At 36.8% G+C, this 144179-nt stretch overlaps 1 protein-coding gene across 1 annotated transcript; it reads left to right on the top strand.

Annotated features, from left to right (window-relative positions):
- Positions 1-53908: 53908 nt before the first annotated feature.
- Positions 53909-129138, top strand: ENPEP (glutamyl aminopeptidase). The gene is made up of 20 exons (XM_006212039.3): positions 53909-54644; positions 68110-68251; positions 70256-70387; positions 80353-80473; positions 82751-82905; positions 83278-83391; positions 86433-86567; positions 88350-88415; positions 93211-93276; positions 93411-93562; positions 101309-101388; positions 109590-109726; positions 109839-109894; positions 116516-116666; positions 117653-117726; positions 117825-117929; positions 118018-118188; positions 120102-120242; positions 127450-127528; positions 128537-129138. The coding sequence occupies exons 1-20, from the start codon at positions 54019-54021 to the stop codon at positions 128678-128680; spliced, it is 2847 nt and encodes a 948-aa protein (XP_006212101.1). The 5' UTR covers positions 53909-54018; the 3' UTR covers positions 128681-129138.
- The last annotated feature ends 15041 nt before the right edge of the window (positions 129139-144179 follow it).

The following is a 144179-nucleotide window of genomic DNA, read 5'->3' as shown; positions in this document are numbered from 1 at the left end:
ATCCTCTGGCTCCCAGGTCACAGTGGCCCTGGACAGATCACTAAGCACATTGCCGTGGAGCTTGGCTGGGCTCTCCTTCAGCTGGGGGAAAATCAGATGAGGAGGAGTTGCAGGGATGCTGGATTCTCAGCTGTTGACCCTCAGGACTAGTCCTAGGACAGAAGCTGTGCGGAGAAGAGGAGGGCAGAGTCCTGAAACTGGCCAAGGCTTGACACTTGAGGATGAACAGCCCCACTGCCCTTAAGTCAGTCCTTCCACCTGATTGATTATTTTACTTGCTCTTCTCTGACTTTACTGGCTCCATTAGAGGTGTGGCAATCACAAATTTACATAGTAATCGAGGTACAAATCAGCCGTGTTTGTGAACAAAGATAAGGTGAAAGTTTTGCTGGGAATTTTTCCCACATCACCCATAGGCTTAGTTAGCTTCAGTAGTAACAGTGGAGTATCTGGTTGCCGAAGGGGAGGGGAATAAATCAGATATAATGCTTCCTAATTCCTTTGTTAAGAATTCCTGTTCTTAAGAGAATTTTCTTATTTTGTAAGAAAATTCAGATTATACCAAAGATATTTTTTCTCATCTCTTTTCTAGCCTGTCAAAAGCTTCTGCAAAGTTCTGTCCATGCATTTGGCAATTCACTCTTACAAGGGAATGCATAGCTGCACCTAAGGCTTCTATTCTGCCAGCAGGCGTAATGTGTTTTGTCATTACTATGTTTTTATTTCAACAATTATTTACATTTTTCGTATTGAGTATTCCTGTTATAATTGCCTGATCTTGCTTTATGTTTTCAACATTCCAACTTACCTTTATATTTATTTCAAATTAAATTAGATTTATAAAATTAAATTATGCTTATTCAATTATACTTATTTAAAATTCCCATTCTGTCTGTTGCATTGGTTCTGCTTTTTCTTGAATAGGGTGTTCTGTTTATTGTCTATGTGTTACACGGCTCTGTGCTTCAGATGTCACATAATTTCACATTGTGAATTAATCTGTATTGCCTTGGGACAACAATAGTTCCATAGCAGTACTGTGTTTTTTTTTTTTTTTTTTTTTGTGTAAAACACTTGGAATAGTGACTGGTAAAGAAAGCACTCAACATTTGGTAGCTATACTGTATTCGCTTTCTACGGCTGCATGATTACCCCAAAACAGCAGCTTAAGACAACAGCCATTTATTACTTCATAGTCCCATAAGTTAGAAGTCTAGACAGGCTCAGCTGGGTTCTCTTGCTCAGGGAATCAAAGGCCAAAATCAAAGTGTTGTTTGGGCTCAGCTTATTTATATCTGGAGGCTCTAGGAGAGAATCTGCTTCCAGGTTCAATCAGGTTGTTGGTGGAATTTGATTTCTTGCTGGACCGAATGCCCTTTTTTGCCTTCCATCAGCCTGACAGCTCTCAGCTCCTAGAGGCCTTCCTCCATTACTTCCATGTGGTTCCCCTATCTCAGAGCCTGCAATGGCACATCACATCCTTCCTAGGCTTGGAATCTCTCTGACTTTCTCTTTTGATGAAGAAAACTCTGCTTTTAAGGGGCTTATGTGATTAGATTATGCCCATCCCAATCATCTCCCTTTTGTTTAATTCAAAGTTAACAGATTAGTGCATTAATTTGCTAGGGCTAGTACACCAAAGTACCAGAAACTGGGTGGTTTAAACAACAGAAATGTACCATTTCACAGTTCTGAAAGCCCGAAGTCCCAAATCAAGGTCGTGGAAGGTGTAGATTGTTCCGAGGGCTGTGAGGGAGAACCTGTCCCAGGCCTCTTCCCTAGCTGCTGGTAGTCTCAGGCATTCCTCAGCTTGTTGACAGTTTTCTCTATGTGTTCACAACATCTTGCCTCACTGCCTCTCTGTCTTTGTCCAAAATTTTCCGCTTTATATGGACACAAGTGATATTGGATGGAGCCCACTGAAACAACCTCATTTTGACTGGATCATCTTCAAAGACCCTATTTCCAAATAAGGTTACATTCACAAATATTGGGGGTTAGGATTTCAACATTTTTCAAGAGGACACAGTTCAACCCATAACAATTAATAAACTTAATTACACTGGCAAAATCCTTTTTTTGCCACGTAATGTTATGTAATCACTGGAGTAACACTAGGGGCAGAGTTCCAAGGGGCCATCTTAAAATAGTCATTATCATTTTCCTTTCTTCTAGTGCTTATCTATCAGAGCTTTTCTTCAGGACAAAAAGCAACACCTTTCAGATAGTGGAGTCCAGAGAATGTCTAGTTCTAATCATGTAGGGGGCTAATGGATTTGAAGAATTATTACACATTTAAAGAAATAGAACTAAATGCTGAAACTATTATATCTCTTATAATTTTCTTCAGTTATTGTTGATGTTAAAATATTATAGATTGCTTTAAAATTGTTAGTTTATCTTAAGAAATATATTGCAAATATTGAGGACCAGGGGATTAAGATATTCAGAGCTATGGTAATCATCATGGTAAAAAATTCTTTTATTACTTACTGAATTTTAGTTTACATGGATGCTAATTGCATTTGGTAAAATTTCAGCAATGTGTGATCTCCAAGGAGTCCTTTGACATTAGGAAAAATACATTTAAAAATTTTAGGGCTCATATGCAGACCTGGTAAATGTCTAATACTAGATACGGTTAACAGTGCTTTGCATTGCTTCCAGGTGAATAATGTTTAATTTTAAAGAAAACTGTATGGAAGAATCTATAGACTGCAGTGTGAATTAAATTTGAAATGTGTATTTATGATATTTTATAAACGATATTTTATTTTTTAGGGTCTCGATGACTTGGTAATTAGTAAGCATTATCTTTCTAGGAGGAAATGTAACATAGTGGCTGTTTGCTAGGGCTGCCATAATAAAATACCACAGGTTGGGTGGTTTAAACAACAGAAACAGTTCTGGAGGATAGAAGTTCAAGATCAAGGCATTGTCAGGAATGGATTCTCCTCTCCAGTGGAGGCCTCTCTCCTTGGCTTGCAGATGGTGCCTTCTCACATATCCTCACACGGGCTTTCCTCTGTGTGCCAGCATCACCGGTGGCTCTTTGTATGTCCAAATTTCCTCTTCCCATAAGGACACCTGTTAGATGGGATTAGGGCCCACTCTAATGGCTTCATTTTAATTTAATCAAAATTTAAAAGCCCTATCCTCAAATATAGTCGCATGCTGAGGTACTGGGGGTTAGAGATTCAACATATGAATTTTTAGGGTGACACAATTCAGTCCAGTAGCTAAGCTTGTGGGTTTTAGAATCAATGAGATCTACTGTCACAAGTCATGATTTCAGCGCTGTATCAGTCAGAATGGGCTAGTTAGGCTGCAGTGATAAACAACCTCAAGATAGACAAAGATTTATTTCTTGCTCACACTACCTGCCCAATGTTGATTGGCTGAGGTCTCTGGTCTGTTTTGTCCCCACTCCAGAACCAGGTTGACAGAGCTGACATCAACATCTGAAACACTGATGACAGGAAGAAAAAGAACTGTGGCAAATTTCACACCAACTCCTCAAACCTCTGTTCAGAACGACGTACGTATTACTTAAGTTCATGTTTCACCGACCATAGCAATTTATGTGGCTGTGCCTAACTTCAAGGGAGGGGAGTGTGTGGGGAAACAAAATCTGACTAGTGCCTAGAAAGAGACATGAGCTGGAATAATTGTGGATAGCCTCAGTATCAGTGGAAACCACTTACTAGTGAGTGACATTAGGCAAGTTTTTTAATCCCTTTAGGCTTCATTTTCCTGAATTAGAAAGTGGGATAATGTCAATATTAGTCCTATCATGTGAGGTTCTTGTGAAGATTAAATGAGATAAGAAAAAGGTGCACTTAGCATATTCTTTTGGATGTGCTTGGAAAGGGTGAAATGCTCAATAATTGTAGGTATTATTACTGTAAATAATATTAGAGATTTCCTCAGGTAGAAGGAACTATAGGGATCCAGTTAACCCTCTTTTTATAAATAAGAGACCAGAGACCCAGAGTGGATAAGTGACTGTCAGACGGAATAACCCAGGTGTGAGAATTCACTGTGTCAGCCCGCCTTCCTCTATACTGTGTTGACTTTCACAGTCTCTTAAAAATACATACACTCTTTTATGTATATCTATGGACTGTGGGAAAATTCCAGATCCGTTAATGGACTGGAAGATTAGAAGTGCTTTGGGCAGAGCCTCTCCATCAGTAGGTTAGTGGTTGTGAGGTGGGGACGGGAACCCACAGAGAAGAAACCAGATGAGCCGTTGACAGTGAGGAAGAGATGAGAAGAAAAACGAGCTGTGTGGGATGTGGCAGCTGGCACCAACACTCAAGAACAAGGAGTCGCCTGGGCTGACAGGTGTGTATGAGCTGAATACAGAATCTACTAGAGGAAAAGGAGCTATACCAGTGTCCACAGCTGCTCTTCTCACACACAGGATCCATTCACAGCTTATTTCCTGAACTAATGATCTCAGCAGGGACGTGGTCTCTCTGCTGGGAATGACACTTTCAACAGTTCCTTGGCCATGTTAGTTGCATGAACTCTTTCAGTATCCTAAAATCATGCTGACATTCAGGAAAATATTGCTTACTAAGTTTTCTTTGGTTAGAAACCTTTGCATGAATGTAGTAAATTCTCTCAGTATGAAGGCAGCCTGATTCAGTGAAAAGAATACGAAGTTTAACATATCAAGAAACCTAGGTTTTATTGTCACTAACCAGCTGGATGGCCTCACAGTAATGCCTTAACCCTTGGTTTCCTTATTCATAGAATTTAGTAACTGAGTAAGCAAAGAAGATTCAAAAGAGAGAGTTTCAATTTGAACAACTGCAAGAATAATAATACCTCTAATCAAAGTATAAAAGTCAGAAGGAAAAATAGTCTTTGTAAAAGAACATTGCTTACTTTTTTAAAAATTATTTTTTAATTGAAGTGTAGTCAGTTTATAATGCTGTGTTAATTTCTGGTGTACAGCACAGTGATTCAGTTACACATATATGTATCTTTTTCATATTCTTTTTCATTATAGACTATTACAAGGTATTGAACATAGTTCCCTGTGCTATGCAGTAGGACCTTGGTGTTTATCTATTTTATATATAGTAGTTAGTATCTGCAAATTCCGAACTCCCGATTTATCCCTCCATCCTCCCCTTCCCCCACCCTCCCACCCCGGTAACCACAGGTTTGTTTCCTATGTCTGTGAGTCTGTTTCTGTTTTGTAAATAAGTTCATTTGTGTCATTTTTTAGATTCCACATATGAGTGATATCATATGGTATTTTTCTTTCTCTTTCTCTTTCTTATTTCACTTAGAATGACAGTCTCCAGGTCCTTGCTTTTAAACATGTCGAGTTTGAGGATGATAGTGGAGCATGTGATTAGAAATGTCTAGAAATCAGCTGGCAATCTACAACTGGAGTTCAGTAGCAAAGTTAAGGCAAAGAATGTCAAAGTTAGGACCACTAGTTAGATACTTGACATCATTAGAGTGGATGATAATGCTGATGATAAATATGTAGACACAAAAATAACTAGACGGCTAACAGACTATATTTGGGAAGAAGAGTAGAATTACAGAAAGAGAGATCAGAGGGGAGTCACGACAGTGCAGTGCCACGGATATAAACGTGCATGTCTTTGTGGTCAGGCAGTGATGTGTGAAGCTGCAGGTGAGGACCAAGTGAATTTCTGAGTGCCTGAAATGAATAAATACAACTTTTGCTAAAAGAAAGAAAGAAAGAAAAAAAACCCTTTGAGCCTAATTAGGCACTGAGCAGGCACCAGCTTCTAACTCTTGGCATCAAGTGAAGAGGAAAACTTGGAAACAAAATGTCAGTTACAGCAGAAAATCTAAAGCATGACACAAGTAAAAGTCTATTGGATTTCATCCTTGAGGAATTTTGTGTGGCCTTTGACAGTGCTGATTCCTCAGTGGAGTGGAATGGTTTGAAGCCAGCTTGTTAGGAACCCAGGGAAAGGTGGCTGACGAGGAAGTACAGAGAAACCCCAGGAGTTCAGGAGTGAGAAGGAAAGACTTGGTATGGTTGGGACCAGAGGGTAAGGGAAGAGAAACCCGTCGCTATGGAGGCAGAGGGAAGTGAGCCCATTCTGAGAAAGTGGTTGAGATCAGATCACAGAGCTCTTGTAATCAAGTGGACCAAAGCTTTGAAATGTATTAAAACGGTGTTTATTCTTTAAATATTTACTCATTTGGCAGGATGATTAGCTTAGAAGCAAACTGTTAAAAACAATCTCTCTGTTTCTAGAATTTATCTGTGGCATTTTAAAATAAAGGTAGCCTCTATTAGACTAATTTATAAGTGTGCTGATGTTAAAAGGTGTGAGATTATTTTATTAATTTAAATGAGTGTGTTCCCCCCACCCCCAACCAATTTTTCTTTCTGTTCAGCTAGTTTTAACAACCCTCAAGGAACCTTGTTTTTCTCAGTAGCTGCCTCTGATGCTGGCACTCAGTGACTCCTTCCCAACCTTTTGTATCCAACCTTTATGAGAAGAGGGAGCTAACAAACTAATTAGGCTGGTAGCTTAAGAAAATACAAATCGCAGTACACACCCCCACCAAAAAGGCTTACATGTGCAAAAACTGAGTGCATCCCAAACTGCTAGCTTCAGACTTCGTGTCACACATGGAAAACTGGTTTTGTTTTGCTTTGTTTTGTACTTTGGCATACTATAGAGAAGTTAGACATGTTGGTGGAATAAAAGCTATTCCATTTGGAATGATGAGCTCTTCACTGGAAAATATATGTGTGAGAAGGTTTGGAGATAATACAGTCATTTGTCATTAATGGAAATATACAAATTGGCAAAATAGTAAAATCTGCTTTAGCTGTTGAAATTTGGAGGGGTGGCTTTAAAAAGAGTTAACTTTTTGTGCTATATAAAGGAAAAAACCACATGTATTAATAGTTGGATTGTAAAATATATTTTCTGAATAGCTCCTGTTGAATTATCTTTGCTGAACCTGACTATCACCTCAGCGGGGTTGTGGCTGTCAGTGCCAGAAGAGCTGCCAAAGAGAAGCTGCAGTATTTTTCAATCTGTTGGCCACCTGCATCAGAATAACCTAAGCGTGTGTTTTAAAAATGCAGATTCCAAGAATTCACCCCAGATCTATTGAATCTCTGTGGGCAAGTTTTGAGAATTTACTATTTTAATAAGCTCCCAGGGGATTCTTATGAAAATTAACATTTGAGAAGTAGATTTCAAAACACATGACCACATTTAGATTCAGTACTACTCAGAGGGAGTGAAAATCTGCATATTCTTTATGATGTGCCAATATTTTCTTGTAACTTTTTTCACCAGAATTAAAAAGGTGCACATCTTTTGACATAGCAATTCTATTTCTAGGAATTTATCTCAAGGAATAATTGAGCAAATGTGCAAAGATTTCTGTAAACTATCAATTACAAAATTGGCTGTATTAGCAGAAAAGTTTTAATTTAAATGCTTATCTAGATATTTTGATTAGATAAACTATATATACTTATGTAGGATTATTAGGTACAGTGTTCTAAACACTTCAAAAGCTATGAGTCATTTAATTCTTTAACATTATGTAATATAATGCAGTATAAAATGTTAATATAATAATAATATTATTACCCCCATTTTACAGATGACAAAGCTGAGGCCCAGAGCAGTTAAGTACTTGTCCCAGATCACACAGCTAGCACACAGCAGAGCCAGGACACAATGACAGGTAGTTTGTCTCTAGAGTCTGTGGCTTCACACTGCACTGTCTGCCTCTCTCAACTTTTTGCTGCCTTCACATAATGATTATATGGAAGAAAGCATTTTACAAAAAATTATGTTTTATATGATCATATTCATGGTAAAAATGAATATATCTGTATTTTGGAATTGAAAATTTTTATGAAAAGGTAAAGAACCTGCATTAGAGTGGATGCACCAAATTGAAGATAATGATCTGTAAGTGGAATTATAGATGTTCTCTATTTTCCCCTTTTGTCTCCAGTTGCTTTTTCTTTTTCTTTCTTTTTTTTGGCAGTAATAAACATATATCATTGTTATAAAAAGACAAGTGTATGTACCAGTATGCAAATATATTGTAAAGTTTATGCTTTTGTGAGAGTGGCCTTTAAGGATAAACTGAATTATAAACAGAGAGGAGGAAAAACACATTTTTATATTCCCACATTCTTCTTCCTCCTTAAGAGTCCACTGTGTTTCTAGCAGGTCTGTCTTCTTGTTAGAGCAGGCAGAGAGCTAGATATGAGTAGAGAAATGGGGACGCAGCCAAATGGCAGGAATTGGGCAGAAAGAAGGGGCACAGGCCAGACACAGGAAACCATACATCATGTAAACACAGGGATCCCTGGGCAGAGAAAGAAAAGCAGGAACCTTTGGGCTGATAAGTTGTCACACCTTTTGGGAATGAAAAGCGGCCCAGAGACTAACAGAGAAAGGTGGGAAAAGGCAGAATCTCCAGTGTCTGAATGTAACCTTTTGTTCATTATGCCCTCATTTCAGTAAAATTCGCCTTGCAGATTAGAAGTACTCATCATGCACCACCTCCATGACACTTCCGATCCAGACTAAATAAGGACAAAATCCCTCCTCCCTTCAGGAAGGTGGAGTTGGGATGAAAATCAGGGACTATGACTCCAAACCCTTCCATTCTCAATGAATTCTCCGCCCATTCATCTTTACACCTTATGTAACCAACTTGCCAAAGAACTCAGGGCAGCTTCTCACCTGAGCCTGCCCGCTCTCCCCTTAAGAGTATAATTCTGTTGTGAACCTGAAACTGCTCTAAAAGAATAAAGTCTATTAAATAAATAAATAAATAAATAAATAAATAAATTGCATACAATTAAAAAAAAAAAAGAGTATACTATCTACCCCTTAATAAATCCCCACTTTACTTTCTTAACCTCCATGTCTTGTCTCTGAATTCTTTCTGGGATGGGACAAGAACCCGGACTCCAGTCACATCTACCAGCAACATTCTCAGGCTTCTTTTTCATGATCAAGCTAATAAAAGGGGCTTTGTTTTTCTTTATTACTACTTTCATTTTCTATTTAAATCTTTCTTTTTCTCCACCAGAAAGTGATGTTTTCTCTTTCTAAATAAATAATGTTCTTTGCCTCATCTATAAACCCGAATGTTATGTGTTAATTTCATTAAATTATCTTAGGTCTTTTAAGGAGCCAACCTTATTCAGAACTATCTGAATTGTATGTGTTGATAAACCAATCAGTTATGATTCAGTCCAAGATGACAAAATTTAAAAGAGTCTCAAGGTGGATGTTACACCAAACTCTGGGCCAAGTTAATGTTCGATTAACTAAACATTATGATTGAAGTGCTTCTGGAACTTATTTTACTTTAGTACAGGCAGGTAGAATTAGTGTTCTCTCTCTTTTTTTTTTTTTTAATAAATGTCACTATTCTTCAAAAAGAACCTGATTCTGAAGATTTAAATTCTGAATCATTGTATGTTTTTCTGATTAAGTTATTTTAATTGACCATATTGTTTTTAAATGTGAGACTGGCTTATTCATCCAAAATTTACTGTTAAGTCACATCAACTTTTTAAAAAATTGAAGCAAATGAAAACTCAAAATAGATTTGGAGTCATGATAATAAAACAAAATATACTTTGGAGCAACAATCTATCATTTCTCTGGAAATTTAAATCGACATTTTTGTCTCAGCAAACATCTAATTCTAGTAGAATTAAAAATTAAAAAGTCACATATCTAATCTGAGCTATAATTGTTTATCTGCGAATATAAGAACTCTGTCATGTGAAATAAAACCAGCTTCTTTTTCTTGTTTCAAGGAAGCATCCTTTCTTTATCCAAAACTAGTACAAAAAGAATAATCAAGGCCAAAAAATAATCCCTTGTGGGCTTCCAATATTTTAGCAAAATGTTAAGTATTAACTTATTAACTTTCTTCTTGAGTAAGATTTTTCTGAAATTCATTGACTTACTACGTATTTTCCTACCACTATCATTTTGATAACATTATCTGTTCCTGTTTTAAATCTAACACATTAACAAACATTATTGTTAAGCATAGAAAGCTATTTATGGTATGACTATAATGTTTATAAGCACATATAAAATTGCACAATCTAAAATATTCTAAATAATTTGCAATGAACAATAAATTGATGAAAAGCATTTCAGGTGATTGTATTTAGGATCAAAGTCTCCAGCATTCCCATAAGGTCAAGAAGAAGTAGTTACTGGATGAGCTCCAAAGGATCTCAACAGATACTGGTGGGTAATTACACTGCAAATAATAAAATACATTGCTTGGCCTTTTATTGTACAGTGTCCTTCTATTTTGAACATATAAACCAACCTCACCTCAAATTCTAACCTTGCTATTTCACCTGCCATAAAAAGTACTTATTCTTAGCAATATGTAAGCATATGTTACCTAAATAATTAAAGAAAAATGGACTCAAATATTTAAATCAAATCCGTTAGTTATAGGTAGCCTACTCAATGGTATAATTGAGGGGAAACTCAGATTTATTGCTGTAAGCAGGAAAAACTGCCCTAAAAATTTTGGCTGATTTTTGGGTTCAAATGGTTTTTGAAGTTGTTTGTGATTATCTACAGTCATACACTAAGTTGATACACACAAAAGCAACATCGTAGAATGGAAAATTACTAGCTTGTGGGTCAGAGTATCTTTTTGACTCTCTTCTCTTCATGTCCTCATGTATGAAATGTGGACAATGATACTAATCTCTCAGGATTACTGGGAGGTGGTAAATACTGCAGGGGAAATTGCCTGCCACATAATCAATTCACAATAGATGTTAGCTTCTTTTTCCCTTGAATGATGAACCTAAGTGAAATATTTACTAACTTCTCAATGCAACAGAATTTTTTCATTCATTCCTCAAATATTTATTGAACAAGTGAGGGTTTAGGGATGAAAACAGGTATCACTCAATATATTCCAAGTATGAATATATTTAATGCCAAGAATTAGAGGCTTACACAATGGGTGGAAGATAACCAAGGTTAGGGAAGCTGTTAGTGAATATTTCAAACTGTAGCACCCTAGGGTTCTTATGGGCTTGCACCAAAGACTATCTGACTGCTAAAGAACCTCCAGGAGGGTCCCACCGACTCCTCAGGCTGCAGGGCTGATGCAGATGATTCTTAGGAAGCTCATCTGGAAGCTGCTTAGAGCCTCAGAAATGCTTGGTATCTGCCTGCGACTGCCTCCAGAAAATAATGGCCTCTTCTCTTCTAAACCTTGTGTTAGTGCCTCCCTTTGCAACAGGATTCTGGGAAATGTAGTTCTCAACTTCTCTCACAATGGAGACCTTAGAGGGGAGGCAGTGATGCCAAGCTGAGTCCAGATGAACCGGCACACCTACTAAGTGCAAGGCAGGGGGCTCCATGTTGTGGGGAACACAGTGATGATTCACATGTGGATCTTCTTACTCTGCTCCCAATCTCGCAGGCATGATAAGACATGTGAATAAAAACAATTGTTCAAGGCAGACCTCTCAGACGCATATGTAGGGACAAGACTGGGCAATTCATAGAAAGAAATGGTTTCCAGCTGGGAAAGAGAATCAGGGAAGACTTCAAGGAATGGGTATACTTTAGATTGAGCTTTGAAGAATCAGTAAGTTTGAGGTATAAGAAAACATGGAAAAGCAGGGAATTCCATGGGCATGAAAATGCATGAAAAGAGGTACAGAAATAGAAAATAACATAGTGAGTATTGGGAACACTAAGTGATGTTATTAAACTGAAGACAGGTGTTCTTGAAAAGAAGCAAAGTGGAGAGGATATCCCAGAAAGTAGTTTTTGTTCAATCTTCAGACACTATTGACAAATACAAGTTTAAAATCTTCTTAATAGGAAATGGAGAGGAATTTGAGATTTTTGAGAATATCATGATCAGACTGCCCCATGAGAATGAACCCTCTGAAAACTGTTGCAGGCATTATGTTATCCCTGTAGGACATCTGCTAAACCAGGATGGGCATTGCATCCCCAGAAGGCGTGCAGGATTCAGTGCGCACAACCATAGGCAGGCACCCTGTTAATCCTCCACTTCATAGGTTGCTAGAAGAAACTGAGGTTCAGAAAGGTTATGGAACTAAGACCATACAGTTGATGGAATTTGAGGCTTATGGATTTTGATTCCAAAGCTAAGACAGTTTCCACATAACTTACTATTTCCTACTGCTCCCCCCACCCTCAGTCCCACCAAATTTAAAAAAAGAAAATTCCTTCAGCTATTTTCTGCTCCCTTTTTCTAACTGTATAGATCTTGCCCTGAAATCCTGATAAATAATAAGAGGGTAGTAAAATTTGCTCCAACTAAAGATCAAGCTTACAACCCAGGTCTTCTTTCATATACATATTACAGTATAAATACTGCACAGTTCTGCATAATAAGAGAAGAGGAGATTTTGAAAATTACTCCTTATTCCATATAATGTGAATGAAACTTATTTACCCAGTGCCCTGGTTCTCATTCAACCAATGCCCTGTCAATCCATGTCTTTTTGGTGTAAGAATGATTTTGGGTTAAAGTTGATCATTTGCTTAGTGGATTATCCAAATAATTAAAAACTATTTAGTTTTCACTTACATAAGCATTACAATCCCATCACCAAATTCAAGATGAACTAATCTGTTTTGAAGAAGTTTACCATCTGAAAATGTGACCCAAAACATTTCTGACCTTATTTATTAAGATTTCCCTCCCCATTGGCTCTTTTGACTCTGTGCCCCAAGATTTCTCACTTCATGCTAGTTTCTCTACCTAAAGTGCTCATCACCTTTTCCCAAAATTCTACTCATCTTTTAAGTCTTAATATAAATTCTGTTTTCCCCCTGAAGTCTTTGTTCGTCCAATGCCGACCATCAACCCTCTGAACTCTCCTTCTCTGATACTCCCATAGCACTTGAAGTCACTCTGGAGAAATGTCTATTCACATTTTATTTATTTATGGATATAGTGTATCTTACTTACTGGTTTGTAAGATCTAGGAGGGCAAGCCTGTGTTGAACTTATCTTTGAATGCCTCCTCACCATTTAGAAGAATATCTTAATGTAGGAATCATTCAATACAAATTTGTTATGCTTGGGAGCATCAGTTTGGCTCTTCCACATCCACTCTCTATCCTCCACCTGTTCAGTGCCCCAGGGAACTAAGTTGGATTTGGTCGAAGAGGATAAGACGGAGGGAAGTGAGGTTGGGGTATTTATTCTACAACTTTTTCCTCAGTGGCTACTAGAAGTTAGCCCTTCCCTTTGTTAAAGATCACAGCTTTTTAAAAGTAGTGCTTTCCCATAGCTTCAGGTTTCCGCAGCTACCCATGTCCTTCAGTCCTTTTAGGCTCAGAGATGTAATGAGTCCCATCCTAATGGCCTGAGGTACTGCACCATCTCTTATGGTTTTTCTATTCCCTGGCCAGAGCTGGGGTGCAGGTAGAAATAAGGAACTTAGGAATAAGAAATAAAGAACATGAGTGTTCAAGGATAAGAGATTGAAACAAAATTCTGTAGAACAGAAATTGCACATGGCTGCTTATTTTTTCATAACCAAGGCCAAACTCCCTAATGAATTAGCACATCTACCTTAAAGTTGCTACCTGAGACCAAGATTAAAATGGCTCCTAATTCTTTTGTCAGCAGTATACAATGAGCTGTGGTAAAGAATAAAATTATGCTTGCTTCTTTAACTGCTTTCTATAACTCAGACTCTCATTCTGTCAGGCTGGACTTGTCTACCATTGAAATGAATAAAAAATAAAAATAGTAAATACTTAATAGGGCACTGTATGTGCCAGGCTCTGGTCTGAGCAATCTACAAAACAACGCGTTTAACATTTACAACAACTCCATAAGTTAGGTACTAGTATTTTTTTTTTCATTTTACACGTGAGAATCTGAGGCTCAGAGAGATTAAATAACTGGCCTAACATCACACAGCCAATACCTGACAGAGCCAGGATTCAAAGATAGGCAGTTTGGCTTGAGTTAGTTCGTTCAATCATATTTGAGGAGGGGTAGGGTTTCAACATATGTATTTGGTGGGAATACAGTCATTCAGTCCATGAGAACAGGTGGGTCTGATGCATAAATAGAATTAAGAACCACCATATTCTGTGTAGTGTTTGTAAAGATATAGAAACATTCCTTCTTAATTACACAAACATTACGTGAAATTTTCATTGAAAGAGTCAAACAATATAGAAGTATATGGAGCAAAACAAATATACATTTCCTATTTCAGGTTTTTCTGGCACACATTCTTATGTCCACTGATCATAACAGTTCTGTGACTGATAATCAGATTGGTTAAAAGATAAGATGGTGATTCTGCTAAAATGGATTGCATATATCCACTGGTAGAGCACTCTGTATCTTTGTGTATCCTGTCCCCTCCACGTCTGATATCATTCTCTCTCATATTCAAAAGCTCCTGCTGATTGTGCAGGTGCACAGGCAAGGCTGTGGAATCTCCTTGTGGCTCATAGCAGGTTCCTTCACGATTTGTCCCTTACTTGGTCATTCTAGGGAGGACCTGCCGCTGTTTGTAGATCTGCCTCCTTTCCTCATGCGCTGCCTGTAAGTTTGGCTTAAAATAACTTACATTTCCTCTGACTTTGGCAAGATATATTGATCAATCTCCCCTAGGGTCTCCAGCCTTTTCTGCTGAGGAGCTAATTTTGATTTTTCTGAAATTTAAGGGTCATCACCCTACCCTGAGACTTGGGATGGAGAGAATGGGGTACAGAACACATAAAGTCACCCACAGGGAAATACTGACTGTACTTCAGCCTGATTCAGGCAGCTGCGTGCCATACAGTCTTCCTTACAGGATTTCCCAAGCACCAAGGGGAGAGGATGGAGGCTCCTGCAGCCAGCTTAGAGACTGATCCAGTAAGGGTTCAGGAAAAGCCAGATGATCCCTAATGACTGACTAGCTCATCCTAATTCAGTGACTGTTGGTCTCCTATAATTCATTCATTCTTTGAAGAAGGTCCTCTGGTGCAATGTTACAGTGTTTCTTTAACCAGCACTATCTGGTCAACAAAACAAACAAATACATCTTGTTAAAAGTCTTTCCAAGAAGCAACAAAGAGGCTGAAAAGTACTATTATCTACAAAATAAGGTAGAAAAACTGAACAAGGGAGAGTTTCCATGCCCCATCCAGAGTCCCCAAATATGCAGGAGACCTTATGTGCCTCTCCAGGTATATTCTCCACCTTTCCCACTGCTCTGTGCCATGGGACGCTCATCTGGATGGGCACATCATTACTTCTGGATGGAGACAGCCCACGGAGACCACCGGCAGAAGGTCAGGAAGAAGCACAGTGAGGTTGAAGTATTTGTCCCCTTAGATCCCTCCTCTTGGGGTCCCCAGAGACAAGCTGCACCCAGAAACCAAAGGTCACAATGCCAGTTAGGTGGTCCTGTCTACATAGCTCTTTTTTTCTTTTTCCTTTTCTAAAATTGAAGTATAGTTGGCTTACAATGTTGTATTAGTTTCTGGTGTACAGCAAAATGATTCAGTTATATACATGTAGCTATATTCTTTTTCATTTTGGTTTATTACAAGATATTTAATGTAGTTCCCTGTGTTATACAGTAGAACCTTGTTTTTTTTTTTTTTTATATATAGTAGTTTGTATCTGCTAATCCCAAACTCCTAATTTATCCCTCCTCCACCCCCTTTCCCCTTTGGTAACCATAAGTTCGTTTTCCATGTCTGTCTGTTTCTGTTTCCTAAATAAGTTCTTTTGTGTCATATTTTACATTCCACATATAAGTGATATCATATGGTCACGGCTCTCTTTTTCTTCAAATTTTCTCCAGCTCGTCCCTCTCCTCTCCCTTCCAGCCCTTGAGGGTGGCAGAGCCTTACTGTTGTGACACTGCAGTACAGCACTCTCCCTGGTAACTTCTCTATATGCTGCCTATGCCTTTGTAAAGCATCCCTTTATTAACTCCTCTTCTTAAATTACCCTGTTTCAGTGTGACAGTTCTGTCTGCTGGGACCCACATAAAGCAAATAGAGGACATCTTTGTAATTCTCAAAAATAGGACAACAATGCTTGGAAGAAAAAATAGCCTTTTAGATTATATAAAGTAGGTAGGCTGGAAGGATGGGCAACAATATTCTCTCTGTATGAATCCCAGAAAGACATGCTGATGTGGCTCTCACAAGCTCTATTCTTCTAACCACACCTGAAGAAACCTTCCCCTTTATGGATACCAGTCCCCAACATGACTTAGCTATTTATTTATCCTGAAATCAAATTCTCAGATTTCAGTAAACTGCACTTTAGTCAGCCAACTACAGAGGTGTCCACTTTTAAAATTACCTTTTCTCATTTTTATTGATGAGTATATTAAGATAACAAAAGTTTTGGTTTCTAAAAACAACAATAAAATGTTGCTTCCATCATGACAACAAGAAAAACCAGAATTATCTACAAAATCATAACTTTGAGAGTTGAGGTAAGGAGGCAACCAAGGGAAATGAACTCCAGAGGGAAAAGCCTCTCTGAGAGACAAGGATACACAAACTGACTCATCTTTGGCAAAGCATGGGGGGAGGGAGGGGGAGAGGGGTTCCAATAGAAGTGAGTAAGAAAAAAATCAGAAAAAAAAGAACAAATTCTTAAAGGCTGACAGTGGGTCAGCATATCAACAGGAACAACAGAACAACAGGAAGTGCCAGGCATAGGGAAGGTTGTATACACTTGCATGCTTTCCTGACAAGCCTCCATCAGAAGATTACAAGGGAGATTAAGGGCCAGGCAGGAGATGAGAACAAGCCCTCCTCGATGGCACAGGACTGCACTGGTGACCTGGCGACTCTGAGGGACGGGCACAAAACACTGCCTGCTTCCACAGATCCTCCTCTCATAAAAAGCTTAAGCTGCTGAAGGAAGGGCAGCAGACATTCTCACTCCTAGGACATTTGGGGAGGGGGTAGCAAATCTTCCTGCCTCCAAGAACTAGGCACAGACCCGTTGCTTCTATAGGGTGGGTAGAAACAGAAGATACCTTCCCTTGGGCCAGTATTCTGCAACAATAAAAAGTAGAGGTTTGCTCTTGTTGGGGGAGGGCAAGGAATATTTCTCCTACCTAAACCCCACCACAGATTCAAGGCAAGGTTGGGCTGCCACAGAAGAAAAGGGAATGACTACCAGAAGGACACACTTTTGAAGTCTAGGTACACTTCCTGAGACTGAGGCTGGACCAGGAAAACCAAGCACTTTCCCTGCCCTCACTACAAGTCCACCACTGAGTAATAAGCAACAGCAGCTGGGAAAGGGGTAAGATCATGGACTGAGGCAGGTAAGCAAGAGTGAGTGAAGGTGGAGAAGAAATACCAAGAAAAACCCTCAGTACCCCAAGCCCCACACAAAGGACAAGGTAATGACAAGCCACTGCAGGAAGAATTTGAAGCCTCTCATTTCACTGAGGGTAACAATAGCAATAACGAAACCTAAATCTTGCTTAAATACTGACTAGATTGATTCAATATCCCATGTTAATAGCCTAACAGAAGAAGAGTGACTATTTCTAGATCTGACGCTATTTACCTCAAGGTCTATTATTCTTCAAAACATAATGTACTTAATGTACTAAAAAAATTATGAGACTCAAAATAGCAAGGAAAAATTGATACATTGTAGAGATAAATCAATCAACAGAATCAGCCGCAATGACCCAGATGTTGGGCTTCACATAAGGACTTTAAAATAACTATGAATAATTTGGAAAAGGTGGGTAACATGCACAAACAGATGGAGAATCTCAGAAAGGAAATGGAAACTATAAAAAAAAAGCCAAATCGAAAAAAATTGTGATATAAGAGATTAAGAATTGCTCTAATAAGCACAGCTGAGGAAAGAATTGGTGACTTTAAAGATAGGAAAATGGAAATTATCTGAAATTAAACCCAAATATACAGAAAGAGTGATAAAACAGAAAAGAGCATCCAAGAGCTGTGAGATAGCAGACTAACGTGGATACAAATAGATTTCTACGAAGAAGAGAGAGAACAGGGAAGAATTATTTAAAGAGATAATGCCCAAGTTTTCTGAAATGACAACCTACAAACCTAAAAAGCACAGAGAACCTTGAGCAGGATAAATACACACACACACACACACACACACACACATACACACACAGCACGTCATAGTCAAACAGCCGAAAAAAAAATAAAGAGAAAAATTTCAATGCAACCAGCAGGGAAAAAATATTACATAGACAATAACAAAGAGAAGACTGACAACAGACTTTTTGTCAGAAATTGTGTAATCAAAGGACAGTAGAACAATATCTTAGAAATGGTGCTGAAAGATAAAATTTCACTGAATGTCCATCTAGTGAAAATGACTTTCAAAAATGAAGGGGAAAACTATCTAAGTCGATAGAGTTTTCTTTTGGCATTTACATACAGCCACTGAAAATTCACAACATTTGCCACACTATACTGCATAATGTACCTTCATACTTGTACCCTATTCTGTATTATGATCTACTCAAGGACAGAGACATTCGTTTACTTTTTTCTCTAGTGCCAGATACAGTGCCTGGCACCCAGAATGTTCTCAGTAAGTGTTTCTGATTGACCAAATCAACTTAAATTTAAGTCCTAAGGTAGATAATTTAAACAACACTTATTAAACAGGTATATCCAATGCCTACCATGTGCAAAGCAACATCTGTTAAACTGGGAGTTAAAACATTTACTGAGATGTTCCCAGAATTTTTGAGTGTAAACAATGTCTTTCTATCTTACATCACTACTACTACTATTACTACTACCTTAATATATTATGTCCATGTTATACAGAGCATAGTACAAGGTGATCTAGCAACAAATCAGCATAGAAAAGGTAGGGTTTCCTTCTGCATAAGATTATCAGTCTAAGAAAAGATTACAGAAAATATCTAGGCTATCTCTACACATTTTGAAACAATAACAATTAAATTAGTAAGTTGAGATAATATCCAACAATGTGATAGTCATAGGAATGGTCTGTGTTTCTGTTATTTGCGGTATAGGATATTTTAATTCAACCAAGTATTCAAGTTGAAGTGCTTCAGAAATTGTATTGCCCCTATTTCTGCATAAGACGTGAAAAAGGGCAGGGTAATAGGAATGATAAAATGGTAAAATCACCAAAAGTTATATATTACAATTGTGTATGCATCTAGGCATACACAAAGTTTCAGTCTCCTTGGTGTTAATCATACATTTTCAGTTGTATTATATGATTCATGCAAAATTGAATATAACTATACATTTATATTAATACATGATCAATAATTTAAGTAGCTTTCAAGATCACACATTTATACGGTTATTGAGTATTATTTTGTACCAAGTAGTGTGCTATCTTAATGTTAGATGCTGTTACTAACAAGCCTAGAAGGTAAATATTCCATTGTATTAAAAACATGCAGAGCAAATGATTTGATTTGTTAAATGAAAATATGTCTATATGTATACCTGTACACATTAATAAACAGAACATAATATTAGGACAATTTTAAAACCTTGTTTTAAAATAAAAAATGTGTTTTACTTTGTTATTGAAAAATGTCAAAGAACAATACAAAAACACCCATGTAACCTCACCAAGGTTCATTAAATAGTAGCATTTTTGCCACACCTGGTCTCCTTGCCCCTGCGCCTTCTCTCCTTCCCTTCTACACACATACAAATCTCCTTTTCTCAACCATCCAAAAATTAGGTAGTGTACATCAGAACACGTCACCTCTAAATACTTCACCTCTCACGAATAGGTGGTTCCTCTACACAACTACAACACTGGCACCACACCTAAGAAAAATCGTCATCAGTTCAGTAACAACATTCAACGTGCAGTCCATACTCAAATCTCCTCAGTTATCCTTTTTGCTAGATTATTTTTTCAGTCCAGGATCTAATCAGGGTTGATATATTTCACTTGGCTGTTATGCCTGTTTAGACTCCCTCAGTTTTGATCTGTACCAACGCTTCATCTGTTTATAATATTAAATCATTTGAAGAGTCCTGCAGAAAATTCCATAATCTGAGTTTGTCTATTCCCTTGTGTTTAGTTTCAAGTTGAACATTTCTGGCAAGTGTACGTTGTGAGTGATGCTATGTACCTCCCACTGCATAACGTCAGGAGGCAGGACTTCAGGCCATCCCACTCGTGGCAGTGCCAAGCTTCATTACTTGTGTTTTGTGGTGATCACTCCATTATAAAGGCATATTTCATCCCTTTGTAATCAGTAAGTTATCTTTGGGCTGATAACATAAAACTGAAAGATTATCCTGCTCCCTAAGAATCTTTCACTTATTATTTAAGCATATTTCCTTGATGATCTGAATCAATTTTTACACTGTGGGGTGGGTTACAAAGTGGTGGTTTTTCTCATTCTATCAGTCCTTCTATATTTACTAGTGGGTAAAGCGTGCTTTAAATAAACACTGAATAAAATGATAAAATTGCATCAACTAAACAGTACTTTAAATTTTCATCACCAGGCCTTAGTACTTCTGAAACTGATCCCAGCTGTTCAGTTTCTCCAAATTCAAAGATAGATGATGGCACCCAAAAGTGTCTGAGATACTTTAGGACTTCAGTTCATTTTCAACTGGGCACCACCCTGAGGCAAGTCAAGCACATTCATGCGGGGAGCCACTCATGACCTGAGGACTGCCGAGCACAGAACGGGACGGAAAATCCCAAAGTGCTGGCGTCAGGCTCTGAGATTGATCTAGCAAAGACAATCTGTGTCCCGCCACCCCTTTGAAGAAGAATGCACCAGGTGTTCTAAAGCTCTAGGGACATCCAGAGCTATTAAGTCACTGATGACCTTAGAACAGAGAGGTATAATCAGCATACAAGTTAGTGATCTCAGTTTACTTGAATAATTATCTTAGTTAGTGATCTTGATATGAGGGAACATTAACTTTAGTGTATGAGTACTATAAACAATGTTAATCTATAGAACAATATACGAGTTAATGAGCCCTAAAACAATACCTATGCCTATGTGCAGGAATGCACAAGGTAGCTAGTTGAAATTGTATAAATTAACTGCTGAAAATAAACTCAAGGTCCATTCTTGGCTTAGCGTCTTGCGGGCTTAGAGTGAGACCCTCTCAACCCCATCTTTTAGTCTTTTCTTTCTTTTCTCAGTCCTGCAGCACAGGTTTCTGGACCTGATCGATTGTCGGCTGGCTCCGACAAGTGGCGCCCGAACAGGGACCTGAAATCTGGAGGAGATTGCTGCAGCGACCGCCGCGGAAGAAACGAGGAGCGCTCGATTTTAAAGTAAAAGTAAGTCTCCACGGGGAGTGTATTTGAGAGTATGGGGCAAAATAATAGTAGGGGTTTATTTGTACAGATGCTTAGAGTTATGTTGAAAGAAAGGGGAATTCAGGTTACAAAACAACGTTTAGAACAGTTTCTTGTTCTTGTAGAAGAAATTTGCCCTTGGTTTCCAGAACAAGGTACTGTTAATTTAGAAACTTGGAGGGTTGTTGGAATCCGTTTGAGAGACTATTATACAACTAATGGCCCAAATAAATTGCCGGCCACTATTCTTCCTTTGTGGCAGTTAATTCGAGATTGCCTCGATCTGGCAACTGAAGGAGAGAAATTAGATACAGTCAAGATAGAAAATATTGAGCCTTCCGCTCCACCTGATCCAGATTACAAAAAATTGCCTCCTGCTCCTCCACCGGCAGCAAATGTCGGTGACAGCCCTTTCGATTCAGAATTAGATCCAGCAGATCAGGAGGATTTAGAAGAGCAAGCAGCCCAATATCATAGAGATGAGGACCCCTGGGGCATCTTTTTAAATGAGGAAAGTAAGAATTTTGATATGACAAAACTAAAAGATACTATCACTGAATGTGTACAATAAAATATTTCTAAAGAAAATCATAAGGCTCTGCCTCCTATTTCTTCCCCAACTCCTGAATATTCACTTCCTATACGGGAAGAAGGAGCACATAAGCCTACTATTTTAAGCCCTTTACAAAAGGCCTTGCAACAAGCTACTAAAGAAGGTGAACACATTCCCGGATTTTCTTTAGCATATCCAGTTCTTGAGGATGCTCAACAACAAAGATATTATGAACCCATTCCTTTTAAACAACTAAAAGAATTAAAAATGGCCTGCGCTCAGTATGGACCTACTGCTCCTTTTACTCAGGCCATTATTGAGAGTTTAGGAAATCAATATCTGCCTTCAAATGATTGGAAACAAGTAGCTCGTGCCTGCTTATCTGGAGGTAATTTTCTACTCTGGAAATCAGAATTTTATGAAAATTGCGCAGCTACGGCTACTATTAATCAGAGACAAGGTATTCAAATTACTATGGAACAGTTGACTGGAGAAGGACAATATCATGACACTAATTCCCAACTAGGATATTTACCTGGGGCCTATCCTCAAATAAATGCAGCAGCATTAAAAGCATGGAAAAGGCTGCCAAATTCCGAACGCAAAACAGAAGATTTATCAAAAATTCGACAGGGTTCTGACGAGCCATACCAAGATTTTGTTGCTCGTCTTATGGAAACTATTGGTAAGGTTATAGGGGATGAACAGGCAGGAATGGTCTTAGCAAAACAACTAGCTTATGAAAATGCTAATTCTGCTTGCGAGGCAGCCCTTAGACCTTACAGAAAAAAGAGTCATTTAGCTGATTTTATACGAATTTGTGCTGACATAGGGCCATCTTATGTCCAAGGAATAGCCCTAGCTGCTGCCTTGCAAGGGAAAACTGTAAAGGAAGTCTTGTTTCAACAAAACCGTCCCAAACATAATTTTCAGGGAACTTCCAGAGTTGCTGGACCCCCTGGCAGTTGTTATGCTTGTGGCCAATTAGGGCATCAGGCAAATCAATGCCCTAAAAGGGGACAACAGCCAACGGGCCAAGATACATTAGTCACAAGCCCAGGTTTATGTCCCAAATGTAAAAAAGGAAAACACTGGGCCAAAGACTGCCGATCTAAAACTGATATAAACGGGCAACTTCTGAACCAGGGAAACTGGGTGAGGGGCCAGCCCCAGGCCCCGAAATAATGTTATGGGGCATTTCAGGCAACCTCCCAGATCAGTCACAATCCGTTTCTTCCCAGACAAATATTTCAGACCTCTATAGAGCAACCCCGGGAAGCGCAGGATTGGACCTCTGTGCCTCCACCTACACAGTATTAACTCCAGAGATGGGAATGCAGGCCCTTCCTACTGGAATTTATGGGCCCTTTCCTCCTGGCAGTGTGGGGCTATTGCTAGGACGCAGTAGCACAACTATGAAAGGATTGTTAATTGCTCCGGGAGTAATTGATTCTGATTTCGAAGGAGAAATTAAAATAATGGTTCACTCCCCACAGACCATAACAACCCATTCCTGCAGGGCAACGTATTGCTCAATTAATTCTTTTACCCACTCTTACTATGGGAAAAACTAAAACTGAACGTAAGAGAGGCACATCAGGTTTTGGCTCTTCTGATGCTTATTGGATACAACAAATAGACAACCAAAGGCCCGAATTAACCTTAGAAATTCAAGGAAAGAAATTTAAAGGAATTTTAGACACTGGAGCAGACATCTCTGTGATTGCCGCCCCTTATTGGCCTGAAAACTGGCCAAAGCAAGTTGCTCTTTCTTTGCTGCAAGGTATTGGGCAATTGCACAATCCAGAACAAAGCTCTGCTTTTCTTTCTTGGAAGGACACGGAGGGACACTCTGGAATTTTTCAGCCTTATATCCTCCCTGGCTTACCTGTTAACTTGTGGGGAAGAGAAATTATGTCTAATATGGGGGTATTTTTGTATAGCCCTAACCCCACTGTCTCTCATCAACTATTATCACAAGGACTATATCCTAATAAAGGCCTGGGGAGACATAATCAACGGATTACTCAGCCATTACAAGTTAAAGGAAAGAGAGATAGAACAGGCTTAGGGTATTTTTAATGGGGGCCCTTGACTGTCCTGCGACTCATACAGACCCTATTGTATGGAAATCTGATCAACCTGTGTGGGTCGATCAATGGCCCCTTTCTCAAGAAAAAATTGCTGCTGCAAAACAATTGGTGCAGGAACAATTGGACAGCGGGCATATTGCTCCTTCTAATTCACCATGGAATTCACCCATATTTATTATTAAGAAAAAGTCTGGGAAATGGAGATTGTTACAAGATTTACGTAAAGTAAATGAAACTTTAGAATTGATGGGTGCTCTACAGCCTGGCTTGCCTACTCCTATGGCCATACCCGATGGAACATATAAAATTATTATTGATTTAAAAGACTGTTTTTATACTATTCCCTTATATCCTGATGATTGCAAAAGATTTGCATTCAGTGTTCCTTCCACAAATTTTAAAGAGCCTATGCAACGATATCATTGGCTGGTTTTACCTCAAGGTATGGCTAATAGCCCCACCTTATGTCAAAAATTTGTTGCTAAAGCCTTACAACCTATTCGTTTGAAGTATCCAGATGTTTATCTAATCCACTATATGGATGATATTTTGATTGCACATTCTCAAGAAGGCTACTTGTTAACGGTATTTGATCAAATGTTAATAGCCTTAAATTCTTCCGGCCTTCAAATTGCGAAAGAAAAGGTTCAGAGATTTTGTCCATATGCTTATTTGGGTTTTCGACTACATAATTTTACCTTTCAAACCCAAAAGATTCAATTACGAACTGATTCTTTATTAACTTTAAATGATTTTCAGAAATTTCTGGGCGATATTCATTGGATTCGTCCTTATTTAAAACTTTCCACCGGAACTTTAAAACCCTTGTTTGACATTCTTAAAGGAGACACCAATCCTGGTTCTCCTAGAAAATTGACTGCTGAAGCTTCTTTGGCTTCACGTGAAGTAGAACAGGCCATTGAAAACCAGCAATGTACTTACTGTGATTATACTCAAGAATGGGGTTTACTTATTTTACCCACTCCTCATATGCCAACCGGAGTGCTTTATCAGCATAGTCCTATGTATTGGATACATATGCATGTTTCCCCTTCAAAAGCTGTAGCTGCTTATCCTGATTTAGTCTGCTCTTTAATTGCAGAGGGACGTACTGCCTCCACTTTATATTTAGGCAGAGACCCACATTATATTACAGTTCCATATACTAGAGAGCAACAAGCTCAGTTACAACAATTTAATGATTCTTGGGCTCTTGCTCTGGCTCACTTTACAGGACGCATTACTACCCATTATCCTGCTGATAAGTTAATTCAGTTTGCGAAGTTACATCCATTTCTTTTCCCAAAAAATACTGTTCTTTCCCCCTCTTTCCTCAGCCACTACAGTGTTCACCGATGGGTCATCAAATGGTATTGCTGCTTACATTATAAATGATGAGACTATATCTTGGCAAACTTCTCAAACTTCTGCTCAAGTTGTAGAATTATTAGCAGTTCAAGCTGCTTTAATAGCAGTTCAACATGTGCCCTGTAATCTTTTTTCTGACAGTCAATATATCGTTCGAGCCTTGCAAATTTTGGAAACTGTTCCCTTTATTGGCACTGTTAATTCCTATGTCAACCGCTTATTTTTTGACGTGCAACTTATTATTCGCAGTCGTTGTTATCCTTGCTATTTTGGTCATCTCCGAGCACACACTAATTTACCTGGCCCTCTTTCTGAAGGTAATGCTAATGTTGATCCCGCCACTCAGCTTTATCCTGCCCTTGAAGAAGCTAAACAATCTCATGCGCTTCATCATCAAAATAGTCATAGCTTGTGGCTGCAATTTAAAATCCCTCGTGAAGCTGCTCGTCAAATTGTAAAAACCTGCCCTACCTGCCCTACGGCATTTTCTGTGCCACATTATGGGGTAAATAAATCCCCGTGGGTTTTACCCAATCACCTTTGGCAAATGGATGTTACTCGTATCAAAGAATTTCGTAACACTCCTTTTGTCCATGTTAGCATTGACACTTGCTCAGGGTTTATTCATGCTACTTTACAAACTGGAGAAGCTAGCAAACATTGTATTAATCATCTTTTAAAATGTTTTGCTGTCATGGGTCAACCTCGTGTACTTAAAACTGATAATGGCCCCGGCTACACTAGCCAGATGTTTCAACGCTTTTGCCAGACACTTAAAATTGAACATAAAACTGGAATTGCCTATAATCCTCAAGGGCAAGGAATTGTGGAACGTTGTCATCAAACTCTTAAACATCAGATTCATAAATTAAAGAAGGGGGAATTATATCCCCTTACTCCACAAAACTATTTACATCATGCCCTTTTTATTTTAAATTTTTTGACTTATGATATTAAAGGTAATTCAGCTGCTCAACGCTTTTGGAACCAAAAACCCTCTCACCACCCTTTGGTGAGATGGAAGGATCCACTTACTAATCAATGGGCCGGCCCCAATCCAGTTTTAATGTGGGGGAGAGGCCATGTTTGTGTTTTTCCACAGGATGCCGACACGCCGCGCTGGCTTCCGGAAAGGCTGGTACGCCAGACGGAGGAAATCAGTAATAAAACATCTTCAGCAGCTCCAACTTCAAAAGAAGATGCCTCTTCCAACAACTCTGCAAACCCAACAACTGATTCAACAAGCGAATCAGATAGCGAGAACAACTGAAAGTCCACAAATGTCATTAATGTTTCTGGTCATTAGTTTGGCATGTACCGTTGCTCTTATGCCCTTTCCTGGTGCCCAAGCAAATGTATTTTTGTCATGGGCTCAATCTTATGCTGAATTCCATAATATATCTGATTGTTGGGTTTGCAGTGCTATGCCGTTGTCTTTTGGCAGCTTGCCTTGGTGGGTTATGCCTGTTACTAAACATGAATTTCATGCTATATGTGAGTTACTGTTACAACAGAAGCAAAGGTATTTAGGCTTGCACCCGCAAAATGTATCTGCACTTGTTTGGTGCTCTATGAAAGTTATGCATCCTGAATTTTTCTTTGACCTTAATGCTACATTTGAGGAAGCCATGGACATTTATGAAAAAGCCCCACAACAGGCTAAACAACGAGATGCAGATGTTTCTGGACGTCTTATTGGACAATATTATCAAATATGGGGCGGTGTACTTTAGGTTTTGTTATAGCACCAGGAAGAATTGTAAAATCTGTACAGGGCATTCCTGCTAACATGCCCAATTTGCACGCTCGTTGGACTAGAGTGGCTTTTAAATGGTATGATTATCTTGCTGCTATTTTTCTTCCTTCATTAGGAAATGTTGATGTTATGACTAAAGTAAATGCATTGACAAATTTTACACAAAAGGCATTGACCGATGTAAAACATGCGGTGGAAGAGTTAAATGCCGAACAAAAGCTTATGAGAAAAGCAGTTTTACAAAATAGAATGGCTCTGGATATAATTACTGCAGCTCAGGGAGGAACCTGTGCTATTATTAAGGAAGAATGTTGTGTGTTTATACCAGATGTATCTGGCAATGTGTCCCAAGCAGTAGAAGATATGCAAGAACAGATAAGAAATATGGATTCCCCTACTCCATTCTTACCAGCACAATGGTTTGATTGGTTTAAAAGTGATTGGTGGAAACATGCTTTAGTGATTGTGATAATTATTTTGATCCTGATTTGTATGGCTCCTTGTATACTCTCTTGTTTATCAGAATTTCTGACGCAACGTATGCTTGCTTTTAGCCGCATTCATCTGCAAAATTAGTAGGATGTCCTGAGCTTGGACAAGCCTGGCAATTTTAAAATAAAAAAGGGGGAGTTGCGGGGAGCCACTCATGACCTGAGGACTGCCGAGCACAGAACGGGACGGAAAATCCCAAAGTGCTGGCGTCAGGCTCTGAGATTGATCTAGCAAAGACAATCTGTGTCCCGCCACCCCTTTGAAGAAGAATGCACCAGGTGTTCTAAAGCTCTAGGAACATCCAGAGCTATTAAGTCACTGATGACCTTAGAACAGAGAGCTACAATCAGCATACAAGTTAGTGATCTCAGTTTACGTGAATAATTATCTTAGTTAGTGATCTTGATATGAGGGAACATTAACTTTAGTGTATGAGTACTATAAACAATGTTAATCTATAGAACAATATACGAGTTAATGAGCCCTAAAACAATACCTATGCCTATGTGCAGGAATGCACAAGGTAGCTAGTTGAAATTGTATAAATTAACTGCTGAAAATAAACTCAAGGTCCATTCTTGGCTTAGCGTCTTGCGGGCTAGAGTGAGACCCTCTCAACCCCACCTTTTAGTCTTGTCTTTCTTTTCTCAGTCCTGCGGCACAGGTTTCCGGTCCTGATCGATTGTCGGCTGGCTCCGACACATTCACATGTAAGGTTGGGGTCACCCCCTCCAGGGAGCTGTTCCTTATCAACCCCACATGGAGACAATTGCTCTCATTTGCGTTCAAGCTGTGCCCTGTACAAACCTCCATCAGAGCACCTCTGACACTTTATCACACATAATTACTGTTGTATTTATTTCCCTCTTCTGGATAAGCTCAAGGAGGATACAAACCTTGTCTTCTTTCCCCTAGCATCTAAGATGATGCTCAATGCATACTGAATTAACACTGAAGTCACACACAATCTACATCAGCTAACAAAACCCCTGAGAGGTAAACAGGGCACATGTCCCTTATCTATCTTATTTAGAGAGCAACTCAAAGACATTAAGTGATCTGTTTTCAGGAGACTGGTTTCACACCCAATGACAGTGGATTATGCCACAATTGTGATTTGAAAATAAATTCCAGTGACTCTTACCAAGTGGTTAAGGGATTTCCAGGAATAGGAAACATCACAGATGTTCATTTCTGTTACAAAACGCCTTGCCCATTTTCTCCAAACCTCCTTTTCTTGAATATCCTTCCCATTTTTCTAATTATCAAAGCTATTATTTATTAATTAATTATGTAAAGGTGAAACAGAAGCAAGGAAAGACTAAATAACTTGCCCCATCACATTCCTAGAAATCAAAGGGCCAGGATTTACCCTGATAGTCCAGGGTGCAGGCTGTTACCCTCTCACGATGGTGCCTTCGTCACTGCTTTAGAGCAGACCAAGTGTCAGGCCCCAGAAAAGAAGAACCACCTAGATAGGAAGTATTATTCTCCTCATTTACACAGGAGGAAATCAGTCTTACAGGGGGATCAGATAACTTCAAGTAATAGGCAGTAACTAGCAAAACTAGGCTTTTGGACCCGGAAGACCTGACTTCATAGCCAGAACTCTTAACCACTAATCCACTGCCTCCTTAACTTGCTGCTTCCCCCATTAATGTTCAAGTGCACACTACTTCTTACACAGTAGACTTTACAGAGGAAGGGAAATCAGCAGTTGTGCCAAAAATAATAACAGCTAATTATTTAACAAACACATATTATGTGCCAGGAAGTGTTCTGAGTATTTTAAATGTGTTATTACATTTCATTCTCATATTCACCCCATAAAGTAGGTTTTGCTTTAAGCATGATACACACATTCTCATTTAATCCTCATGGTCAATATCTTTATGAAAATCATTGAGATTTTATCTCTGGAGTATAACTGGTTCATGAAAATGTCCATAGAATGTGTAGCCTAATACAGAGCACCTCACAAAGACCTGCAGTAAAGCTCTGTACTTCAAAAACTGTAAGACATTGATGAAAGAAATTGAAGACAGCACAAACTGAGAAGATATGAGAAGATATACCATGTTTTTGGATTGGAAGAATCAATATTGTTAAAGTGACCATACTACCCAAGGCAATCTACAGATTCAATCCAATCCCTATCAAAATAACAGTGGCATTTGCCACAGAACAAGAACAAAATAATTTAAAAATCTGAATGGAAACATAAAAGACCCGAAATAGCCAAAACAATTTTGAGAAAGAACAACAGAGATGGGGGAATCATGCTCCCTGACTTCAGACTATACTACAAAGATAAAGTAATCAAAACAGCAAGATACTGGCACAAAACCAGACACACAGATCAATGGAACAGGATAGAAAGCCCAAAAATAAATCCACACACTTATGGTCAATTTATCTATGACAAAGGAGGCAGGAATATACAGTGGAGAAAAGACAGTCTCTTCAATAAGCGGTGCTGGGAAAACTGGACAGCTACATGTAAAAGACTGAGATTAGAACATTCTTTCATACTGTATACAAAATAGACTCAAAATGGATGAAAGACCCAAATGTAAGATGAGATACTGTAAAACTCCTAGAGGAAAAGGTAGGCAGAACACTCTTGGACATAAATCTAAGCAATTTTTTTTTTTGGATTTATCTCCTAAAATAAAGGAAATAAAAGCAAAAATAAACAAATGGGACCTAATTAAACTTAAACACTTTTGCACAGCAAAGGAAACCATCAACAAAACAAAGAGACAACCTACTGAATGGGAGAAATTATTTGCAAATCAAAGGACCGATAAGGGATTAATATCCAACATATATAAACAGCTCATATAACTCAACATCAAAAAAAAAAAAACAACCCAATAAAAAATGGGCAGAATGGAATAGAAATTTTTCCAAAGAAGAAATGCAGATGGCCAACAGGCATATGAAAAGATGCTCAACATCACTAATCATCAGGGAAATGCAAATCAATACCAAAATGAGATTTCACATCACACCCTTTGGAATCGCTGTGATCAAAAAGTTTACAAATAACAAATGTTGGCAAGGATGTGAAGAAAATGGAACCCTTGTACATTGTTGGTGGGAATGTAAATTGGTGCAGCTACTGTGGAAAACATTGTAAAAGCTTCTCAAAAACTAAAACTACCATATGACTCAGCAATTCCAATCCTGGATATATACCTGAAAAAAATAAAAATACTAATTCAAAAAGATACATGCACCCTATTGTTCATTGCTTCTTTTAAAAAATAATTTATTTCTTTTTATTTATATTCTCTACTTGGAAAGTCCTTGACATAATCATACTTTACATTGGTTCTTTGAATATATTTACGATAGTTGCTTTGCTCTGAAGTTTTTATCTTCCAAGTCCAGCATCTGGTCCTCCTCAAGACAGTTTCTGTTGGCTTATTTTTTTTTTTTCTCCTTGTGAATGGGTCACAGCTTTCCTAGATTTATTTTTGTGTATGCGTGTGTCTAATTTTGTTGAAAATTGGTTTCATTAGAGAATATATTGTAGTAACTTTCAGTTCTGATTATTTTCCCTCTGAGAAGTATTGCTGCTGTTTATTTATTAGTTTAGTGACTTCCCTAGACTAAGTCTTTGAAGTCTGTTTCATCTGCAGTGCGTGGCCATTGATGTCTCAGCTTAGTTTTTTTTTTTTTTTTAATTCTTTTTACTTTTAAATATAGCTTCCTAGGATTTCCTTTGAATTTGCATAATTCAGTAGGCAGCTAATGACTGATCAGAGATTTTGCTTAGAGTCAGTAAGGTTTCTACCCATTGCCATTGGCTCTATGTGTGGCTTGAGGAATACTTTGAAGCTTCAGACAATTTAGAAATTTGCTCCTTATTTTACTTTTTGCATGCACAAGGGTCTCCTGATCCCATGTTCAGCCAATGGCAATTAGCTAGAAGGCTTTCCAGTCTCTTCTGTGTGTATGGGTGCCCTTGTGCATGCATACAAGCTTCCTGAGCCCTAGGGTATGTGGGAGCTTATCAAGACCTACTGTGGCTATCTCATTTCCCAGATCTCCTTGTTAACTTTCTGGTTGATCTGCTAATCTATTACTTGTTCAATTGTAACAGATTACCGGTGTAATCTTAGTCTAACTGCAATGTTGGTTTCCCTGGATATTTGCTAGAGATCATTATTATTTTAATCAGTACCTCTGGGCATATGGGATTTTTTTGCATTGTGTTCCAAATCAGTCAGCCCATTCAGGCCCTGAGGCTACCTGTCCCCATCGGCTGCCCTACCTGGTAGAACTCTGTGCTTTGGAGCTGATGTGGTGTGGAATGCAGAATGGGAGCTGCCCCAGCCTGGAACTCCAGATTCCCATTGTTCTTACAGCGGTTCAGTAGTTTTTTCTTAAATCAGCACTTCTTAAACTGCTGTGTGTCTTTGATCAATTTCCAGAGTCTTGAAATCTTTTCCGAAAATTTTTATCCAGTTTTATCATTACTTTTTGGCATGAGGATGTGCTACGCTTCCCTCTGGAGAAGAGAGAACCTTCCTTCTGGAAATTCTGCCTTCTACAAGGCGTTTTAAGACTTAGACCTGAAAGCTACACAGTATCACTTCTGCCTCAGTCTACTTTTCCCCCTCTCATTCTATTGATCAAAGCAAGTCACAAGTTAGCCATATTACAAGGATAGAGAAATAGGCTTTACCTCTTGATGGGAAGAATAATAAAATATTACAATGCTAAGTGGCAAGCATACAGGGATAGGAGAATTATTGTAAATGTCATGCCAGCGATCTAGTACAGTAATAATAGATGTAGATAGAGATGAAAGAGAGAGATCTGTCTATGGGTACAGATATGGATCTAGACATAGATTACACTTGGATACTTATAGCTTCCTTATCCTCATCTAAATACTTGGTGAGAAGTGAAAGACATATTAAAGAGAGACAGAAGTAAAAGGAGTTATTGAAAACAAAGCCTCTGTTTTAGATCTAGTTTACAATCAAAGTCTTTGCAGTGAACAAATTAAATTTAAGTAAGACAGCTTGAGGGGGAAAAAAAGTGTGCTTATGAAGGGATATGATCACTAAAATGTTATATTCTGATTCACTAGCACAGTTGGTTATAGTACAGCCCTAATGAGACAAAATTGTGAAATTGTGCTGTGCAGAGAGAACACTCTAATTCACCCTCCCTCATAAAACCTGATGAGGCAGGACTATACTACTAATGAGGAAACTGAGAGATCAAGTTGCTAACATAGCTGACTAGCAGCACAGGTTGGATTTAAACCCAGGCAATCTGTGTCTACAGTATGTGCTGCATCCCAGACAGCATTTTCTATACTAACCACTTTTAGGTTCCTCCAGGACCTTTCAAAGTCCTCTAGTTGTACCTAGGGATTTTCAGGTGTGTGTCCCATGCACATTTTTTAGTTGCTGTGTCATATCTACCATCTTCTCTAACATCCCTGCTCCACTCTGGTTCCCCACAGTTATGACCCCAAATCAGCCAGTCCTCATGAAAGCACTGGTTGTTGATGGTGTTGCTGCTCCACTGCTGGCCCCGTCCTGTGAATGGTTCTCTGAGCCATGTGGCAGCTGCCAGCTTGGATGTAGTCACTGACACCCAGCAGGGGTAGTGCTGCCGGTACTGGCAAAATCTCTGTTTCTGGCAGATGTCACATGCTGCCACCAGGATTGTTGGACTGAGCCAGGCCTCTGTCTCTCTCCCACTCCAGAGCCTCAGCCAAAAGTCAAGGTGGGCAAGCTGAGCCAAGTGGCAGGCACTGCTGTCTTCAGAAGTTCTCCTCCTGACACTGAGTACTGGTCTACATCACACTTGAGGGCCCATTCTTTTGGGATAAAATTTTCTTCTGGTTGGTAATTCAATCTGTATGCAAATAGACTCTTGGTGGGTCTGCACCACCGGTCCTCAAATCTCTTGACTCACTGAGATAAGTTCAAGAAGCTCTGTTAAGTTCTGTTAAAGTTAAGCTGAGCTTCCCACAATAATGGCATCTTCAGAACCCAGTGTTGGCACACTGTGTTGGCACGATGTATTGGCATCAAATTCCCGTGTAACAAACACTATTATTCATGTAATACAAATAGCAACAAATTTAAAAAGTATTTTCCAGGTGATTCTCATTCTGATAAATGGTATTTTCATATACAGGGAAAGAAGACATTTCCTGAAAAATACTAGACTGACTTCTACCTTGATATTCTAAAAAATTTCTTTCTGTATTGAAATTTGGAATAGTCCATTTTGAGGAACTACCTATTTAGTACAATTTCCTGCTTCAGTGTGATTTTTAATATGTCATTTTCCCTGGAGATTAAGGCATAATCTCTTAGAATAGTTTATATTAATATTATAAAGTAAAGATGATTGACAAAATTACAGATTTTGTTTTCTTTTTCTGGTCATATTTCTATAAGTGAATAAGCTATTTTCTCAGAGCAAAGTTGTTTTTTTATTTTTCTTAATGTTATACACACTTTTCATGCAAAGAAAATTTTACTTAGTACATTAGGGTTGAATCTGAGTAGGCGGCCTGAAGGAAAGAATATACCACATATTATGATTTATTTTTTACCCATTGAATAATTTATCTAATAGGTTCTGGCCCAATTGAGGATTATAAGAAAACCATGCAGAATTGAATACTTATTTTCTCCTTAAACCTGAAATACTACATTGTCTGATTTTTTAAACATGATCTGTATATTAGAAAGACTAGCAACAGATAAAATATATAATTACCTGATAATTTTATTTCTTAATTAAAATATTTCTTAAAGTTACTTCTAATTTTGCAGTGTTTTATGATAATACAACTCATTTGGCATTGAAAGTATAGTAATTCAAGAATGCCCACTGAAGAGGTATTTCTTTTAAAAATGCAATTTACAAAAAAATCAAAACCCATTAATTCTCAAACATTAGTCTATTTTCTAAGTTACTGTGCTTTTAGTTCCCATGTTTTTGGAAATATTCACATAGAAATTTACTCTTTGAGTACAAAAGAAACATTGAGATTGGTATTTTAAAAAAACAGATAAAAGGAAGGTACAGTTGACGGTTTTTGCTTTGGACTACAGGGCTATCTATGTATAGTTATACAAATCATAAGTAAGGAACATAGTACTTTTTATTATTTAGAAATAGTTGAAAACAATTTCTGCTGTAATTAAACAGAAGACACTCTGAATATCAAGAAACAGATTTACTTGAAAATAACAAACCACTGGAATTTTGGAGATTTACCTGCATGGGCATTTCTGTTCAAATTAGTACAAATTCTTCCTACGACTCCCTCTTAGTCTCATTTCTTTCCTGAACATTTTAGGGGAAAACATTTTTATAGATCTTATTTTTTACATGGCTTTACATGTAATAGTTACAACTATTTTTGTGTAACAGGCCCTAAATCATTACATTCAAGTGCAAGCATGTCTGAATAATACAATCTTTGCAAAAGACATAAAGTTCTATCACATGAAATCTGAAAGTAAGTATTTTTATTCTACATCAAGTTAATTCTTGTACCAAGAGCATTTATTTTTACTACACCCCATATTTTTCCCACAGGAAATGTTTGACATTCTAATGTTTTTTTTTTTTTCAATGAACAGAGATGGCTAGATTTGAGACTTCCTAAGTAAACTGCATTTAATGAGTTTAATCAATGTGTAGAATAGTGCTTGGTATATAATAAATCCATATATGTACTAGCTATAACCATTCAGAATTGGTTATAGAATTGCATAAGAGTTACATACTCATCTCAAAAACTTTCTTCTTTGTCACTCACAACAAAGCAAAACAATACATGAAGGTTAGTGGAATCTGAAGGCAAATTGGGAAGAATTTCCAAAAATCTCTATTCTAGGACTATTTGTTCTTATTTATTTTGCTACTTTTTTTCTAGAAACATTTTAGCAGATAAAGAGCTAAAAAACACACTTCAACTTCTATGTAATGGAGTGCTCAAGTTTCAGTTTGGAGCATAATAACAGTCCCTCAGGAGCAATCGGAAGTACAGCACTCATGCCCGCATTAAAAGGAAGACCACATTGTCTTCATCAGGTTTTCCCTCCTGTGATACACCCCAGAATCTCCCAGAATGCTTACTTTTTATGAAATACCAGCCATGTTTGCCTTTGGCTTGCAGATAGAACCAGAACTGACTGTTCCCTGTCTGAGAATGATGAACTCCACAACGGCTATGAGAAGCTGGGTGTCCAGAATATGCTATGTTGCTTCTGCCTGTTAAAGCAGCTGAAACCTGTAGAGTCCAAGGAAATTCTCCATTCCTCACACCCTGCACTGGATCATGTTATTGCTGCCCTCACGGTGATGATTACTGCAGTCACCAGAGTGGTTTTTCAGGCGCAAGATAGGATAGTCATAACCAAAGCATACATGTTAGCATTAACATTGGCCTCCAATATGACAGTTCTTAATGTCACTCAGACCACTCTCTCTAAGTACAAAAGCTCCTTTCCCATCATCCCACCAAGCTGGATGGCTAATTTGGGAGTGGTTCTAGTGTCTGCCAACCCACAGACCCAACATCACAGTTTCTCCTGACTATACACTCAGAGCAAAGATCAGCTGACCAATTCTGTCTCTTTCTACCCTTATGGAAGCTTTCTCCCCCCTGGAGCTTCCATGCCCTTCCTTGACCTAGTCAGAATACATGGATCCATTAATTTTGGATAGTTTCTATTGTCAGACCTTCAAATTCATTAATCTTTTTCTTCCACAGTGTCTAAGCTATTATTTATTCCATCTAGTGTATTTTTCAACTCAGACATTGTAGTTTTCATCTCTAGAAGTTCAATTTAGCTATTTTAAATTTTTTCTATGTCTACTTAATTTCTGAACATATAGAATACAGTGGTAATACTTGTTTTAGTGTTTTTATCTGCTAATTCTAATATGTGTGTCAGTTCTGGTTTTCATTGATTTTTTTCAGCTATTTAGAGATTCTCATTTCCTGCTTCTTTGCATGTCTTGCAATCTTTGATTGAATGACAGACACTGTGAATTTTGTCCTGTTGAATGCTGGATATTTTGTATTCCTATCAATATTCTTGAGCTTTGTTCTGGGATACAGTTAAGATAGTAGGAAACACTTTTATCCCTTTGGGTCTTGCTTGTAAGATTTATTAGCTGGGACCACAGCCATGTTTAGTCTTGGGTAATAATTCACCACTGCTGAGGCTAAACTCTTCTGAACAATCTATCCTATGCCCTGGGCATGCTGAGGTTTTCCAATCTGGCTGCTGGGAACAGGAACTATACCCAGCCCTGTGTGAGTGGTCATGATGTTCCCTCTAATATCTTTAGGGGATTTCCTTGCCTCTAATATTTTCCTCACAGGCATACACTGATGAGCACACTGCTGCATAATCAGGGGAACACTGTATGTCTCTGGATTTCTCCCTCCTCCTTAGTTTGTCTCCTTGGATTCTCAGCTCCATCAGTTCAACTCAAGGAGTCCAGTGTTCCTCCTCTTTGCACCACAGCCTGGAAACTCTTTTAAAGCAGTAATCTGGAGCAAAAGTAGGGCTCCTCTAATTTGTTTCCTGTCTTTCAAGGATGACTGTTTTATGCTGTCTGATGTCTGGTTACCTGAAAACCATATATTTCATATATATATTTTTCAATATTTTTTGTAGTTTCAGATGGAAGGATAAATCTGACCCCTGTTAGGCAATCCTTACTATAACTGAAAGTCCACCCAAATTTGAATATCAGACAGACTTCAATAATTTTCCATCTTGAAAAATGGAAAACTACTGAAGTCTGCTCAGTAGGGAAGGATTTGAAGAAGCGGTATTTTGAGAATGTCTAAACAAGAGCGGTTTAGAGACAGCAATCTTATTGGAAGAAGGGACTTAGAGCTGTATTTGCATAGTGCATTACATAATATTGAAATAATCCACATTCTATCAAAGTATGTGGGAGACTATGGGGAGGGGGCTAAACCTGACTGGTGCTAACTTCAGGTTGGGAGAATCTCGATCTCTTTTCTACCAATAAAGCTCTCAGCATTTTAATGTAAATCTGTCCTAAATCTCCACAGCAGGCTTAAACACCATATTTGAAAAGTGTTTACCCACATACAGCTAAAATTCTACCCATTCCTTCTAAACCACTCACCCCATGGGAAGGAGAATGCCTCACAGAATGTAAAAACATAGCAGGTCCTTCTGCCCTGCAACTTTGCATAATCTACCTGATTCCTTGTGGCTTTGGCGTGGAATACAAAAGGGAACAAACACAGTGTGGGCTAGTCAGGAATGGGAGAAAACTAACTAGAACACCACTGCTGAAAATACGTGGTCACGTCTGCCAGATCCATTTCATTATCCTCAAGTGGATTCAAAGCAGCCCAGCCGATGCCTACATGAACCCTGAGTGAGTCTCCAGAGTTTGGAGACACCATCAGAGAAAGATAGCTTATTCTCCCTTCCATGCATGAGGATGTACCGATCCAAGAAACCCCTGTTCCCCACTGAGTTCTTACAAAGACTGCTGTCTGAAGCAGGTATCATATCTTTCAAGAACCTACACTCATCCACATGGAAATAAATTCATCTTTTAATTTTTAATATAATTTCACAAAATGACAGTTTTAGATGCTTCAAGGAATACAGAAGTATCTGACAAGGAAGTGCCTGTGATCTAGTGGGGAAATCATGTATTTATCAAAAATAGAATAAGGGAAGGAAAGGTAAATAAGAGGTAAGTAACAATATAAAATGGCAATATAATAAATTTCATGGATATCAAATAATTGGTAGAGAAAATATTCATATTTGTAAGTTCAGAGGGCTGTGTAATCACTAGATGAGTTGGTTTTAAAAGGCCTCATAGAAGAAGTGGGGCTTGTGCTTGGTAAGATTTCAGTGAGCAGATTTTGAATTTTTTTCCTCTACAAGATTCATTTTGACTCATTTTATTATAACTTTCATTTCACAGAATTACCTTCAGAGGTAAAGAAAAGTTTAAAGAAAGGGAAGGTGGAAACAATTATAAAATTCAGTAGAAATTCAAACGTTCTACCCTAGGAACAGCTGAATTCCAGCTTCTCCTGGGCTCTCCAGCTGTGGTGGTCTCACAGAACAGCTTCTAAACACTTCTCCAAGGTGGGGAGTGAGAGACACCATTCATAAGGCGAGTACTGTTTCACTGAGTACATAATAGTGCAAGGAGTTGCCCATCATTCTGATCATTACCTGATTCAGTAAATGTGATAATGAGTAAAGTTGTTTTAATACTGCTGTGCATGTTCAAGCAAGGTTAGTAGCATCATTTTTCTGCTGTCTGTGGAAGTATTTTATAGACTAGATGCTAGAAAACTTCTGAATGTGGAACTGTTTGTCAATGAAGCATAGGGAGTATGCTGTTTACCTCCCCTCCCCCAAGGACACAGGAAGGCAATAATGTTCTACATATATCAAGAGAAATGTTAAATAAAGCTAGTGAAAGTTAAAGCTCATGAAATTGGACAAATGAAGACAATTAAACCCATGAAGAAGGAAAATACAATGCTGTGTGCTCTCCTATGGCACAAAGATACATCCCTGACATGCAGCCAGGGAGTTGAGTAGTGAAGTGTTCATTACAACTACAACATAATAGATGAGCCTGCAAGTGCATGGCTCATAAGTGAAAGCAAAACTTTCTCTTGGAGTATGGGGCCATTTTCTGACTTGGCTCGATTTATATTCAAAATATAAAGCATAATTTCTTACATAATGTTTGGCATTTTACTTCATAATATTTTAGTCACCATTATCATGACTCTTCAGATTGAAATTTCAGGAAGTCTTTATTTCATTTCCTATTGCTTACAACATCTCACTTTTAATGTCAAACAGAATTTTTTTCTCAACATGCTATGACATTATCATAGAAATTTTCAAATATTATGAGTGCATAAAGAGAGGAGTTAAAGATACTTTTCCAGCTATAATGCCAAATCTTTGTTATTATTCCAGTGCCAAATATTTATTTTAAAGCCATTTCTACGTGAAGAATAAGTATTGATAATTAAATCCAGGAATTCCACCTTAATTTATTTTCCTTCTAGAAATAACTACCAATAAGTAAATAACACTTCTATATTATTCACATCAGGAGTGGAATTATACATGTGCACTTTGATTTTGGCGTCTATCTTCATCAGTGATATTGGCCTGTAATTCTCTTTTTTGGTGGTGTCTTTGCCTGGTTTTGGTATCAGGGTGATGGTGGCTTCATAGAATGAGTTTGGGAGTATTCCCTTCTTTTCAATCTTCTGGAAGAGTTTGAGAAGGACTGGTATGAGTTCTTCTTTGTATGTTTGGTAGAATTCCCTGGTGAAGCCATCCAGTCCTGGTCTTTTATTTGTAGGGAGGTTTTTTTTTTTTTATTGCTAATTTGATTTCATTTCTAGTGATCGGTTTCTTCAAGTGGTCAGTTTCTTCATGATTCAGTCTTGGTGGACTGTATGTTTCCAGAAACTTGTCTATCTCCTCTAGGTTATCCAGTTTGGTTCCATATAGTTTTTCATAATATTCTTGTATGAAATTCTGTATTTCTATGTTTTTTGTTGTAATTTCTCCATTTTCCTTTCTTATTTTGCTTATTTGTGCTCTTTTTTTCTTCTTTGTGAGTTTGGCCAGAGGTTTGTTGACTTTATTTACTTTTTCAAAAAACCAGCTTCTGGTTTGATTGATTTTTTTCTATGGTTTTTTTAGTCTCTACTTTAGTTGTTTCATCTCTGATCTTCATTATTTCCTTCCTTCTGCTGCCTTTTGGGTATTTTTTTTTTTTTTGCTCTTCTTTTTCTAATTCTTTTAGCTGGTGGGTTAGATTGTTTATTTGAGATCGTTCTTGTTTTTTGAGGAAGGCCTGTATTGCTATAAACTTCCCTCTTAGAACTGCCTTTGCTGTGTCCCATAAATTTTGTGTGGTTGTGTTTTCATTTTCATTTGTCTCAAGGTATTTTTTAATTTCAACTTTGATTTCATCATTGACCCATTGGTTTTTTAATAGCATGCTGTTTAATCTCCACACTTTCCTTTTTCTCTCCTTTGTTTCTCTGTAGTTGATTTCTAGTTTCATGGCATTGTGGTCAGTAAAGATGCTTGAGATAATTTCTATCTTCTTAATAATTGTTGAGGCTTCTTTTGTGCCCAGGTACATGATCAAGCCTAGAAAATGTTTCATGTGCACTTGAAAAGAATGTATATCCTATTTTGGGGGGAGACATGTGCACTTTGAATATGGAGATGGATACACATCCTAGGGTGTATTCATCAGGCAGAGGTGACTGTGAAATGACACATGTGAGAGTTAGATAACCATGTAAATTAATGTTGTTTAAGTCACTGTGTATAATGGTCATGCTTGTGTTTATATCCTCAAAAGATAGCGATAAATGAGAAGTACCAAGACACTATAATCACTATTCTAAATGGAAGCCAAATCTCTCAAAAATGTTTTTAAAACTTCATGTTAATGGTTCATTCATGTATTGCCAATTTTTCTGATTGCCTTCTATGTGTCAGGCAGTGTGACAGAGAAGAAATTATTAAATATTGCAAAATAGTTAATCCTGTAACTAATAAACGCTGACTTTTATTATATGTACTAGAAAGTGCATTGGGCTGGGTGTCTACACGTGGCTCTGCCTTCACCTGGCTCAGGGACCTTTGAAAGGTTATCTAGCCTCACCCTAGGTTTTTATCTTCTTGTCTATAAACTATATCATATCTAAATTATATTGCAGCTCTAAATTTCCATGTTCTTAGAAGAGATAAACTTGTCTTTATTTTTAACCAACTTATTGTCGAACAAAATTTTAAGATAAAGTAGAAAAATTGGTTAGGCTGTGATGCTAATGAAACCATGCTCATAATTCTCGTTTTGATCTAAGTTCTAGAACAGACTCATACCAAGTCCTACTGACTGGCCTTGCAGAAAAATGTTCTGATTTATGGGTAACACAAGGGTGTGACAGATAAAAGACAATTCAACTAAAAGTGCGCACCCTACTGATGATAGCAATGTAATTTCATCCTTGTAGACCAAAGGGCAACAGTGAAATTCATTGGTTTAGGCTGATTTTCCTTTACAGAAACTAAAAGGAAACTCTCTGGGAAGCTGGTGAAAGTGGAATTAGGACATCTGCCCTTCTGGTGGTGGACTGAAAAGGCACTGATGGTTTGAGAATGGTGACAAAGAGAGGCTGAAGGAACCAGGAGGGATGACTTCCTCTGCTCAGAGATGGGAGGTGTGCTCCTTAAGTCCTGAGCAGCAGATCCTGCAGCCATTCTTGGGAGCAAAGAAGGCACAGGCACTGAGCATTATTTAAATACAACTTCTGTTTAGATCTCCAAACAAGAGATACTTACTTTGTGGCTACTATGTGCCTAGCACACTTCTAGGAATGAGGATACAAGAAAAAGTTTCTGTTCAGTGGAGCTTACATTCTGGTTGGGGAGACAGACCATACCCGTTAATAAAAAACTAAGTGAAACAACTTCAGGTGGAAAGAAGGCTATAAGAACTGTGAAATAGTTTGATGGGATAGACAGCGTGATGAAGGAGGGAGAAGGGCAGTGATAATAAGGCCAAGGCAGTCAGCGAGGCACTCTCTGAGGAAGTGGCACTTGAGATAGGGCAGGAATGGGGAGAAGGAGGCAGTCTCACAAAGGTGTTGGGAAATGTGCTTTAGGTAAGGGGACAGCCCAAAAATGGGACTCCGGAGTGTTCAAGGAACAGAAAGGAAGTTCTTGAAAATGGAGTGTAGGAGATAAAAAGAAAAGACATCTTGGAGGTACTTGCAGGCCACAGAAAAGTTCTAAATGTTATTTCAATTGCACTGGGAAGCCACTGAGAGTTTTAAACAGGGAAGTAATACAATTCATGCTTTTAAAAAGTTACTATGGCTGCTGTGTGTATCATATTGTTTGGGAATGAAAAAGGGAAAAGTAAACCATATGAAAATTCATACAGCTTTTCTTCAATAAAAATAAAATCAGATTTTCAGATGTGAAACATTTGTTTTATCTACATGTGTGTCTAAATATCAGATTCTTCAATTAAAGCTTAATAAGGTATATTTGTTATTTGTCTGTCCTGTAATCCATGTTGTAAAAACAATCTCCAAGGGAGGGGATAATGTTTAATAATGTCCAAAAGAGGGCCCCAGGATGGGCGGGGTGGGTGAGATGCAGGGAAGATTGGAAGGAAGTGGATAATCCCTGGAATGGAAATCTCAGCACAAAAAGGAGGTCAGCAATTGAAAACATGATTTATGGAAAAGTACAAAAAGGTGACCCCAGATAAATAATTTAACTTATCCTAATAAACCAGAAATATGGAATGATGATGATGGGAAATAGATTTGTATTTTCCAGAGACAGTATGAATACCTTTCTTAGCACAAGTAACTTAATGGATCAAGATACAGGAGGACAGTTCTTACAGGGAAATAACAGACGCAAGTAAACATCTTGAGTTTTTCATGAAGGACTTGACCCCACATAACTGTTTTTCTAAATACTAAATAACGTATCTTCAGGAAAATACGTAAAACAAAAAAAGAATAGTAACACAAAACTGGAAAAGAATTACCTCATAATTTTATGTATCACCAAAGAAAATCACTGTTTATAACACTTTGCTTTATGTTTCTAGTCTTTCTCTATGTGTATGTATTTTCCAACGAGAGATTCATATTGTACATACCATTTTATTGTCTGCTTTTATCACTTAATGTGAGGACACATACATTTTGTGCATTTTCTTTTTTTTTCTACAGTAAACCTGTATTGAATTCTAAGTAGAACAGTTATAATGTAGTACCATATTCAAAAATGGTTAATATTTTAGAGAGACAGGCTGGTAGAAAGCTGTCATGTAAACTTAGTTCAATTTCTAAGTTTATAATTAAAAGAGGAAATGAGTTGTTCCTTCAACTTAAATTTTATCTGATTACCATTTAACCATTTATTCTATCTGTATATCATCTATGAATTTGGCAACATGCAGTGAGTGCAGTGTTGGGAATAAAAAGGAATTAGAAAACATAATGAGTGACCCTAACCCCAAAACATTGTATGGGGGGAAAGGCATATATTAGGTCAAGCAAGTAGAAAACAATTCAAAGCAGCAAATAAATAACTTAAGACAGTGTCCAGCATACGCTCTGCAGCACTTTAGAACAAAGAAAAGCCACTTTCATGAAGTTGAAGTTAGTTTCTTTGGCCAAGCACACTTGTGTGCCAGACATTGTACCAAATACTATGAACACAAACAAGCAAGAGACAAGGTCCTGAAGCTCTAGAGCTGCACTATCCACCAGGGTAGCCACTAGCCCACGTGAGTACTGAGGGCCCAAGACATGGGTAGTCTAAACTGAGATGTGCTGTAAGCACAAAGCACATGGGATCTGACAGTATGAAAAAATATTATTAATTTTTATATCAAGTACATTTTTCTAATTTTGAGTACATGGAATGACAATGTTTTGGACCTATATTAAAATATATTATCAAAATTAGTCTCTTCCATTTCTTTTTCATTTTTTAATGTGGTTACTAGAAAGTTGAAAGTTACATATAGGGCTCACTTTATATTTCTATTAACTGGTGCTGCTCTAGATTTTTAAGAACTGGAACAAGAAAAGGCAAATTAAAGCCATGTAAGACAACCTACACAAAATGCCAGAAGAGAGGAAAGAGACACTGTAGTTGCCAAAAACCTACACTCTCCCTAGCAGTGGGTGAGAGTGAGGGAAGAATCTTGGCTGATGCCAGGGAGGAATTGTAACTCTGACGGAAAAATGAAACATGGAAAAGAGAGAGGCGATAACAATGTGTTTGTGGGGAGTGACAATACTTAGCTTTAGACAAACTGAATTGCAGGTGAGGGTGAAATATGCAAGTGGACACAGACTGGCATAGTTTTGACCTTGAATCTCAGAAAAAAAAATTTGGGTTAGTGATGAAATTTAGGGGTTCTCTAGAAGATGTGTTGGTTGAGTTATCCAAAGAAGGAAGAGAATGAAGAGAGCACGTCTGATTAATGAAGAACTACATTTAGAGGACAAGAGGAGAAGACATTGAGAAGACAGAATGGGGAGAGATGAACCAAAGCAGTGTAGTGTCATGGAAGCTAAGGGAGAGGAGATATGAGGACAAGGAATGGATCATCCGTTTTTCCTCTGTGCTTTTATTTACATGAATTGAGTCTTCATTCACTAAAAGTTAATTAGACACCTACTCTATGCTGGGTATTGTGAGCATTGCTGGAGACAGCAATAAACATATGGTGGTGAAAACAGTACAGTGTAGAGGGAGGGTTGGGTGAGGAGGCTACGGAGGTAGAAAGAAAAATATAGAGATTACAGAGTTTTTCCCAAATGACCATTAGTGACCAAAACCACTGGTAGATCATAGCACCAAAACAAGAACCTAAATTAATCAAAGGTAGGATCAGATTACTTAATAAGGCGTATAATGAAGTTAACCAAATATTTAATTATATATATTTTTGCTGTACAGATAAAGCCTAAAGCTGGGTTTCTCAACCTCAGCACCATTGACACTTGGACTAGATATTGCACGCGGGGGCTGGCCTGTGCACTGCAGGATGTTTAGCAGCATCTAGGGCCTCTACCTCCCAGATGCCAATAGCAATCCCCTCCCCTTCCATTCCACAAGCCTTGAGAAACTGGTTGCCTTATATTGCCAGGTGTGCTCTGAGGGGAGGGCAAAATTGTCCCTGATTGACAACTACCAGCCTGAAGTAAAAATTCAGCAATTAACTGAAGGAATTATCTTCTAGCGTGATTTTAACTATTATCCTTTACTATACATGGTAAAGAATCATAGTCAAAATCATGCTAGAGGATAATTTCTTCAACTCTCCATAGCATTAATAAATAGAATTTGATTTCTTACATATAAAAGGATACCTGGTGATGTGGAGCTGGGCAGGGGGATGTGGTCATTTGGAAGCCAAGACTCCTTCCATCTTGTGACTCTTCCATCTTCAACATGTGAATTTCCAGATGTCAACAAGGGTGTCAACAAGGAGCTGGCAGTTCAAGGGAGACAGTATGTAGGATCAGGTGGTTCTTATAGGCCAGGCCTGAAGAGAGTGTGTCACTTCTCTCCATATTCCCTTAGCCAAGATGGAGTCACATTTCCACCACAAAGAAGGCTGAGAAACGTTGCCCCACTGTGTGAACCCAGGAGGACAGGGAGATATGTCTCAAGAACAATTAGCTACATCACTGCCAATGAGCCCAGATTACCTTGGACCTCAAAAATAATTTTATCCTTAATTGTCAGATTTGAATGTCTAAATGAATCAAATTTATTTAAAAATTGTTAGATAGATCTCCATGTATCTTACTGCCACATACAGACCTGTTGCATTTGAGTTGGCAGTACTGAGTTTCAGTTGCTAAAGAAAAGCAACAAAATCAATAAGGGATTCTGTGCTGAATGTCACAGGCTCATTATGCAAACAGCTTTATAAGCAGCTGGGGGAAATGAACAATACCGGCCTTCAGAGGGACTGCAGAACAGAGTATTAAGTGTTATGATTAAAATCACAAATTGGCTGGGCACTTGAACTCATAGCAGAGTTATCTCAGAAAAGTGACATGGCTTACTCTCTGGATGTGGATATGGGTATTTCAGGTCTATAATGCGTTGTGGTAACACATCAATCATCAATCATCAAGAAAATGAAACAGGCTTCATTACAGTCATCTAAATTAATAACTCAGCTTCTCAAATCTATGACTTGTTTGAAAAATAGAATAGCAGTTAATTCGCATTAAACAGCATTAGGGCGTCACACTTATTTTCTTTGTTCTTCCACTATCCTAATGTTTGTCATCGTTTATCTCATAAGCTTGGCAGTACTTACACTTCATAGATTACAAAACTAAATTCTGAACACCCCAAGCTGATAGGAATACTATGGGGGTGCTACAGGGCAAAAACTAATGCAACGGCCACTCCGCTCAGTGCATGTTGGGGAGGGAACTCTCCCAGGGTCCTGACAGGCTTGACAATCAGATAAGCAGGTCTTATGTGTTGGATCTTGTAGAACCCTTTTACTTATAAACACTATTGTAAACATGATTTGTTGCTTAGGCTAGATGTAAGGATTTAGATAGTCCATAATGTACCTAAATACAAATGATTCATGGAGAAGTCTGGACTAACTCATAAATAGTACTAAATTCCTTCTCTTAGATTTGGAGGCTGCACGGTATGGTAAGTAGCAGCTGGGACCCATAATAACTAACTTACAGCATTACTGGATGCATTAAAAAGACGGAAAATAAAAGACATCTGGCACCAAGTGTGCACCACTAACGTTGGTTCTTTTTCATTCCATTTCCTTCCTCTTTCTTTCCACCTGAATGCAATTACCTTTACTTTGTTTCTATGCTATTCTGAAGTGCCAATAAAATGACCTTTGGAAAATAGAACAGGGAGTTGCTGTACCTAAGCCATCCCTAGAAGCAGTGTGAGACCGGTAGTAAATCACCTTGTGTGTATCCCTCTCACAGTACAAGTTCTGCTCAGGTGAAAAAGTCTAGTTAAGATAAACATTTAGAGCAATGGCGGTGGAATTAAGCATAAACTGTGAGCATGTAGGCGAACAATTTTTATACATATGTGACGAGAATGCACTTTCTTTGGATATGGCCTTAGGCCTCTATAAAAAATACTAGCAACTGGCACAGTACTTGTCTTCTACGTATGACCATCTTTGTCTGGCTCACTGCACTGTCTCAGCAAAATTCATCCTATAATGAGGGGAGGCCGGCATGGGGCACTCATCGCTAGGTGACCACCAAAGACACATGCTCCTCTCCTGAAGGGCAGAGTTGTTGCCGCCTGCCTGTCCCAGCCCCTCGGCTTTTATGAGGACTCACATGACTAGTTCTGCCCAATGGCTGTGAGTGAAAGTAATGAAGGTGACTTCCAGGCCAAGGTGATTAAAAATCCGGTATGAATTCCTCATGTTCCCTTCTCTTCCCGTGGCAACCCTGGAGCCATATATTGAAGACGGCAACCCCACAGGCTGGAAGGGGCCTGAATCCCCCAGTCACAGCCTGGAGGAGTGCTGTCCCAGAAAGTTCACTAACAAAAGTGTCCACTTTGGGTATGCCCTGAGTGAGAAATAAATGACATAGCAGACATATTGGTACCGCTTGTCTGTGCAGTTAGACTACATTCACTAATACATGGAATAATTGGCCATTTGGGGACTGGACTGAAAATAAATGACAAATGAATGATATCAAGTATATTTATAGGAGGTTAAAGAAGGATTGACCATTTTGGTCCATCTGGATCAGAGAAGGTTTGTTTACTTGAGAAGAGAGGTAAGCTGGGTCCTGAGAATGATTAAAAAGAGAAGAAGAGGAAGGAAAAAGAAAACCCAAGCAGAAGCCTCAGCACAAGCCAACGCATCATGACAGCAATGGGTAGAATGCTTCTGCAAGACAATCAATAGCCCAGTGTGGCATGGGAATAAATTTGAAAAAGGACTTTGAGAGATAAATAACCTTCTGGAGTTAAGGGAACTGGGGCTTCAGATACCATGTCATGAACCTGATCCTGTCAGTGAGTGGGACTCACTGAAGATTTCTGCATACTGCTAGGGCAGCATGAAAGATGACTTTAGGAAGAAGTGAGGAGATAGGAGAGCCAAGAAAGGAAACAGTGAAGATGCGGGGAGGGCTGGAGGCAGCAGGTAGAGAACAGCGGGATCTCTCCTTTCCCTCTCCACAGAGGAGGTCTACTTGGGCCATGCTCGCACTCCTTGACATGTGGCCACAGTCTTTTTGTCTAGCTGATAGCCATTCCCCCTTCTTATTTGCTGACAAATACCCTGAGTTTGTTTGTACCAGCCATGTGTGCTGTTCTAGAGAGAAACTGGCGTTGTTTCACATAAGTTATTTCCATCACATTCCTCTCCACCAGGTGAAGCCACAGCAGAGCCAAGTGAGTCAGGACTCCTGAGTGAAATGTCAGGGAAGCCTGCTGAGGACTTCTGGGAAGTTATTTTCTCCACTGTCTTTTATCCACATTGTGTGGATAAAAGGAAAGAGCTCTTAAGGGAGAAAAACTTTTACTCTACCTCTCATCCTTCACTTCTGGCTTTTGAAAGATTGTCATAGCTGGAGCTGTGACAATCAGCTTGAGACCACACAGGAGAGGTGGTGGAATGGACAGATAGGCAAATATTCGTTTCTTGATGACATGATTGAGTTGCCAAACCATGATGCTACTCCCTACCTCCAGACTTCCTGTTATGGGAGGTCATTAGATGTCTTTACAGGTTTAGCCACAGTTAGCTAAGTTTTCTTGACTTGGAGCTAAAGCATCCCTGACTTATAAACTCCAAAAGAAATTATTTCTCCAAATGTATCTAAAATTTTCATATGCTCTAACCCATGGTAGGCTGTACCTGATGATTCTACGCTTGGAGATGTGTCTGAATCCTGAGTAGAGATTTTAAGTAATTAAGCTAACCCTTGCAATATATGCATATAAATATCTTAGGCACAGATGCAAAAGACATCAGTTAAACCAAGAATAAAAGAGTCACCTGAAAACTCTTCAAAAGCTAATGAAAATCGACATCAAAGGAAAGTATCTAAATGCAGAAGTAAATAATTCACCAGATTACCATCAACGACAAGAGTAAAAATTAATGATGCAAAGTATGCAGAAGATAGAAGGAAATAACCATATCCACAAGAAATAGCATTATTTTGCCCTGGATTTGCAACATCACTAATCAAAAAAAGCATCTAGAATTAAAGCTTCCAAATCAAAAGTGAATATAAAATTTTCCCCAGATGTAAATTTAATATGTGATTCAAATAAATTCAGTGGGAGTCATAATGTTTATACAGAAATGCATACATCCTGTTCACTGAAGAAACCATTTATCAGCCCTCTTAATAAATATTCCATGATAAAGGCAACTGGAAAATGAATGCGTAAAAATCCTTTAGAGCCTTGAGTAAGATCTGTATATGTTTTGAAGAACAAAAACAGAGTTCTGAAGTGTATCTCTAGAAAATCAAAAGTGAAGGAAAGAAAGAGTATGCCATTGTCCAAAAAGCCAATATTCTATCTTATTCTGACCCTCTTTCTACTTGAGAAAAACTCTTCTGCTCTGAGACTGTTTTCATATGTTCTTACTTAGTGCTTTTCCATCAGTTGAATATCTGGCACATTGTGGTTCTCAACAAATGTTTGTTGAATGAATACCTAAAGACTGTCATATTAATTCCCTTGTGGCTGTAACAAATTATCACAAGCTTAGTAGCTTAAAATAACATAAATTTATTCTCTCACATTTTTGGAGGCGAGAAGTCCAAAATCAGTATCACTGGGCCAAAATCAAGGTGTCAGAGGGCTATGCCTCATCCAGAAACTGTAGAGGAGAATCTGTTTCTTGCCATTTCCAGCTTCTCATAGCTGCCAGTCTTCACATCACCCGTATGTATGTCTGTGTGTAAAATCTCCCTCTGCCACCCTTTTATAAGGACACATCAGATTGCAATATTAAAACCCACCCTAATGCCTGATAATTCTCCATCTCAAGATTCTTAATTTAATCACATCTGCAAAGACTTTTTTTAACCACATAAGATAACGTTCACAGGTTCCAGGGATTAGGATGTAGGTAACTTTCAGGGGGATGATTTTTCAGCTTAAAACAAAAAAATACTTAGAAAATGATAAAGGAAAAACAGAAGAGATGCAAGAAGACAGAGTGCCAACAGGAGAAATAACGTTTCTGTTGCTCATGTAGATGACTTTGATCATCTTAATGCAGTTAAAATCTTTACTTCCAAAAACCCCAAAATTGAAGAGAACATCATTCCTTAAAATTAGTGTGGTAATAAATAAAATTCAAACCAAACAATCAGTGATAATAAATAAAAACTGGAAAATCACAGACCTCCCCTCTGAAAGAAATAATTAATATTACCTATGGTGAGGAATGGATCAATAAGAATTTTTGTGGGGAACATGATCCAAAATCATCATTACTAGTATAATTAACTTGGAATCTTTATGGAATAAAAGAACATTGGGTGAGATACTTTCCCTATACCAACATGATTTTTGCAGAATTCTGGATAGGAGAGAAGAGAGAGAAGAGACTATTGCCAAGAATTTTGACACTACAAAGGCTGACAGGGAATGTTGAGTAAATTAAGCACATCAAGAAATTTTAAAACTCAGAATATAGAGATATTACTTAGTGCATTAAAAAATTGATAATGATAATTTTGAAATTCTTAGAACAAAAATCTAGACTATATTATCACTATTATTTTCCTCTTACTGTTTCTATGTCCTGCCACTGTCTCCCAATGTATTATTGCACATTAGGGAGCCCAATATAAAAGCAGTTTAAAATGATAGGAATAATAGAATCCTTTCATTTTATTTTCTTTGCTTTTGTGAATATTTTCAAAACTTCTACATTCTAAGGACAAAGCAGGGGTTTACCCACTTGCCTTTAGGAGTATTTATTAACATTTCTTTTAATGTCCACATTTTATAGTTTATTCTAGAATTCCTCTTCTAGTAAATATTTGTTGAAAAGTAAATGTTTATTGAGTTAATATATATTTGTTGAGTGATTGAAAGAAGACGTCAATATGTATTTGTTGAGTGATTGACAGAGGAATGAATGGTGGCCCATAGACTCTTTTTGATAGGTAAGTAAAGTGCACTGATTCTCCCCAGAGCGATCCAAATGAGTAACAGGAATGTAATTTTTGCTTGTGGCTTATGAAACCCTGGTGCCCAAGGGATGATGTGGGTAGGGAAAACCATAAGCACAGTCTGTGTGTCCCAGAAAACCCTACAGAAGGATTCCCAGATCAATCTGGAAACAATAACAACAACAAAAAAACCAGAGAAGACATAAACATAACGTTTCATTGAAATAATGAATCCCTTATGGTGGAATTTCAGGAAAATAGGAGAGAGATTTTACAGCTGGTGGCTATCCTCAGTCCCAGGTAAGTGTACCTTATACCAAAGGTCTATTATCTCCTTTGTTCAGTTAAGCCCAAACATGGGGCCTGGTGATAAGATTGCTGTTTTTCTAGATGAGACTGAGTCTAAGGGTTTTATGTTTTCTTTAGCTGAGCTTTTTAACAAATGCTTCCAGTTTAACAATTCTACATACATTCTTATGTACATTCTTCCAAATGCTTTTCCTTTTCATTTTCCAGACATTGTGTTTATATAAATTTCATCCATATTTTCCCTTTCATTTGTGGAGAACACATCAAAACATTTGACCCATAAAACGTTTAGTGAAACATCAAATGATCTTTCTGATAAAAAAGGGATTTCAAGGGCTAAAATTCAGGAAGTTGATTTGCCAAAGTTAAACATACGATGATTTTAAAAGTTTGGGATTCCTTCAGAATGTGAAATTAATAAATACAAGATGAACCTATAATTATAAAAATACACACTTCTTTCCTTTAATTCTATTTCTCTTACTACTATTTTATGAGAAAACAATAGAAATATTCAGAGCAAAATGGACCCTTTTTGATCTTGAAGTCTTTTCTTTTTTCTCTGTTTAGTTTATAATTTGAAACAGTTTAAAGTAGCATTTCTCACAGTGTGTTCCATGCAACACAAGACTCTCAAAAGATACTTCCTCAAACAAAGCTCTCTCATCAACTAAATGTAGAAATCACTCAATAGTATATCCTGTCTGGGAGATTCACAGTAAGATGCCATCTGAAAGAATGGAAGGCAGTGAAAGAACGTTCTTACCTTTACCCCAGCATTGTCTGCTCTGCAAGTATATCTATTAATAGCCATGGATTGCACTTTGAGAAACAGTGACTAAGTTCTTCTTAGTAACTTCACCCTTAAACATTTCTCCTCTTCAGAGAACAGAGACCGTCTAGTTAGATATACGGATTTTAGACTCAGACAACTTGTTTCAAACCCCAATTCTGTGACCTTGAGCAAATGACTTAACTTCTTTGAATGTCAATCTTCCCATCTCTAAAATGGGAATAATAATACTACTAATCTTATAGAGTTGTTGAGAAGACTTAAATGACAACTTCTATAAAGTGCCTAGAATAATGCCTGACATATAGAAAGCTCTCACTTTTTTTTATATTTATGATTGTACTGCTACTATGAAAAGTGGCGTGAGTGTCTACATCTTAGCTACTCATAAACGTGGAGGTTATTATTGTGATTTCCATCTTGACCTTTTTATTCAGAGGCCATATGTGTGGGCAGATAATGGATCTTTCAACAGGCCAACTTTTGCATCTGGAATCTGCTCCAAACATCATCTACCATATCCAAGACTAAAGAATTTAATCTCATTTAGGCAGAGACAAGTTTCTCTAACAGAGTTTAGTTATCTAACCTAACAAGTATATCAAGTTTATCTTCCTTGCCCTTCTGTCTTTTCAATCCTTTCCTTTTCTGATTCTCTCTTTTTTTTTCTTCTTACACTTTTCAGCTCCAGTACTGTTTTGTCTAATTTCTTTATGTTCCCTTCTCTCTTTCATCCAGCGTCAACTGAGCTGCTTTAGGGTGACCTGGCTACACTTTACTAATCCACCAACTCAACAGATATTTACTGAGTACCTAAGTGGTCCCTGAGTATATGTGTCAACTCTGAGCATTGAACTCCAGGACCTGACTATGGCAAAAGGCAGAATCTGAATGTTTACCTTATATGAGGAAAAAGACTGAAAAGAAAAAACAACTTCTTTGGCAAGCTACCTGAAAAAATAGCTGAAATTCAAGAAGCCCTTTGATTAGGAGAGAGAGAGATTGTAAGCACAACAGGAAGAAGCCATAGACTCAGTGGCAAAGGTTGAGTTTTTCTATCACAAGCACACCTCTTTCCCAAATGCTCTCTCCCTGAAAGCTGCTGACGGAGCTTTGGCAAAGGATTACCCTCCTGTTGGCTGATAAGCTAAGCCCTGTTTTATATTTAACTCACTCTGGTGCAGGAGGGGTGGAGTGGGGGATGCGTTGTTTATAAGGGGAGCCACGACAATATTCTCTTCAGTCCTCCTCCTCCAGCTCAGCTCCTCTTCTGGAGTCCTTACCCCACCCCCTTGTTTCCACATTCATCCTTAAGTGGCTGGTGGGAACGTGCAGGGAGAGGAAAAGACGCAAGAAGCCAGAGAGAGGTGTGGGAAAGCAGAAGCAGGCTGCCAAACCAGGGAATTCCTTCCAATTTAAAAAGGAAGACTGCTGACGTTAGTTAGTTAAATTTAACATACTTTTATGTGTAACATTTGACTTTGGAAACAAAAAATGAACTTTGAAGAGGGAGAAAGCTCTAAGAGATACTGCATTAAAACAAAACATGTGGCCATCATCTGTGCAGTGGTGGTGGCTGTCGGATTAATAGTAGGGCTTTCCGTGGGCTTGACCAGATCGTGTGACTCTACCGACGGAGGACAGGGCACAACCCAAGCTCCTTCCCACCTTCCTTCCACTCCGAGCCCTCCACAGGACCAGGAGGTCTGCCCTGCCAGTGAAGATGAAAGCGGAGGCTGGAAAGATTTCAGGCTGCCAGACTTCATCAATCCAGTGCACTACGACCTGGAGGTGAAGCCCCTGTTGGAGGAGGACAAGTACACGGGCAGTGTGCACATCTCCATCAATGTGAGCTCGCCCACCCAGCACCTATGGCTGCATATCCGGGAGACAAGGATCACCCAGCTCCCGGTGCTGAGGAGGCACTCTGGGGAGCAAGTCCAAGTCCGGCGGTGCTTTGAATACAAAAAGCAGGAGTATGTGGTGGTGGAGGCAGAAGGAGAGCTTGCACCCAGCAGTGCCGAGGGTCTCTACCATCTGACCATGGAGTTCGCTGGCTCGCTGAACGGCTCGCTCGTGGGGTTTTATAGAACGACATACGTGGAGAAAGGACAAGTCAAGTAAATATTAATTTTTGCTTTGTTTCTCCTAAGTTCATATATGTGCTTTCCGTTTCTTTTCCTTTCCTTTTTACTTTCCACCGTTCAATTATTTCGACGGTCTGATCTTTATCTCAACTCGGTTTCAGTTCAGCCTGTTCACGTTGGGAAGCAAAAATTTTGCCCTGCTGTACTTTCAAAGTCTGTCACAAAACTTGAAAGTATTGAATGAGCTGCATGGAGTCCAAAAAAATCAGTGTAAGTCTTTAATTCCATCAGGAAAAACCATAATGTACTGCATTCTATCCTTAATATTTACATAAGCTATCTCAAATTTTTAAAATGGATGTGTTTGGTAAATTTTACTGGTGTATTCTTGGGCTACATGGCAATGATTTTAAACTGAATCTTTAGAATGATATTATACTAAATTTAAGTGAAAATCAGTAAATATTAATTATAATTTTGTCTGTTTTATTGGAGAGGAGACATTGAAAGAGTATGTAAAATCCATGGAATTGTCTTTGTGTCTTCACTTAGAAAGGAAGGCAGGACTGTGTCTGTATCTCATGTGGCCAGAACTATGTTTTACAGATAGGCTTTCAATAAATACTCATTGGGTCTATGCATCAGTGGTAGCACATGGATAAGTCTTTGGGCTTATTGTCTATCACGCAATATACAATGGTTACACTAAGCCTTTTGTGAGATAAAAGATATATTAAGTAATTAAGGACAGAAAAATATCCCCCCACACACAGTCCTCCAAGTATATATGTATATACATACCTGCATTTCCTGAGTCTAGCCAAATGGTTACTTGCCTTGTCAGTTAGTCAGAGGCTATCACTAGAGCTATGTTAAAGGCAAAAACTCTCTTAATGAACTCAAAAAACCTTCATTCCTTGAGTGTGGTCCTTGGATCAGAGAGCAAGGCTACATTTGAGGTAACACTGAACTTGAAACTGCTTTGACCTTTGCCTACTTAACATTCAGAACAAGTAAATGATTAAGAAACCTTATGTCACTGTTCAGAGTCTGGAGCAGCTCTCTGAATATCCCTTTCCTGTGTTGTTTTAAGAATCTTCTAGAGCAAAGCAAATCTTTCGGTCAAATGCTTTCTATTATTTGCCAGAGAGACCCAGGGACTAAAATAAAATATTTAAACATTCTTATCTCACTGTTTGGTAGAGTAATAAACTGAGTAGAAATGATAGTTTGAAAAAATATTTGGACGAATCATATTCATATATTGTACCTTAATATTACTAGCAATAAAACAAATTTCATTGTTTACATATTTTTTCTGTTTATAAAAATCACAATTGTTGAAAGCATGGAAAATTGTAAAAAGGAACATCAAAGTTCTATAAATAATTTTACCACCCACAGGTAACCCCTATCAACATGTTAATGTATATTCTAATATTTTGGAGGGTAATCAAAATTGTAATTATATTAGGCCCATGTATCTCTTTATCCATATACCACTTAACTTAATATTTAAGCAGTTCCCTTTATTCTTAAATACTTTCAAGAATCTGATTTTAAAGATTGTGCAATATTCTACTGAATTAATGCACTGTTATTTTTAAAAAACCAATTCCCTAATGTTGGACATTTGAGTAGCTTCCAGTTTTTATTACTATAAACAAGTCAGAAAGAACATAGCTGTAAGTACATCTGTAGGTGTGTAGCTGTTTATTTCCTTATGTTAGGATGTAGTCCAAAAAATAGAATTGCTGGGTCAAAGGGTATGAATATATCAAGAAACATGTAACATTTATTTTGTTTAAGTATTTTCTAAATAAGATACATTCACTGCAGAAAACATAGTAAACAGAAAATTATAAGGGAAAAAATCCATTTATAAGTCCATCACTCAAGTATAGTCATTGTTAATATTTAGGCAGATATTCTTCTAGTTTTTTTCTTCTGGACACAGATAAACGTGGCATTATTATGTGTAACATGTTTTTACAATATGTCAACACTTTAACATGTCATTTGATACTCTTCCATAAATTATTTAATGGATACATGAGGGTCCATTGTATGAATATAACATAATTTATTCAACTTTTTCATTAGATTTGGGCACTTAAATTGCTTCTACTTTATTACCTATAAATACCTATAAAATGTAACAAACAATGTTATAAAAAACTATATATATTATTTTCTAAAATATTTCTATAGGAAAATTCTTAGGAAATTGGCTCCAAGTACATATGTATGAATGCATGCATGTATGTGGATACATACACACATCTACACATACGTAACACATGTGCATGCACATATGTACGTGTGTGTGCCCAAAGTGACTGTCAAAAATATGTCCCAAATTACGTTTCCACAAACAACGAATGAAAGCATCTATTTCTCTGAGCCTCACTAACAATAAGAGGATTTGTAAAGGTGTTTGCAATTTGGTAGAGGAAAAGGCATAATACTCTGAAGAATACCTACTGTCAAGAGATTCTAAAAATCTGTTAGTATAAAGCGAAAACAAGTCAAAACTTTTAAATGATTATTGCTAAGAGTTTAAAACTGCTTCCTGGGTTGTGAAAACTGTAGAAACTGCATCTGAGTAAAGCTATCAAAATATTTTATAAAAATTCTGTACTTACAGGAAGGCCAAAAACTATGGAATGTGTTTCCATTGATAAGTTTCTGGTATATATTTTATAAGTATAAAATTTACTACATACTGAAATATATAGTATTTATTCCAATTCTTTGGATTATTTTACCGCATGAGTTAATTTTACAGTAAAATAAATACTTGAGAGCTGACTTTCTGAAACTTAGCTGTCTTGGTTGAGAAAATACTCAGAAATACCGAGTGACAACAAGATTGGCAGGGAAGGCCACTGCTCAGTCAGGCTCTCATGGTGGACTGGTGTCCCTGAGTTTGTCTGTTTTCATTGCTAGCAGTTGAGGCTCTCACATTACACAGGGTGCACGGCCAGTTCTGCACGCACGGTTTTGGAACGGTTCTGGCACGTACTCAATAACCTCACTTAGGCTCAATGGAATACTTTTTGTTTTCCTTGTTATGAAATATTTCAAGCAGATGAGAAAAGTGCATTGTTTTCTTTCAAGCCTGTGAATAACATTTTGACAATGTAGGCCTCTGGGGGGCTCTCATCTACAGAGTGCAAACAAAGGCCACAAGAGCTGAGTTCACAGGGAGCAGCACCATTTTCTTGTATTTTAGAGTGAACTTCATAATATTTGATGCTCGTGCAATTCCAAATGCCACCATAGTAATGCATTTCATATATACAGTCAAGATTATAGTTTTCCAACTCTTCTGCCTTACTGTAAAATTAACTCCAGGATTGAGTAAATGCAGTATGGGATATACGAAGCAAACTAAATGTGAGTGCACTCAGCAGTAACAAAAATTACTTGATTTCTGCAAACACAACCAAGACTTGAACTTCACAGAGAGGAGACGACTATCAGAGTGTCTTTCCTGCAAAATTCAGAGGCAAATGGAGAGTTGGAGAAGACGGCAGAGTCAGTTTAGAGTTCCCTAGCAACAAGAACCATACCTTCTCACTGGGGACAGAGTTCTAGTGAGGCTTAGGAGGAGAAAGTTTGAGAAACTTAACGGTCACTTTTCCTACTGTCTGGTCTGTCCCTCAGGGTCTGAGGAAAACCACTTCAAAGGACTGGAAGGAACCTTTGGAATGTTTTCCTGCCCACACCACTAAAACCCCTCAACACTCTTTCTCAATGAGTTATGTAGGATTTTCAGTTGTTCTGAGTTCCCCTCCACGCATATCTCCCAAGTATATAAGAACATTCTCTTCTCTCAAAGGTTCAGAATTTCCTGGTCTGCATTTGGGTTGCTCTTATACAGCATTCCCCATGTATCTGTTCCACAGAGTTCTAGATGCATGGGATATTAATAGATACTGCCAGAAAAAAAGCAGAGGAGGGATTCTGTGGCCAAATTAGTTTGGGCAATAGCACTAAATAGAACATGATGTGTTTTCTCCTAATGGTGGGACTTTTCAGAGGCTTTTATATGATAGTGTCCACTGGGATCCTGTAGAAGCTGTCACCAAAGGCAGTTTAAATGCAGTTTCCCAACCGTTATGAGACTGTGGAATCTTCTGTGGGTCCCTGAGAGTAGGGCTGTGTCTCTCTTGTTCACTACCTAGCACACAGAAAGAACTTCAATATCACTGAATGAATATAGAGAAGCATTTTCATACAGGCTCTCACATAACTAGTGTCCTCTGGCACATGCTGGGACGTGCTAAATGGCCATGGCCCTTTCCTGTAAAGGAGTCCAGTTCCCACCAATGACATTCCATTTTCGCACTCAGGATGGAAAACTTACCCTGGTTCTTTTTCTCCCCATCTCATCAAAGCAAGAGAAGTTGGTAAAAATCTTTTTTTTTTTTTGACTTAGGAAGGCGACCTTCATACTTTAGGACTGAGAATCATTAGAATTGACAGGAATTACAACAGGAATTTAAAAGAGGAACAAATGGTTTCCAGTTTGGGTTTTCTGGATATTTACAGCAATGTTGGGATTTAATGGTGGGATTTCAATAGGCAGAGGCAAACAAGAAGGTAAAAGCAGGCAAAAAGGAAAGGCATGTAGTCAAAAAAGCAGAATGAGGAGAAGAAATATGTCTGTAGAGACGTTTATATGAAGGGGCTAGCTAGAGATAACTCTGGAAAACCCATAGGAAGAAAAAAGTAAGGATAGTTAATAACAGGCATTATGAAGGAAAAATTAACTGATGACTATTAAGATGTGGAAAAAAGAACTGAATCTGTACATGGGTATATGAGAGATCCAGATATGCAATGATCCAGGAAAGAGAAGATGAAAATCAGGTAGGACAGTGATTTCGGGACAGACAGAAGAGAACACAATGAAGAAAATAGTTTGGAGGTAACCTGGTCAGCATTTTGCAGACTGACTGGCTTTGGGGAAGGGCTGAGTTGAAGCTATGGGTCGAGGATGCCCCAGAAATCTGACTGATAGCCCACACCTTTCACTGATACTAGGAATAGAACAGAAAAACCAGATTTAGAAGGGAAGGTTAAGATCAGTGGCAGACGGGTTGAATGCCTGTCAGACATCTAGGAAGAGATGTCTGGTAGGCATTTGGATAAATAAACCTGATGCATAAGGTTTAGTGATAAAAATTTAAGAGTTAAGTGGAACCATGGCAGAAGAGAAATCAGTGAGATGGATTTAATTGTGTGTGTGTGGTGTATCCTCACATACATGTATATGTATACTCATTTGCAGTTTTGATCTTGAAAATTTAGTTGTATGTCAGTTTATTCATTATATGCTTAGATTCATATGTTGGGCTATCAGTATACCCATTATCAATAAATAATAGATTGAGGGGCTCTTGTTTACTTGTTGCAGGAGTTTAGTAGTTCCTTTTATTTTAGAAGCAAGGAAACAAAAAGAAATTTTACTTGACCTTGAATATCTTCTACACAGAAAAAAATCAATTGGAAATAAAGCTAAATAATAAACTGGTTCAAACCACCATAAAAATAGGTTGGAGTCTGAATAATCTAGTCTTGCACTGATCTGCTGCCCTACTTCATTCTGGAACCCTTTACTTAGTCTGCACAGACACTGAGTAGTTGTGCCTGCCTCATCTGCATAAGAAGTCCTTCGTTTAAGTTTTTCACCCAGACCCTGCTGTTTATTTTGCTGGCTCAAGTTATTAAACTGCTGAACATAGCTTGAGAGTCTTCACTGGAAACAACATGCTAGATGATTTACGAGGTAATCAAGTAGTTGGGGTTTTTTTAAGTTGATTCAAATGAACTGGTCATTTACTTGCATCATCACTTCCTTTCTCTTTAGCTTTCTCTATGGTCTGATGCACTCAGAGAAGTCACAGGGATTCCTTCTCTTTTGTAAATTAACAAGCTACATATAATTATATTTTTGATGTGCTGGGTCTAGTAAGTGACTTATTAACATAACATAGAGAGGCCCCTAAGGAAAAATGGCTCACCTCAGCACATCTGCCTGGAATTATAATTATAATTATTATAATTATTCAGGAAATACCCACAAGTTACTCCTGAACATACTGTGAGATTTGCCAGGCTTTTCCCACTAATTTGCAAAACAATTCATCTGATTCTGATTATAAAAGAAGACATTTTAATCACTAAATAAAACCTCCCCAAAGAAGTTGTGGTCTAAAATTGTTTTGTAGGGTAGTGGGATAAAGTGGGAGCTCAGGATTGCAGATACATACTACTATATATAAAATACATAAACAAGGTCCTACTGTATAGCATGGGGAACCATATTCAATACCTTGTAATAGCCTATAATGAAAAAGAATATGAACAGGAATATATATAACTGAATCACTATTCTGTACACCAGAAATTAACACAACATTGTAAACCAACTATAATTCAGTAAAATAAAAAAAATGTTTTCTATTGTTATCTCACATACCTTGTTTTCAAATTTGCATGTATTTAGAAAACTTTAGTAACTTTGGATGGAATTTAGCATATATAAATAGGGGCTTTTTAAAAGATTATAGTTGATTTTCAACAGTGTATTAGTTTTAGGTATATAACACACTGATTGAATATTTTTATAGGATTATACTTCATTTAAAGTTATTATTAAATATTGGCTATATTCTGTGTGTTGTGCAATATTTCCTTGTAGTTTATTTATTTATTTTATAAATAGTAGCTTGTATATCTTAATCCCCCACTCTTATCTAGTCCCTCTCCCTTTCCTCTCCCCACTAGTTTGTTCTCTGTATCTGTGAGTCTGTTTCTGTTTTGTTATATTCAATTGTTTGTTTATTTTTTAGATTCCATATTATAAGTGATAGCATACAATATTTTTGTCTTTCTCTGTTTGACTTAACATCACTAAGCATAATAACCTCCAGGTCTAACTATATTGTTGAAAATGAGTTTCATTCTTTTTTATGTAAAGAATTCCATTCCATAACATATATATGTAACATCGTCTTTATCCACTCATCCATTGATGTGCATTTAGGTTGCTTCCACATATTGGCTATTGTAAATAATGCTGCTATGAATATTGGTGTGCATATATCTTTTTGAATTAGTATTTTCATTTTCTTTGGATAGACACCCAGAAGTAGAATTGCTGAAGCATATGGTAGGTAGTTCTATTTTTAGTTGTTTGAAGAACCTCCATACTATTTTCTATAGTGGTTGTACCAATTTACATCCCACCAACAGTGCACAAGGGCTCCCCTTTCTCCACATCTTTGCCAACATTTGCGATTTGTGGTCTTTTTGATGATAGCCATTCTGACAGCTGTGAGGTTATATCTCATTGTGATTTGATTTGCATTTCTCTGATGATTAGTGATATTGAACACATTTCATGTGCCTGTTGGCCATCTGGTATGTCTTCTTTGGAAAAATGTCTGTTAAGATCCTCTGCCCATTTTTGAATTGGGTTATTTGTTTGTTTGTTTGTTTTTTGTTTTGGTACTGAGTTGGGTATCAACCCCTTATTGGTCATATCATTTACTAATATTTTCTTCTATTCAGTAGTTGTGTTTTTGTCTTTTTATGATTTTCTTTGCTGTGCAAAAGTTTTTAAGTTTAACTAGGTCCCATTTGTTTATTTTTGCTTTTATTTCCTTTGCCTTAGGAGCAGATCGAAAAAAATACTGCTACAATTTATGTCAAAGAATGTTTTGCTATGTTTTCTTTTAGTAGTTTATGGTTTCTGGTCTTACATTTAGGTGTTTAATCCATTTTGAGTTTATTTCTGTATATGGTGTGAGAAAATGTTCCCATTTCATTCTTTTACATGTCCAGTTTTCCCAGCACCATTTATTGAAGAGATTGTTCTTTCCCTTGTGTATTCTTGCCTTCTTTATTGTAGATTGACTGTAAGTGTGTGGGCTTATTTTTGTGCTCTCTCTTCTGTTCCATGATCTATATGTATGTTTTGGGGCCAATACCATGCTGTTTTGATTGCTGTAGCTCTGTAGTCTGAAGTTTGGGAGGGTTATGCCTCCAGCTTCAGTCTTTTTCTTCAGGCTTGCTTTAGCAATTCTGGGTCTTTGAGGATTCCATATAAATTTTAGGATAATTTGTTCTAGTTTTGTGAAAAATGTCCTGGGTAATTTGATAGGGATTGCACTAAATCTGTAGATTGCTTTGGGTAGTATGGCAATTTTAACAACAATTAACTCTTCCAATCCAAGGGCATGGGATATAATTCCACTTACTTAAATCATCTTTAATTTCCTTAACCAATGTTTTCTAGTTCTCTGCATATAAGTCTTTCACCTCCTTGGTCAGGTTCATTCCTAAGTATTTTATTTTTTTGAAGCAATTTTAAAAGGTTTTTTTTTTTACTTTCTTCTTCTGATATTTCATTATTAGTGCAAACAAATGCAACAGGCTTCTGTATGTTACTCTTGAATTTTGCTATTTTGCTGAATTTGTTTATTAGCTATAGTAGTTTTTGTGTGGAGTCTTTAGGTTTTCTTTAAATAATATGTCACCTGCATTTAGTGACCGTTTTACCTTTTCCCTTTCAATTTGAATCCTCTTTCTTTCTTTCTTTCTTTTTTTTTTTTTGTCTGGCCGTTATGACTAGGACTGTCAATGCTATGTTAAATAGAAGTTGTGAGAGTGGCATCTTTGTATTGTTTCAGATTTTAGCAGGAAGGCTGTCAACTTTTCACTGTTGAATATTATGTTGGCTGTGCGTTTGTCATAACAGCTTTTAATATGTTGAGGTATGTTCCCTTTATACCCACTTTGGTAAGAGTTTTTTATCATGAATGGATGTTGAATTTTGTCAAATAATTTTTTTGCATCTATTGAGATAATCATGTGATTTTGTCCTTTCTTTTGTTGATGTGGGATATCATCTCAGCAAATGAGTTTTCTGATTTTAATTGTTTCCTCTTTATAGTTCCTAGTTCCTTTTTACAGTCTTCCACGTTTCTACTGATAGTCTTTCTTAGTTTGTTCAGTATTTTTATTATTTCCTTTTGAACTTGAGAGCTGGGAGACTGGAGAGGTCTATTTCATTATTTGTCCTTTCAGGGAATTTCTCTTGTTCCTTTAATTGGGAGTGGTTCCTCTGCTTTTTCATTTAACTTGTATTTCTCTGATTCTATGAATTTAAGAGTAACAGTTATCTGCTCTGGTCTTGAAGGGCTGTTTTTGTGTGGGAGTGTCCTGTGTAGCCTGCATGCTTCTAGCGTTTTTGTTGTGAGGGCTGTTTTTAGTATAGATGGCTTCCTCACCTTTCCTCCCTGTGTGCCAGCCGTTACCCCCTGGATAGAGGGTGTGATTCGTATTGTGGTGACCAGAGTGGGGTCTACTCTTCGCTCTGTGGTTGTCAAGCCCTCTTGGGGGCTGGGTCTGCTCCCCGCTTGTTGGAGTAGAGGCCCCCTGATCCACTTCTGAGCTGCTGTGTGAGGTAGGCATGACTGGAGCACTTCCACTGGGAGAGGAGCCACTGAGTATTTCTCTGCAATGTCCACCAAGAAGTGCCCTCCGTGGTGTCACCTGTCATCTGTCGTGCAGGCTCCCAGTGTACACTTTTGTTGGCTCTGCCCTCAGCCCCACATCAGCCGTGGGAATGCAAGCAGTCTGCCCTGGTGCCCGTTAGGCGCTGCACTAACCTAGGGCAGATCCATTGAAGTTGGTCACCAGGACCTGCTGTAGTTATGTGTAGCTGTGCACCTGGATCCACCATGGGCTAAAGGGTCAGTCCAAATACCAGCCTCACCTTCATGTGTGCATGCTCTCTGTTAACGCTGGACCTGGCTCAGCTGTGCACCAGCTCTCAGGGGGGCAAAGCTGCCTAAGCTCCCTGGGACAAGGCTTAGAACTCAGCTTCACCTCCGAAGTCTCATGGCCCCTTGTACTGGGCTCAGACCTCGGCCCTGCCTCCACCTGGGGGCAACCCACCAGTGACTGCACCTTTCTAAATTCCCACAGGCAGAGCCATCCTGATCGAGAACAGAAGAGGACCAATATGGCAGGGCCCCGCCCCTTCTTTTGCATGTGCTAACAATGGGGCTTTTTATGGTGGACCTGGGCTTCCTTGCACATACTCCCAATCAGCTCGACCCACACTCCAGCCCCTTCAGGCTGTCTCTGTGCAGCCAACCCTTGTCTTCCCAGTCCTCTCCCTGGATCTGTCCTCTGGAGCCCGACCTTCAGGGCCCAGCCCCCACACATACCAGCAGGCTTGTGTCTTGGGCTGGGGAGGGCAGCAGGTGGCCTGCATCCCGCTCACCCGTCTCTCCCTGTTTGGCTTGCAGTGAACCAGCAGCTGTGCTCTCCTCCAAGCCTTTGAAGTTCCCTTTTTGTCCCAGCTGACCTCTCCACTGGTAATGGGCTCCCTAGGGTGAGGGAACTTTTCCTCTTTCACCGCTCCCTCCTGGGGCACAGGTCACATACCGATTCTTCTTTTTTTCCTACCCAGTTATGTGGAGATTTTTCTTGTAGCTTTGCTAGTATAAGATCTTCTGACAGATCAGTGGGTTTTTTGTGAGAACTGTTCCACATGTAGATGTATTCTTGATGTTTTTGTGGAAGAAGGTGAGCTCCATGTCCCTCTCCACCATCTTGAAGCCCCTCCCCTAGTCTTTCTTTGTCTTTGATAACCTTGTTACTTTTGAAGAGTACAGGCTAGCTATTTTGAGAATGTCCCTCAATTTTAGTTTGTCTGACTTTCCTCACAATTTAAAAACACAAGTTAAGCATTTTTATCAGGAACTTCACAAGAGATGCAGTGCCTCTCTCAGGAAATCACATCATGTCGGTTTGTACAATTATTAGTGATACCGTATTTGAGCACTTGCTTACAGTGGTATCTAATGGTTTTCTCCATTGTAAAGTTACAGTTTTTTTCTCTGTAAGTAATTTTCAGAGAAAGTTTCTGCAACTATTCAGATATCCCTTTCCTCATCACACCTTTGCCCCTTTGTTTTGACATCCACTGATGACTTTCTAAAGCCACCATTCATTCTAAATTTACTAGTAGGCAGTCTATTGTAAAGAAGAGCTTTCCCTCTCTCCTATCTACCTATTCATAATTTCCATCGTGGAGTCTTAATTTATTCAGTAGGTTATAATCACATTACCTATTTTGATGTTCCCATTTCCTCTACTCTAGCCAGTGGAAGTCCACTCAAACTGGCTTTATGTCCTTTTGACTTATTCCTATAATTCTTTGAGAACTTACTTATTTTTTGTCAAAGCAAGATGTTCCAGGATCATCTTGTATCTTCCTGAACCAGCACTGGAATCAGCTGTTTTTATAAAAAGTTCTGGTTTCTTTTAGTGGAGAGTGGTATGTAGTAGAAACTATAGTTGTGCTCATTGCTACAAGCATGTCATTTCCTTTTAGTCCTGCTAAGCAGAAAGAACTAGAAAAGACATGTCTCTGTGCGTATTTTTATATCCATTTATATATATATACTTATGAAAAAGTGAGTTTATACTGAACCTGCAATTACAATTCAATAACAAGTTCTAGTCTTCCCTTTTTACAAATTTATAACTATTCACCAACAGTGAGAAACCTGCCTTGCACTATCCTCATTTTTTTTTTTAATTTGCTCAAGCCTAGGATACCAAAAAGGTTGTTTCTAAATTGCTAACCCATTCCACTGCGACAATACAAACCTACTTATTGGAGCTCAATATCCATTTACAGTTACTTTTAGGTAAAATTTAAATACATTAAATGCACAAGATCTAATGGGAACAATTCGATAAATTTTGACAAATGCACACATTGTTGTTACCCACACTCATAATAAGGTACAAATATTTACAGTCGTCCCAGAAAGTCCTCTCACTCAGCCAACAGTGTCCCAAAAGAAAGCCACTTTTATGGTTTTATTTTTTAATGGAGGCACTGGGGAATGGTTTTATTTTTTAAAGATTAGCTTTCTTGGCTAAGTATTTAACAATTAATTTTTGTAAACAGCGGATTCTTAAAAGAAATTTTAGAATATTTTAATTTCTTGTAGATGGATGTTGACCTATGGTATATTCTGTTTTAGATAAATTAATGAATATAATACATCTTGAACCCAAATGAAATGCAGGCTCTTAACACAGCCTCTACTGACCACCCCCTACCCCCAGTCTGGCTCACTATACTTCAGCCACACTGGACATCTTTCAGGTCCTCAACCACATCAAATTATTTTCCACTTTGGAGGCTGTGAATTAGTTGTTTCCTCTGCTAGAACACATTTTGCTTAATCTCCAATTATCTCACCATTTCTCATCATTCAAATCTTAGCAAACCATCACCTACTCCAAGAGATTGTTCCTAACTACTCTGTCTAATGTTGCTCATCACTTTTCCTGAGTGATTCTCTGTCACTTCCCCTGCTTTATTTTCTACATAGCTCTTATCACTCTATTTATGAACTTACTTATTCATCCTTTGTTATTCCCTCAGCACTTAGAATAATGTGTGGTAAATGTATGTGTGCACGTGTGTGTGTGTGTGTGTGTGTGTGTGAAGGAAGGGGTTCGATAAATATTTATTGGATGAATGAAAATGTCATAATTTCAATTGTTACTCTTTATTAAATATCTTCCTTAGTCTCTGAGAATCCGGAAGGACAAAATATTTTTCTTACACAGATTATTAATGAATATAAATCAGTATTTCCTTACTTTTTCTTTCTTTTATACTTTTTACTTTGCTTACTCTTCTAATGAGCAAATGTATAATATCTTACTGTGATATAACTACATGTAAAAAGTATATATTCATTGGGGGTTTCTGGAGCAATTACTCAGAAAAAAATATTTCTACTTTGAAGTGATGGAAACATTAAACATTAACAATTTAGCTTACAAAAGCATGTATCTAGTTAGAGCCATAAAAGAATACTGTCTCTTTCCAAATGTGGGCTTTAAACCTGGCCAAAGGTTGCTTCACTGGGAGACTGCTCAAGGCACTGCCTTTCATGGAAATGAAACTGGATTTTTTCCCCTGGGGTAACACAAGTAAGAAAAAATGTGCCATTAGGGACAGCTCCTGTGGGACAGGAGCTGTGGACTCTGGAATATACTCCTTTGCTCTGAGACAGAACACAGCTGTTCACACTTACAAGGACAGTTACAAGCAAGCCATTGAGTTTGGCTTTGTGTTCATCTACTTGTTGTTTGATGGCTTGGGGTGGAAAGAGTGATCATTCATAACCGGATTAATTTTTGCTCATTTAGAGTTCACAGATTTTAGTTATGGCCTCAAAATATCTTTTCATATAAAACATCTGAAGCGGTTTCTGGATTTTCACTTATTTGTTAACCTGAAAATCCCAGGAAAAACTTTGACAACTCTTTGATAGTTTTCTGGATGGAAACTAATTTTAAGAAATGCAGTAGTTATAATTACAAAATTGATTCTTCTCTATAGAGGCAACATATATTTTGTTTGTTTGTGTTTGTTTCCAAGGAGCATAGCAGCCACTGATCATGAACCAACAGATGCCAGGAAATCCTTTCCTTGTTTTGATGAGCCCAACAAAAAGGCAACTTACACAGTGTCTATCATCCACCTCAAAGAGTATAAGGCACTTTCAAATATGCCAGTGGAGGTGAGTATTTTTGTTTTATTTATGCAGCTAGGCTGTTTACAATATCAGATAAATTAACTGATTTGTTGTGAGAGAACCCACTGAAGTCTCAAATTAAATATGCTCTACTAGCTTATTTAGAGGCTTGAAAATACACTTGGTCAATCTCTTTTCTTTGAGCACTAGAAGTCTTTAACCTAAGATATCACAGTCCAGTCAAAAACACCACATTGGGCTTTCTAAGCAAGAATGAATACAGTAGACATACATCAGCTGGGCTCTGCTTAAGTGAGAGAATCTCCTAGTCATGACAAATCAAAAGCAAACTAGTGGAATTACAGACATAAAAATACTTTTGTTTTCAGTTGAATATACACCCAGTTTTCAAGATAGAGCTACTGCAAAAAATCATCACTTAAATCTTGAAGTATAGACATCAGCTCCAGGGAGCACCATACCCATAGGTATTCCAGCGAACAAGAAGTACTCATTAAATGTTAAAAAAAAATAGGCCACAATAAGTTCTGTTTGAATAATTATTAACATGACTCTTTCCTCTGTTACTGCTCCTCCACCCCATAATGGGCAACACAGTTAACTAGAGTGTCATTACTTCAAGGTTGAGGTTTATTATACCTTATATCTTTGACATGTAAAAGGATCAAGCTCACCCTTAGATATAATTGTCACCTACCTGATACCAGAAAAGCACTGTGCCTACGTTATATCTTGCATCTTTCTGTCCCACTATCTGAAATATCATCATTGAAATTCATCTGTTTTAATTACAGATAGCCCTTGAAAAAGCAAACAAAAGCTTTAAGAGTGTCAAAAAGTAAACCATCACCAGCCTTCCATGCCTCAGCATCAGTCAGGTTATCAACTTTTCTTCTAGTGTCAGACACCTGGACAATTGAGTTTTGATTGGAGAAGAGGAAAAGATGAACTTAAAGTATGACATACTAACGCAGAAGCCTGGATCAGAGTAAAATGCCATCAGAATCTTTTGGGATGGAAGGGAGAAAATGAAGGTTGGAGGAGAAAAAGTGCAAACTTTACTAACCTCTGCTTAAGATTTCCCTACATGACATTTTCATTCTGCAGAGTATACTCCTTCACCTTCACCTAGTTCCAGAAAATAGTCCTGGAAGAGGGTGAATATTCTGGGTCCTTAGGAGATTAAAGCTACTAGGTTTGTATTGTAGAGTAACTTTGCTGGGGTTCCAATACTACTCTACAAGCACATGCATATAACATGCTTGCTTTGTCAATGATGCATTAAGTTCCGGTCCAGCCTCCTTCTCTTAATTCTTTTTTAAAGCTTCCCACTGCAGTGTGACTTACTGTGTGGCTGCAGGGCATATGGAAATGTTTAAACAATGGGTAGCAGGAATTAGGCAAGTATTCATGGATGAAGTATTTAGATCTGGTGACTGGCATTGAGGAAAGCAAAGTTGGCATGGATAGAAAACCAGACAGGTGGGGTTGGTAGTTGATTCAAGTAATAAAATCCTTCTCTCTATCCATAGCAGTGACTTTATGGATCTCTGATGGAGACCACCAGACTTGGAAAAGACAATCAGACATCCTGCTATGCCTGGTACAGCCATTGCTCTCCTGCACATAGTCAGTCAGCAGATACCTGCTTAGTTCTTCCTGTGTGCAAGGAACTGAGCACTAGCCTATTCTTCATTAAGAGGTCATGGTATCCGCTCAAATATTATGGTCAGGATTGTGTGTTTAATGTAGAAAGAGAAATAAATTCCTGTCCAGTTTATATCACAAAGTTGTATTTCTCTTTGAGAAGCTTAGTCCAGTATATAGTTCTGTCACTCTGTCACAGCACTAAAAATAAAATGCATTTTTCTTTAGTTTTTTAAACATCACCATTTTGGGGTAGAATTGCTTTTTACCCATAAGCTTTGACAAAAGACGTCTGACTAGAATGCCAGATTTGGAGCAACTATTTGTCTTGTGCATGATTGGTCTTTTTATAAATAAAAGATTATCCCTTGTTTTCGATAGAAAGAAGAGTCGGTGGATGATAAATGGAATCGAACAACTTTCCAGAAGTCTGTCCCCATGAGCACTTACTTGGTGTGCTTTGCTGTACATCAGTTTGACTCCGTAACAAGAATGTCAAAAAGGGGAATACCTGTGAGTACCACTGTATTTTTTAAACTTTACCACCTATGCATTTGTGATTTTCTACTTTTTTTGAATAGTTTTTTTTCACACAACAGACTAGAAAAGCCCATTGGTCACCAGGATCTGTGATCCTAATGATACACTGAACAATATAGAAAAACGTAAGCCAAAAGGGCCCAAGTGGAAAATGAAACAACAAAATAGCCATAGAAACACATAGCCTTGAATTATTTTAAGGGGAAAATTCACTATAAATCCAAAGCTAGCTCCTAAGTATATCAGCACAAACGTATTAAACATTTCAGTATGCCCAATTTAGTAAAACGGTTGGGTGTATATGTTTGGGGTCCCAGATGGAGACCAGAGGGAGAATAAGAAACCAGAGGTAGAAAAATATTCTTCAAGTAACTAAGCACTGAAATGTCTGTGGTGCCATTCTGATATGTAATTCTAAATAGTGTGTCAAAAAGCGTTTTTTAAAAGTATGAGAAGATATAAATAAGCTTTTTAAAAGTCGAGATGATGAACTTAATAATTTTCTTCGGAAAAGCTAAATACTTTTACTTAATTATTTTCCTCAGTTTGGAGGCCCCTATTTTGCTCAGGCCCTGAACACTTGCTAGGCTGTCTAATGGTTAGTCCACCTCTGTGCTACATATTATATACATAAAACAAAATGCTATATAATTCTATAAGAAAGAAATCATCATTATCACTTTACAGAGGAGAAAACTGAAACAATGAGCTTAGATAATTTGCTCAAGATCACCCAAGTGGCAACTGGTGGAATCTCAAATTCCAAATTCTTTTCAAACAATGTACCCTGCTCCACCTTCTGAAATGTGATATTCTGAAAAATATCTTTACCTCTTCACCAGTCACTGGAGGGAAGAGATGCTCCTCCCTCTACCCCATATACAGAAGACAGACAACCAGAGTTTTTCCTCCTGCAAAAGCCTGTAGAGCTCTTTCCTTCAAAAGTTGAACAGGATCTTACAGGAAGACTTTAAGGCAGTTAGTGTGAATGTCAATTCAAGATAAATTTCACCTCTTTGGCATTTGAGAGGCTGCCTGACTGGCTCCCTACCCACTCACTCTAAGTTGGAATCTAGCACTTAACATCCAAGTACAAATGTTCCAGTACAATTTCCTACTCCAGAAAACCACCCTACTTAAATCCACTTAAATGTAACATCAGCAGGAACCCACACCAGCCTCACAGAACTACATTCTTAGAGCTGAAAAGACAACATAAGACAAACAGGCATTTGAGGAAAATAAGCAACATAAAAGAGAAAATCCAAGACAAACAAACAGAAAAGCACAGTGTGAGTAAATAGTAACAGCTAGGGAAACCAAAAAAAGCCATAAACAATTAGACATTCTCACACATAAATCCTTTAATTATTACACTCAGAGATTCAAGAAGATACGATCATCATAAGATAAGAATAGAAAGCTATGGGAAAACAATCAGAAATAGCAGAAAAAGTTTAAAAACATGATTTCCAAAGCATGGCCTCAATCTGACCCCCAGGAACCTGTTGCTAATTCCTTCTAAAACTAGAGCTCAATAAACTGATAGCTTTAGTTCCTACACACTGCTTTGTACTTTCACTAACTCCACAGAGATGCTTATATTGTTTGAAGCCCTCATATGTCTTGTGGGTTTTCCACTTTTATATCGCATCTGTCATTTCTGTAAGTTAGGAACAATGCGGGTATATCAAAGCATCAATTTACTACATGATCTAGAGCCAAAGTGTCTATATTACTTTTTCAGTAAAAAAAAAAAAAAAGAAAGAAAGAAAGAAAAGAAACTAGTTAGTTTTTGTGTAATATATTTTTAGTAGAAATTTCATGACTCAAAAGACCATTCTTATCTACTCTGCTTCTGTCAGTATTATTCTGGTACATTTATCACCTGCTATTCATAATGAGATTATACTGTGCAATTCAAGAAAATAATATCCTGATTACACTCACCATTCTGGCAAGAATCTCTTTATATCAGTAAATACTGAATTGAAGCCTATGTTCTTCTTAATTTTTTACCTGTAGTAGTAGATATTAGTACCTGAACCATTCACTATGCTTAAAATGTCCTTGATGCTCATGAGAAAATTCAGATTAGAGGACCTAATCCTAAAAAACTGTTAGGAAAAAAGATAACCAGGTTTGGAAGGTAGCTCAAAAGACTTAACTCTGCATATTTTCTTTTCTGAATGTTAGTTGCCTTACATTTTTTATTGAGGTATAGTTGGTTTACAATATTATATAAGGTTCAAGTGTATGACACAGTGATTCACAATTTTTAAAGGTTATACTCCATTGACAGTTATTATAAAATATTTGGCTATATTCCCTGTGCTGTACAATATATCTTTGTAGCTTATTTATTTTATACATAGTAGTTTGTACCTTCTAATTGCCTACCTGTATTTTGCCTTTCCCCCTCCCCTCTCCTTACTAGTTTGTTCTCTGTATCTGAGTCTGTTTCTTTTTTATTATATTCACTAGTTTGTTGTATGTTTTAGACTCTGAAAATAAGTGACATCATATAGTATTTGTCTTTTTCTGACTTATTTCACTAAGCATAATGCCCTCCAAGTCCATCCATGTTGCAAATGGCAAAATTTTATTCTTTTTTATGGCTGAGTAGTATTTTATGGCTGAGTATTGTGTGTGTGTGTGTGTGTGCATGTGTGTGTGTATATATATATATATATATATATATATATATATATATATATATAAATCACATCTTCTTTATCCATTCATGTGTTGATGGACACTTAGGTTGCTTCCATATCTTGGCTATTGTAAATAATGCTCCTGTGAACATTGTGTGCATATTTCTTTTTGAATTAATTTTTTCATTTTCTTCGACTATATACCCAGAAATGGAATTGTTGGATCATATAGTAGTTCTATTTTTAGTTTTTTTGGGAAATTCCATACTGTTTTCCATAGTGGCTGGAGCAATTTACATTCCCACCAACAGTGTACAAAGTTTCCCTTTTCTCCACATCCTCACGAACATTTGTTATTTGTGGTCTTCTTGATGCTAACTTTTCAGAATGAGCTTGATTTTTATAGCATTTTAATAAATTACAAAATTTTTCTTTCTTTCCTAGAAGGGCTATTTTAAATTAAAGGCTCTTAATCTTCTCTGAAGAAATGTATTTAATTCAAGAAGCCATAGAAGACTGCTAATGATTCTTATTCTTTATTCAAATTTATAAAAATAATATTAATAAAAAATAAAATAAAATTCTATGAGGTAAGGTAGATTTCTTAAATGTTTGTTTAAAAAAAAATGATACCATAGTAATGATAATCACCAAGCATCAAACAACTTAAATTTTGACTTAAATGAGAAGTCAGCTGCAAACAAATGTTTTCTGTAACCTAAGTAATGATCTGGGTTTCTTCTCAAATAGTACCTTATAGCAGCTGAGCTCTGGAACTCAAAGTTCTGAACACATTTTGAACCTTCAAAGCCACAGCAAAAAAACAGTCCTTAGTCACCCAAATTTCAAGCCAAAATTTTGTGTATTTGTAATCATCTATGGATAAGAGGCAAACTAAGATTTAGGAAGAATGTATCACATCGTTGTGATAAAGCAGTCACAAACAAAACTTGAAAAAAATCCCAAAGTATCACTGTTCCTTTCTGCTAAGTATTCCTCCTCCCCAAATGCCTGCCTACTGCTTGAAGAACATTACAAGGACATAAACTTATAAAATTAAGTACATTTGATGACATTCAGTAATACTATGTACCTTAAACATGCATTTATAGAATTAAAAACAATATAGAATTCTTTTCTCTTTTTCATCCTGGCTATGTCAGCATCGATAATAAAATTTAGGGTTCCTCCAATCAGAATGTTTTATCTGTCTTTATTGAGCACCTACTGCGTGCACAAGGAGTATGCTAAGCCCTGAAGGCAGTAAAATATGCTAAGATAACTACACTCCAACTGAGATGTGCAACAGGGGCAGTCACCTATGTCCTGTGGCATCCAAGTGTGTTTTCAGTTCTTTGCTGATATATCATCTCTTTGAGTGCCAGAGATCTCACCTTCTCACCTGTTTTAGGAGGCCCTGCAAGAGTCTTGGGCCATATAAAGTGATGTGTCTTTTGGAACAGTTCAGATAAGAGGGACAAACCTCAAGAAATGAACAGATGCTAAGTCTGCTTGATGATCGGCAGTGGAAAGGCAGGCTGTTGTCGATGGGTAGAGTGACCATACATTTTATCATTTACAAAATATAAATAAGAGAGGTGTTATTAACTATGCTGAGATGAGAGGTGTGAACAGATAATCAGTAGATTTACCTTCCTGGGATATTCCTGGGCAAACTGGATGTTTGGCCACCTTTGTCAGTCGAAGACACTCAGCAGACAAGGACAACAGGGCACAGTAGATCTGCAGGGCCCCCAGATGGTGGTGGCAAACCTGCAAGCACTGGATGGGCTTCTGACCAGGGTGGTGGTAGCAGTGGTGGCTGCCATCTGTTCAGCCTAATTCCCTCTGTTCACATAGTCTTTCCAAGTTCAGTGCCTTTCATCTTAGACCCTAACATGCCCTTCCAGAGTTTTGCCCCATCAACCTCAGTACTCCTCTCCTGGTTCACAAAAGTTTCATCTAGTTTATTGAGACAGAGCCGGCTGGGCCTCCCTCCATTCTCTTCCACACTGTTGTTAAAGCATAAACTCTGTGGTTTTCTTTTTCCTCACCTTCTGTTTTTATTATTAAATGCCTTTCCAACCGGGCTCTTGCAAATCAAAAGGTTTTGGCTTTCAAATTTATTGTGTGGGCATGAAAAGCCTATTCTGGGGTCAAAAACTTAACTTTTACTCCCCCCCCACTTCATTCTAATAATATTCCTAATGGTAATGTGGATACCACAACGCAATTTTCACCCACATATAAGGAAGTCCAAAGAAAATTAGAGGTTAATCATTCAGTGTATTATCTCTAATGATACAAATGTTCTTGATGGACACATAAAACTATTACATTAGCTTATTTAATGCTCACATTAACTATGAGGTAGGTATTATATTTCTATTTTGTAGCTAGAGAAAGTCAGGTTTCATTCTTAGGCACAGAAAAAAGTAGTAGAATGATATAGTAAAACAAGCTGCACTGAAGTCTAGTGTCAGTTTTATCTTCATTTTTCTCATGTACACAATGAGGAAGTTTATTTTTAAAACACTTCAAACTCTAAAATTTGAAATAGAAGTCTACGATCCTTATCTAAAACCTTTGTGACTTGTACACTGGAATTCAGAAATTTTCAGATTTGTGAAAGGTACTATTGAGTAACTACAGCGGGATCTGGGGCAGCACCTTATATATCAAACAGTAATATTTCTGCAGCAATATTTTTGTACTGAGAAAAATAAGAATTATTTTAAAAAACTCCTATCAGTTCAGGTTAGATGATACTACCATATTAGTTTGCTTAGAACATATGAAGAACTTTAGATTTTCAGAACTTGTTGGATTTTACAGTTGTGGAAACTGGACTAATGAAAGGATTGGAAGTTATCATCAGTGATGCAAAATATTTTATCTTATTATTAATAGTGTCAGATTCATAAAACTGATATGTAGAGTGGAACATTGCATAGTAAGTGCTTATCACATTATCTGGAAATTTTTAGGTACTCAGACTAATAAGTAATCATAATGATTGCACATAAAAGAAATGACAGTAACCAATTAGAATCAATTATCACAGCTTAAATTCTCTCTCAAATTCCTGGAGACCCTTAATTAAAAGGACAATATTAACAACTCTAAAAGCCTTCTTTACCGTAGATTTCCACAGGATAAGAGAAAAGCAACAACAACAGTGATAAAGCAGATGTATTACAGAATAATCAGCAGCATATAGGCTTCAGAAGGCATAGATTCTACATCCAACACTAGCCCAGCAGATTCAGTGCTTTGAGCCATGACCAACAGTATCCAACAGTGGTATATCTAGAAAATTTAATTCACTCAGGGATTTTACTATCTTTAAAAAGTAAATATATGAATTCATGCTAGGTTCTTGAAGCTGTACAAACTTCATATATATATGCATACTTATGTGTATATATGTATAAAATTTATACAAAACCTTTATATTTAACCTTTAATAGAGTCCTTAATGATAAAGGTATATGTGACTTCTTAGAAGTTAAGAAGAAGAAAGAATATACATGGATATCTCCCTTTTCACCCCATGCTATTTCAGTATGGTTAGCTACATGCTTAAAAAAATCATCTCAGTAAAACAAGCAAGTAAACTAGAAAGACAGCAATCATTACTGAGGAATGACAACTCAGGAGCAATTTACTGAACTTCGTCATGGACAGAGTGCTGAGGCTTAGCGGATGATAGAGGAGAGTCAGCCACTTCTACCAAAGCCCACAGAAAGGAATCTTTAAAATAAAAATGTTTGTGATATATGGCAGATAGGACGCATACATATGCTTTAGCTAAGGACATCACAATGTTAATGGGCTGTATCTATATATTCTGTGACTGCTTAACTCAGTTGATCAAAGCAGTGGTCATAAAATATGATTGATGATGCTTCAAAATAAGGGTCATAGATCACAGGTGACCTGCAGACTGGCCAGACTGTAAAGGAAAACATACTTCTGTGTGGTGTTGAGCTTCTCAGAAACAAAAGAGGAAGGGACTACTTTTATTTTGATTGAATTTACATTAACATCAATCCTGTTGAAGGACACTGCATGCCAGCATTGCTGCTGACAACAGAAACATGGAGAGTAAGAAAACCCAGACAATCTCAGAAGCATTCTGACGGAAGGGAGTCCATCTACCAGCACAGGCAATGAGAAGGTACTGGTAGAAAAAGCACAGGGTCTTTCTCCTCCCCGTTGCTCCACTGAAGGTGGGGGACCTCACTGTTACCTCTTCTTCCTCTTTCTCAACCCTCTTTCACTCTCCAAATATGTGCCACACAAAAGTACAGAGTGTGTAGACAACAGTGGAGTGGGTCAAGAGGAACTACCCTTTCTGAAGGTTTTAACAGAAGGGAACAGATGTGGTAGAAATTCTGAGGAAGTACTGACATACTAATCAGTTCACAGATGAAAAATTCTGAGCATCTCAGTTTACAACACAGCAATCCTATATGCATGTGATGGTTTTGATTTCATAGGGGGCAATTACCTTTGCTCTGTTCAGTGGCCACCAACTGGATCCTTGGTTTCACTTAACTTCTTAAAAGAGACATGTGGTTGTTCACAAAGAGAACAGGAGGTCAGTGAAGAAATGTATCACCTCTTCTGGAAAGCAAATAAATAAATACATAAATAAATTTAAAAAAACCAAAACTTAAAAGAATGATGGAGTGATAAATGAGTCAGTTTCGTAGCCTTGAAGATGAAGATGAACACGTCTCTGCTTATATCAATAAAGGACGAATGTCAACTACCCAGTAGGTGTGAGAACAGTGAGCCAGCGCTGGTGGTTTAAGGGATGCTTTTTAGAAACTCATCCTTGAAATTATTGGATCTTCTCTCTGTTCACCATGTCTAAGAAAAGATGTGTGTCTAAAAAAGAAGATCAAAACTAACAATGCATTTGGAATAATAATAAAGGAGGAAGGCAGGCATAGTTTCTCTTTCTTTTTTCCTATTTTCAAATGACGAGTCACCTGTCCTGTTTAGGTAGGTGGGACTGAACTTACCAGATGGCTGCATCTTTTGCTTTACTTGAGAGTTTTGAATCAGGCCTTAGATTAAACAAATATACTTCATTTGAATTCCTCACACACTTCTTTAAAAAACACTTCTTTTTTTTTTCTAGGGCAGTTTTAGATTTACAACTAAATTGAGAGGAAGGTACAAATATTTCACACAAACCTCCTGCTCTCACACATGCATAGCCTTCCCCATTATCAGTATCACTCCTCCAAAGAGTACATTTGTTACAGATGAATCTACATCAACACACTGTAATACCCAAAGCCCATAGCTTACCTTAGGGTTCACTCTCAGTGTTGTATGTTCTATGCATTTGGATAAATGTATAATGATAGATATCCATCATTACTGTATCAAAGTATTTTCACTGCTCTAAAAATCCTCTGTGCTCTACCTAATCATCTCTCCATCCCTTATCCCTTGGCAGGGCAACCACTGATCTCCTTACTGTCTCCATAGTTTTGATGCTTGCAAAATGTCATATAGTTGGAATCATATACTATGTAGCCTTTTCAGGTAGGCTTCTTTCACTTAGTAATACGCATTTAGGATTCCTCCTTATTTTTTCAGTTTCATAGCTCATTTCTTTCTAGCACCGTATAATATTCCATTGTCCACAGTTGATGTGGTATATGAAAGACATCTTGATTGCTTCCAAGTTTTGGCAATTATGAATACAGCTGCTATAAACATGCTCGTGCTGGACGTTTTAAACTCTTTTGGGTAAATATGAAGGAGCACAATTGTTGGGTCATATGGTAAGAGCATGTTTAGTTTTGTAAGAAACTGCCAAGCTGTCTTACAAAGTGGCTGTACCATTTTGCATTCCCACCAGCAAAGTATCAGAGTTCCTACAGCTTCACATCCTCACCAGCATTTGGTGTTGTCAGTGTTTGGGATTTCGGCTTTCTAGTGCGTGTGCCATTTTAATTTGCATCTTCTTGACGACATATGATGTGGAGTGTCTTTTCATATACTTGTTTGCTCTCTGTGTATCTTCTTTGGTGAGCTGTCTAATAAGGTGTGTGGTCCATTTTTTAATCAGGTTGTTTATTTTCCTCTTGTTGAGTTTTAAGAGCCCTTTGTATATTTTGAATAACAGTCATTTATCAGATGGGCATTTTGCAACTATTTTCTTCCAGTGTGCAGCTTGTCTTTTCATTCTCTTGACATCATCTTTCACAAAGCTGACTAGGTTTTCTTCTATGCTATCTCCTAGAAGTTTTGTAGGTTTGTGTTTTACATTTAGATACGTGATCAATTTTGAGTTAATTTTTGTGAAGGGTGTGAGCTCTAGGTCTAGATTCATTATTTTTACACGTGGATGTTCAGTTGTTCTAGCACCATTTGTTGAAAAGACTATCTTTGCTCCACTGTATTGCCTTTGCTCCTTTGTCAAAGGTCAGTGACTATTTATGCGGGTCCGTTTCTGGGCTTCCTATTGTCTTGAATTGACCTATTTGCCTATTCTTCTGTTAATATCACATTGTCTTAATTACTCTAGCTTTACAGTAGGTCTTGAAGTCAAGTAGTATCAGTCCTCCAACTTTATTTTTCTCCTTCATTGTTGTGTTGGTTATTCTGGGTTGTACATGCTTAGAATTGGGAGGTAAAAAGTCTGTACTTGCTTTGATTTATAAATTATGTCATGGCATAAAATAAATCCTAGAGACTTGGAGCTGTAGGTTATCAAGGTGTAGCTTATCAAGATGCTTCCCTCTCAGGGAAATTTTGAATCATTGTACTTTAGACTCTGAAGTAGAATAGTTTCATATCTGTACTTTGGGTAGCAATGGATAAAAAAGCACAAGTGGAAAACATGTGTCTAAGGGCCCTTTTAGATGTGAAAAATCACATGCTTTATTTCCTCAAAGATAACTTACACAGAGATAGATATGTAGATAGAAACATAAATATTAAGAAGACAATATATGTTCTAAATAGAAAAAAAAGGTACTAACACTTAAAAATATATCAGACACTATGCCAGCCATTATGTCTTACATTATTTCTAGTCATTGAAATTACTCAATGAGTTATGCAGTATTGTTTTCCTTTACATGAGTCTCAGAGATGTGAAGCAATTTGTCCAAGACCACGTAGAACTGGAATTCCAATTAGACTTATCTGGCTCCAAAGTCCACCTTCTTTCCACTATGTCATGTGTCATATCTTTTGTGTTCTATCAGATGAAGAATTTTCACTGGATTTTTCTGTGTTTTTTTTAAATAGCTCACTATATATGTCCAGCCAGAGCAAAAACACACAGCTGAATATGCTGCAAATATAACTAAAAGTGTGTTTGATTATTTTGAAGACTACTTTGCTATGGAATATTCTCTTCCTAAATTAGGTGAGAACCATTTTTTAATTTTCTTATATTTAATATTGCCTTTGTTTTCATCCAGGTTAACTCACTTTCTCCAGTTTTAGCATCCTTAGTTAATGGTCATCTCTTATTCTTTTTATTATATGCCTATACTATGTGCCTCATACTTATTAGATGCTGAAAGATCCATTCTGGATTCCTCCAAAAATAACATCTATACTGTTTTTACCCAATAAATGTATAGTATTTTACTTTCAAATAAAGATGTAAGTATATATGTAAAACTGCAGACATCAGTAATAATGGAGCCATAAACAGCAACCTAGAATCAGTTGATTTCAAAATCAGTACCCATCCCAATAGCTTACACTGCCTCCCTACCATCAGTGAGCTGATAAATAATGCTGTCAGAGTTCCATGTATTTCCAGTCTTTCCACTATTGCACACAAACTCTAGATTCTCCAGCAGTTAAAATGAAACACTGGTGCTCCTTCCATAAATATTTCTTCCAACATTGAGGAGGGAGTGGAACACGTTTTCTTTTTAAAATAAAAATAGTGCTATAATCACAATGATGTGGATACAATACTCCTATCATTAGCAAAAGTGGTTTTAGCAAAGACTTTAAATGTAAAGCCCATAGAGATGTCTGTAGGGATGAAATGAAGGCAACCGGAAAACAAACCAAACAATAGTTGACTTCTCTATTTCTGTTTCTCTCCTTACTTTAATAAATTACCAGTGCAAAGCAACTGGAATACCAAACTCTCTACATGGCAATGGCTGTGACCAGGTAACTTTCTGGATGCTACATTTAAAAAAAAAAAACTGCTTAACACATACTTGGGAAGGAGACAGGAGGGGAAACAACTTTTCACCAAAGTTGGAATAAGTTAATAAAATGTTGAGCACATTAATTAGAAAGTCTTTTTTTCTCTTTATTTCTCTTGTACCACTCAGGATAACCTGGGATGTGGAAATCTCACAAATGTATTTCTCTCTTCTCTTTTCTTCCTCTTTCTCCCTTATTCCTTCTTTTTCTTTATACTTTCATCTGCATTTTCAACCCTTTCAGAATTGACTTTATCTTAGACTATCCTGACAATTGACTTCTGTATATATTACACCCCCCCCCAAATTAAAAGCACTAGAGCTAATTAATTATAATGTCAATACTCACAGGGAAATGAGGTTACAAAAAATTCCTTTTGTTCATGAGTTAGGTACATGTGACACTGTAACATTATGGAAAATACTGGCCCTTCGGGAGAATAGTTCTCCAACCTTTAAGTGGTATTCTCATGACAAAATAACCAAATCTAAGAATGAAAATAACACTAAAAGGAAACTTCTGTAATTTTTACCTCCATTTAAGATGTATCCATTTTCATTCTTTTATAAAAAGCTTTAAGTATTTTTATTTTAACCAGAAAGGACCTTTTCTTAAATTTTAGATGAAAATTTAATTTATTTTCATGTATGTGCCTCATTTAAATTGTATGTAATAATAAAGTAATTCCATCTTTATCATAGTTTATTAACTGGAGAAGCTGTGTTGTGCCCACTGATCAATCTCAACCTTTTCTGTCTGGGGATTTAATACAGAACTGATTAGCACTGCCTCTTCCTGTCAGATACTCTGTGTAAGATGATAGGTCCCAGCAAAAATAAGGAATAGAATGTCTAGACAGAATTCAACACTTCAGACCTGAAAGGGAATTTAGAGAGAATATAGTCAATTCCACATTGATCCAACTAATGTAAGTATGGTAAGTATTTAATTAGTAGGGAATCAGGTTGACCTCAAATTGTACAGAATTAGGGAAAAGTGAATTTTGTATTCTCTAGTAATCTGTATCCTTGGATCGAAATATATTTCCATATGCTGGGAAACTCTACACTTCTAAGTGTTTCATTTTCTCACTACTTTTTACAGCATATCCCCCCAAACAGAAGCTCGGTGTTATTAAAGTGAAAGTCATGGGGAAAAAAGCAAATAAAAATGAAATACATAAAGGAACAAAAGACATAGAATTATAGAGGACTTGAAAAGGGCATTGCCATTAATATCCTTCTTAAAAAATAAAAGACACATTGATACCTGGAGCCAACAGGAAAAGTTCCATGGAAATTTTGAGTTCATTAAGACTGAAAAGTTTACACAAATAGATGATTGTTTTTTACTCTAAGAATTTATTTTTAGCCTTTTTAAAATACATTCATCCAAAGAACTTAATTTGGTAAGAAACATTATGAACACATGGAAAGAATGTTTCTCACCAGACTTTCTTTTTCCATAGATAAAATCGCTATTCCAGATTTTGGCACTGGGGCTATGGAGAACTGGGGACTCATCACATACAGAGAAACGAACCTGCTCTATGACCCTGAGGAATCAGCCTCATCAAACCAACAGAGGGTGGCCACTGTGGTTGCCCATGAACTTGTGCATCAGGTACAGAACCTTAGCATCAACTTAGCTTGTTTTAAAAAGTGGCTTAAGACCAAAGGAATAATTGAAATTAATAAATACTTCGTCTTAAAGAAACTTTTAAGACACATTGTTTTGCCTTTAGTAAATACATGAGGCCTTCCTAGAACTTTAAATATTCCCAGAAATACCTAAATAAAGGCAATAAACTAAGGAGAATTTAAGATCCTTTAAAAACTAGGGACATAAAACAAGAAATAAATGCTAAGTATGAAGACTGCCTCTTCTGGGTCAAGTGACAAAATTTACATGAACAAATGAATCTTCTGAAATTATTTAGGTCTCTCTACCAAAGGCATGAGAATTTAACTATCTCTTTATTACTTATAATTTCAGTGGTTTGGAAATATTGTGACCATGGAATGGTGGGACGACTTGTGGCTAAATGAAGGATTTGCTTCCTTCTTTGAGTTCCTGGGAGTAGAACATGCAGAAAAAGAGTGGCAAATGGTGAGCCCTAAACATATAAGTTCCAAATCTGTTTTCCTCCTGCCAAGCAGGTTGAAGCCTTTGGACTATGACAATGGCCCTGAGTTCAGGGCCAAATGCAGTGATGAATTGGGAATTCCACTGGGAGAACGAGGTGGAGCCAGCTGGCTCTGCTGAACTACATCTCGCTTAGAGCCTCTGCCCAGGCCCTAGAGGGCAACTGACCACCAGGATCTGAAAATACCATGGGTAGAGTCATTCAAGAACATGTGCCAAGGCAGAAAAATATCTAGCTTAGACAATGCCAACTCTGTGTTCAAGAAAGTACCTGTAGTGCTAAGCCTTTGAAAAATGTCTAAGCCTAATTTTACAGATGACTTACCTTACACAGGTTGCTGAAATGATTTGGTAAAGAGGTTAGCACACAAATTCAGTAGTTAGACTCAGGTTCAGATCCTGGACACATCATTTCTGAGATGCTTTACAGGAAATGTGACCTTGAGCAACTTGCATATCCTCTCTGAGTCAGTCCTCTCCTTTATGAAAGAAGAACATTGTTCTCCACCCTGTAAGCTTAAAAGCTCCCCAAATGTACATGTAATTTCTATTATTATAGCATGTGTCCCTGAGGGGCCTAGAACAGAGGCTTCTATGAACTCTACAGACATTTTTTCCCCAAAAGCCACATCTGTTTTTATTTGTATTTAGATGGTGTAAGTATTCTCATTAGTGTGTTTATATAAAATAAGTGTGTGGATATGTTAAGCAGTCTTACAGAAGGTCGTGTACTACACAGAGTACTGCCCTCTACTGGACAGAATAAGAAGAGTGTTAGCAGCTTCAAGAGCTAACAATTCAAATGCCTTCTTTTAAAAAAGATTTTATATATATATATATTTAATTTTAAAAATTCTAGTTCTTGAAGATATATAGGGGAGGGAGAATCAAATACTTAATAATATTTTTAAAACAATACATTCCTATGTCAATCACTGCAATCCTTTCCAAATAAAAAATTACTTTCCTAAACAAAAAAACTAAAAACAGAGAAGAATGTTAGATGCTTGAAGCACTTGTAGTTTTCACAACCTGCTTCAAAAAGTGAAAAATTTAATTTGCAAAAATTGCTTCTTTAAAAAGTAATCTACATGAGGCCTTCCTAAAACTTTAAATATCCCCAGTAATACCTAAACAAAGGTAATAAACCAAGGAGGATTTAAGATCATCTAAAAACCAGGAGAAAAAAGCAGAAAATAAATGTTTCAGGGTTTTTCAAGAATGGAACTATTATTTGGGCCAGCTAATTCTTTGCTGTGGGGCTGCCCTGTGCATGGTAGGACACTTGGCAGCATCTCTGGCCTCTGTCTACTAGAGGCCAGTAACCCTCCATCCCAGTTGTGAAACCAATAATGTCTCCACATATTTCCAGATGTCACCTGGGGGACAAAACTTCCCCTAGTTGAGGACTATTTATCTATGTTGAAAACTGTTGACTTCATAAATTCTGAAATTAAACTGTATAAATGAAAATTATTTTGTCCTTTATTTTCCATAAAGTATCCCTTCTTATATCGATATTATAAGAAGTTATAACACTTTAATATTGTTATATTATACATAATATAATATGTAATATTTTTACATTCAATTTTTAGTGTTTCAAAAACACCGATTAAATATCAGAAGAATTTAGCTTTCAGCTCTTAAATGAAATTTAATCACATGATCCAACTCATTCATTCTCCATCCAGTCACTCATTCTTCATTCAGTGAACATTATGGAGGACCCAAAACTGAATAAAACACACTTCCTGTCCTTACAGAAGTTCCCAATTTAGGGTCTAGTGGAGGAGGGGACAGAGAAACAAACATACATTGCAAGAAAGCTGGATAAGTACCACACTAGTGGTGTGAAAAATTTTTTCAGGCGAAAAATCTGATGCCCAGGAAGGTAGTATGATTTTCCATAGTCACACATAGACAATTGGAAGCACAACCAAGATGAGAGTCAAATTTCCTGACATTGAGAACAAGATTCTTTCTTCTTACCTAAACATTTCAGGGGCCCCAAAATTAAAATCCAAGTGAAAATTACCTTGATTGACAGTCATCACCTGCCAATAGTACCTTGCTTACTGTACTTTCCAATTCACAACATTGGAAACTGTAAACTAATACAGCATGCTAGTTCTTGGAAATATTTTTGATTAAGTAAGACCAATAAAGCTTTTGATTTTTTATTAGTAGTGATTTAATAGAGCTAGATTTCAGAATCTAACTGATCAAGAATCAAACTAATAGCAGCTACTGTGTTAGGTTTTCCCTCTGTGCCAGGTACTATGTCAAATGCTTATCACGCATCATCTCATTAAATCCTCTGCACATTTTTAGAAAGTAGATGCCATCATTACACTTATTTAATGAGTGAGGGAAATTACTTAAACTTGCAGGTCTAGAAAGTGGAGAGAATGAGCTTTGGATCTAGGAAGCCTGACTAGAGAGCTAAACCTCTCCACCACACCATTTTGCCGAGAAAACTTAGGACTGGAATTAGAAGGCAATTGTTAGAACTAAAGCAAAAGCTAATGTTTTCTTCAGTCAATTATGAATTATCCAAATTCTAATGATTAGTTGACAGATAAAGACCACTAAAGCATCAATTTTTGGCAAATCAACATGCCTCCTCACTTAATTCTCAGACAAATCTGTGAGGTGGCACAATCATGCCTGTTGCATAGATATAGAAACAGGGCTTGGAAAGTTTGGCACATGTTTGAAAGTCACACAGAATTAGCAGAAATAGAATTTATACATGCTTGTGTCTTCTTGGCCTGCCAGATAGGGGTGAAGTCAAAGGAGTTATGAATAGGAGATGAGAACAGAATCAGTGTAGTCCAATCAGTGCAAAATAGGATTGATTTTAACATCTAAATCCTTGTTTTAACTAATATGAGTCATTTATGTTTATTTTCCCACCAGTTTGTATTATAAAAATGGTATTTTGACATATACACCAGTATAAAGTAAGTGCTGAATCTCTTGGATTCATTCTGTCATTTCAGCGTGACCAGATGTTACTTGAAGATGTATTACCAGTACAAGAGGATGACTCTTTGATATCTTCACACCCAGTTGTTGTCACTGTGTCAACTCCTGCTGAAATCACATCTGTTTTTGATGGGATTTCTTATAGCAAGGTGGGGGAAATATGACACTGTTTTGAATTCTTCCTGTTTGGTGGCTTTTCTCTCAGTAAATGCCTAAAAATGGTAAGAACGGCTAGACTATGCTAATGGACTTAGAGAGACAGTGTAGAACTTATTCCAAGTGCTGAGTATTCAATAGTTTGTCACTTTCATTGGAACTGATCAATGCTGGTGACTGTCACAGAATTCTGAATCGGACTTCTAAAAATCTGTCTTTTCACTTTTGTTTATAACGGCTCTCATTCTGACAACTGAACATTTACATGTGAAGCATCCAATTTAAAATTACTTGATTTTTTTTTAAAAGACAGTAAATCTTTTTATGCCCGTCGTCAATGAGAAATGCCATACATATGGCCACCTTTTCTAGTAGAATGCTTCCAGTAAGCATTTGAATGCAACTCTGTTTGAAGGAATTACTTTCATCCATTTTTATTTAAGATTTAAAGATGATTTTGTTAGCATCTTGTGATGGGGCATTTTTAATACATTAAAATTTTATGAAAAGTTGCTGAAAATCCATAGTGGCCCAAAGCTTTATGTTACCCATTTTCTCCCACAACTTCTCCTGTAGTTTCTCCTCTAAACATATTCCACACTTGTATGCAACATATTTTAGTCAATTTTCCACCTCAGCCCCTCTTGGTTTACCCACTACGTTTAGTTGTTCAAAAATCACTGCAAACTAATACATTTTGTTGATGTGGATGTTACCTAAGTTTTATTTAAGATGAAATATTATAATTATTAAAATGAATACTAGATAAAATTGGCTTGAGTAAAAAGGCCTTCTATATATTAGTATTTGACATTAATAGTATCATATTTTTGGCTTTCCAGGATTCCTTTATTCATTTTTCTTTTACATTGTTAATGATTCTTTTTATCTTCCTGTTAAAATGAAAATGTCTAATCTACTTATAGTATATTCTAATAATTCACATGGAGACATTTATATTTATTAAATCAATGTCTTCCTTTCTGGGTTTCAGGCATTAGGTCAGAAATAAATACATGTTTCTCAACCTTTAGCCTTCTACTCGGAACAAAAGAAAAAACTTATACTTAATAAATTACAGTAAAAATTGTGACCTTAAATGGGGAAGCAATGTTTTTGTGGTCAGTAACTTTAAAGTTGATTTTAAAATTTATAAACAGTGCATTTTAGAATTATAACATGTGAAAAGCCAATAGAGAGCAGAGATATTCATCAGGTTCTTCAGACTAAATAAAACCAAATGAGATAAACCACATTTGAACAAAAAGATTTTATGTCTAAATTGTGTATCTATATTAAACTATTTGCCCAGATTAATTCCTCAATTGTCTATTTCCCTTTGTTAAATATAATTCTTTTTCAAAAGTATTGAAATATACTTAAGAAGTAGACAGAATTTTATCCTGCCTTGCTTTCCTCATTCATCAAAGAACATGATTTTTCTAAAACTTTTTCGTTTCTCTTTCATTAGGAAGGCTCCATCTACTGGTTCGTTTTGTGAAGTGCAGTAATCATTTGAACCTCAAGTTACGGAAATGATGGCCATTTTATCAATTTCTCCTTATCTTTTAGTTATTTTAGGAGCATAGATACAGGGAGTATGCCAAGTGGTATTTTCATCCTAAAATCACGAGCAATACCATGTAACTTAGCAGAATCATCTTGAAAAAATTATCCCAGAAATACGATCATGAAAACCTAGCCACAATAGTGATCACTGTTACTTGTTTCTTACGCATCCTTTTAGTTTAACTTGCCATACTTTTCCATCACAGGGAGCTTCCATTCTGAGAATGCTTGAAGACTGGATAACACCAGAGAAATTTCAGAAAGGATGTCAGGTATGATTTACTACTTTTTATGGTATTTGAAGTAAACTACACTGATACGTGGCTCATGAATGTTAAGATATGTGATCAATTAAGGCCAATTCCCTTTTTACTTTTACTTTCCTTACTCAGGGATAGACAATACAGCAAGGCACAAAAAGGTGATTTCCCATCCAGCCTAGTACCTACATTGTGTCTGTAATTGCCATTTAGCAGAAGTTTCATGGAGAAGGTAAACATCACTTATTTTAGGATGCCCTTTACATTTATATTAGCTCGGGCTGCCATAACAAGATACTACAGACTCAGTAGCATACACAAAAGAAATAAATTTTCTCAGCGTCCTGGAGGCTGAGGAGTCTGAGACCAAGGTGCTGGCAGGTTCACTTTTTGGTGAAATTTCTGTTTCTAGCTTCCAGATGCCCCCTTTTTGCTGTGTCCTCACATGGCAGAGAGAGAGAGAGAGAAAACCTTCTGGTGCCTCTTTTCATAAAGACACTGATCCCACTATGACGTTCCCACCCTCCTGATCTCATCTAAACCTAAATGCCTCCCAAAGGCCTCATCTCCAAACACCATCACACTGGGGGTTAGGACTCCAATGTGTGAATTTCAGGGGAATGCAATTCAGTCCATAGCACTATAATATAAAATTCAAATTTATCCATAAAGGTCTTCCCTTACAGTTTGTAAAAAGACTTTTTCTATATTATTGGATTTGAAAATGGTTAATATAAACATTTCTATTATGATGAAGTCAGTAGTAAAGAGGGCCTGCTTCCTTTTGAGGACAGAAATAACAATCAATTTCTTAAAGCATTTCACACAGCCCACTTAAGCTTATTCCTCCAGTGGATGTTGTAGCTCCACTATTGTCCTTCTAGCAGAACCTAAGCCAATTCTCTCAGGGTTTTATATTAGCACCATTGCTACCTTGTGTCCCTGTAACCGTCCTGCCTGCAGGTTGCCCTGTTGCAGCCTAAAGATGGAATTGTCTTCCTACTCTTTCCCTTCCATCTCCATCCTCCCTGCTGTGACATCCCAGGTAGGTAGGCAAAGTAGTGTTGACAATGTCCAGCCCATAAAATAGAAAGCAGGTCAGAGCAGTGCCCTGCTAGCTTTCCCAAAGTGTACCAGTACTTTCTTTGGATGTGATTCCCCGAGACAATGCCTGCCCATCATTCCTAAAGCTCTAATGACCATCAGGTCTTCTTATGTGGCAATTAGTACTCTCTGTGATACCTTTAAAAGGGAACAGTCCCCTTTTACCAAATACTTAAATTTCTAGGTGACTATTAAAGTAAGAAATAAGACCAGGATTTAGGAAATATTCAGGGAACATATCAGTCCATTTTACTCCTTTTGTCCATTAATAAAATATTCTGTGTTTACATTAGGTAGAAAGGAAGAAGCTATGTGCCTGCTCTTACATGTACATTAGAATATCCTGTAAACTTTCCATCAGCTTCAAACTCAAATGTTGTATCTTCTCTAAATGTAAGCACCTTTAGTGAGGAACTGTGCCTTCTGTATCTTTGCATATACTCTAGTGCCTAGTAGCATGCGTTACAGATGTTAGAAGAGCTATAAAATACTTCTTCAGTGAAAGAATGAGTGAGTGAATAGTTTACAATAAATAACACAGAATACAAAAATAAACAAAGACAATTCCTTTTTAAAAATTAAGTTAAAATATCCTTCGCACAGTTTTCATTCTAAGTTAAACTGATGAATAATACATTCTTGGAGTCTTCAAAGCTGACTTCAGATTAAATCATTTTTCATATGAACTTTTTTTGAAATGTACCAAAAGAGTCTTTAAAAATGAATAATTCTAATAATTCAGTAATACTCTCCCATTTCATTTAGCCCAGTATCTGTGGTATAATTAATTAAAAACCCAGTCCTGTCTAAAACTAACATTTCTCGAGTTAAACTGTCTTCCTTCACCCTAACTGTGACTATAGATGGTGCTAGAAACTGAATTAGAATGAATAGATATTAATTTTCATATCATTATAGTGCTATGGAATTCATTCACAAAAAGACACTGAAACTCTCATTATTTGCCTCCAATCTTCAAACACTAGCTAATATCTGCAAATAGCATATGATCAACATAGGGCACACTCAATAAGCTCTCACACCAAGTGGAGCATTCCTTCACATATTTGCAAATGTATCCAATATACCCCTCCTTGATTCATCATCATGCAATGATTGCTCCCCTAAATCCCACAATGTGTGACATTGTTCAAGATTTTTTCCCTTGTAAATACTAACTTTCTATCAAAAGTGACAGTTGGCTCAAGTGGTGTGGCATTAACTCTGGGGGTGGCCAATTGTCTGTTCCCTTTCATGTTCATCACCTTCCCCCAAACCTCAGGCAGCCAAGTAGGTGCAGAATGTAGGGAAATAAGAGCAAACCCATCAATTAGAAAATTTTTCAGTCTGTGATTGTACTTAAAAAGCATATTAGAAAATGGCGTATTGATAACAATGCTGGCATGAAATAGAAGCTGAGAAATATATCCATCCTTTCTTTTTCTCCTAGTATCAGTAGTATCCCTGAAAAGACAGGAGTGGCTCAGCTGGAAAATGTCCTTTCCCTTCCTGAGATACTAGTAATAGAAGCATTGTTCTTTTCCGTTTGTCCTCACTGATACCAGCTAATGAGGGACTGTTACAGGGGGACCTAGGTTATCATGAACTTGTGACTGGAGTGACTACATTGTGATTATTCAAGGTGAAGAAGGAAATTTCTTAATACAGAATATTCAAATGCACTAATACAGACAAAATAAAAATAGTACCTTTGAATATACTGTTTATATGAGCCTCTACCTCAGGAGAAGCAAGAAGCTGCAATTTAAAAAACAGTAACAATAATAACCGTGGAAAACCACACAAACTGATCCTGGATTCAGAAGTCTCTTCACAGTAATCTCAGGCAAATCTCTTAACCTCTTTAGGCACCAGTTTCCTTCACCCCCAAAATGTGGGGGTTGTATAAAATAGTATTTAAGTTCCCTTCCAGTTCCAAGATTGCATGTTTGTAAGTACAAGATATTGTGAATATACAAGGAAACCTCTAAATTAATTTTAAGAAGATACATTCATTAGAAATTATCATTAACAAGTAGGTATGATTAAAATTATTACTATTTCAAGAATCCAATTATTTTACTGGGATAGAATGAATGATCTGTGCAAAACTCTGGAATGAATGTCTAGATTTGACATAGAACATGTGCCTTTCATCTCTTCTCCCTTCCTTCGCCTGCCCTCCAGTGGCAGCGCTGAGCAGTGAACCCATCAAAAGAACAAATATGAAGGCAGCATTACAAACTGGCCTCAACCCTCTCCCAGGCATCTTGGAGCAGTCCTGCTAATATTGTTTTATCTCTCTATGCCTGAAAAGAAGAGGAATCTAGAAAATAGTGTAACTTAGGTGCAGCACCTACTGAAAATTATAGCAACTTACAGTGAAAATGATATGTGCAAAGTCAACCACTGGTTATTTTCTTTGAAGGTTCAAAGAACACATAAGAAGGTTCTATTTCTATTAAAGACCTCCACATTTTAAGTAGGACAATTCTGGAGCATAACAGAGAAATGTACAGCAGGAATTTTGGTAGTTTTCCTGGAGTACCCCAAGTAGTGTGCAATTATGAGATTAGGAGAAGACTGAGAATTTTCTCTGGGGATATATATCACATTATACCTGAAAACTCCTATATAGAGACATTTTGTGACCAGACTTGACAAAAGGGGAGACTTCTTGTTAAAATTTAATATTTCTAAAATATTTGAAGAAAGAAGACTTACTCTTTAAAGTGAATAATTTCCCCAATTTATCTATCATCATCATCATGATCATGATTACTATTATTCAAAAGGCTGTATGTTCATTTATTTAGAGCAGAGTCTGAAACTACTCATGCTTGCGGGCCAAATCCCACCCACCACCCATTATCCTAAGGCCTGCAAACAAAAGCACTTCTACATTTTTGAACAGTTGGAAAAAAATCAGAAGAAGATTTTATGACAGATGAAAGTTGTATGGAATTCAAATAGCAGTGTGCATAAGAAACCCTTGATTGGAAGACAGACATGCTGATTCATTTGGCTGCTTTTGTGCTATGGAGGGACAGCTGAGTAGCTACGACAGAGACTACATGGCCCACGACACTTCAGATTTTTATTGTACAGCTTTTTACAGAAAAAGGTTGCTAAGCCCTGGCTTAGAGCCAAGCTCACGGGTTTTTATCTTTACATATCACCTCAATCGCTCCTGTGCGATGGGGTCATCTGATGTCTGAGATAAGGAAACACCACTGGTCTAAATGAAGGTAGAGGATGAGCCAGTGGTGGACAGGTTAACACCACAAATTGAGAATCATGGAATTACAGTCTCTTCTCCTAGTGGATCAAAAGTGTTATGGAATGTTGGCTGTTTGCTAATCATTTGACTGTACTTAAGTATCTTACATTGCCTGCCCTGAAAAAATTAAACTCATAAATTATAAACTCTTCTGTTTATAATTCCATTACTTAAAAAAGAACAAAGTATCTCATTAATAAGAAAAAATTTCCTTATGCTTTCCAAATAAATCATTGTTTGTACAGTGTTTTTGTAGGTTATAAAATGTTTTGCATACAGTGTATCATTTGATTTTCTTTCTACCTACAGTCGCTATATTATACATTAATATAGTGAAATATGTTGAAAGGTTCAGCTCATGTTGTGGAAGTATGGGAAAAACAAACATTGACTTCTGAAATACTTGTTATCTTTCACATACAGAATTATTTGAAAAAACACGAATTTAAGAATGCAAAAACTTCAGATTTTTGGGAAGCACTTGAAGAGGTAAGGAGGAGTATATCCTCAAAATGTTTCTTTAATTAACAAATGACTTACCAATCATTTCTTTACCTGATTATGCTGTCCTTTTATTTCCCCCTTATTTGTTGTTTAATTATTATCCATTAAAAAAATCTTAGGCAAGTAACCTACCAGTGAAAGAAGTAATGGACACCTGGACCAATCAGATGGGTTATCCTGTACTTAATGTGGAAGACACGGGGACTATCACACAGAAACGCTTTCTGTTGGACTCAAAAGCCAATGCTTCCGAGCCATATTCAGTTTTTGGGTAAGGATCTATAATGCATTTCAAGAGAAAGGCAGAAATTTTACGGAAATACTGGCCATTCACTTATACCTTGCCTTTCAGCACCTGACTCAAAAGCATAGTGTCTTTAGAGAAACAAAGCCATCTAGAAATAACTCAGTTTTCTCCAGGTTCCAAATGGTGAATGGAGCACATACACGCCAGTCCTATCCTTCCCAGAAATCACCAAATAAGGAAATAGAAGTACTAAAAGAAATAAACTCATAAAAGTAAAGAAAATAGAGAGAAAGGGCTACATGCATCACAGAATTCTAGAAGATGAAAAGCAGAGGGAGGAAGATAGACAGAAAACAAACTGAGGAACATGCAGTCAGTTAGAAAGGAACTTAAGCAGGGGTGGAAGCTGATTTTCCCTATTCCTAGACAAGCTCTGGGCTCGGTGTCAGCACTCAGAGTAGAAGGCAGGAGCGAGAAGTGAGGGGGGAAACAGGGCAATTAATTTGAAGTCTGGACTCAGGACAGTTGTGGCAGGCAGACCTCTCACTCCCCACTTCCCTTCATCAACAGCCATTCTTTCCTCTGCACAGAGCTCTCAGAAGTCTGGCAATGACTCAAGGCAAAAATCCAGAGGGCTTTTTTTCCTAAAGAAATCGACTAAAACAGTGGAGAAGAGCTAAGGATTTCCATTTGGTTGGGACACCCAGAGTACAGCTTTCCTCCTTATGGCGTTTGTAGGATGGATGGGCTGGAGCTGCCAGCTCCCCTCACACAGGCACAGAGCCCCTCGTCAGACTTCCTGTTCAGCAGAGAAGTCGGTTTCAAAAATACGCTTCTCTTCTCTATAGTACAGAGGTTACATACAAGACAACAAGAATAATCAATTCAGTCCTTCTTTCTCATATGCGAATGAACAGTCAGGGATCACAAGACACATGAAAAAATCTAAAAGCATAAAAAGCAAAATCTCACATGAACAAACAAAAAACTTGTCTCTATAAGAAGAATAATTGAAATAAAAATAAATTTATGAAATATATTCAGAGGTCAAAGAAGCTATTATACTCATTAACGAAGAGCAGAATGTCTCTGAAAGGACAAACTGAAAATGTAAAAGAGCCCTAAAAAGTTAAGTTTTTGGTTGTCAAAAAAATTAATAGACCAACAAGAAATAAATTTGGGAAATTCTCTAAAAATACAGGACAAACACACACAAAACTGGTAAATATGAAAGAGAAGACAAATGTGGAAGATCTAGCACCCAACTAATAGAAGTCTCTCAGAAAAGAAAACAGTGAAACTTCAGGAGTAAAATATATCAAAGAATAAAGGACATAAGGATTCGGATTAAAAGGTTCACTGACTACACAGTACAAAAAGGAAAAAACCCCACATACCAAGCTACATCCTCATGACATTTCAGAAAACAAGCACACAGGAGTTAGTGTGGCATTAGATTTCTCCACAACAACCCTGAACACAAGAAGAAAATGGAGCAATCATCTAAAATGTAGATGCAAAGCATATTTTCAGTCTCCAATTCTCTACCCAGTTCCCTAAACCAAATACAAAAGCACAGTAAAGACATTTTCTGATATGCAGCTCCAGAATATGCATTCCACACAGCAGTGCTTAGAAAGTTACTAAGGCTGCACTCCAAGGGGACTGCAGGAGGAAGAGAAAAAATAAGAGTAAATCAAAAAAGAGGAAGACATGGGATCCAGGAAAACAGTGCATCCAACCTAGGAGAGCCTGAAAGGAAATGCAGACCAACAGTGATCCAGCGGGCTCACGGTGCCGTGAGGAAGAGAGTATGACTGGGAAGATGGGAAAACTTGAGGAGGTGGTGAAGTTTGGTCAACTACACAGAAGAAAATAAGAAAAAAAACAAAATCAAAGCTGTTTATAAAAAACTGTGATCCAAAGACAGGAAGCAGGTAGAGTGATTTTATGTCATTGATAAAGTATAAGAAAAAGGAGTCTATTTGACCCTTATGTTAGGGTGTTACTGCAAAATTTTATTTAAGTGACATAAGGGCCAAGAAATCAGACCATAGAGAAGGAAATAACTCCAACACACTTCTTAGCCAACAATATGTACATAGTATAATTTTGTGAATGTTACTTACTGTCTTTTACCTTTTATAATCAACCAATGGATAACATATGTAAAACTTCTGTTATGGTGGCAGAGTAGATTGTAAACATAAACAGTCTTATCAAGAAAAAATAGCTGACAGAAGAAAGGACGTAGAAGAGGAAGAAAAGGTGGAAGTGTCAGGATACTGATTCAGCGGTAGACAGAAGCTGGCTCTAATCCCAACTCAGTAACATCATGCTGGTAGTTTGAAATTGGTTACGATGTGACTTAATGGGAATCAGCAAATACTACGTTCCACCTCCCACCCCTACCCGCCCTGAGAGCCAGCTGTTAAGCATTTACCAGCACTGCACAGGATACCCTCATTCTACAGTTAGGAGAGACTAGCAATACTAAAATTTATAAAGCAAGAAATGATAGTATGAGTATATTATTTGAAGGAACAATTGTAACCTATAGAAAGTCTAATAGTACTATAGCAAAATTTGATTTTTAAAGGGGGACTGGAAGAGAAAATAGTGTTAATAAACTAAATCACCCTCTCATGGTTGAGTTTAGAAATACTATCTTAAAAAATATAGCGGTATATTAGAGTTACAGAATTAGACATCAGAAGAACTAAAACCAGAAGCATTTAAAAGGGGATATTTTGAGAGAGAAGCTGGCCTGTGAGAAGGATGGAGGGGACTGTGGCTTTTCAACAGCAGTTTTTCAGGTTTTTGATTAACCATGTTTTTATTTGCAATGCTCAAATGAAATTCTCCTGAACTTTTAAACATCAATTACAAACTCAATCAAATTCTTTTGCATATATCATTAAGAACATCACTAGTTAAAACTTTATTAAATTCCATTTATAATTTCAAAATACAAACACCTACAGACACAGATTCACAAATCTAATTTTTAAAAATACTTTCTTATACGTTTGTATGAATCTAACAAATTAAAATTCATAAATACAGCATGTCAAATTTCTTGGGCATTTTCAACACATTCAAACCTTTAACTTCACAAATTCAGGCTTTTGTAGACATTTGAACATGACTACTATATGTGTCCACTGATAGGCTGAGCCTGAATTAACTGGTAGGGCAGGAGGTATGCAGAGTAGGGAGGAAGACTTTCTTACTTGAGGAAGTGATATTTGAGCTGAATAAACTGATGTAGGGGATGACTGGATTGTCAAAACAGAAACGGCAGCAGGTATGAAGGCCCTAAAGTTTAAAAGAAGCATTCTACATATAATAGGCAATACTTATTGAGCATTTATTAAGTAGCTGGCACTATTTTAAGTACTTTAGAGTATTTTATTATAATGGAGAAATTTAGGCAGAAAATGATTAAGTCACTTACTCAAGGCACAGAGTGTAAGTGATGAATCCTTGGTTTGAATGCAGGCAATCTGGCTCCATGAACTGGACAACAGAGAGCACTGGGGAAAGTGATGGGAGATGAACTCAGAGAGGAAGGCAGGGGCCAGGCATGAAGACCATGCTAAAGACTGAACAACAGTGTGTGCAAATTCAAGGATGTTAAGGCAGGATCAGTATACATTTTTCCTAGTTCCCTCTGGCTGCACTATGGCAGACAGATCAGATGGGACAAGAGTGGAAGCTGGGAGGACAGTTGGGATGCTACTGTAGCAAGTGGCGCATGTGAGAGGTGGTGGAGTTGATGGGGGTCTGCACTGGGAGAGTGACCGTGGGCTGGAGGCAGGTGTTCAATATTCCAAAGACTGGGTGGAGCTAAAATTTCCAATTAAATAATAATGTGCTGGGAATACAATAGGACGAATTTGCAGAGGACCATCTCCTTTCAGAGTATGGTTCTCATCTTGTTCTATAGGGATCATAGCAATACTTCTAGAGACCTGAAAGATCTTTATAGATTTATAGACCCATTTTACGACACGTACTCCGTGCTGCAGGAATAGAACCTCTTTTCTGGCTTCCAATTCAGGGCTTTGGGAACACACTCACACTAACAAAAATTCGGATTGCCAAAATACTTTCTGTCCAAGGTATCAAAAATGAAGAGCACTCAGAATTATTAAATTGGCTGCTTCCAAGATACTAGTGGGCACCTGAACTGGAGAAGCATCAAGAAAGCCTGTGGTGCTCACCTTGTTGAAACCATTACCAGCTTCTCCTCCTGGAAACCTCAGACACTCAGCTCTCCCACAGTAAATAAAATTCAGAGAAACTGGGAATCTTGCTGTGAGGCAAGTTCTGAAAATTAATAGTTCTTGCCAAAACAAAAGAAAATTTGAGTTCTTAGATCAAATGAGATCAATCAGGGAGTATCTGTATATCCTTCTTTATCTTTTCTTTATTTTGGAGAGGAAAGATTATGATGGAGAAAACTTTGTTTTTCACTCTTTCCTTTTCATAGTATGTGATTTGAAACATGGAACTGATTCGTTATCAGGTGATAATTCAATTACAAAAATCACATAGTAATTTTTGTGATCATTCTGTTTAACTTTTTTTTACAGTTACTCTTTTATGATCTAGCAAATCAGATTGGCCATATTTAATACTGCTATTTAATAGTCTTTGGACACTGCAATTTTAAAAAATATATTTCCTCCTTGAGAAACAAACTTCCATTAAGAAAGCTTCACAGTGGTTTTCCCTTCTGTCATACATATGCACTGACTTAAACCAAAGACACAACCAACACCATTTTTAAACTGGTTTGATCGGATTTTTAAGAACTGTTCCTTAGTTATGGATTCCTTTCCACACAAACAAAAGATTTTATTACCAAGGGAACTTAAACATATCATCAGATCTAAAATCACTTTTAAAATTATAATAAATCTTTAAAGTGCATTAATTAAGATTCAGAACATGGTACTACATTAATGTTTACACTTTTCTCTAATTTTTTTAGTTTCAACCTTCAGATAGTTTTTCTAAAATTTAGATTCATAGATGCATGATTTTTAGTGATCATTTATCATTTTCAATCCACTTGTTCCATTTTTTGGTAAAAAAAAGTTACACATTATATATGCATAGGAAAATAAACCCAGAAAACATGGGCTTTTCTGTTGAGAACATTTCATAAAAATCTATAGTAGATCCTGAACAAATAAGAGAGAAAAAGACATTATATCAAAAGTGACACTTCCTTATTTTTCAATTGATTAAAAAGTTAGATCATAATATATGCCTTAATGCCCCCAGTAAGGAATTAGCTTTTTCTCCAATCTTAGTGTTCACCTGCTGTCTGTTCAGATATATTCCTGTCTGGTACACAAGGTTCAATTGTATGGTAAACTGAATGGCCTCTTCTTTTCTTGCTGCTTAAATATTCCATGATTAGGGAATTTTTACTGACCAAAAACTTTTTATAATCTAAATGGCCCACACATGTGTAAACTATTGTTTTAACAGTATGGCCTCAACCACCTCTTAGAAATGGGCCAGTCTGACATCTCCTTCAGGGGAATTCTCTATGGGACAATCGTGCATGTCTTTGGCAGTCCACTCAAAATAAAAGGGTGGAAGAATGGGAGTAGCTGTGTTATCCTGGGGCAACCAAAGTCAGTTTCCTTAGTGAAAATTAGATTGGCCATATTTATACTGCCACAAACTGTTATATGGTAAGATATTTAAAAAGTGAATTATACCTTTAAAAAATGAAATCTGATACTCTTGAATTTTTGATAACATATAAGAAACTCTATCATTTCATTTACATAATTTCCATTTCTTTTGTACTCTCAGATCTATTATTTTGCTCAGATTAGATTAGCTCCTGTAAGTGATTCCAAAACTGTCAAGTGAAATAGCCTCAACCCTCTATCTGTTTTCATCTCACCATACTCTTATAGACGTCAGAGTAGCATTCTTCACACAACCTTAGTAGTGTATCTTATGCCTACTTTCAGGCACAGCCTAGTCCCGGAGACCAGGCATCAGAGGAGATAGTGGAAATGTGAAATCCTGACTGTGCACATAGGGCATCCAGACACTGCATGCTCTGCTGTTTCAGCCAGGTGGACACTGGGGAAAGATGAGGAGGAGTGAGATGCTAGTCTACACGGTGACACCAAAGCAGAGCAGTGAAGAGAATGAAACCTGTAGGTAGGATGTGACTTAAAAAAAAAAAAAAAAAGCTTGTTTTTCTGTCTGTTGAGAAGCTACAAGGGATGATGGTTCTTAGGTTGGCTTCACTATAAGCAGACCCTGAGGTGATCATTCAAGTGAAAATGACTCATTGGGGGGGTGTTTCTCGGAAAGGCTGGTAGGGGGTTGGGCAGTGGGACATCAAGCAGCCAAGGTGCAACACCAAGCAGGTCCTGTCCGGGGTTAACTACCCTGAAGGGAAGAGGGACAGTGCTACACAGAGGTCTTGAGAGATGGGGCAAAGAACATTCTCATGCTCATCTATCATTGGCCAAGGGCTGCACCCAAGGATATAAATTTCCAGAAACTTCTGGATTTCCTTACTCAGGCAGCCAGGGGACAGTCCTCTGATAAAAAGACCAAGGTGCTGGCTGTTGGCAGGGAAAGCACATTGGAATCTGGGAAGCACAGAAATGACAGAGATTCAAGCAGATAAGGATGGAGTACTGAAAACGTCTCCTATAGGAGCCAACGAACAGTTTATGTATTGGTTCTATGAAACTTACAGCCAAAAACATTCCACTGCAATAAAATCCTCCAAGAGAGCTAGTAAAAGCTCAATCTATAAAAACATTTTAGTAGTTATAAAACAAAGGATTACTTCTTTCATGTAGATGGCAAATATATATTCTTCCTGAATTACATCAATTTTATTATATCTTGAAAAGGAGAAATATTACTCTCCCATTCTGTTAGGGACTTGAACGGTCACAGATGAAGGAAAACAAGGCCAACTTTGAGTTGAAACCCAAACACAGATTCATCCTCTCTTTAGATCTCCTGTATTTTCTGACTGATGAGATACGATGTGAGAACAAACAATCAAAAAGACATTTAAGACCTCTTTTACGAGCTTTTAAGACTACAATGTTAAGTATATATTGTATCAAGATACAAAGCCAAACTCCTCCCCCTGCACCACAAGAAAATACTAAGCGGCTGAAGTGAACACTAGAAGCCCCTGAAACCTGCTTGCCTGATGAATTTTCTTGACACCACGCTAGTTCACATGGTCCTAAATAGGAGATTTTTTAAAGAGCACGGGATTTAAGGGATGATGGTGGTAGTGTCATTTCAACATGATTTCTAAATGTGTTATGTCCTTCACAGCATTTTAAGATTGTCTTCTGAATTCTAAAAATGCTTTGTTTTTTGACAGAAACTACAGCATATTAGAGTGTGTGCAAGCATGTGTGTAATTGCTCGATTTTATTTTATAATGTGTTATATTTGTGCAGTATCTTTATTCCAAAGCTTCGAGGCATTTTATTGAAATAAACTTTTTCATCCTTAGCTAATTTTTTGATACAAATTTCCAAATTTTAGAGATTTATAGAAATTGAAAGCAATTATGTAGCCTACTTTATCACAAAAGAATACTGTATTAATTGTATTAGTTATATACTATACACTGGACAACCACTTATGAGAAAAATATGCTTTTCTATTGCTTTTTAATTATTCTTTCTTTGGAAATGTTTTCAGTTTTTAGTAATAAAAGCTAAAATTTTTCTTTCTAAAAAACTTTAGTTACACATGGAATATTCCAGTTAAATGGACAGAAGATAATGCATCAAGGATTACATTCTATAATAGGTCAGAAACAGGAGGTAAATATCATCAATTGACTTACTTCTTCTTTGAATTAATGCACCACATTAAACGAATACAAGCATAAAGAAACAACAATAAATCTGTTAACTAATGATGTAAATTTCAGCTAAAAGAAACCTCAAATAATTTATTGATGAGTCCAAATGTTTATCTACAATATAATGAGAACTTTTCTACCTTAAGAAATTCTTTTTAGTGATTTACCATGACTGACACAATAATAAATACCCATAGGAGAAGGGTAATACACCCAATCATTGGAAGATTAATGTATAAATTTTTTCCTTTCTTTCCCCTCTTCCCCTTTCCTCCCTTCTTTTGTTCCTTCTTTATTCTTTTCTTTTTTTTTTAAATATCAGATAATTAAGCCATTGAATTTCTTAAAATGTTATGTGACAAGCCTGGTTTTTTAAAAGCTGTCATTAAATTAAAGCTATCAATTTTTCAAATCAGCATGACATCAGAAACTTTAATGACTCCAAATTATCTTTTCTAAGTTGTAAGTTGTCACTGGGAGCTCAAGGCACTCTGTATATGTCTGTAGGCTTCCATCCATCCACTTCCCTGAACAAATTACTTGTAACTTGCCTGTGTTAAAATTCAGCTGTGACTGTTCGGCTTACTTAAATCAACTGGAAATATATTTCTGTATTCCATCTCCACTGATTTGTCTTTTCCTTTCTTGAAAAATTTTAGAGTTATATAAAAAGAAGGAGACTTTATCACATGCTCTTTACTCCAGATCACTGAAAAAATAATTACTAAGGCAGGTTTTAGCAACTGCCCCAGAAGAATCCTGCTTTTTATACTTTTGTTTGTGTATCTTTGTTTTGTGTTTCAAAATCATTTCTTATCTAACACAAGAGACTCTTCTCCACCCTGTCCCACCAAGACCTGGTTTCAGAACAGCACTTGGCGTGGACATTCACTCGTGGCTTCTAAGGGATAAAAGCATATCACCTGTCCTTTATTTACATATGCTCATTTGCTCCTGCAAAATATTCTGAAATAGTAATTAATTTCCTCTGGCAAGTAAATTTTTACTCTATTTCCAGTAGATTGTTTTCTAAAAATGGCTTTATTGATGTATAACTTGCATACTATGCAAATCCCCCAATTAAAGTGTACAATCCAGTGATTTTTTATTAGATTCACAAATATGTGTAACCATCACCACAGTCAATTTTGGAGCATTTCAGTCACTTCAAAAGGAAACTCCATCCTCTTTAGCTGTCAACTGCTCTCTTCTCCTACACCCCCAGCCCTAAGCAACCACTAATCTACTTTCTGTCAGCAAAGATTTGGCTACTCTGGACATTTCATATAAATGGAATGATACATGTACATCTTGTGACTGGCTTCTTCATTTGGGCTGTGTTTTCAAGTTCATCCATGCCATAGCTTGTTTCAGTACTTAACTGCTTTTTATTCTCAAATGATATTCACACCATATTGACATACCACCTTTCGTTTATCTATTCATCAGCTGATGGGCATCTGGATTGTTTCTACCTTTTGGCTGTTATGAATAATGCTGCTATAAATATTTGTGTTCAAGTTTTTATGTGGATCCAGCAGGATTTTTTCAGCATTTTTTTTCTACTTTTATTATAAATTATTTTGTGGTTTTTAATTTCACTATAAACTCTCTCAGCTTTGTTATTGTCTAGGTAAGACTCCTTTCTGTTGCTTTTACAACAAAACTTTCTATTACTCATTTATGCTAACTTTAATTGATGTGGTCAGCAATTCTCCTGAATTCTTCTAGAATTCCTAGATCAATGCCATTTTGTCTTAATATTTTATATAGGATAACTTTGTGTTTGAATATTAAGCTCTATCTTTTGTGATCTGTCTTCTGGTTGTTTTCTTAGGAAAACAGAGAAGACAAAAAAAAGGACACTTAAAAATGTGCAATAGTGCTGGTAAAAGGCATAATGAGGCTGGGATTCCCTTGGGAGGTTTTCAGTGGATTTGGTTTAAATATTAGTACATATTTTCCCCATTGGTCACCATTGGTTGAGGGTTGGAGGAATGTCTGGAAAGCTGCTTGATTTGTTGTTTACAAATTTAAGAGCATGAATAATTTATGTACACTAACACAATCTACCCAGCATTTTCATGAAATGATATTTCCATAAAAATAAATTTCCCAGATAACTAAAGCTTATTCAAGTGCTTCGTAAAATAGATTTCAGAAGCAGAGGGCTCTCATGGCAACTCTCTACCCCTCTATCATCACCTTTAATACATATTTTTTTTTTTGCTATAACTATTGACTTTATCTGTCTCTCTCCTCCCCATAGAATATTCCTTGAGGAAATGGGGCTTAATTTTGTGGTTGTTTTGTGGTTGTTCCATAGTTCCAGAAAGTACATAGTAACTGTTTATTGAATGAATCAATGAATGAGGAGGTTCTAATGTCCACAGAGCTTTGATGACAAACCTATCTTTATCTGCAACTTCAGATTCATGACTGGTCACTTAGCCAGAAGCAAACTAGACATCTCCTCTTACTTCAAAGTGCCTGCTCCATTTTTAGGCTATGCAATAAGTTCCCGTTTCCTGTTTGGGGAGATCTTCAGCTCCTAGCTCAGAGCACAGATTACCAACACGTCCTGAGTGTACTGAATGGGCAATCAGCTCAGGTTACCAGCCCTAACTCCCTTCTCTCTGTTTCTTTGGTGATTCATCAGTTAGAAATTTCCCAGGCAATAGCGGGACTTCCCCTAAGGTCTTTTATTTACATCTGTGTTGCACATGATATTTCAGACATGAAAACAATCAAGCAAGTACTTTACAACAAAAGAAGAGGACTGCTATCTCAGATGCTTTTCTGGCTATTCTAACCCACCCTGGATAACCTCTCCTCAGACTCTGGATAGTATATTTTATGCTATTAGTTTCATCAATCCTTATTCCTAGTATTATTCCATAGACTTTAAGCAGCATCATGGTTATTTAAGATTCATATGCTCATGCATACGCATATTTATTTTTAAGTAAATTATAAGCTCCTTGAAGACACAAACTGTACATCATTCTCCTTGTCCTCTGCTCACCCTACTCCCAACAAGGTGCCGTGTACATCCTAAGACTTACTAAGAGTTCTAAGTCCTTGCTTAATGAAGGCTTGTCTGCCTGCAGACTGCTGTGCTTCTGGAGGTTGCCTGTATACAGTGATGTCTCTATCTTTTAATACTGGCTACTATTTTGGCTATTGTCAGTGCATCTACATTTAGTGGTATACCACCTTTTTGCTTTTAACCTGCTGCTTTCTAACATTTAGAAGACTTGTAGAGTATTGCATGCTATCAGATAACCAATGTTGCTAAAACATAATATTTTAAAATAGCAATTTCTAAGCACATAGGGTCGAAAAGAGGGTTTAGGGCTTAGGAGGTGGTATAGACTATGTGATGACTGTTTTAACTCTTTCAGATTTGAGGATGCATTCTGGGTGGTTTAGATAACCAGATTCTAACTATCATATAAATAAGATACTACTAAAGCTTGATGATAGTTATATTTAAATATTTCATATCAAAATAATGATGAGCAAGTATTTTTGAACTTAATAGCAATAAGAAAGAGAGAGAGGGAGAGACTTTCTTCATTCTCCTGAGTCTCATGGAATGTTTGGATTTTGACTGGATCATCATGCATTCAGTTTTGCAGATTCAGAAGCTCATTTTGATCAATTCATCCCTGGTCAACCAAGTCTTGGAAGACTTATTCACACAAACCAAACATCTAAGAATGCTAATTTGTTAATTTACACAAATAAAAACATACTGGCCAAGGTGAATCAGAATACTCACTTCTGCTAATTAGGTATCTCTTCCAGGAAGAAAGTTTATTTAATAAGGGTAAAGAGAGAGTTAAGGTAGATCAGTTACTTTAGAGATGTCATCAAGCTGTGATAGCTTTGTATACTGCATTAGCCAGGGGAGTCTGTTCATAGCAGATTCCATTTAGAGGCTATTGGTAGTAGATACAATAAAAGTTTCTTATTCATGCAACAATCCAATGCAGGTGTTCCTGACCTGCCTTCTCTCCTAGGTAGCTCACCCCCAAATAATGACTTAGAACTCCTGTCTTGTTCCTTCTTATGGCTTCACCCCGCGCCCCCCCCCCACACGAATCTTGGATTCCTCTGCTGGATCTTTTGCATCTGACCACAAGACAGAGGAGGGACCAGTCCTAGAAGTGTATATACTATTTCTACCCACATTTTATGTCCAGTTGTCAATCATATGTTGCCACCTAACTGCAAGGGAGGCTAGTAAATATAGTTTAGTTGTGTACTCAGGAAGAAAAGGGAACAGTATGGTAAATAACCAACAGGTCTCTCCACATAACACTGTTCTCTATAAGAGTAGACCTATCAAATCATCTGTAACACATGTACCAGCTCAGCTGGGCACCTGCTTCCCTAGGCAGACTAGGGACACACTGACAGATCTTCACTATCAGCTCAACCACTGCCAATGATAATCCTTCATCATAAATCACACTGCATTTCCCCCAGATTCCTGCTTATTATATACTACATATTAACCTTCCACCTTTTTTTTCAGGGAGATTCTCTAGGCCACTTGCTGAGATTTAGATAAGACTCGATGATTATTACTAACACAATAATTAACACTTTCTTCATTCACCACTTTTATGCATAAAACTAGCAAGAAACACAAAACAATTTATAAACTGGTAGAGTACTATGTGGCCACTAAATCTATATCTTCATATATATAAATATAGTGAAATTGCAAGGTGTTTATAATTTCAAATGAAAAGGACTACTAACCATTAAAACACTAAGGTTCCACTATATGCTTTGTGTGTTTGTATGTGCATATATATGTAAGATACACACACACACGCACACAGAGAGAAAGATAAAAACAGCATCAACTGGTGGCGAGTAATTTTTATATTCTTCACTGTGCTCTTTTTGTATATTCCAAATATATATTTGGAATCGTAAAGAGCATACACTACTGTTATAAACTGAAAAAAACTTAATAGTACATGGAAATACAGAAAGAAACATACATCCTTACTTCTATGTGCCACCTGGAACAGGCATCAGTATTTTAGTCCTACTTACTTCACTGTGTAACTAAACAACCCAACAGCATTTTGTTGTTGACAACTGTTCTGAGAGTAGCATGAACTTGGAAAGTCCGGTAACTACTGACTTCCTGGATCTCAGCTTCCTTATCTATAAAGTGAGAAAAATCACAGTAACTCTAGACAGGCTTAACTAGGTATATATAAAGCACACTAAAATACTGCAGTATTTAGATGGATTGCCAGGAACTTCTCAATGTTATTTATATTTGCTTTGCTATTTATAGAACTGAAGGCATATCCCCTTTCATAATAATGGAGATAGCTACCATCTGTTGGACACATAACTATGTGACCAACACTTTACCTATGTTATCTTATTTAATCTTCACAACAGCCCTGTGAGGGATTTTTAGCCCTATTTCCCTAATGGTGAACTGCGATACAGAGAGGTCAAGTGATTTGGCCAAGATCACACAGCTAGTAAGTCATAGAGCAAGGATTGTATCCTAGATCTGTCAGACTCAAAAGTTCATGCTCTTTCTCCTGTAACATATGGCTCCGTACTTAGCAAGAGGCTCTCCTCCTGATACAAACATTCAAAGTGTATGGCTGCCAAAAGATTAGCTTCCTTTCAACAACTTGTCCATGGGAGAATGACAAAGAAAGATAAATACTACATGAGTGAGGCAAAGGTTTACAATTTGTCAAGAACCTACTCTGAAAGTTCCTAAAGAAACTTATTGTCTTGTTGAAGAGTTTACTCATATATTATGAAAAACTACTGTGTCCTGGATATCTTCCAAACCTTGTGAACACTTCCAAAATTTAAATCATCTTTCCTCCCAAACTGAATCATCTTCCTCTATTCTGCAATGGCAACACCATTACTCATCCAATCATGCAAGCTATGTTCCCCTCCTCTAACTGTTCACATCAAGTCAGAAAAAGGATGGTGTTGATTTTACTGGTGATGTGTCTCTTGAATATATCACTTTCTTTCTATTTTCATCATTTCCACATTAGTGTAAATCCTCATTCTCTCTTGCCCTAGATTATTACAGCACTCTCTACAATCTCCTAATATATCCCCCACACCACCATCAAAATTATCTTTCTAGAAACAGGCTTGAGAATAGTATTTCTCTGCTTAAAAATCTCCTCTATTTCTACCATCTCTCAGAAGATAGACTTCTTTTTTTTTATTGAAGTATAGTCAGTTTACAATGTTGTGTCAATTTCTAGTGTACAGCACAATAGTTTAGTCATACATATACATACATATTTTTGTTTTCATATCTTTCCATTATAGGTTACTACAAGATAGTGAATATAGTTCCCTGTGCTGTGCAGCATAAACTTGATGCTTATCTATTTTATATATAGCAGTTAGTATCTGTAAATCTTGAACTCCCAATTTATCCCTTTCCATCCCTTTTCCCCTCCACCATGTTTGTTTTCTATGTCTGTGAGTCTGTTTCTGTTTTGCAAATGAGTTCATTTGTCTTTTTTTGATTCCACATATAAGTGATATCATATGATATTTTTATTTCTTTCTGGCTTACTTCACTTAGAATGACAATCTCCAGGTCCATCCATGCTGCAAATGGCATTATTTTATTATTTTTTATGGCTGAGTAGTATTCCATTGTATAAATATACCACAACTTCTTTATCCAGTCATCTGTAGATGGACATTTAGATTGTTTCCATGTGTTGGCTATCACAAATAGTGCTGTTATGAACACTGGGATGCATGTATCTTTTTGAATTAAAGTTCCCTTTGCCCAGGAGTGGGATTGCTGGATCATATGGTAAGTCTATTTTTAGTTTTTTGAGGAATCTCCATACTGTTTTCCACAACAGCTGCACTAAACTACATCCCCACCAGCAGTGTAGGAGGGTTCCCTTTTCTCTACCTTCTCCAGCATTTATTGTTTGCAGACTTTTGAATGATAGTCATTCTGACTGGTATGAGGTGATAATTCATTGTAGTTTTGATTTGCATTTCTCTGATAATTAGTGATGTTGAGCACTTTTTCGTGTGCCTATAGAAGACGGACTTCTTAACACAGCATGTGGCTCTTCACACTGAAGCTCCATTTTTACTTCCAGCCTCATCTCCTATTTTCCAATATCACATCCCACACTGTCATTACATTAAACTATTTGGAATTATTTTAATATACTAAGTTTTCCCATACCATTATTCAAATTGTACATTGTCCATGCAAACAAAAGAGTATATGAGTTAAAAAGTACAGGAGTAATGCCAACAAATACTGGTCATATCAGAGAATAGCTGTTATTTTAAGTGAGTAGCTTTTACTTAAAACATAAGTCTTTGTTCCTTTAATGATGAGCTTCCAAAATCTATGTACTAGAGTCCTATGTACATTCTGAATGCCTCTTTAGAAAGAAAGCTAATTTGGTAAATCCACTGATGAAAAAAACATTGATGCAATCAGTTGAAATAAGGAAGTAAAAGACTTTACAAAGATAAATTTGGGAGAACAAGGATGAAATGGACTACAAAATCAAGAATGTTGTGTTTGGATTTTAGTTCTATTGCAAGCCTTCTTGACATTTTAAAAGGGTTACTGACTCTCAAATCATTGTTCTGCTTAGCAATTGCCATTTCCGTCAATTTGAATGTTGATTTTAATAAACAAAGTATTCTTTTAAATGTTTACATTTTTATCCCATCCCTAGGCTGCCCCAGTGAACATTCTTTGTGTAATTAATCCATCATGATTAAGAATATATGGATTAACCCCAGAAGGCACGGACTTCTCTGTATTTAAGCATTGTTTTCTTTTATTTATTGAAGGCCTGACAAGCACAGAATTATTTCATCCATAGGACAAGCTTCTGCCAGTAAGAAGTATAAGTCACAAATTAAAGGACACTTATTTACATTACTTATTGCTTTCTCAGTGACATGTTAAAGTTAGGCAACTAAATAAGAATTAGGCTTTGGAGCTTTGGATCCAAATCAAACTTGACTCCTTGAGCTAATATTTCTTTTCTATTCTTTCTTTTCTTACCCTCTGGGTCTAATTTCTCTGTGCTTACAGTATGTGTAAACATGTTTCTCATTAGTGTTTATTTACTACCACAGGAATCGCTTTGAACTCTCCTAATCCTAGTGGAAATGCTTTTCTCAAAATAAACCCAGATCATATTGGGTTTTATCGTGTAAATTATGAAGTACCAACTTGGGAACGGATAGCTATCAATCTTTCCATCAACCACCAGGTAAGAGTAGCAATGGTTGTGAATTGTTTTATTTTTGTTTTAGGAACAGAATCTTAATGATATTAATTTTCAACACGTTTTGTTTCTTATCTCTTTTTCTCCCTCTTTCCAGGACTTTTCTTCTGCTGATCGTGCAGGTCTTATTGATGATGCTTTTGCCTTGGCAAGGTGGGTTTTGGAATGAGATTAGGTCTTTTAAAATACTGTGGATTTTGTAATAAGTTGTTTTTTAAAATGAGTTACAACAAAGTTTAACTATTATAGTTTGAAATAGCCAAAGCCGCAATTTATGACATTATTCTTTCCATTAACTTTCTTAAAACTAATATGAGCCTCATAGCTAAAACACTGATACCAGTTCTTAACATGCACAAAAACTCACCTACCCTAGGGACTGACTTTAAGTAGGGTTTGTCTAATCAGTCCTTGAACTAATTAAGAGTGGCACTTGCAAATGCTCAAAAGCACACCTTCATAATTTGATTTAATAAAAAAAACTATGTTTCATAAACTCAGTTCTGTGAATCCAAGCCCATTCTAAGATTTTATAGCTAGAGTTGTCAAATCTGGTTCAGGTCATTGGGGTAAGAAAAATGAGACATGGCATTCTAGGACTGATCAAGAATTAAGGTACCCTTTAGGAAATTTGGCTTCTTTCCTCATGGCCTGAAGGTAACCTACACTTAGGAAAAACAAAAACAAAAAAAAATATAACCTGCACTTTGAAAAAATAATCAACACAGATTGGGGTAACATAAGAGTAGTAACCATAGGCCTTTGAGTTTCCCTTTTTTTTCCTAGTAGTCTAACGCCAGTAATTCAACAGGTATTTTCTGAATTTCTGGCACTTTTGTAGGAGCTAAGGACACAGCTGACTTGCTCTGCTGGCTTTGTAGTGGCCTCACGCTAGACACAAGTAAAGTACTAAGAATGAGATGCTTCTTCCTCAGGAAGCCTCATGGCCCCTCTGTCTGGGTTAGGCGTCCCTTTTATGAACCCCGGTATTTTTCATAAACACCATATTGTCATTGCTTATTAACTATGCATCTCACCCACCAAACTGTAAAGTTTGTGAGGGCAGACACCCAGATCGTGTTCCTATTCCCTGTATCCCCAGCTCCTAACTGTGCTTGGCCCCCAGTAGATGCTCACTAAACATGAGCTGAATACATGGCTGGAGGGATGGTTTAACAGCACTACTGGCATGGGAGAACTCTTTTACAAAGACTCCCTGTATACTATACGGGAAGTCAGAAAACCTTTGTGACATTTTTTTAAGTAGAGAATTTATAGGGTTAAAAGATAGGCTCCTGAACCAGATTAAAATCCTGGTTCTGTATAACCTTGAGAAAGTGTCTTAACCTCTCTCTGCTTCGATTTCCTTATTAGGAAAATGGAGATGAACTTATAAGACTCTAGTGAGGAACAACTGAGACAATGCACATAGAGGACCCAAAACATTGTCTGGCATTAGGAAGTGCTCAATAGATTGTATTAATTGTCCAGAATGCATCCACCATTGATTAGTAGCAGCAAAGAACCATTTAGAAAAGCTCTTCGGAGTTTGTAATCGGAGTTTGTAATCTAGATTGCCTTTGTAGGTAATAGACAACCTGATTCTTTTTAGTGAATCTCCAAATTTAATCTCCTGCATATATAACAGATTTTATTTCATTATATTAGTTTATCAATCATTCATTTAAGAAATATTTACTGAGCACCTACTCTGTACCTGGAACTGTGTAGATAAGGGAAATTAAGTGGTAAAATAAGACGATCAATAATTTTAAAACATAAAAGGACCATTTAGATTTCGGGGCAGGGGGTGGGAAAGTCTCCTGTGAATGCATCATGACCTTTTCCAAAGATTAGCATCTTGGATGTTAGAAATTACACAGAGCTGTAATATTTTTATAGTTTATTTCCATCAAAACACAATGGCAGACAGTTCTTTTGCCTTAAGAAGTGAAAACCTCTTGAAAAGCTTTCTCTGAGGAACTGTGTATACAGCAGATAACTCACACAATTTAATGACTTGCTCGCATTTGCTCAGCCCATTGGTCATAGACTTATAAAATTTTGAAGAGCTTCAGAAAGGAAGAAAATGCAACAAATCTGAAAACCAAAGCACATGTAACATCACACAGCAACCAATCCAGAAAATACCTGAGCTGTCACCTGCAGTATCACCTGAGCTATTAAGTTATCACCCAGTTTCCTTCAGCAACTTCATAAGTTGGGGGAAAGGGACTCAGAGAGAAACAGACCTCACCTGTGTTAGTCGGGGGGAAAACAAAGCAGAAATGTAGTTAGATAGGTAAGTGCCTGTGGTTGAATCAGAATTTACACAGTTCTACTCTGTTATTCAAAAAGAAATGTAACTATTATGTTTCATCAGCAAGACTAAAAGGACAGATCCAAAAATATATTCTTGATTCCCCTGCCCCCAAACTTGAGGAGATGGTAGTCTTACTGCCCGGGATGGAGTATCCAGCTGGGCACATTTGTTGAAGATAAGGAGTAAAAATTCATCCAGTCATTTTGAGTCCCCCAGGTAGTCTCAGTTCAATTATATGCCCTCCCTGGTAGAACCCTCAAAGTTTACAACTTCCTTTAAAGTTCCTCCCAGCCCCTGGCTCAGGCTAGTTTCAGGCCAGCCACCTGCAAGGGGAGCAAAGTGCTTGATTTCCTTTCCCTTTTGCTGTGTGGAACTTGTACTTCTTGCTGTGCTGCTCTGATTCCTCCAGAGTGTTAAGGCCAGGAGGGCAGGTGAGGGGAAGAAAGATACTGACATGCTGTCTACTTTTGGCCCTCTCTGAACTTTGTAGATGTTTAGCACGGATTCTTTTCCTTGTGAGATGCTTTCACGGTTTATGGGCCATCACCCATTCCATTGCCAAGGATCTTTCTCCTGCAGTCTCTTTGAAGTAAGGAAGTGAAAACCTTTGAACCATATCTGGTCCATAGGAAGTACTCATATATTCTTTCCCTGACAAAGTCTGGAAGGATGGACCACCTCACGCAGTCCTGTCTGTTTATTCTGAGGTCAGGGCAGTAGCCAGCCATAGTCTTTCATCCTTTAGATTTCTTGGGGTATCAGACGCCAGACCATTGTGCCCCCAAGCTCCAGGATACAGCACAGACAAAACTCTTCAAGTGGTCCCATTAAAGCCCCCTTTCTAGGCTTGATGTGAAAGAAAAAGCATCCTACGCCCTGCCACCCCCTGTCCCACGAGAGGAGAGCAGTCACAGTACCCTGACAGTGGTCTCCAGAAGCCCTCTTCTAAAATGTCTTCCTCTCCCCCTCAGCCTCTCCAATCTCTTTAATAGGCTGGTGGTGGGTTATCAGCCAGGGGCCACAAACTCTTGTTCCTGACCATGTTAGTCCTGATTTGGTTAGAGGGCCTGCACTTTGAGATGTTTGCCAAGGGGCCTGGTTTGGGGGTCTTGCCAGAACTAAGACTGAAAAAAACCTTTTTTGTTCACCTTTTCACCTTTTTTTCTCCTTTTCAATAGCTTATATTGTGCTCTGCAGCCCACTGTGTGCCAAAGCCAGGAGAAGGGTGAGGAATAACATAAAGGAAAGCAGAGAGTGCTGGCTAGCAAGCCTATGGATAGGGGCAGGAGTCTCTGATGAGGGGGGAATGGCAGAGAGGATGGCTTAAAAGGTCACCTATGCTAACTGTCCAAACAGACCATCGGCAAGGCTTCAAGGAGCAGTAGCTCCAGTGATACCCAAGGTGAGGGCCAGGGCTGGAATAAAGAGCAGCAAGTGAACATCAGCCACACCACGATCATAGACCTCTAGGCACACCAGATTTACCATTTTACAGGTGTTTATGGATCTGACCAGAGCACAATGCAGAACTGGATAAGCAACTTTTCCTATCCCCTCGTGGACTGCCTTTTAAAAGAAGGGAGAAGTAGGGGAAGGGGAAAAGACTCCAAAATGGATCTAGTTCACTGCAAGAAGACTGTTTTAAGGCAGAAATCTGAATTTAATTAGCAACTTAACATCAAGAAACCAGACACAAGGGAACTTTTCAACACTCTCCACACCACCTGAAGGCTTTGCTGAAGAACGTGAGACCATGGGGTCAGTTCCATCCACCTAGCCGCCTCTCTCAACCATTTCTAATGTCCCATTCAAAAGCCATGTTTGATAAGACAATATGCTTAACTCAGACTTCTTTGATAAGGACTGTGCAGTCTTTCTAGGTCACACCCAGGAAAACAAAAATAACCCTTTTGCTTTAAGATGTGCTAACTTTCTGGATGCCTCAGCTCAAGATAGGGGAGCAAGAATTCCCACATAGGACCTCTTTTGTTTTCTTCTTCATAGAGTTTCATGGGAACTTGCTTTAAGTTATAGCCTCCATCCTCTCTACACTATGGATTAGAGGACAATTCTAGGATTTAAGTCCCTCCAGCTGGACTGTTACTATAAATGGAAGATTTCTGAATAAGGAAAATTCTCAACCAAGCCTCGCTTTCAGAGCAGATATTTGTCTATGGACTTAACAAATGGAGTTCGGGACTCAAAGCTGAGAAAGAATACTGTCTTAGGTTGAGTTCCACCTAAGCAGAGTCCAAAATGGAGGTTGCTGTATGTGTAGTTTGTTGAGAGAGTACTCTCATGAGACAGGGAGTGCGAGAATCAGGATGGGACATGGAACAGAAAGAAAAAGCTGAGCAACAACATGGTCTCAGCTGGAGCCCAGCATTGCCAGATTCCACTAGGAAGCCATCCACGGAACTTGAGGGAAGTAGGCTAGCTATCGCGTTCCTTAATCAGACAACTAATGGCCAGGGGTGGAGGTTGCATAACCTTTTAAGCAAGATGGATGTATTTGGTCAAGGGCTACTCTCTGAAGAAGGCGCAGCTGTGAGCCAACACACCATGGCAAGGGGATCTGGGAAGGGCACTATGGATGTCTTTGTTCTGCTTAGTAACTTGAGAGAAATGCAAATTCTTAGGTCTTATTCCAGATCTGCTGAAACGGAATCTCTAAGGATGGGGTCCAAGGTTATGTGATTAACAGACTTTCCAGGTGTTGCTGATTTATGCTCAAACTTGAGAATCATGATTCTAAACGATACTGCTCTTCCTCAGAAGTGTCCAGTACCACTGAACAGTAGGTTGGGGCTACAGAGTAACACTATTTGTGGGAAATGAAAAGTGCATCCACTTAATTCTCAAAATATTGTCTCTATAATAACCAGCAAAAATTCACTCCCAGTCCAGTATTCTGATCATGTGACTCAGACTTAAAGAAAACAAGTGGTACCAAAGTGGAACGATTACATAACCATCAAGTGTGTTGGAAAAAGAAGGGTAGGATACTGATCTTTCAACAGTTAAATACATCAGGTACCCTAACCTTTGGACCACTGGATTACTTCCTTACTTCTACTTATGCTACCTCACTTAGCCAATTCTTTGTCCCTTATAACCAATACCTGTTCCTTCTAACCTTTTCACCTACCATAAATGTGCAGCCCACTTGGGTTCTGACCAAATTATCTGTCATTCTTTCTAAACTTTCATTAGCCTCTTCACTAATCTGATCTTCAGAGCAACAGCTATTCTTCATAAGTATCCTAAGAAAACACTGACTGGACATAGTTGCTGCTCTATCCATCCAGGAAAATAGAGAATCATTAAAATTAGAAAATTCTCAAGTTTCAAATGCCAGCACAAAATTCTATAATTTTTTACTCAACAAGCCCTCTGAATAAGACACTACATTTCTCAGTATATTATTTATATTCTTATTAAGGGAGGCCGAATGCTCCAAAATAGAAATCCTTCTAAATAAGATCAGGAATTGAGAAAATAGAAGAAATCAGCTCTCTGAACTAAAACAAACTCTGTATCATGTCACATTAGTACAAATCATATGATGCCAAAGGTGTTTATTCTTATTTCTGTCTCCAATACCAGTTCATCCTCTAATCAATTGCTGGGAGAGAAGTCAAGATATAATTACATCATTCTTCATTCACAAAATGACTTCAAACAGAACAGCACTCAATGCATCAGTATTGCTAGTTCAGTGACTTAAAAGTCTTACTTTATTTCAAACTTTCAAAATGTAATTTGGAAAGACAAGATTCCCATCTAAGATTCTTTCCGAAACCTTGGCTCAATTCTGAGGAATAGCAGATTTTTCTGAGAACATCATTTCAAAAGGTTCTAGAATCTTTTCTAAGGAAGAAGAAATTGGATTCTTTAAACTTTGAAGTGTTAGTAGTAACTTCACATTTATTGAGGAACAAAATTCATTTTTATTTATCAATATTACTGGGAAATGTATAAAAAAGATGTTTTCATGGGAAACACAAGTTCAATTGGAATGTTTTAATCATTCATGAAAACTTTATATTTCTTATTCATATCAAATGTAAAAAAATCAGTAAGATACACTTATAATGGTGCATTTGTATATTATAATGAGCTTGTGAACCTAAAATTTAAGTTTCTACTTGTCAATACTAATCATACAGCTAAATGGCTTTTGTTTTATCTGAAATTTTGCTTTAGCAGTTTTTCAAATGCACACCTTAATGTTCTGTCTTCCCTTTTACTACTGAATGTACAACAGCACTAATACATCATTGTGAACAGTCTTCTTTGATTGGGCCTCAGCAGTAATGCATTTTCTTAATTGTTTAATAGGAGGATTCTCATTAACACTGAAGTCTACAATCCCTATATTACTACTTACAGTCAAAGGAAACTAGTCTATGGTTTTTAATTAACTGTGGGCTTTTTTTTTAATTTCTTAGAGCTCAACTTCTAAATTATAAGGAGGCTCTGAACTTGACCAAGTATCTCAAAATGGAAAAAGACTTTTTACCATGGGAGCGAGTCATTTCAGCTGTAACCTATATCATTAGCATGTTCGAAGATGATACAGAGATATACCCTATGATTGAGGTACGGTTAATGCCATATCTTATGAAAGTAGATGTTTAGCCATTAGCAGGAAAGATTTCTAAAAGGGAGCTCCTGGGAGATACAAAAGCATATCTTGCCTTCCAAGTGAATTAAAAGGAAATTACAATGACTTGACTAATTAAACCAAAGAAATGCTATTCTTTTTCAACTTGAAATGTATCAGTATTTCTGGTTCAATACACCACTTCAAGGTGTATTTTAGTGTTCAAAAGAATACAATTAACTCATATTTTACTTAAAAAAGATAACATTTTACACCACAGATATGAACTAGATCCTATTTTAAATTGATTTATCTGTTAAAATGAATTTATTCTTATCAAAATGTAACACCATTTTTCTGTATTTTTACTGCTGTTAATTGTACATTGAGATTTTATTATAAGATAGTCATCCTAAATATTTTTCTTGGCTTTGTGACTTCTGAAGCACTTTGGCAGGACATTTGTAATTTTAAACAAATCCTGGATTCCAATATCTAGTTCTTCCACTTTCTTTACAAAAGAATTTGGGACAAATTTGTACAATAAGAACATCAGCACTTGGCTGCCTATGGTAATGTGATAGTGAGGATCATATAATATAAGTGTCCTCTGTAAGTCCTAAGGCAATATACAAATATTAGTTAGTATTATTTCATCAATACCTGAGCAATCTTCCTTAGTGCAGCAAGTATGTCAGATGTTTTCTATTTATTACAAATGTTAACTAAGAAGTGGCGGTTAGAAGGGGCTTACCCAAAGCTCTATAAACCATTAGAGAGTGATCCAGGATGTTTTTATCTTTAGAAATAAAGTAAAATTGCAATGTGATAAGAACTGAATGCACCCCTTGCCCAAGGACAGGCCCAAAGTTCTCTAAACGTGTAGGGGAAAAGATTACAACAGTGAGCTATAGATGATAATAAACAGGAGACTTAATAAATAGTATATTATTACTTATTGTGCATGGTGCTTTTATTTCAGAAATACTTCCGAGATCAAGTGAAGCCCACTGCAGATTCTCTGGGATGGGATGACACTGGAGACCATATCACAAAGTTATTTTTTACCTTTTTAAAATTAATATTCATTTAGTGCTTGTGTTAAAACATGCTGAAAAGTGCTTAAGGCCCCAGCTCTCTGTTTGTTCTCTTAGGTTACTCCGTGCCTCTGTGTTAGGGCTTGCATGCAAGATGGGAGACAGTGATGCCTTGAACAATGCTTCCCAGTTATTTCAGAAGTGGCTAACTGGGACTTTAAGGTGACTGTTCATCATTTTTTCATTTTTAGAAGACTTTAAACTGAGAAATGAGGAGTTAAAATCTCTGAAACACCACTTCTTCTTCTAGTCTTCCTGTAAACCTCAGGCTTCTGGTATATCGGTATGGAATGCAGAACTCTGGCAATGAGACTTCATGGAACTACACTCTTGAGCAATACGAGAAAACTTCATTAGCTCAAGAAAAAGAAAAGCTACTTTATGGACTAGCATCTGTGAAGAATGTTACTCTTTTGTCAAGGTAAGTTGGAGCTTTTTAAAAAATTACATGAATGGTATTTGATTATAGGTCTCAGTCTCTTTAAGATGCTAAGTAAAGTATGGTATGTTTCCAAGAAAATCTATTTTAAAATTATTCTCCTAGCAAGAAACAAAATATCCATGTAAGAGTGGCTTAAACAATAAAGACATATAATTGCAAATGAAAAAAATTCTGGAAGTAGGTAGTTTCCAGTTGTGCACATTGGTTCACATTTTCTTCTAGGACCTAGGCTCTCTCTCTTTCTTTTCTGCCATCCTCAACATGCTTGGATGTCTTAGGACTCCCAGAGCTCCAAACATCTTGTCTTCACATAAATATGTTCAATGGAAGGACTGGAGCAAAAGAGTTCCTCCTCATAAGGTTCTGCCTTTCATGCTAAGAGGTCAGTTATCTCCACTTCCTCTCATAATCCAGAACTGGGTCACCCTGGATCATTCTGGGTTATAGTCTGGGTTGACCACTTGATCATTTGCCAACTAGGGTGAACTTGAATTCCTTTGACTGATTTGAGCCAATCGTGATACTCTGAGGCTGGAGTAAGAATCTCCCTTCCCTAGGATCAAGAATACCTTGATCCAAGCCCAGAACAAAACTGGTCTCTGTCAGCAGAGGAGTATCTGTTACAACATGTACACACACACACACACACACACACACACAAAGGTATTTACATTCCACTCAGAAGGTACAAAGACTGCTTGAAGCCTATCTATGAATCTTCTCCCACTCCACACCTATGCCCCAAATCAACTAGCTTTTGTCTTATGCATTTTTTGGTTAGTTATGTTATCTGAGTTATTTACTTCATTCATTTAACCAAAACTTATGATGTCCTTTCTATGTCTAAGTATATCGATTGTAGGAATAAAAATAAGTAATAATGATATATATCTTTGAGAAACTTACAGGTTTATGGGAGAGGCAGAATATAAATAGTAAATTACAATGCAGTAACCAATTTGAAAGAACTACCAGAAGCAATTTGCTTTTACTTAGCAGGGTCAACAATACACTTTCACCATCTTGCCTCAGAGCTATATTCCAATTCTCCTCTCTGCCCTAAGATAGTCTGTAAAGAACTTGATCATCTCAACATTCCACAAAACATCATAATTGATCCATTACTTTGATGGCATTGTGCTGATTGTATATGGTGAGAAAATTAGCCAGTACTGAGATGCCTTACTAAGATTCTTGTGAACTAGAGGATAAAAGATAAATTGTACAAAATTCAGGAGCCCACTCTAGTGCAGTTTCTGGAAGTCTAATAGTCTAGAGTATATTGAGATATTCCCTCTTGGTACAGCCATGGCACAAATTTAATAAAAATCTATTGATTTTATTACTTAATTTATCTTGGACTTATTTGCATTATACTATAATTTTAGCCAATTAATCTAATCATATAGACTACATTAGAAAGTTGCTTTTTCCAATCTAGGGAAGAGCAAATAAAACTTAACTGTTACCCCGTATAAATACGAGTATAAGTACTTCCCTTTAATTTACTGGTTCCTTTTTTTTAGTTTAATGGGATCATAGGTAAATGGATGAAGTACTTCTATTCAATAAATAGAAATAATTTTTTGAAAATTAATAGTTAAAATTGTAGGTTTTAAATTGTCTTTAGTACTTCCAAAATAATTTAATTTTTAATGTTTCTATAGTTTACATTTCACTAATCCTCAAAATCATAGGTTGTTCTTTAAAAAAAGTTAAATATTTTAGAAAATATTAAATTGTGGTCTATCATTTGTCTTATTTAATTAATTTTGTCAGTTGGTGACTCAAGAATTGAATTACTGAAATGAAAGCTGTGTCCTATTGGAATTTAGCTAAGGGTGAACATTAAAAGTTTATTTTGAATTATTTTTCTGATTGGCTTCTCTTAGGTATTTGGATTTGCTCAAGGACTCAAATCTTATTAAGACTCAGGATGTGTTTACAGTCATTCGCTATATCTCATACAACAGCTATGGGAAGTTTATGGCTTGGAATTGGATACAGCTCAACTGGGAATATCTAGTCGACAGGTGGGATGATCAAATAATGGTTTGTTGTTCTCCTTGATATCATCTATAAACTCTTCCTTTTTCTCTTTTCTGTACTTTCTCTGACATCTTTACAATATTTGAAATGGCATATTATCAGAGGTAAAGGATCAGGGTATTATCCTTCCAGGGAAGCAATACACTAGTTAATTTTACGCATAATTCCTCTTCTGGAAAGTAATGTTTCCAATTGACCTACAGAATTCTGAAATCTGGAAAGATGCCTAAATCACACTATTTTTGATTTGGTTAAAACAGGTTAATATAATTCTGCCTAATGTGCCAGCACCTAGCATAATACCAGGTACATGTTTCATTCTCAATTAATTTTTAATGAAAAGTAAATAAGAACTTCTAGACCTGTATTCACATTAGAACCCTATATCTTACTGAGTTTATATAGATAATAACTTTTACTTCCCTTAACCAGATAATTAAACTTTAAGTATTCTGAAACTTTCTTTAAAGGGAATTATATTTCCCAGGCAATGGCAGTTTTAAAATGAGAAATAGCAAGGACAAGAGATGAGCAAATTAGCTTAAGAGATGCTTTCCTATATTTCTTACTTCTTCAGCCCCGTACAGAAGAAATATTGGTACTCTTGGCCCTGATCCTCTAAATTTACTGCTTATTTCCATTAAAAAGGTTTTTCTTTGACAAAGTATAAAATAGAATATAAATTATATGTCCCAAATAAATGTGTAAACATTGACCAAAGACCTATACCACCTGTAATCCACACACCAGGAAATGGCTTCTGTCATCTCCTTCTAATCTCTCCTATCTCCCCATCAGCACCGCCTACTAGATAATGACCACCTTATCAGAAATACTAACTGCAAAGAAAACTTTTATTTCTACTCTATTTTCTACCCTACAACTCACCAGTGTGCCTTTATGTTCATTCACATTTCTTATCCTTCTGAGATCCAGATTATATCTCTAACTCTCAACCAAGACACCCTACATTGCTTTTTCTTATTTGTGATAAATTTTTGCCTCTTCTATTCTTGCAATGATTGAGTCAATCTATGAAGATTGATTGGCATGCTTGTGTGTGTGTGTGTGTGTGTGTGTGTGTGTGTGTGGTGTATATATATGTTGTTTTGTTTATCTGTTTATAATTGTTTCAATAAAATGTTTAGTTTAGAATTAAATCTACCTATTGAGAACATGTTATTTGGAGATAATAGTTCGCATTATGCAAGGTAGTATGAAAGATTTTGAAAGATATATGTCTAATGTTATGTACTGTATATTTTAATTGAAGACTATAAAACTTTTTTAGTATATGCAGCAAGAAACCTATGTAGATGAGTAACCATGCTTACTACAAAATTATTGTGAAAATATAAGTAAATAATTTTCTATTTTGTGTAATAAAATGAGCATTTCCTTATTGTTTATTAAACAGAATACTTCTCAAGGCCTACTTGAGTAACCCTGGTGTGATTTACTTCAAACAATTCATGTTTCATTTTTAAAAATTAGCTCATTGTTATACTTTTTAAAAAATTAAGAATTAGGAAAAACAGATGTTACATTGTCATGAAAGTCATGAATTGCTGGCCTTAAATTAATCTATTAGAATACTAAATTTTTTTCAAGAAAAATAATTGATAAGCTATTTCCAGTACTAGTTTCAAAACCCTCTCCCAAGGCTTTTAATATTTCTTCAGAGCCTAATGATCTAATTCTCATGAGGTATCATTTCAAATAGACTCAAACATAAAATGACATACTAACCACACATCAGACACAAAAAAACGCCTACTATTATTATGGTCAGTTTGAACAAATATCATTTCCCCATTAAAATTGGATACGACAGATTAAACAGAAATGAGCCAAGCATTTTCCAAATATTTCCACACTCTTAAACATTTTCCAGACTTCAGAATGAGTGGTTTTACTGCCTCTGTTTCTGAACAATTTATTGTCATCCCAAAATAAGTAAGCATGATTTTATATAAAGCTTTCGTTATGTGATTTTTATGATAGCAGATGGCCACATCACTAATGTCCTTTCTAGTTTGAGACTTCACCACAAAGCTCCAAAGATACTTCAGAAATTATTATTTGCTTTTATTTATTCCGCTAAACTCTTCCATGAAACTGTGAACTTGATAAGCCAGTATAGTGTGGTGTGATAAAGTCTGATTTTAATTTATGACTATGAATGAAAAATTAAGTCAATGGGATATGACTGAAATCATTTAACACTACCTCATAAACAAAATAATTTAATGAGCACTTAAAAGTTTTGTGCGCATCAAAATCATTTGTTTTGGATAACATAATAGTAGGTAAATACTAAGTTCAAGAAGATAATTTTATACAATTACTTTTCAAAATATTTAAGATATAATTAAATCCTTATTTTAGTTTTAGAAGTAATCAGTATGATAAATATACAGCATATTTCCTCTTAAATGGTATATTTTATATGATATTGGTTTCTTGGGATGAATATATTTTGTTTTTATATTTCTAGTATTTATACAGGCAGTTCAGTTGCAGTTTGTGTTCAGTATGTTCATTGCTAGTTTCTAAATATATTCTTTAATTTTTAGTCACAAAGAACAAAATAGAGGAGGAATATTATAGGAATTATAGAAAGTCACTGGAAAAATTGTTTTCTTACCTGTTACAACAGATTTTGTTTGAATCTATAGAATATCATTACAGAAACTTAGTATGATTTCCTTCTTTAAAGTCTCCATTTTCTTATTATAAAATGGGTATGTACTGTTTTGTACAAAATGCAGATAAGCAAAAATAAGGATACAAAAGTCACCTATAATTCCACAACCTAAAAATAATTCCTATTGTCTCATTGTTGTTTTCCCTTGGGTTATTTTTCTATGGCTGTTTATTTATTTACAGAAATGGAATCATATCAGGCATATGTTTTTATAACTGGCTTTTTTTTCCCACGTCATCCTGTATTGTATCTTGTGGATATCTTTTCATATCTTTAAGTATACTTCTTCAATGTTACTTTTAATGCTCAGTCATATTTCGATGTATAGATATATCTTACTTTATTTAGCCGATCTCCATCTGTTGGATAATAAAATTGTTTCAAACTTTCCACTGCATAAATAATGTATTGATGAATAACTTTGAAACTGAATCTCTTTGAAAGACCTTGACAATTTCCTTAGGATACAAATAATACTAAAATACTGCTATGTTAAAGGATGTGTTCATTTTTTCTGATAAATGTTGCAAAACTATCACCCAGAAAAAATTTGCTGTTAAGTTTGCCTATTTTTCCACCCCTTGCCAATACTCGGTGCTGTCATTTAAAAAACATCCTTACTAATTGAGTACATGAAAACTGATATCTCATTTTAAATTATAATTCTTTCATCCAGTAAATATTGTGGAGCATCTACTATGTGCTGGGCACAGCACTTGGCAGTGAACATACAATAGTATTCAAGGTAAATCAGATCTGATTCTCTGTCCTCAGTGTCCTTAGTGTTTAGTTATGGACATCAATATTAAGTAAATAGTCACACAAATACATGTATACTTAAAGCTGTAATAACTACACATAGAAGAGGTTCAGAGCACTGAAAGAGTTATGCAGAAACTAACCAAGTCAAGAGAAGTTGGAGGTTAAGGGCTTCCCTAAGCAAGTGATGACTGAGCTGAATTCTGAAGGACAGGCAGGAGTGAATTAGATGAACAGTAGTTGAAACATTCCTCTCTGAATGCCTACTATCAGAAAAGAGGAAAGATAAGGACCAAGGTTTTCAGGGTCACATCAAGATTTGGGCTTTTGTTCTAAGAGCAATTATTAGTCACTACAGGATTTAAGTAAGAAAGTAAAATAATCAATTGTACATCAAAAAGAAAGCTCTGGTGGTAAAGTATAAACTTAGATGAAGGCCAGAGTGAATCTGGGGAAAGCAATTAGAGAGCTATTGGAGTAGTCCCACAAAACAGTGGTAGATCGGACTATGGATGTGATGGTGCAGATGAAGAGACAAGGCAACATTCAGAACCTGGTAGATTAGAAATGGGAGACAAGCAAAGTGACTTCTAATATCTAGATTTCTAGAAAACATAAGGTTTATAGAAAGAGAACAATGAGTCCAGTTTGCTACATATGATGCCTTTGAGTCTCTTTTGAGATGTTAAAATGGAGATGGTTTCAAGGAAGTTACAGTCCCCTGTCAAATGCTGCTTAAGTTTTGATTAAATCCAAGACTTTAAAAAATGCCCACTTAAAAAATTTATCAGCATAACAACTACTGGTAACTCTAAAAAGAGTTTTTCAGTGGAGTGATGGGAAGCAGAACTCAAATTTAAGCAAATCAATATATCAGTAAGCAGTGAGATGACGGAAACAAGAAAAATAGAGAAGTCTCTTGAAGAATTTGACTATGGATGGGGAAGTGAGAAGAAGAATATTAAGAGTGATGCCAGATCAAGGCAGAGGATTATTTTTCCTTTTCTTTATGGAAGATATTTTAATATGTTTAATATACTTAGAAGCTGATGAAAAAGATCCAGTGATGAATGAGAGATTTAATGTGTAAGACAGAAAAAAAGATTTTTTAAAAAACAAAATTTTTGAGAAAGCAGGGGAGAAACAGCAACCAAAGCACAGACGATAGGAGGAAAACAGGTACATGTGTATGTCTGTAAGCTAAAAGATGTAGGAGCTACTATATTATTTTCTCTCTGAATTAGAAGGCAGGGTTATCTTTGTAGGGATGGAGGGAAGAGGGGGAATGTTTGGAAGCTGTAAGAGAGTGAAAACATTTTTAAAAAGCATTCAGAGAGGAAGAGAGTGAGTTGGCCAGAGTACTGAAGACTTGTCAGTGTAGAGGGCCCTTTTATGACTGATATCCATAAACTGATAGTGAAACAATACAGGGAAAGTTGGGTGACCTCCCTTGACAGAACGTGTCCACCTGGTACAAACAGTGGAAATGGGCAGTTGATTTCATTCCGAGCTGGAGTTTTGCTAGACACAAATTATTAAAATATAAGGGAGTTTTTAGGGCTTAGGAAAAAATGTTATTGACAATGACAGACCATGGAATCTAAACTATAGAAAGAAGTAAGTGAATGAAAAGGGAAGAGCTGATGATTCCGAAAAAAGTAGGAGTAGGGATGGTAAGGGGGCCAGAAATCCAGATAAAGTCAAAAAATGGCCATAGTGGAAACTGAAAGGGAAATTACATCATGGAGCATGCACAAATTAATCATCTTAGAGGCAGAGTATTTATGGATAATCACAAGGTATGACCATGGGAATTGGTGGCTGAGGTAGAATGGAGAAAATATCATTGGAATTGAGGAGGTCAAGAAACTAAGGAGCTAAGCTGTATATCACCACCAATGTGGACCTTGAAATCATGGCCTGGAGTAGAGCAGACCACCAGGAGCCAAGTGCCAACATGTATCATAAATGAGGTGAGGGGAAATAACCTGAAGGAACAGAGGTTCTTAAAGAGAGTGGAGGAATAATGATTTGGAATCCACAATGAGGAGCATGACCACACCACCTCCCTTTCTGACCTGGTGCTATGGAGGATGTGGGGAAATAAACATTCTCCAAATGAGTAGGAGTATTCCCTGTAAAGGAGTAGTCCAGAGGGCTGGGTGTAGGGCCTGAGAGGTTGGGGAGCTTTAGATGGCTAAGTCAGAGGTAAGGAGGTACAGACATTACAGAGGCAGTGTTGAGTATAGATGCCTGAGAGAATTATATTGTGGATAATGACTGATGCCAGTAAGTAAAGGGTAACAGCTTGCCTTAGACTTCCAAGAGAAGAAAGATAAAAAACAAAATGGATTTAAATTCAATGGTATGTGTGATAAGAGTAAGCATTGCATCTAGAACACTGAAATCATGGATAACTATTAGAACATTTCCTCTGTTTCAACTGGTACATTTTCTCTTTGTATTTCTTTTGCAAACTGCTGATTCATTCCTTTGCTAACTTCATGTTGGCATATTTCTCCCTGTTGCCAATCTATAAGGGTTCTTTATATAGGGAAAACATTTGCTCTTTTTACAACAAAATAATAAACTTTGACTTTTAATTTTATGGCACTGTTTTTAGAATAAAATTTTTAATGTGTCTGCAACAGACTTTATTGGGTTTTATCTTCATGATTTCTGCTTTTATGTAATAAATTTTAAATGTAAATGTTTTGTTTACCTCTTTATATACTGATATATTTTCTTTTATCCTTCTCCAACATTCCAACAGTAAGGTTTATACATAATTCTTGTGGTTGTTTTCCTTACACTGTGATTAGTCAGGATGAAGTTTTTGTCTGTATTACAATCATTTGTATTTTGGTCTATATGGAAATTTCTGATTCTTGCTCTTTAAGAGAGAAAATCCAAAAGGGACAGGAATAGAATATCATCTCTAAAGTGATATCTTTGCACTTAGCTTCAAGTGTCTTTGCTTGCCAGGCTCACACAGATTATAACTCCAAAAATGCAGGTAGCTAATAAAGCTTTTTGAAAACAGAATAAATACCCTATATTCAAATTTCTGTACCTTTACAATAAAGGTGATAAAGCTATTCTGCTGTAACAGAAAGAAAGAAATGCAGCAGCTTAAAGGACATATGTAATTATTTCTTCACTCAGGTTAGTCTCCTGAAGTGAACATTCTAAGCTGTTAGGGTAATTCTGCTCCATGTGGCCTAGGATTGTATTCTATCTGTGAGGCTGAAGCTTGGAGGAAGGGGAGAAAGAAAACAAGAAGTCCAAGCCAAGCAATTTCCCTTTATTTAAGCAAGAGGCAGAAGCTGAACATACCACTTCTGTTCACGTTCCACTGATAGTAACTGGGTCACCTGGCTGCATCTAGCTATGAGGAAGGCTGAGAAATGTAATCTGAGTGGGGTTCTCATGTGTGCAGGAGAAAAAGGAGAACAGATTTGAGGAATACAATAAGCAGTCTACCATATCTGGGAAAGTGGTGTGGACCTGTCTACAAAAATAAGTGTAGAATTTACTGAGAATTTATCCTGAATAGAATTAAATTAGATACTTTACTTCCTGTGCTTTCCTTTCTTTGAAAATTACTTAAAAACAAACAAACAAACAAAAACCCTGCACAATAAAAAGGAATGTCTGCATCTATAAAAATGATTTAAAGTTCTGGGCACTTATATTCCCTTTTACTCCCCTAAATTTCTCTTCAGATATACAATCAATGACAGAAACCTTGGCCGGATTGTCACGATAGCAGAGCCATTCAACACTGAACTACAGCTCTGGCAGGTATGAACATAAATTCCTCTATGCTTGTCTAGGAAGGAAGAGAATTTTTTTTCAAATAGAAATGGTATTGTCTCTATTCAGATCCCAGAAGACAAGGAGAAAGAAATAATTCTTATCCCTAATGAAATGTACACCTGTTTTTTTTCTAAACTGAAAAAAACTCAAATAACCAAGAAACAAAGTTCAAAAGCTGAGAAAGGTGAGGCCACAAGACCATTCAGTTTACCAAAACATGAATGCTTAACTCTCCCCTTTTCTGGTAAATGTAACTCCAGAATAGGCTAGTCAAGGTTTAATTCCTTTCAGAATTCATAATTTTGGAATTTCAAAACTAAACCCAAATCTTTCAGATTTCTAATATCTCAATTTCCAAGGGAATGGGGGAATGTTCATTAATGTTGGACAAATAGAGACTGCATGAATTTTCAACATCTGTGTATTAGATATTGGAATATTAACATTCTTCTGTGTGTTAAGAAACAAAACCTTATTATTGTAAAAAGCAAATGCTACTATAGTTGAGTTTGGGGGAGGGTTGCAGAGGGAAGAGGTAAAACAGAACCAAGTTTAACAGAGGTTTTTTTCATGAGTCCTTAATAAGTGAACTGAAAATATATGAAAATACTGCAGACTCATGAAGTGAAAGGCTAAGCAAAGCCTTCATTCCACAGACCAGAGTTTCCAGGGAACACATTGGGGAACATGCAGAAAACAGAGAAACCAGCAGAAGCAGACAGGGCATACTGGCCACCAGTGTGCTGCTCTCCTTCCCCAATATGTCAGGGCCTCTTTTGCTTGATTAGCGTGCTGCCAGGTGGCCAAAAGCTGTGAGTGATGATTGCTAATCTGAGAGATGGGCTAAATGATGCACCAGAAGATATATCTCCATGTTGTGCCGTGATACTGAATTTCCTGGGAAGAAGGAAACAAATCCAGAGCGTAAATAAAATTCTTGAAGAATAATTGGGCTTAAAATTACATTCTTAATTATTCCCTTCTCTTTTACAGATAAAGAGCTTTTTCGAAAGATATCCAGAAGCTGGAGCAGGAGAAAAACCTAGGGAGCAAGTGCTGGAAACAGTGAAAAACAATATCGAGTGGCTAAAGCAAAACAGAGACACCATAAGAGATTGGTTTTTTGATTTATCTTGAATGGTTAATGTGTTTCAAATGTCATATTTTAATTTTGTGAATCTATTGTTTCTCCTATTAAATATGTGGTGGCCTAATTCACAAGCACTATGAAGAAAGTCTTATCCATAGACACTGCTTTTGCTAAGTACTATGTTTATATGTCTTGCAAAGCTGTTAAATTGTTCCTCTTTGTTTATGAAGGAAGATACCAATAGAGTAGTTAATGTACTCAGGGATTTCTTCTAAGTGTACTTCATAGGAAATTCTTTACAAACTGAAGAGAATTTAATAGCCATTTTAATGTCTTTAAATAGCATTCTTTGTATCTTAAATCTGTGAAAATAGAACAATTTGGTCTTAGCTTTACATTTTTAGTACCAAAGAAACACCACTTAATCTTCTCTCTTGATTGATTTTTAAAGTTTAAATACCAGTACTTGAGGGACCAATATTACCATCTTAATCTTTATTTTATTATTCAGAATTACAAAGATTTAATATCATTGAATTCACATATATTTCACTCCTTTAAACCCTATCAAAGTAACCTAGGCTTAAATTTTACTCAAGGATTGCATGAATTAGCCAAAGAAATGCCTGACTGCTGCCTTTGTTCTTATAAAAACCAACAAAAGAATTCTCCTCTCCTTTTTAAAATAAATCTGAATGATTACCTTAAAAAAACCACATTGTTTCCCAGTGTCACTTTACTCTCGAAAAATAATGACTGTAGCATTCTCCAAACAATTTAGCAGGAAGCAAATAAGATTCAAGAACCTAGCCTTTTTCATGGTTGGTACTCTGTCATGGTGCTCCATTCCCTACAAAGCTCCTTCAAATAAGCTATGAAATTAGGGAGAAGATAGTGCTTAACTCTGCTCCATGGATTTTAGAGGAAAAAGGCTAAATAATTGGAAACTGGTCAGGAAAGGGAGAAAGCTGATTATTCCATAAAACTAAATGGAATTAGAATTTAGCTATGAACTAACAGAGACATCTAAATATGAAAATGAGGAAACCTATGGATGTCGCCAACATGACTCTGCATATCTGAGGATATATCTTCTTATATATAACTTTTTGTATAAACCCTTAGATCCTAATCCATACAGAAAAGCACTGGTCAAATTTATATTCGTGACTTGATTAAAGACATCAATTCTGTAGAAGCTGGTGGCAAGAGTGTGTTTAATATGGCACTTGACGCCTAGTGGATCCACAATACGAGTCCAGTAGGAAGAAAAGATGATAAATGAAACTATGCTCCAATCCGCTGTCTCTAGAAAATCTAAAATAATTTGGGACTTTCAGAAGTATAAGATAATTTAAGATTGGTTTGAAAATAATTAAAGCACATGGGAACAATCAAAATCTTAGCTTTGACTTTACAAAAAATGTGCCCTAATCAAGGACTCCAAAATTTTGTAAACTTTCCTAATGCTGTCTCTTAATCACTTCTCAATCCACATAGCCAAAAAGGCAAATTTAAATGTAGACTGAGGGGAAAAAAGATTTTAAAAAGAAGAAATTTTCAGACTAAAGCTTTTAAAATGTTATTTTTGAATTACTTCAGAAGAAAATATACATTAACACCATAAATCATCAGGAAAACCCATTATCCTCATGGGTTTTAACACCCTAACTTCAAATTAACCACAATCAAAACCAACACTTGAAGTCTATGTATTGTTTCAAGTGGACAAATAAGGAAGTGGGATGGCTTATCCTCCTGCTTTTTGTAATAAATAAATTCTTAAAAGAAAAATGTAAGTTTGAGGGGGATGGTAAATAAAACAGATTTCAACTTGCCTACAAGTCACTCCATTTCATTCCATTTTAGCACTAAAACTGGGAATGAATGTGAAAAAGAGCTGTGCACACTTTGTTACAACTCCACTAGCCTATCAGGCCCTTTCAAACAGTATCTGGTGTTTAAAAGGCTGATGACCAATAGATAGATCTATGCCAAGAACAGTTTACTACTGTGCTTGCTTGGTTGTGTCATGATTTTTAAGGGAAAAAAATTCAGCATGCTGTCTCCAGAATTAAACCACAGTAAACCATCACCTTTAAAGAATTAACTGGAAGAAATGATCAGTAGAGTCACGTAGCAAGAAGCAGGGCCAGTAATAATTAATGCCTTCCCTCTAGGCAGTCTATTTCTGTATTCCAGATCATTGCTATGCATCTACATCAATATAAACTAGGAGTTTAAATAATAAACTATGAACATAAAAGTGACAGGCAGGGAAGTAGAGATACACAACCGGGTTGAAGGCAATGGTATTCCTACAGTTTACCCTCCATGTTGGTGAAGTGTTAGTCCAAAAATAGATAAACATAAGGTGGAAACAAAAATCTAGAACAGTAATTCTCAGAGGGAGTTGAGAATAAACAAGGAGCACAAGGAAGGAGAGCAGGATTACCAATGGAGTTTTCTAAAACATTGCCAAACAATAATAATAGCAACCCCCTTTTTATACCAAGCCCTGTACTAAACACAAGCACTCCACATATATCAATTTCGGTACTTAAACTTTACAAAAACCCCATGAAGCAGGTACTGTTATTATCTCTATTTTACAGATGGAGAAACTGAGACAGAGAAGTCACAGAACTTGCCAAAGCCATAAAAATAGCATCTGGCATAAGCCAGGACTTGAACCTAACCAGCTTGTCACCAGAACCTATGTTTTCAACTACTGTATGAGAGCAGAAATGTGTTTTAAAATTAAAGTGATCTGGGTTTGAATTTCAACTACTTGCCTTTAATCTCTCTATTGTTCAGTTTCCTCATCTATTAGATGGGGATAAAAATAATCACTACCTTAATGGTTTGTTACGAGGATTAAATGCAAAAAATGAATGTAAAGGATGCATATATGGGAAATAAAAGTCACTCAATAAACATTAGATGTTATTATTTTTACTATTATGATATCTCCTAGTAGCCACCAGTTTGGAGAATAAAATAAAGTTGGGTTCAGGAATAACCAAACTTAAGCTATTGAAACCACTAAGGACAGGCAATGTTTTAGACTATGTTATTGTTCATAAACAGTCACTGCCCCTTCCTGGAAAGAATTCCATTATCTCACCACACTGAAGTCTAGCATGAGTATGTGACTTGCTTTGGCTGGTGAAATATGAGTGAAAGTGATGTGTGTCAATTTCAGGCAGAAATGTGCAGAGTCAGCACATGGGTTGCAATGTTCTCCATTTTTCTTTTGCCATTGGATCCAGCAATGTTCCAGATAGGGGCTGCTCTATTAGCCAGAATTCCAGAATGAAAACAACATGGAGGAGAATGTATCCAGCATACACTGCACCTGCACTGTGAGTGAGAAATGTCCTTTGTTATTGTATCACTGAGATTTTGAGGCTGTCTGTTACTTCAGCATGATCTAGCCTAACCTGTGTAATATAAGCACCAAACTAACATGGTGCTCTACTGCAGTTATTTATTTCCAGTTCTTTCCCTTCCTTCTTTATCTATCAGGGGCCAGCGAAATTCTCCCTGCTTATCTTTGTAAGACTTGCAGCTAAAAATACTTTTTATAATTTTAAATAGTTGGAAAAAAATCAAAAGAATAATAGTTCATGGCACGTGAAAATTACATGAAATCCAAAGTCAGTGTCTCCAATTAAAGAAAATTATATTGGAACAGCGACACTCACATTCATTTACACATTGATTATGGCTACTTTGAAGCTACAACAGCAGCACTGAGTGGTTGCAATAGAGGTCTTATGGCCCTCAAAGTCTGAAATATTTACCTTCTGGGTCCTTTACAGAAGTTTGCCAAACCTTGTTGGATCTCAACTTTACTCCTGCCCTCCTTTTGCATTCAATTTCTTTTCCCTTTTCCCTCCTTCTCCTGTACCCTAACTCAGGGTTTCTCAGCCTCAGCACTATTAACTTTTGGGGCCTGTTAATACTTTTTGTGGAGGGAGAGCCTGCACATGGTAGAATGTTCAGCAGTATCCCTGGCCTCTCTTCTCTAGTTGCCAGTGTACTTCCCCAACTGCAAATGTCTCCACACATGGCTGAATGTCCTCTAGGAGGACAGTTGAGAATCAATGCCTCTCCTTAAATGTGAATAGATACTGCAGGCACTCTTCAGCCACCCTAAAAAATAGGTGAGGAGAATGCTGCTGACTTACAGCAATTCCGTTTGAAATTACAGAAATTGAAGGACCTTTGAGAAAGAAAAGAAGTTTGGGGAAAGGAGTAATAATGCAGAGAAGACTGGATAAGGTACTCATTCATGCATACATTTAAATAACTAATATTTACAAAGTATGTGTTTTTATGACAAACCTTGTTTAGGTATTGGTTGTCCTAGATTCAAGAATGGATTTAGAAGACAATTGGAAGAAAAATTGAGTCAAGGAGGTAATGGAGTAGCGTGAGACAAGTGGGGCAAGGAAAATGTGACAAGGTAACTTCAGCAACTGACTATATTTTAAACCAAGAGCTCTTACAAATTATTTGCCACTTAACATAAATGAAATGTTTATTGTCAAATGGTAACTTAGATTGTCTGATTTAAAGATGTGCTAGACACTGTTTATTGTCACTGGGCCACCATTTCTACCATCTTCTCTGTCCCAACCCTCTGATATTGCAGGGCTGGGATGCTAAAAAAACTGCACTTCCTGGCGTCCACACCATTTAGGTTCTGCCAACGATATGCACTTCAAAAAGATGTGCATTGGAAGGAAAAGAGAGAAGAGACTGTTCTTCCTTTTCAATGCAGAGGGAAGCAGCTTCTAGGGTAGATATGAGTTGGCAGCTTCTGAACTCCACAACCCTGTTTTTACCATCTCTGTGGTGCACGGAAGCTCTCCTGTGACACTTACAGTTTCCTAACTTCTGGATGATATTAGCAGAGTCTGATCTTAAGATCAGAAAGGTGACGATATGCAACCTAAAACCAGAAGCCCTGCATTGACTCTCTAATTGCTATTCCTCCAGCCCTTCAAATGATATCTAAGTGCCTAATTCCCTGTGTTAAATCTTTTTCTACTTGAAATATCTACTGCATTTCCTGAACTGACCCCTGAATGATACAGAGTGAAACTACTGATTTTGTTTTGACTTGTATTTCCATTTGCATTCCTTTCTGCCCATTGTCCTCATAAAAAAGCTCAAAGCTGGTCCTTTGCTTGGTACAGACTGACAGACTGGATTGGCCCTCAGAGAGTCCACCCCAGCCCTCACAATTTTTAGAATATGGGAGAAATTATAATAAGCAAGCATTTAGAACAGATTATTCCCCATGGTAAATGGGAAAAAAAAGCTGGAGCAGTGTGTTTTCCTTTGTGTTGAAATATGTAGGCATATTAGAATGCACTATTGATAAACCATCCAAATTGACTTCTCCAGTGCCTCAAATGTACAGTTAACAAATGATTCAGCAATTCCACTCCTTGTAATACATCCAAGAGAACTGAAGATAAATTTCTACACAAAACTTACACATGAATGTTCATAGAATCATTATTCATAACAACCAAAAAGTAGAAATAACCCAAATGTCCATGAACTGATGAATGGATAAACAAAAGGCTGTAAAACAGCACGATGGACTATTATTTGATCATAAAAAGGAATGATGTAATGATGTGTATTTTAACACAGAGGAAGCTTGAAAACATTATATTAAATGAAAGAAGTGAGTCACAAAAAGCCACACATTGTATAATTCTTTTTATATAAAATGTCCTGAATAGGCAAATCTATAGAGATAGGAAGTAAATAAGTGGTTGCCAGGGGCTTGGGAAGGGGGTATGAAAAGTGACTGTTAATGATTTATTTTTGAAGTGATAAGAAAGTTCTAAAATTGGGTAATGGTGATGGTTGCACAACTCTGTGACTGTACTAAAACCCACTGAACTGCAATACTTTAAAATGGTGAAATTTATGGTGTGTGAACCATATCTCAATGAAGGTATAAGTTGTCTTCCCTCTTTGGAGCCTCACTAAACTAAATCACTGTCTAGTACTGGTTCATGAGGAAGCCTGTGTTCTCTGCAATAGACGGCGGCAATTTTCCTTCTGCCACAGTGCCAAGGACGTTTCTCTCCTTAAAATTGCTTCTATTTCGAGATTCAAGAATTTGCAGTACTAATTCCAAAAGATCCTTATATTTTCACTTACAGATGAAATTGGTTCTTAAAATGCATTTTTTTTTTGTCTTTAGGACTCCATGTGATCTTGATAGAACTAAAAATCACAGTGCCATTTCCCCCACCTTCCACCCTTTTCACCATCGTGCCCCATCCCCATGATCACAGCTCAGGAGTGACCACTTGACCCAAGAAGAGTGAACTAATGTATTCTGGGATTATGACACATGGATATTAGAGAAAAGAAGTCCCTTCCTGCTAGAGGTGCAAGCTAGGAGATTCCTGGGGCTGTTCTTGGCCATTTTACTACAACAGGGAGAGAAGCCAAACAGGAATAAGTAGAGCAAAGAGAAGAAGGATACAGAATCCTAACTACATTATTTGAGCCCCTGAATCTAGCTGCCTGTATATAGATATCTCCAAGATCTAAATTCAATAAATTTAAAGGAATTGAAATCATATGAGGTGTGTTCTCCAACCATAATAAAATTATGTTAGAAATAAAAAAAAAAAAAACGAAATTTGGGAAATTCATAGTTAGGCAGAAATTAAACAACATACTCTTACATAACCAATAGGTCAAAGGAGAAATCACAAGAAAAATTAGAAAATACCTTGAGACGAATGAAAGCAAAAATACAACACACTAAAACTTACGAGATACAGTAAAAAAGAGCCTATAAATATTCTCTACATTTGACCTGGTTTATATTGAGTTTCTCTCACTTTCAATGAAAATAACCTCAGTACAGTGTTCCTTCACTTTCCCCCAGGAATAATTTTATAGCTAGCGGAGAATGTTACGAAAAATAAATTAAGACACAATAGAAAGGGTCAAAAAGTGCTACTGGATAGAAGAAAAGAAGGAAAAATTATGGAAGAAAGGAAACTAGGACAGAAGAAAGAAGGGAAATGGGAAGGAAGAAGGGAGGGGAGGAAAAAGGAAGGGAGCACTTTAGTTGAAAAGGAAGGGACAATAAGAAAATTGTCATAATTATCATCACATATCAGCATGTAAATGAAAGGAATTTTCTAATTTGTTTTCTAATATTCCCATGGGGGAAAACAGACAATTTGTTTTTCTTCACTTGAAAACTGAGAGATAAAAAATTAAATGATAGCCCTAGTAACCGAGAGCAATGTTATATTCATTATCATCAAAACAAAGGCAATCAACCATTGAACTTCCAAGATTGTGTGAAAAACAACTAAAAGAACCCTGTTTTCTCCCCCATCCCAGATAAACTGAGTCTAGACACTGAGGGAAGAAGCTAAACTACACGAAGAAAGAAAATATTTTTTAATGAAACAGAATAAAGCACCTAGTCTAAAGTATATTAGTTTGTTAACTCAACCATATATCATATTATATTATGTATTTTAAAATGCCTAGGGAGAGTTTTAATTTTTATGACAGGTATCAATTTAATTAAGAAAAAATTTATAGTGTGTTACTTTTCTATGAGAAGCAAAAAGGCTGCCAACTCCAAAGCCTCATTCTGTACCCCTGAATGCTTGCATTTTTCTGTAATGATACATACTTATCTAATTATAATAATATGATCTTATAATCTAAGAAGGGATAAGGTCCAGAGGCGGGGATGAAAGCAACACAGTTTCTAGGGAGCACTCATTATTCTTTCCTTATTTCCTATACACATAATTTACATAGTCAGCATTCCTCTCAAAGTGTTGCTCTTTTTATTTTTCTTAGTCTAATATTTCCTTTCCTATATCAAAAATGATCATTATTAAAAGAGAATGCTCCTAAAAAATGTATAGAACACTACATCCAATGACAGTTTAAAACACATTTTTCTCAAATAAATAAGCAATGATTTTCCAGGACTGACCATGTGTTAAGTCATAAAACAAGCCTCAGTAATTTTAAAGGAATTGAAATCATTCAAAGTTTGTTCTCCAACTACAGTGTGATTACATTAGAAATCAAAAACAAAAGGAAATTTGGGGAATTCTTAAGAAAACAGAAATTAAACAACATATTCCTAAATAACCAATGAATCAAACGAGAAATCACAAGAGAAATTAGAAAACACCTTGAAATGAATGAAAGCAAAAACACAACACACTAAAACTTATGAGAAGCAGCAAAAGTAGTTCTCAGAGGGAAATCCATAGATATGAACATGTGTATTAAAAAGAAGAAAGCTGTCAAATCAAGCCTAAATTTCCACTTTGAGAAACCAGAAAAAGAACTAAATGCAAAGCAACTAGAGGAAAGGAAATAGCAAAGGTTAGAGAAGAAATACATGAAAGAAAGTATAGAAAAATAATAGAAGAAATCAATAAAACAAAACTTAGTTCTTTCAAGAGAACAACAAAATTAACAAACCTTTAGCTACACTGACCAAGAAAAAAGTGAGCAGACTTAAATAACTAAAATCAGGAATGAACGAGGGGGCATCACTACCACTCTTATAGAGATAAAAAAGAATTAAAGAGAACTCTATGCATAACCATATGTCAACAAATTAAATGAGTTAGATAAAATGAACAAATTCCAAGAAAAACACAAGCTATCAAACTGACTCAAGAAGAAACAGACAATCTGAATAGACCTATAGCAAATAAAAAGGTTGATTTAATAATAAAAAAAACTTCCCAAAAAGCCAAGCCCAGGAGCAGATGGCTCCTTAGTGAATTCTACCAAACATTTAAAGAAAAATAAGCAACAATCCTTCACAAACTTGCAAAAATAGAAGAGGAGGGAATACTTCTCAGTTCATTCTGTGAGGTCATTAGTACTCAAATACCAAAACCAGGCAAAGATATCACAAGAAAAAAAAATCCCCAAAAGTACAGGTCAACCTCCCTTTTGAACATATGCACAAAGATCCCCAACAAAATACTAGCAAACCAAATCTAGCAACAAAGAAAAATCATTAAACACCATGACCAGGTGCTAAGTGGAATTTATCTAAGAATGCAAGGATGTTTTGATATGTGGAAAATAAATCATTGTGACATACCATGTTGGCAGTATAAGGACAAAAACCACATGGTCATCCCTACACTGCAGAAGAAGCATTTGACAAAATCCAGCACCTTTTCATGATAAAACATTCAACAAGCTGAGTAAGAGAAGGGAATTTCCTCAACCTGATAAAGGGCACCTAGGAAACACCAGCAGCTAACATCACACGTATAGGTAAAAGACTGAATGCCTTCCCCCTGAGATCAGCAACAGGACAAGAATGTTCTCATTTGCAACTTTACTTAACATTGAGGTGCAGCTTCTTGTAATGGTAATTGGGTAAGAAAAAGAAATAGAAGACAACCAGATTGGAAAAGGGAAAAAGTAAAATGATCTCCATTATCAAATGACATGACGTTGCATATAGAAAATCCTAAAGAATACACACACTTGCGCACACACACACACACACACAATTACCACTAAATGAGTTCAGCAAGGTTGCATGATACAAGGTCAATATACAAAAATTAATTGTACTTTTATATACTAGTAATGAAAAATAAGAAAGTAAAATTAAAAGAAGTCTAAAACTCATAGACCTAAAACTATAAAACATTGTTGGAAAAATTTAAAGATCTAAATAGATGGACATCTCCAGTTCATAGACTGGAGGACTTAATATTGTGAAAATGGCAATACTCCTCAAACTGGTCTATAGATTCAGCGTGATCCCTTTGAAATTTCACCTTGCTTCTTTTGCAGAAATCGACAATCTGATTGTAAAATTCATACTGAAATGAAAGTAACACAGAATAACCAAAAGAATCTTCAAAATGAGAACAAAGTTATAGAACTCACACTTCTCAAATTTAAAACTTACTACACAGTGACCGTAATCAATACAATGTTACTGTCATACAGATAGACATACAGATCAATGGGATAGAACTGAGAGTGCAGAAATAAGTACCTACATATATGGTCATTTGATTTTTGACAAGAAAATTTAATGGAGAAAGTCTTTTCAATAAATGGTGCTAGGATAAGTGGAGCTCCACAAGCAAAAAAAAAAAGAACCATTTTCTTATGCCATACACAAATTTAACTCAAAAAGTATCACAGATCTAGAAGCTAAAACTAAAAAACTGCTAGGGAAAAAATATGCAAGTAAGTCTTTGTGATCTTAGATTAAGCAATGATTTCTTAGACATGATACTAAAAGCATAATCAACAAAAGAAAAAATAAGATAAATTAGACTACGTCAAAATTTAAAACTTTAGTGTTACAAATGATACTATTAATAAAGTGATAAGACAACCCATGATACAGAAGAAAATATCTGTAAATCAAATATATGATTAGGGACTGGCATGCAGAATATATAAAGAACTCTGACAACTCAATAATAAAAAGACAAATGACCCCATTAAAAAAAACGGGCAAATGATTTAAAGACATTCCTCCAAAGATACACAAATACACAATAAGCACATGAAAAGATGCTCAACATCTTAAGCCATTATGAAATGCAAATTAAAACCATGATGAGATACCACTTCACACCCACCAGGATGGTAATAATAAAAAAGACGGACAATAACAACTGTTGGCAAGGATATGAAGAAATTGGAAACTTCATACATTGCTAGTGGGAATTTAAAATGCTGCAGCTGCTTTGGAAAACAGTTTGGCAGTTCTTCAATATATTAGGCATAGAGTTATTGTATGACCCAGCAATTTTACTCTTAGGTATATATCCAAGAGAAATGAAAATATACACCACACAAAAACTTGTATCCAAATACTGATAGCAGCATTATTCATAATAGTCAAAAATGAAATAGACCAATTTATGAATTGATTTTATAATGTGGTATATACCTGTAATGGAATATTATGGAAAAGGAATGAAGTTCTGATATATGATAAAACATAGATGAATCTTGAAAATCATTAACTGTACACTTTAAATGGGTAAATGTTTTGGTATGTATATCATGTCTCAATAAGATTTTTTTTTTAATTGGTTTACTTTTTTTTTTTTTTTTTGGCCAGGGGGAAGTAATTAGGTTTATTTATTTATTTATTTTTAGAGAGGGTACTGGGGATTGAACCCAGGACATTGTGAATGCTAAGCGTGTGCTGTACCACTTGAGCTATATTCTCCCCCCTCAATAATATGTTTTTTTAAAATCACTCAGAAATTGAAAAACGAGAGAGAGAGAGAATACCCCAAAATACACAAAATCAAAATAGAGATACAATTTTTCACCTACCAAATCAACCAAAACACAAGAGACTGGTGAAATTCACCACTGGTGAGGGGATGGGGGAATGGCCCTCTCACCACTGGTGGTAGCTGTGTGGACTGAAATAGTGTTTTGAGTGGGAATTTGGCAACATTTTTTTACAATTTTACATTTGCTTTTCCTTATACCCAGCAATACAATTTCTAGAGATTTATCCTGTAGTTACTATATAAAAACATTCACATGGTGTACAAAGATGAAAGGATTTTCACTGCACAGCTCCTGAAAGTGAAAAACCTATGCCAGTTACTAAACTTGTCAGATAAATGATGTTCCCATACACAGGAGTAAGATACCAGCATTCATTCCCATATGTTCTACCTTCTCTTGCATTATGGCTGAGCTCCTTCCTACGGCTAACGCACTAGGTCTCATCTGTATTCAACTTTGCAAAGCACTGTACGAGAAAATCTACACCCTCTCTCTATTAGATTCTGTGCATCAGTAGAGACTCATGCTATTATTTCTCAAAAAGTTAAAAAAAAAAAAAACCAAAATCTCTCAACCCTATTTCTCCTTCTAGATCTCTCCTTCTACCTACCACAAAATTTTTCTAAAGAGTTGTCTATGCTTTTTTAGAGGAGAATTTAACAGAAACTATCAGATTTTAAATGTGTATGCCATCAGATCTAGCAATTCCACTATTAGGGCTCCCTTTTAGATAAATCCTTATGCATGTACCTGAATAAATCCTTATACACACCTAGAGATATTCACTTATTCATTCAACCAATATTATAGAGAATTTATATCCAAGATCTGTGCTAGAAACTGGCACAGTTATTTTTATCAGAGAATAAAAGACAAAAACAAGCAAAACAAAACAAAGTATTGTCTAGGCTCATCTAAAATTTCTCCCTTGAGCTCCTTCTAATTGGGCTTTCAATCTCCACTATTCCACTAAAACTGTGCTTATTGAGGTCAGGACTTGCTAAATTCTAGTCAATTCTCAATTAAAACAATTCTACAGAAAGCCAAAATAATAGTGTCCAAGTATACAGCTAATTGACATCTGGCTTAATCTAATGTTAAATTTTAGGATTTCTAGAGAAATGAAATAGAGTTTATATTCTCCAGATAACCTCTCAAAAACACTATTTTCAACTGAGTTTCGGGGTTTTATCAAAATAGTAAGTCTGAGTTCAGATTTTCTCTCTTGCTACTTTAATAGTTAGGTTAACTCAGGGAAATGTTGACATATTCTTATGGAAGTTGGAAAGCAGGTGTCTGAACAGAAGTCTACTACAAAAGTAGAACCATCGTGCAAAGGTAAGATTTTCCCATAAAAATAATTTTGTATCTACCTAACACATAGGCTGATTATTAAGGTCCAAAAATTATAGGATGTAGAGCACAGTTCAGTTGTTTTAGCCTGTAAAAGATTTAAAGAAAACATTGCCAAGCTTCCTCCTTAGCCATCTCTCCTCAGTGGAAAAAATAAAAGAACTCTTGATAAAGTATCATAAGATCTATAACTTTATTTAATACATCTTTGTAATTAACACTTCAAGATATATTTATAATTGGAAGCATCTATGTCAACATTGTAACAGTGATTATCCCTGAGTGGTAACTGATTCCTACCCACGGAATTAAAGGTGCAAGTATTAATGAAAACTCAAATAAATGTATGCTATTCCTAAAAGATCAATGCACAACATGATAATAAGGAGATTCAATGCTCTGGGTTTTCAGAAAAATCCAAACTTGAATTTTACTAAGAAGGAAGCTATAAAAAATTTAAACAAAATCCTTGGTAAGTTAACACATGCATAAGTTGGGGTAAGTAAAGGAATAAAGGGCTGTGCTTTTTTTCTTTTAAATATAAAGTGATAGGCTACCCTCCAGATCCAGCTAAGATTAGCTAATGACTATACATAAATTATCCAAGTTTAGCTTAAACTTTTAAATCGCATGTGCAGGCATAAATTGAGAATAAAACAGAGCAACATAAGATTTACAACATTTAGAGCAGTTGGCCTTGATTTATAAAGCTGAGGAGTCCTGGTGGTCAACTGGAATCTTCTAATCTCACTCAAAAATTCACGCTTCATGTAACTGTGCCCCAGAATCTATCCTAAATTCTGGTTCTGACTACAATGCTTAGATTTCTTACATGGACACTTTTATTTTCAAATTTCATTTGGTGTTGGGGAAAGAGGGTCTCTATTTTGAAGCGACAGGAATAAGATTTAAGTACACAAGATCGAATGCGGATGCTCTGATTTCATACGACACCTCACAGATACAGCCTTACTTTTAGTATACTGTCTTTTTCAAACCAAATATTGTCAATAACAGGAGATTAAAAATACTAAGTCAAGGGTGTAGCTATCCACAATGTAACTCAAGAATTAGGGTGATCTTTGGGTTAGTTTAGAGATGGTAGAAGAGAAAGTTTCTTTCTTGAAGTTCTCCGGAATACTGATGCAGTGCGATGAGTCCCCAGGAAACGTCTCTAGAAAGAATCCCTTTCCTTCCTCCCCAAATGTTAGGAATGAATTCATTTCCAACTTCAAACGTGTCCTTCAATGCGGAGTTACCTTCCAACAGAGCAAAAGTGCTGACCCTTCTCTGCCCCTTTACTCATGTCTCCCCTCAAATTTAGGAACAGGCACTGGGCATACTTGGGTCAATTCATACTACTTTCCTCTTCTAGGAGTCCACCTGTTCAGAGAGTGTATGTTCTGATCTGTTTTCAGAAATAAGGCAAACAGCAATAAAGGCTCCCCATGGGGCATGAAGTTGCCCAGGGGGCTGTGGCAGAGTGCTGAGTCCACCAAATTCTCTGGGTTCAGTATTATTACTGCCCACCTAAGCTGTGTCCTCCAACCTAGTCTTTATCCATAATAACTATTTATTTGTCTCCCAGTTGGCTGAGAACTCAGCTAGGAGGAAGGAGGCACATAAACTGTTGATAGACTGAAACTCAACACCAATATGGAATCCCTCCAGGGCTGCACAAAAAAAAAAAAATTTACTCAATCACATCAGGTAACTCACACACTATGTGGAGTTTCTAGATAAAAATAGGATTGTTCGACTGGTATTGTTTAGAAATATTCCCAATTGTCTACTATTTGCCTCTGAAGATACATCTTCAAATGTATATTAGTAAACAGAAATAAATTACTAGTTTTCAACTGATACTTTAATAGTAGAAGTTGGCCTCAAACAGTAATTGAAAGAGTTGGCCAAGTCCTAGCTGAATGAGGGGTTAAACTTTATCTTGAAGAATGAGTAACATGTAGCTAGAGGGACACAACAAAGGTGGAAAAAAGGTTGGCATTTTTAATAAAGTTGATATAATGTAGAAAAGAGGAAGGGACTAGGATCACAATGCTGAAAGACAAATCTGAACTGATGTAATAGGGTCCAGAATTGTGAAGTCTGGTAAGTTAACCTGAGGCCTTTATCCCATGGGCAATTAAGGAAACTGTTGAGAGTTTAGCTCAACTTGCAGAGGATATGAATTTTAGCATCTGTTGAGCTCCTGCTATGTGCCAATTACTGTGCAAGGTGTTTCATGCACAATTATCTCATTTTGTCCTAACAACAGCCTTATGAAGCAGGTATTAACCCCTTTTAAAATGAGGAAATAGGCTTAGTGAGGTTAAAAGTAACTTGTTCAGGATCCAGCAGTTATTAGGGGGTGAAGCTGAGATCAGATCTGGTCTGGCTGATGGCAAAGCCCATCTGCTTTCTAATTTATGAAACACTAAGTTTAGCGAAACAAGGGTACTATTAAGGAATAATTCATACATTTGATAAATAGTTCTTGAATGTTACTTTCATCAGCTAAATTCCATACTTATTCAGATTTCCTTAGTTTTTGTCTATTGCCTTTTTTTTAAAAATTTGTTTCAGGATCCTCTCTAGGATACCATATTGCATTTCATCATTTGATGTCCTTGAGGCTCCTCTTGGATCGAATACAGAATGTGATCCCCAAAATATAATTTATTACAAATCCTAGATCCTAAATAATTTTCTTTCTAATTTGCACATGTTAATGTTTATTTTTTGTGCTGTAACATTCTATGAGTTTTGACAAATGTAAGAGATACAGATTTTTCATCTATAGATTTTGGAGGCATCTCTCTATCTATGACAGTTAAAGTTGTGCAAGCATGGAGC

This window comes from Vicugna pacos, chromosome 2 (genome assembly GCF_048564905.1).
Source record: "Vicugna pacos chromosome 2, VicPac4, whole genome shotgun sequence".
Classification (NCBI taxonomy): Eukaryota; Metazoa; Chordata; class Mammalia; order Artiodactyla; family Camelidae; genus Vicugna; species Vicugna pacos.
Note: the sequence above shows the minus strand (reverse complement) of the source record. Positions and strands in the feature narration are given on the sequence as shown.

What these genes read in the sequence shown, in the direction of transcription:
- ENPEP (XM_006212039.3), top strand. Translation starts at nt 54,019, where the DNA reads ATGAACTTTGAAGAGGGAGAAAGCTCTAAGAGATACTGCATTAAAACA. An exon ending in ATATTCTCTTCCTAAATTAG is followed by an intron (nt 80,474 to 82,750) that starts GTGAGAACCATT and finishes CTTTTTCCATAG; the next exon opens with ATAAAATCGCTATTCCAGAT. An exon ending in AATGTTACTCTTTTGTCAAG is followed by an intron (nt 118,189 to 120,101) that starts GTAAGTTGGAGC and finishes GGCTTCTCTTAG; the next exon opens with GTATTTGGATTTGCTCAAGG.